Here is a 121277-nt window from a genome sequence, read left to right as displayed (position 1 = left end):
ATTACAGGTGCCTGGCACTAATTTTTATATTTTTAGTAGAGACAGGGTTTCTCCAACTTAGCCAGGTTGGTCTTGAACTCCTGACCTCGTGATCCACCCACCTCAGTCTCTCAAAGTGCTGGGATTACAGGTGTGAGCTACCGTGCCCGGCAGTCATCTTTTTTACACTCTCCCTCTTTGCTTAAGCTAGCTGGGGCTGTTTTCTGTAACATGTCACCCAAAGGGGTCTAATTATTACCTGCACAAAGATTTGTGTTTGAAGACATTATTTGAAGTATTGTTGTAAGTTTTAACATTAAAAACCCCAATTCAAGTCTATATATCTTGTTAGAGGTTTGAATTACACAGGTGTATGCATTTGTAAGAACTCATCAAATGGGCTGGGCGCTGTGGCATACACCTGCAATCCCAGCACTTTGGGAAGCTGAGCTGGATGGATCATTTGAGGTCAGGAGTTCGAGACCAGCCTGGCCAACATGGTGAAAACCCGCCTCTACTAAAAATACAAAAATTGTAAGTAAGATTGGTCGGGTCCAGGTTCATTCTGCCTCTGCACAGTGAATAAATCACGATGACATGGGTTTTGCAAAAGAGAAAGATTTATTTGCAAGGGCAATACATGAGGAGGTGGGAGAAGAGCTCTCAAAACCACCCCCACCCGACCCTTGAGGATAAGGCTTAAGGATATTTACAGGTAAGGGAAGTGGGATGATCTAAATCACGGGGAAAAGTGATTGGCAGTAGGAAAAAAATGAAGTGACAGGTTCCTCCCGAGCAAGGGTAGTCAGGCTTCACGGCACTTCACAGGGTGCATGTAACAAAAATGGTGGCATTTGCATGATCTGAGGGTGGAGTTGTCGGCCCTCTGACTTCAAAAGGCCACCCCTTGGGCACCTGGGCAGGCTCGGGTGAACGATCGGGGTCTCAGCTAGTTTGAACTAGAAAGGCGCTGGCCAAGTTCCTGAAAAACAACTGAAGTGCACATTACCATGGTGACCTATGAATGTTATCTATAAAGTAGCCAGTGAAGGTTAAGTTCCAGTGTTCAGCAATGAGGCCTTCAGCTACCACGGCCTTCAGCTTCATAGAAAAAGCTTGGGAGGGGGAGAAAAAAAAAGCAACCCAAAGCAAGCAGGGCAGGTAGACCTGATGGAATTAGCCCCTGTTTTCAATGTTGTGTGTAAAGAACTTAGTGCAGGCCTCAGCATATAGTCAGTGCCCAACAGACCCTGGCATCTGCCCTGCCCTCCTTTAGGCCAAGGTGGAAAAGGAGAAGTGCTTTCTCTCCTTTTCCCTCAGGCTACCCTAGAGGCAAGAGGGGGAAGGATCAGTCCGCTATTGCAAAGGAAGGGACGCCACCCAGAGAAGGCAGCGACTGGCCAAGGTCCCCAGCAAGCTCTAGAATTAAAGTCACTCTGGAGCTTCCTGTCCCAAACCTGCTGTCCTGGGCAAGGCAAAAGAGGCAGGTTTTCTGGAAGCCAGGCTGTCTGCCCTAACCCAGCTGAACACATTTATGGAAATTCCTGCTACACTCTCCCAGGGCCAATGTGCCACAGGTTCTCCTGCTGTTGGCTTCCTCTGGGAAACCACCAAGTTAGTCCTTCCCAACGACTCTCCCTGGCCCACCAACCCCACCTCTGCTCTCATCATTAGAGAATTCTGCATGGCTTCCCCCAAGAAATACTAAGAAATGCCTTCATCCCTCTTACTGGCTCCTCTAGTGCCAGAGGACACCTGAGCTGAGGTGCTGCATTCCGAGAGCCAGTGGTGCCCTCTGCCCCTGACCCCCTGCCATCACTCATGAGTAATGTCACTTCCATACCACTAACTCAGATACTCCTCAGATGGACTCTTCTGCTCCAGGGCTCCTGATAACATACTCTGCAGAACAAGACAATTCCTGCAGTAAGTACCTGCTGTGTGTAAGGCCCAGCAATAGGAACTTGATGGCCATTAACCCTGATCCTTCCACTTACCCTACAAAATAAGCATTGTTTTTCTTTTTCTTTTTTTTCCTCTTTTTTTTTGAGATGGAGTCTCACTCTGTCTTCCAGGCTGGAGTGCAGTGGCATGATCTCAGCTCACTGCAACCTCCGCCTCCCAGGTTCAAGTGATTCTCCTGCCTCAACCTCCTGAGTAGCAGAGATTACAGGCACCCACCACCATGCCCAGTTAATTTTTGTAGTTTTAGTAGAGATGGGGTTTCACCATGTTATCCAGGCTGGTCTCGAACTCTTGACCTCAGGTGATTCACTCACCTCAGCCTCCCAAAGTGCTGGGATTACAGGCATGAGCCACCACGTGCGGCTGAAAATGAGCATTTTAATCCCACTTACAATTGAGGACATTGTGTCTCAGAGGGGCAGTGTGATTTACCCAAGCTCTTTTGAACTGCTTCACTGTATGGATGGATGCTGAAACCACGCTTGCTGGCTGAGAAGAAAGGGGTGTGTGTAGCACACAGTATTAGGTGGCCAGAGAAGCAGGTGGGGATGCCACACAGTCAGGGACAGCAGAGAGAGGAGAAAGGCCCAACCACCCACGGGGCTGCATGGGGCACAATGATACCTTTTAAAACCAGAGCCCAGGGAGTAGGAGTGAGAACAGGGAGGGAGATAAAGATACTGGCTGAATTTTCACAACTAGCGGATGGTTACACCGTACTTGTGTGAATAAAAGATGAACAGCTTTTTGTAAGAGAAAACCAGTTACAACACATGTGTGCCAATTCTGCAGATACAGTTTGAGGTTTCCGCACTGAACACCACAGGAAAGGACCAGGCAGGTGATGGCCGGTGGGCAGCTTCATTCTTCCTGTTCATCCAAAACCAGTTCTTGTGACAAGTAGAGAACCAAAGGCCCTTTGTGGATGGGCCCTTCTCAGGGTCTGGCCAGATCTGAAGTCTGGCTAAAGGATGGGAGAGAGGGTGCAGAGACTAAGAAGAGCTCAGACCATCAGTGCTATACGGTTTCCGGGTTGCAGTGGTCCCACCCAACACCACAGGCCCCCTGGCTCCCCCTGGGTCCACAACATCGCTGGTTCCTTGTTCTAGAAGCTCCAGAAGAGAGGGAAGTGGGGTCCTGGCTGGTTCTGGCCTATCACACCGCCACTGTTCTCCAAACCCTGCCCCACCCTAGTTCTCACGACACCTGGCAAAAATGATTTGTTCATTCTGTCTTGTCCCTGCAGTGCCACCAGCTCCTGGAAGGCAGGCTGTCCCTGTCCATAGCTCCCTGGTGCCTGGCATGGTGCCTGGTCTGTGTAGATGCCCAACTTTGCAGTGATCTGCTGCATCACTGCCCACAGCCGATACGCAGACCTCCCCGTTGCACATGTCCCCTTATACACAGAACACTAAGGGCACTCATCACCACACTCAGAGGTGCACGTCCCAGGTGGACCCAGCTAAGGCCCACCTAGTCTGGGCAAACTGGTGTGACAGGACCCCCAGAAGATTGAGGGGCTTCCAGGAAAGAACGTGTCTTAAGGGAGTGGGAGCCAGGCATTTCAAGGCTGCTAGCCTGGGGTACCGGGTCTCCACCAGGGCAGCAGGGAAGACAGGGTGGAGGCTCAACAAGGGACCTGGGCAAATCCTTGGTTAAAATAGGCACAGACCCAAGGTCTCGTCCCGCCTGACAAGGCACAGCCTGGGCACCTGAAATGGTGGTGGGGGTAGGGTCAGGGATATCTGAAGTCCTGGAAGCAGTGAGGATGCCACATGACAGTGACCACACATGTAGGTCAATGGGGGACTCCTTCTGAGCACCCACAGGGCTTGGAGAGAGAGACTGGGCAAAGTCAGCTAAAACTGATTGTGTACTCACAGGCACTGTCAGACACTGTCCTAAAGGTTGCATGTGTATTAACTTATTTTTTAATATTATAATTCAGCAATATGTACTGGTATTTAAGAAAGAGACATAACAAAGAATGTATCAAAACATCACTAGTGGGCCAGGCACGGTGGCTCAAGCCTGTAATCCCAGCACTTTGGGAGGCCGAGGCAGGCGGATCACGAGGTCAGGAGATCAAGACCATCCTGGCTAACACGGTGAAACCCCGTCTCTACCAAAAATACAAAAAATTATCCAGGTGTGTTGGCAGGCGCCTGTAGTTCCAGCTACTCAGGAGGCTGAGGCAGGAGAATGGCGTGAACCCAGGAGGCGGAGCTTGCAGTGAGCCGAGATCGCGCCACTGCACTCCAGCCTAGGGGACAGAGCAAGACTCTGTCTCAAAAAAAAAAAAAAAAAATCACTAGTGGCCAGGTGCAGTGGCTGACACCTGTAATCCCAGCACTTTGGGAGGCCAAGGCAGGTGGATCACTTGAGGTCAGGAGTTTGAGACCAGTCTGGCCAACATGGCGAAACCTCGTCTCTATTAAAAATACAAAAATTAGCTGGGCGTGGTGGTGCATGCCTAAAATCCCAGCTGCTTGGGAGGCTGAGGCCGGAGAATCGCTTGAACCCAGGAGGTGGAGGTTGCAGTGAGCCAAGATGGCGCCACTGGACTCCAGCCTGGGTGACAGAAAAAGATTTCATCTTAAAAAAAAAAAAATCACTAGTTTAGATTAACACAGAGGAAAGATCAGACTAAATGGTACTTTCTTAAAATGAGCTGATAAGTTGTATATGTTTATGGTGTACAAAAGGATGTCTTGAGGGATATATACGTTGTGAAGTGGCTAAGTCAAGATATTTAACATGCACCTTACCTCACGTACTTCTCATTTGTGACACATAGCTACCAAGTTACGAGAACACTTAAAATCTACTCTCAGCAATTTTCAAATATACAACATTGTTATCAACTGTAGTAAGCATGAGATACAATAGATCCCTTGAACTTACTCTAACCCAAATGTTGTGAACTTTGACCAACATCTCCCCAACATCACCCCATTCCACCCCAGCCTCTGGTAACCACCATTTTACTCTGAGTTGGATTTTTTTACACTCCACATATGAGATCATGTGATACTTATCTTTTTGTGCCTGGCTTATTTCACTCAGGATAGTGTTCCCCAGGTTCACTCATGTTGTCACAAATGACAGGATTTCTTTTTTTTTTTTTGAGACGGAGTTTTGCTCCATGGCCCAGGCTGGAGTGCAGTGGCGTGATCTCAGCTCACTGCAACCTCCACCTCACGGGTTCCAGTGATTCTCCTGCCTCAGCCTCCCAAGTAGCTGGGATTACAGGCTGAGAGCCAGTGGTGCCCTCTGCCCCTGACCCCCTGCCATCACTCATGAGTAATGTCACTTCCATACCACTAACTCAGATACTCCTCAGATGGACTCTTCTGCTCCAGGGCTTCTAATAACATACTCTACAGAACAAGACAATTCCTGCAGTGAGTACCTGCTGTGTGTAAGGTACCCACCACCACATCTGGCTAATTTTTGTATTTTAAGTAGAGACGGGGTTTCACCATGTTGAGCAGGCTGGTCTCGAACTCCTGACCTCAAGTGATCCACTCACCTCGGCCTCCCAAAGTGCTGGGATTACAGGCGTGAGCCATTGCACCTGGCCAGAACTTCCTTTTTAAAGGCTGAATAATATCCCACTGTATACAGACCACATTTTCTTTATCCATTCATCCACTGATGGACACAATGGTCCCATGTCTTGGCTACTGTGAATAATGCTGCAGTGAACATGGGGTGCAGACACCTCTCTGACATATGGATTCCATTTCCTTTGCATGTGTACCCAGGAGTGGGATGGCTGGATCACACATAGTCCTATTTGTGGTTTTCTGAGGACCCCCCACCCCAGTGTTTTCCAGAACGTGTGTACTAACCGACAATACTACCAACAGGGTGCGAGGGTTTCCTGTCTCCACATCCTCGCCAACACTTCTCTTCTGTCTCTTCCTACAGCCATCCTAACAGGTGTGAGGTCGTTTCCACTGGCCTTTCCCTGGTCATTAGTGATACCGGACATTTCTTTCATGTGCCTGTGGGTCATTTGCGTGTGTTCAAGTTACTTGCTTTTTTACTATTGTATTGTTTGGGTTTCCTATGGATTTGGGATATTAACCCCTTATCGGATGGATGGTTTGCAAATACCGTCTCCTATTCGGTAGGCTCCCTAACTCTGCTGATTGCTCCTTTGCTGTGCTGGGTTCACTCATTTAACATGAGGGCTGAGATGTTGCTGACCAGCAGGAGCTACTGAAATGTGGGTCAGTGCCATTCATGTCATTGCTAAGCGCCCTCCCACAGGCTACAGCAGGCCCAGGGGAACTTGGGAACACACACAGGCACACCCACTCACTCCTGTGTGTCCCCGCATCCCAGGGAGAGAACGGCAGAGCCACCCCAACCCCGGTGTACACAGCTCTACACTGGTGTCCAGAAGCCACATAGAGCATTCTTGCACCTAGAGAAGACAACTTCCATACCCTGCTGGGCTGGGAAAGAATCCCCGGGGCCTTCTCTCCTAGTCTGGGGAGAACACCAACCCTAGGGGCGGTGGGGGCTCTGGGTTCCATTCTGCCCACCCCAACTGACCTGAGAACTACAACCTTGTTCCTCTAACCCTGCAAGCATGGGGGAAGAGGCCTGGAGTCAGTGCTCTCTCTACCCCACCCTCCCCACTGACTCTTTAAATGCCAGCACTCAACCAGGGGTGAGGTGTGTTCAATCAACCAGAGGCCCGAAGGGGTCAGGTGGGGCCCACAGGGGTTAGGGGAGAAAGTGGAGGCTGAGATACAGGCTCCTTCACAGGCCCCCAATTCCACTTTGCTCTATACCGTTTCCCTAGATGCAGCAGTCCTTCATACGTTAGTGAGAATTTGCTGGTTCCGTTGCTTTCTTCAAGGAGGAGCTCAGCCTGACATCCAGTGTAAGAGGGTGAGGCAAAACTGGGGATTCGTGTCTGCAAAAACCCACCTGCTCTAGAGCTGGAAGTGCCAAGAACAGGTGCTCTCAACTCACTCTGCCTGCTCACCCTTACTCTGAAAGGGCAGGGACCCCAGCCTGTTGTACCAGTTCTAGAACGTCTGTCTGACACTAAAGACGTATTAGCAGCCAGGTGCACTCACATTTAGCTGTTTTTAATGCTTAAAAGCTCTGTACAAAAAAAAAAAAATCACAAATGAATCCTCACAACACCCCTGTGAGGTAGGTAGGCAAGTATTATTCTCCCATTTTACAGATGGGGAAACTGAGGCAGAGAGGTGCTGTGATCAGCCAGTGGTCCCAACACAGCTGAAAGTCAGAGCCAACCATGAGAACACAAAGGATCCCTCCCCATTCAGTCCCATCTCTGACTCCGCATCTAGACCTTGTCTGCAAAGAAATTAAAACGTCTTAATTCATGCAAAAATAAAAACAATAAACTTGAAAAGGTAGTGAACAGACATACAGTAGTTCTGCAAAAGAATTCAGCCAAGGGGGTCAAATATTTTCCAATACTGGGTAAATGGGAACAACTTTGGCCTCCTCCCCTTTTCAAATATCATGACCAATGACACATCGTTTTTTTTGTTGTTGTTGTTGTTTTCCTGCAGAAGTACATGAGCCTAACCAAAGACAGGCTTTCCTGGTCCCAGTGAGCCAAGCAAGATGGACAGCCTCCTCACTGTTCAGCTCCTGGGTTTCAGCAAGCACCAGTCCCTAGCTGGAAGAGCTGCAAGGCTCAACTCAAACATGGCACTTCTCTGCCACCTGTTCCCGGCAGCCTTCCCGCTGTGTGGAATGAGTGGATCCCAGCGGCCTCTAACTCAGCAGGGTCTGGCCTTTTCTGCTCCCACCAGAAGGCAGGCTCAAAGATGCTCAGCAAGGATGGCCTGGAACCCAGGTGATCCCCTCCCACCACCCTCAGTGCACCCTTGCACACCTCACTGTCCACGAGGACCACCCCAGCAGCCGCCCTCGGCCAGCACTCCTTGGGGCTCCTGCTGCAGCAGGTGGGGGCACCAGGCCATCCTGGGCTGCCGGGACAGAGAGAGGTGCCGGGGGACCTGCAGCTCCAGGCCTTGGCTTCCTCTGTGCCTCTTGCCCAGGTTCCCAGGCAAGTGGAGCAGGCCTCTTCCTCTGTGCTGCGTTTGCCTCCTGGAAGCTCTTTCCTCCCCATGAGAGGGGCTCCCTGAGGTCTCCAGCTCCTTGAGAAACCTCCACCATCCTGCCAGCCCCACCAGGCCGGGTAGGTTGTCCTTCCTGAAGTCCCAGGTTGGAGATGGGGGCATGAGAGTCCAGAAAACTGGGTGAAGCTGCCTTTCACATAATAGATCTATCCAGAACACTGTCCCCTCCACCCACCTCAGGCTGCCAGACGCCCGAGGGCAGTGCTTGGGCAGCAAGAAGCGGAGCGGCAATGGCAGAGCAGCAGGAGTAAGGAAGTGGGGAGCTACCAGTGGCCGGGTCTGCTCTGTGCCAGGGGCTACCAGGCCAATCTGAGAGCGGGGAGAAGAAGAGAGAGAGATCCACGGTGTTTGGCAACTGGGGGGAGTGAGCTCCTTGGAGGCTGAACGCCAGCCTGTCTGCAAGGTGCACACAGCAGCGTGCACCTTGTGAGCACTCCAGTGAGTGCTCCTCCCTGGAGGTCAGCCACACACCTTGGTGGTTTGCAAGGGATGGCTGTGCTGTCTCCCTGTCCTATAAAAAGTTCTTTCTAAAAAGGCTCCCAACTCTGCCCAGTCTCTCTAGGAAGCAGGGGAATCATTTCAAGGCCAGCACCCCTCAGGGCCGCTCCCAGCCAAGAGCATTTTAGACACCCCAGGCCTGTGTGGGGCCCTGTGGGTGGGGGGACAGGGAGTAAGTCCCCCTACAGCAAGTCCTCGGGGGTGGAGGGCTCGAGGCTGCAGCTCTGCTCCTGCCACCGGTAGCGCAGCCTGGAGAAGGGCTGGTCCTCCCCGCTCTCCAGCTCGGGGAAGCCCAGCTCATTGAGGATCTCGTAGATGCCAGCCTTCGATGCCACCTGGGAGGAGAACAGAGGCAGGAGCGGTGTTTCAGGGGAGGGAGGGTGCCACTAAAGCCACTGAGTTCTAAAGATGAGTCTGTGGCCCGTGAACTTGGTGACCTGAACAAGTTTGCACCTTGACTTCTGTTAACTTCTCTGAGCGTCAGTTTCCTCATAGCAAGGAAAAGGCTCTACCTCACAGGACTGTCTCAAGGAGGACTCTACACATACGGAAAGTACTGGGCAGACAGTGAGTGCTCCACGCAGAGAGCAGCGAGGGAGGCCAGGCACACACTGGGCCCTGTGCAGCTCGATGCTCCCGCGTGCACGCCCAGGAGCAGGGCCTGAAAGGAGGGCTGGAGGAGGAACGGGGATGCAGGGGCAGGTAAGGCTATGGCCTCTATCCCAGGTGGGCTGGCTGAAGGCACCCCTAGACACTCTGCCCTGCAGCCCAGCAGCCCAGACCCTGGCGCCAGACTCAAACCATCCACAACCAGTCCCCTTCTCTCTCCACCATCCTGGGGATGGGGAGGGTGCAGCCTCCACTTAGAACAAAGGAATGGGTCCATCCCGCTCTGGCTCTGGGGCCACCCTCACTGCCACCCTCCATTCATCCACAGGAGAGAGGAACTGAGGTCCTCTGAGGCTGGAACCCACACTTCTGCCTGGACCGGCAGACCTCCCCCAGTGGAGGATTCAGCTGAGGAGGAGATCAAGCTTCCTCTCGGCCCCAGGCTCCCCCACCTTCCGCTCTCCAAGCAGAACCCAAGCAGGAAGTGTCCTCATCCCCTTCCACCTCCACCCCTCCCCAGGGGCTCACAGAGGAAGCTGAGCCCAGGCCTGCTCAAGAAGGCGCCCCGACATGGCCTTGGTGTGACCCCATCAGGTCTCCTGACTCAACACACATCCCATGCACCGGGGGCATTTCAAATGCTTCTCCACCTGACGTCCCAAGGCCCACCCTCAAAGCCTGCCACTCTGCCTCCACTCCTTCATAGCCCTGAGTCCACTTCACACCTGCCTCAGCCCCCATACCCTTCCTGTGCCCACTCTGGCTGGGTCACCGGCCCCTGCTCTCCACCCACCCACTTCCCAGGAGCTAATTCCAGCCTCCAGTCCAGATTAGAACTGCCAGGATCTGCTGGTGAGGTCTAGAGGGGCCAGCTTCCTGGCAGAGGAGTAATTACAGGCCGCTTTGCCAAGGAGGGAAGGAGGCCTCTCTTCTGACCTAGAGGTGCCAAGGTGGCAGCTCTGCCTCTAAAACAACTGAGTGGAAGAAGAGCCAGGAGGCCAAACAGAGAGGATCCAAGAGGCCGGACAGCAAGGGTGGTGTCTTAGGTCAGGAGCCAATCAATCAGCCCTAATGCCAACCTTGAACAAGTCACCCACCCTCTCTGTGCTCAGTCTCTGCCTCTGTAAAATGGGAGAGCGACAATCACACCGTGCTAGACCCGCCTAGTACAGGCTCCAGCAGATGGCACTGTATGTCTCCCTGAGTCTCCATGGCAGCCTTCAGGGCTGGCACCCACAGGATCCACATCACCTCCATGTTAGTGCTAAGGCCAGCAGCTGTGGAGGAGTTGGCTCACTGGTCCAAGGTCATGGCTGGAGGGAGAAAGGGGCAGGGCCACCACAACCTCACCCTAGGCCCTCGCAGAGCACAGGTGAGGGCTGACCACAATTGTGGGCATGAAGTGCCCAGGTGGGCCCAAAGCTGTCATGCACGCAAGGGTGGCTGTGGTGACAGGGTCCCAGCCCCACAGGCTGCCCTGCTCTGTCCCCTACCACTCTGTCCCCTCCCTCCTCCTCATTCATTTGTTCATTCATCAAACTCATCAACTGCCTGCCAGGCACAGACAAACTGCTCAGGACCCAAAGTCAGATTGACAAACTCTTGGCCAAACAGAAGCCTCCTGCAGAAAGGGGGATGGGGGCTCTTCCCGCCTGTCACAGCGTCCCCGCAGGCCATGTACAGGCACTGCGTGGCTGTGACCCAGCTCCATCTGCAGGAGCCATCGCCCCGGCCCCTCTCGGCCTCAGCCTCCCCTCACCTCCTGCATCCAGGTGCTGAAGGGCCTCTGCCAGGAGTCGGCCTTCTCCAGGTGGAGGTACGCGTTGAAGAGAATCAGGCAGACATAGCGCTCCAAGTACTGCAGGCTCCGCAGCTGCAGCCTCCGCATTTCCTGCACCTCTTTTGCTGCCTTCGCCTGGAGGACAGGACAGGGTGGGGTCAGTGTGGGGGGATCCGTGCTCCCCAACACACAAACATGCCACCCTGCTGCCCTGAGTGCCAGGGCAGGGTGCTCCAGCCTCAGAGCTGAGGGCGTTGCCTCCACCTGGGTTAACAGGATGAGCAATGAAGCAAGCCGGGTCCGCGGGTCAGGAGCCCACTTCCTACCTGAGAGGAATGGCAGGCCTCCTGGCCTCCCTGAGCCTCCCTCTCCTCGCCATGGAATCATAACCACTGTCCTGTTCTGAGGGGTGAACGGGGACAGTAGGAGAGCTCACTGTAGACACCCTGCGTGGTGCTTGAGGTGTGCTGAGGCCCTCCCACATGGCAGGACCGATACCCAGGGTGGGAGGACTCTTACTGCCACTTCCTGCCAACCCCCAATCCTCCAAGGATCAGAGGAAAGGCTTCACTCCTCTCTCTGCTGCCCCTCAGGCCTCCCTCAGCGAGGGTATGAGGGCTCTGACCAGTGGCCTGGGACGTGCCGATGGCAGGGGTCATTAAGGCTACGTTCCCGAGGCTCTGCCATGTGGACGCACATCAATCTCCTCCCCTCAACCCGCCCCCGCACTGGGCCTACTGGGTGGGTGAGTTCATCCTCCAGCCTTGAAGGGGAGAAACCCCATCTTGGCCTCTGAGCCCAAAGGTCCCTAAATGACTTCCAAAAGTGAAAGCGGTACACATACAGCCCTCAGACCCCCCAGCCCTCACCCTCTCCAAGGCTGGGGACAGGTAACAGGGAAAGGCCACCTGGCCGAGGAGCAGCAAAAGAAGCGACTCAGGAGTGGGGTTGGGAGAGGATGTGTGGGTGCAGGGGAGGCTGTGGGGCATCGATCTTTTAAGCAAGCAAGGCTGAGCATCTTTATGGGAAATGGCACCAGGCCACGTGCTGGGGCGAGAGGGTCAGCAAAGCCAATTAAAGAGAGGTTTCCCAGAGAGTGTGGGAGTGCCACTGGGCCGCGGAGGCCTGGTGGATTTGCACAGACAGAATGTGGACCAGATGGGGGAAACACAGAGGTGAGGCTACTGCCTGGAGTGTGGGGGCTGAGAGGGGCTGGCCTGGCTGGAGGGAGGATGAAGAGGGACAAGAGGGGGAGCTGGGCTGGATCTATTATGGAAGCCACCTGTCACCTAGAAAGTTTATCCCAGGTCAGCGGTTCACAACCTTGCTGTCCATGAGAAACACGAGGAACTTAAAAATGCAGATGCCTGGGCCCCACCTAGAAAAATCCAATGAGAATCTCAGCAGGGTGTAGCCTGGGCATCAGGATTGTCAAAATCCCTCTGGGTGACTCTCTATAGCCAAGGTTGCATGTTATGGCTTCAGTACTGGGGAGCCATTGAGGGTTTGAGAGTATGAGTGACTTGTTAACAGAAGATGTATGGGAGATTTGTGCTCAGGAGGAAGGGAACTTAAAGAGGGTCCCTTCTAGGTTCTCCACGATGTGGGGGGTCAGAGGACAGGCCACAGGCCAGGGGATAAGGCCCAGGACATGCACAGCCAGGCTCTCCTACAGGGCACCCTGCCCACCCTGCTCCTTCCATCCCTCACAGACATGTCACCTACCCAGCACCCTCCCCTGACATGTCACCCACCCAGCACCCTCCCCTGCACGCTATGGAAGGGGAGTTTGGAAAGTGAAGGCCACATCTCGCCTCACACCCACCCCCTTCTCACCCCATCCCCCAAACCCACAGCAGCTCTCCCTGCTCCAGGAAGAGGACGTGGCACAGGGGTCATCCCTCGGGCACCAGGAACATCTGTGCGAGGGCACAGCAAGCCCCAGCCTCTGGGAGCCGGAAAGGGCTGCTCTCCTCACAGCTGGGCTGCAGCTGGAAGCCCTTCCGCACAGGAACACGACGTCAGCCTACATGCATCTCCTCCTTAGCCCCAGGGTGGGCTCTGCGGCCTCAGACGTGGCACAGCCCACAGTCCCAAGAATCAGAGCTGGAGTAGCCTGAGCAGGGCCTGTGGTCCCCAACCTCCCACTTCTACTTCCACGGCCTTTGCTGTCTTTGCCTCCAGGGTCGCAGAGTAGATGGTAACTTGCAAAGCCTGCCCACCCCTCCATCCAGAAGGAGCTCTGGGGCCCTGGAGATGGGGGCAGGGGTGAAAGGTGGACAGCAGGCTATGCCCAAGAGGAGCGAGGGGACCAGAGCCAGCACTGTGACTCCCTGGGAGACATGAGTCCCATGAGCTGGGTTCAGGTCCTGGTTCTGCCATTTAAACTCACAGGCCCCAGGTTTATGGAAGCAGGATTTCTCAGCAAAGTGAGGGATGAGAAGGCACCTGTGCACCACAGAAAGCTCACTAATCCACTCAAACATCCAGCAGGGAGGGGCCACTACACCGTGCCCATCACCCAAGCCACAAACCGGGGATGCAAAAATGAACTACTCACAGGCCCTGCCCTCCATGCCTGGAGGGGGATGGAAATAATTTCAAAGCAGCCAGAGCAGCTGCAGGCTCAAGGAAGAGGGGACATCTAGGGTGGGTGAGGTCTACAGAGAGGAGGCAGAATGGTGCCTTGAGAAGGGGAGGGCATGAAAGGCAGGAAGGGGGCCCAAGAATGAGGTGAGTCCCCAGGGTACCCCCTCCCAGGGTGGGCAGAGGGGGAGGAGCTCATGGCGGTAGGGGAGGGGTGAAGGTGAGAGGCCAGGCCTGGAGTGGGTATGGAGGCCAAGCCAAGGCCTGGCCCTGCAGACAGAGGCCAGTAAGGGCTTCTGGGGATTTGAGGGCGGGAATGGCCCATGGCTGCCGCAGAAGTGATGGGGCCGCTGGGGGCAGGATTTGTTTAGAGACCAGGGAGTGAACAACAACAAAAAACATTTCACCTAAATATAAACCGCAGCCAATACAACGCAACCCCGCCTATCTGCAAAGATGGACGGTCTGTGCCACAATGCAACTGGCCGCTCTCCACCCCACCCCTTAGGCTGCTTCTATCCTTCCCCAAGCTCTATCCGAAAGCTGGAGCCTATTTCAAAACATTTTCTTAGAAGGAAGAAAAGGAAATCACCCACAGTTCCACTGGGCAAGAGCCATTCTAAACTGCTTTCAATTAAAGAGCTCAGAGGCAATGTGCTATGGGCGTGAAACGCCCTCAGCTCTGGCTCTGTGCCATGGACACGACCGCACCAGCACCATCCTCTCCCACAGCCGTGGGGATGCAGGCTGCCTGTTGCAAGAGACACGGGTAAGGATTAGGTCTGAGGAAGATTCTCTGGGGTAAGAGGTGGAGTGGCTCCTTCTGAGCTCTACTGGCAAAGGTAGAATTATCTCCAAATTCAGACCACTGTGTACAGGTGATGCCTGACCCCTACCCCCAGAAGGTTCCGAGGGCACATCTTGCTGGATCACAGGTCTGTGATTTGAGACAATTGCCCATTTTCCTATCAAGGCCCTGGTTTCCTTAACACCGTCCCATGTTAGCACCACTGCCTGGGAGGACAGGTCAGCCACCTCCTGTTGATAAAAATAGTGGAGCTGTTTATATACGGCCTGGCAGGCCAGGCTGTCATTAGCTGTGGTGGGGCCGGACAAGGCTTCCTCATCCATTGGACTCAGCCCTAAAATAGAAGAGGGCCAGGAGAGGTGGCCGGGGCACTGGGTACTTCGGGCCTCTCAAACCTCCAGCCTGGCTGGCATCAAGGCAGCCCAGCATTGCCAGCAGGGGCTCTCATGAAGCTCTGCTCTTTGCTGGGCCACCAGGGAGAGGCCCACTGAGGCGGGGCTGGGGAGCCTCCCCAGGCTACCACACAAGCAGAGCACGTGTGTCAGGGTCTACCGAGTGCCACCTGCGGGCCGAGCGCGTCACATCCTGACCTGAGGATTAGACCCTAACACATTCTCCTAGCAACCCCGTGAAGGAGGCGGGACCATCCCATTTTGCAGATGAGGCTCAGCAAGGTTGTTTTTTGCTTGTTTGTTTGTTTAGCACATGCTTAGTTAACCCTTCAAACACTAGGCATCCTGCCCAAACTCAGAGTTCTGAGCTGGGAGATGAACCCCAAGACGCCAGGTCTTCCTACCACCCTCCCCCACTTGGCCACAGTCAAGCCCACCACTCCCTGCTCACTCTTGTCTCTGTACCTTCACCCACGCTGTTCCTCCTGCCTGGTCGGGTTCCCTCCAGGCCTATGACAAGCCCCCACTCTCCCAAAGCGCAAGCCTGCTCCAAGCCTTCCACCTTCCAGCCCCACAGCCCTGCCCTTCTCAGCCTCCTCTGCCCTCAGGCTGAACCTTTCAATTAAACATTGCACTAAATTCCATCTTAACAGATTCTAATTGCTTCATCAAGGCAGGGGCTGTCTCAAAACAACCATAAACCCAGGGGCAGGCACCAGCCAATAACCAGGTTTATATCTCCCCCACTTTCTCCCCACCACCCTGGGGGTCTGCAGAGAACTTGGTATGTGGCAGGCGCTCAGTGAGCACTCCTCCCCAGGCCCTCTTGTCCTGGCTCACGGCTTCTAGTATCATCTTGAATCCAGATCCTAGACAGACTCTGAGGATTGCAGACTGGGACATGCCAGCGGCTCAACTGCTCCACATGGATAAGGGTCAGGCAGCCCAAACCCACAAAGCATGTCCCAGTGAACCTCCTGAGCGCACCCCAAACCTGCTGCGTCCATAAGCCTGCCCATCTCAGTGGCAACTCCAACCTCCCAGGTACATAGGCCAGAACCCGGGACTCCTCCTTCACTTCGCCCTTCTCAACCCCATGGCCAGTCAATCAGGAAACCTCACTGGCTCCACTTTGAAACACCTCCAGAGGCTGACCGCCTCTCACCACCCTGGTCCCAGACACCCTCGACTCGGCGACAACCCCTGGCTGGCCCCCTGCCACCTCTCCCGCTCCCTGCTGTCTATTCTCAACACAGCACCTAAATGACTGTACAAACAGTAAGTGCCTGCCCAAAACCCTGCAATTTCTTTCTTTGCACTCAAGAGTAGAAGCCAAAGTCCCAGCAATCCCAGAAAAGGCCCCACAGTCTGCCTCCCGTCCCCATAACCTCTGCCCTCCTCTCCTGCCCTCCAGTTCCCTCGCTCTGCTCCTCAAACACACAGACAGCTCCTACCTCGGGGACTGCATGCAAGCCACAGCCTCTGTCTGAACCATTCTTCTCCCAGATGCCAGCACAGCTCCTCCTTCAGGTCTGTTCAACACCACCTTCTCATGGAGTCCCTGCCTAACCACCCCTAACTGCAAGCCCTCATACCGCCCCGTCGGCACCTCATAACTGTGGAGTCCTAATTAGGGAAAGGGGTCAGGCTGGCGGGACCAGGAGAAAGCAAAGAGAGAAAGCAGATAAGCTCCAAGTCTGCCTTTCTTCATGGTCCAGGACACAGCCCTCCTATGCAAATGACACAATCTTCTAGTGCCCAGCTATCACCAGACCCTCGGCTGATAGAAAAATGCAACTTAGCTCACTGCAACCTCGGCATTATCAGTACTGCACAAAGCCCTCTTTAGCAAACAGCACAAGCACAGTCCTAAAAACTCCCCAGCCAGCCTCTGTCTCCTTGCAACCAGCTCTTCTCTTGCTAATTTGCCCACTGCACCCTTGCAACATATTTTCATACTTTCTCTAAAAATCTGCCTTTCTTTACCTTTTACATACTTTCTCTCAAAACGTGCCTTTCTGTACCTTCTTTAGTAAGAAGAATTTGCTAAAATTCTTCTTACTCCCCATGTAATACCAGCCTCAGATAGTTGCAACCTGTGACACTTAGAGGCTCTACTTCTCCCAACAGATACCCCGCTGTCCAACAGACCACAGCCCTGATGTGTGTGCTGCCTGCCGCCAGGTCTCCGTCACTAGAGTACAGACTCCATGAGGATGGGGGCTTTTGCCCTTTGTGTGGCATCTCCAGCACCTAGCACAGTGCACTTAGTAGGTGTGTCATAACCGTTTGTCAAATCAATGAATGACAAACATGTGCACCTTGCATTTTCATTCATTCCAGCTTCACAGGACACCTCGGTTGCCTGTGCCAACCCCTTTGCCTTCCAGAAAGGGAGGCTGAGGTCAAAGAGGTGAAATGACCTGCCAGGGTCACATGGAGATTAGGCAACAGAGCCTTAGCAGGAACCCAGGCCTCCTGTCCACCAAGGAGGCCACACACGCTCGAAGACCTGGACACAGCTGAGGCTCAGGAGAAGACAGCCCCAGAGGAGAAATAAGAAGAGCCAGCAACCCAGGTAACAGAGCAAGACCCTGTCTCTACCAAAAGAACAACAAAAAAGAGGCAGGTGTGGTGGCACACGCCTATAGCCCCAGCCACTCAGGCCTGGGGGCTGAGGCGGGAGGATGGCTTGAGTCCAAGAGGTGGAGGTTACAGTCAGTGAGCCATGACTGCGCCACTGCACTGCAGCCTGGGTGACAGAGCAAGACTCTGTCTCTAAAAAAAAAAAAGGAAGAGCCAACAAGGCCAGGCTCAGGGTCTTCATCAAGCCAAGTCAGACAGCAACTCTCCCCACCTGCCACCCCCTGCCATTACTGAAGCCTCCTTGGTATCCCCTCGCTCACCCCCTCAACAGAAAGAAACCTGGCCTGGTGACTTCTGCCTCCAGCTGAGGTGGGGAGGCAAGTGACAGTCCCCAAAGACGGCCAGTGGCTGAAGGGCAGGTTCCAGGGCTGGCAGCTCACCCTCTTCCCATGTGCAGCACCAGCCGCTGTGTGTGGTGGGTCTCCACCGAGTCCCTGCAAACTGCATCCTCAGGCCAGCCCAGCGGTGGGGCCCCAGTACAGGATGCTTTTCTGTACCTAACCTCTCGAAGGAGAAACTCGCCCTCAATCCATACTGGTAACCCATTTTCCAAAGGTGACATCATATTTTGTTAAGTAATTTCAAAGTGTGAAGGGACTTGACCTGGTGCCGTGGGCCACTCTGCATGCCATGAGTTCAACAGACGCTGTTCAGCAGCACCTCTAGGCCAGGCACAGAGATTCAATGCTGAGAGGACACAGTCTCGTTCCTCAAGAGGCCCACTGTGCCTGCATGTAGCCCATAGAGCACGCCTGGCAGCCCGGCCACCCTGCACACCCTACACCCCATCCCACCTCCCATGGACCCCAGACTGGTCCTCACCACCACCCCTCAAAGCACGCAGAGCAAGAGTAACAACCCCAGGAGACAGATGGAAAAACGGGTCCAGGCAGGCCAAAGTGACTTGCCCAAGGTTCCACAGGGAGTTACTAGCAGAGCCAGGGCTGGAGCCAGGGCTTCCAACCCCTGACCCAGCGCTCTTTTGCTTGCTGCAGAAGAATGCCCTGTCCTGGAACACTAACAGTTAATAATGAAGGTACAGTCAGGCTTTCCTATTTATTTATGCAATGATTTACTCAACCTTCCCTCCATCCACTCACTAGAAAGACATTTGTGGAGCCCCTACTTGTGCTAGGCAGGGTCCTGGAGTCAGGGTTTCAGAGGTAGACCTTGCAGCAGAAACAAGGACCTCTGGTAACAACCACAATCAGGACAATGAGAGCAACAGGCACCAAGGCAGGGTCTCTAGGGATTACCCAGGGGGTGAAGGAGGCGGTGGTGCTGGAGTTGAGATTAAAGCCCTCAAGCCCATCAACAATTCTAAGCCCAATGGTGCACACTTAGAAACCATAGGTGCTCAGTGGATGTTTGTTGTTGAATAAAGCAGGAAAGTCCTCCTGGAGAATGGAAATACCAGCTTGCCCTACAATGGGAAGGAAGAGAGATGAGTGGTCTCAGCAGCCAGGTATGGTGGCTCACACATGTAATCCCAGCATTTTGGGAGGCTGAGGTGAGAGGATGACTTGAGCCCAGTAGTTTGAGGCCAGCCTGGGCACCACAGCAAAGACCCTATCTCTACAGAAAAATAAAAAAATTAGCCAGGCGTGGTGGTGCATCTCTGTAGTGCCACCTACTCAGGAGGCTAATGCAGGAGAATCACCTGAACCCAGGAGGTTGAGGCTACAGTGAGTTATGATTGCACCACTGCACTCCAGCCTGGGCAACAGAGCAAGACCCTGTCTCAAAAAGAGAGAGAGAGAGACAGAGAGAGAGAGAGAGAGGTCTCGGCTACTGAGAACATGTGCCCTACACACATGAGAGCACATGTGTACTCACATGCACACTCACACACACACTCCGTTCTGGAAGCCGTGCTAGGCTGGGTGTGAAAGAGCCTAGTAAGCAGCCTTTCCTTGGGTTCTATTTTATGTGACAGCTCATAGCACTGCAGGGCTGCCCTAATTGCTCCGGCCCTGTTCCCGAGACACATTACTTATTGGAACCATGTCTCTGGAGAACAACTTTGGCAGCCAGGGTTTTTGTTTTGTTTTGTTTTGAGATGGAGTCTCGCTCTGTCGCCCAGGCTGGAGTGCAGTGGTGTGATCTCAGTTCACTGCAAGCTCCGCCTCCCTGGTTCACGCCATTCTCCTGCCTCAGCCTCCCGAGTAGCTGGGACTACAGGCGCCCGCCACCTCACCCAGCTAATTTTTTGTATTTTTAGTATAGACTAAAATAAAAAAATAACACGGGGTTTCACTGTGTTAGCCAGGATGGTCTCGATCTCCCGACCTCGTGATCCGCCCGCCTCGGCCTCCCAAGGTGCTGGGATTACAGGCGGGAGCCACTGCACCCGGCCAACAGCCAGAGTTTTCAAGAGGCTGATAAAGACCCTGCCTGGGGCTCAGAGCCAGAGCTCTCAGGCCTTTTATTTTTCTTAAGAAACGACCTCAGCCCTTGGGGCATGGAGCTGGTCTCTCTGACTTCCTGGAAGCTCCTTTGGTCGCAGGACCAACTCTGCACCAACCCAGGCAGTCACACAGTAGTGGCTGGCAGCTTCCCTGCCAACCCTTCCCTTCTCTGCCACCACAAGATTGCCCCCGGGTCGTGGCTGCCACAGTGGAGGAAAAGGGATGCAAGTCGAGGAGTTGGGAGCCAGCTTCTGGTCCAGCCTCCAGCCAATCACAAAACCTCATTAGGCCTCAGTTTCTTCTCAGTCAAATGGGTCTAATAAAATTTGTCCTGTTCTCACCATCTGTCTGAGGACCAGAAAAGACAAAAGGTGAGTTCTTACAAAACTCAAACACCAACCAGGTACAGTGGCTCACACCTGTAATCCCAGCACTGTGGGAGGCCGAGGCGGGTGGATCACTTGAGTCCAGGAGTTTGAGACCAGCCTGGGAAACATGGCAAAACCCCAGCTCTAGTAAAAATACAAAAATTAGCCGGGAGTGGTGGTGGCAGATCTGGGATCTGTAATCCCAGATATGTGGGAGGCTGAGGCAGGAAAATCACTTGAACCTGGGAGGCAGAAATTGCAGTGAGCCAAGGTTGAGCCACTGCATTCCAGCCTGGGCGACAGAGCAAAGCTCCATCTCCAGGGGAGCGGAGGGGAGGGGAGCGGAGGGGAGGGGAGGGGAGCGGAGGGGAGCGGAGGGGAGGGGAGCGGAGGGGAGGGGAGGGGAGGCTCAAAAAAGCACTGCTCAAAGTTAAAGCACTACAGTCTTTATACAATAAATCTCGCTTTGAGACCAGAGGATGTTTCCTTCTCCCTGTGTGGCTCCCTTCACCTCAGCTGTTCTTCAAACTCTTCTGAAAGGAAAACGGGAGACACAGGCTGTTTTAAACACCAAACACTAAGAATTAACGTCACCAGCCAAAGTCCAGGAAAAGTGCCGCTGGCATTAATGATCCTAGCAGGGCTTCCTCCAGGTGCCCTGACTTTGGTTTTTGTCATAAATATTTTCCCTTTCCAAGCCCAAAAGGAAACAATGAAGTCTGCCCCGGGTGTCACCGCCCTGGGCTGGCGGCCATGTTGGATTCTCCTCAGCCAGGGCCAGGCATTCTCACTTCCGTCCAAAGCGCTGGAAGTGGCTTAGTTCAATGGGTTTTCTTTCTTTCTTTTTTCCTTTTGAGGCAGTTTGTTTGTTTATTTGTTTGTTTTGAGATGGAGTCTCACTCTGTCGCCCAGGCTAGAAGTGCAGCAGCATGATCTCGGCTCACTGCTACCTCTGCCTCCAGGGTTCAAGTGATTCTCCTGCCTCAGCCTCTCGAGTAGCTGGGATTACAGGTGTGCGCCACCACACTCGGCTAAGTTTTGTATTTTTTGTAGAGACAGGGTTTCACCATGTTGGCCAGGCTGGTCTTGAACTCCCGACCTCAGGTGATCCTCCCACCTTGGCCTCCCAAAGTGCTGGGATTACAGGCATGAGCCAGAGCGCATGGCCTTTAGGCAGTTCTTAAAATGCCCCGAGCATCTGGCCCCTTCACATGCAGGAGGCATCCAAGCCTTGACTCAACCTTGCAGACACTGGAGAACAGAGGAGCACCGCCGTGGGATGCAGCCCCGTGAAGTCGGGCTGCTTGAGACAGGCATAGAGAGAAGGGTCGAGGCTGTTCCCTCAGGGAAGGTCTGTCCCAGTGGAAAATATGTGCCCAGGCTCGGCTCCACCACCTCCCAGCTGTACCCACAACCTGTGTCTGGGATGTGTTCTTGTCCTCATCCTTCTCCTGCTCAGTCTGCGACTTCCTCAAAGGCAAGGACCATGGCTTCCAGTTCTGTTTCCCTGCAGCAGGGCTCAAGGTGGGCAGGGAGAGGTGAAATGGTGCCTCCTCCCACTTGGGAGGCCATGTGGCATGACGGAAAGGCTCAATCTGGGAGTCGGGCTGGGTCTTGCCCCCCTCCTAAATCTGCCAGCTGTGTATTCTTGGGCAAGCTCAGTGCCTCCCTCCTCAAATGTAAAACCGGAACCAACATTAGCACACCCTTTATCACACACAGGCAAAGTGAGGACAGTGGTCGTAAAAATGTCTATCAGCCCAGCATGGGCACCTCTTGGACTACTTCCAAGTTGACCAAGGAGATGTCAGGACATGTGTGGCCAGCACTGGGTCTCTAGTGACTCCCTGTCCCTCCACATAAGCCTCTACCCCAACCCTCTCCCTGCTGGCTCTCACTCCAGTCACCCAGACTCTCCTCACAGACTCCAACCACATCCATATCTGGAGGAACATTAGGCCTTGCTGAAGCCAACATCTTTCTCTCATTTTTAGACAAGCATCTCCCAAACCAACCCATCCACTGGAGACAGGGAAATCAAACGAAACAGCAAGCACGGAACCTGCCTGTCTGTCCCCACCACACCTGAGGGGAAGTCTCTCGTTCTGGAAGTATTGCAGTTAATTAACGTAGATGGAATGACAGAGACAGCAGATCACCATTCTGCAAGTTGGCGATGCACACTGCTGGAAGTCAGTCATAACAGGAGAGACGACAGAACCTTCCAGCCCCAACAGCAGCATACGGCACCCCCAATAACCATTCCGGCCACACTGAGCTGAAATCTCACAAAGCCTTGGATGCGAACCATTTCCAGGAAGCACAGGCCAACTTAAACCTAGGGGTGCAACTAGGAAAATTAGCTCCAGGAAGCCCAGGAAGACAACCAGTTTACCTCACAAATACATTTCAAGGGGGAAAAGGAGAACTGTTTGAGATTAAAAGAGACTTAGGGCCACGTCAACCAAATGCAACATGTGGATCTTGTTTGGATGCTGATCCAGCTGCAAAAAGCCTGTGAGATTAGTGGAAACATCTAAACATTGACCAGATGTTTGCTGGTAAGTAGCAACTGTCCATTGTTTAAGAGGCAATAATGGTGGTATGATTGCCTTCTTTAAAAGATCCCCCTTATTTAGAGGTACATACTGAAATATGCACAGAAGAAGTAACATGAGGACTGGGATGTGCTTTAAAATAATTCAGTGCAGAGCTCAGAGGGCTTGAGATGAAATAAGACTGGCTGAGATGGGTACTTACTGCAGCTGGGAGGTGGGCACACGAGGGCTGAGGAAATTATGCTCTCTGCTTTGAAATTTTCTGTTTGAAACATTCCAAAATACTTAAAAATGTAAGTTCCTACGTTTTGACTCATTCAGTAATTCTACTTCTAAGTATCAGCTTTACAGAAATAATCCACACAATGGAAGAGCCACATGCGCTACGAGGTCCACATCACCCCCATCCCAGAAGACCACAGGAAAGAATGTGAAGGGCCGCGCGTGCTACACGCAGGAACAGCGTGAGAAACGGCACTTCCACTCACTGCGTGGTATGTGAACACGGAATGCGATGATGTAAGGGCTCCTCAGCAAACATGACAAAATGCCCAGGAGCCGGAGCTGTTGCTTAATTTTGCCTCTCTCCGCCCTGTGAGAACATCAGCTCTGCGCACCTTTCGTCACCGGTCCCTGCTCAGTGTCCGCACAGGGCCCAGCACTGAGGCGGCACGTGCTGGCTGGGCACATGTTGAAATGCACAAACACAGCCTAGGTGAGCGGCGAGAGACGTCCTGTGGGCCTGCCGCAATCACAGCTTCCAGAGAGCTGCATGCAAGTGCACGAAGCCCAGAAAGAAACGGGCAAAAGTAAAATCATCGCTGAGTTGGCAGGATTCTGGGAGATATCTTTGCTCTCCCTGGGCCACCTAAGCTTTTGGTACTTACTGTCCTTATTCTTGCTGTGCAACCTCAGGGTGCAGATGAAGATTCATGCACATTCTGAGCCCTCCTCTCTGACCCACAACAGGAAATTGACCTCCAAATTCTTCCACTGTTCCCAACTGAGGGTCCTGGAATAGCTTTATTGCTGAAGAAGCACAAATGCCATATCACAGGAGCTGTGTTCTTAACTGCTTATTACTAAAGTATAAGTTGACTGCTGAAGCCGGCAGGGGGCCAGGAAAAGGAAATTCACCATTTGGAGGCTCTGGGGAGTGAGGGGCAGGAAGTCAAGTAGACACATGCTGTTGAATTTCAGGATCCCAAGTGGACTCTCAGGATTTTGGAAAACTTCAGATGGGCCAAATGTGGACAGGTCCTAGAACATTCCCGGGCAAATTAAGCCAATGGAGGGGATAAAGCCTTGCCCAAGCCTGAGCTCAGGTCCATTTACATCCAGACGCTGTGGGGGATCTGACCAGGTTGATGGCACCCCCTACATGCACAACACCCAGCTCTGAGCAGAGAACCACAGACCCTGCTGGAGGCCACCTGGGGACTTCTGGTTTGAAACCAGAGGGCAGAAGTTTAAATAAACAGCTGATACCACAGGTGAGACCCAGCTGCCAATTTCCAGAAGTCACCATTAGAGGGAAGGGGTGGTAGGGGCCGCTGCCTTTCTAGAGACTCCACACACCTCCCTGCTGCCCACTGGGGCAACATGGATGAGATCCTTAGGTCAAGAACAACATGGTCTGGGGAGGAACGTGGGCTGGGAGTGAAGATGGTTGCCTCTCATCCCCACTCAGCCACCAACTCACGGTGGTTAACCTGAAAAGGTTAAACACAGAATTACCATATGATCCGGCAATTCCACTCCTAGGTATATAACCAAGAGAAATGAAAACACACGTTCACAGAAAAACTTGTACATGAATTTTCACAGCAACATTATTCATAATAGCCAAAAATTTCTAAAACAAACCAAATGTCCATCAGCTGATAAACAGATAGACATAATGGGATATGTCTATACAATGGAATATTATTCAGCCATAAAAATGAAGTAATAATACATGCTACAACACGGATAAACCTTCAAACATTATGCTAAGTGAAAGAAGCCAGACACAAAGGACCACATAGTGTATGATTCCACTTATATGAAATGGCCAGACCATGCAAATCCATACAGGCAGAAAGATCAGTGGCTGCCAGAGGGTGGGGGAGGGGAAGCGGTTGCTCCGGGTGTGAGGTTTCTTTTTAGGGTGATGAAAAATGTTCTAAACTTGATATGGTGCTGGACGCACAACTCTGTGAATGTACTAAAAACCACGGACTCGTGCACCATAAATAAGTGAATTGCATGGCATGAGAATTGTATACATCGTGAACTGTGTGTTAATAAAGCTGTTGTAATGGGGATTGTGGGGGGTTAGCAGGTCCCCCAGTGTGGTCCCCACCAGCATCAGTATCATCTGGGAGTGTGTTAGACCTCCAGACCTACAGAATCAGAAGCTCCAGAGTGGGGCCCAGCAGTCTGCATTTTAACAAGTCCAACATGTGATTCTGAAGCCCACTAAAGCTGGGGGCTGCTGCTTAGAATATGTGGCTCTCAGCCTTGGCTGTGTGTTGGAATCACCTGGGAGACTTCAAAAACAAGACCCGTGCCCTGGCCAAGACACCCCTACCAACTCAGTCAGACTCTCTAGGGATGGAGCTCTGCCACAGCATGGTTTAAAGCTCTCAGATCTCTTGGACACGTGGGGTGCAAGCCCCTGAACACTGAGGGTGTCTCAGTCCCTCTGCTCTTCAGTGCCTCTAAGAATTTGGCCAGGTAGGTCACTGGTGCCACCTGGTGGCCATATCCCGGAATGACTCTACATCTTGCCTCTGGGCCCTCCAAGGGGCCCTGGGGCTCAGGGATCTCCGTCCTCCCACTGCAGAGGTCACGACCAACCCGGCCTTTGGAAAGGGGGTGGTTGACCTGGTGGGAGCGGGTAAGAATCCTCAGTTGGCTCTGCTTCCTCTCTCCTCATTAAAAAACACTTCACATCCAGAAGGCAGCCACAGCGACCACCTCTAACAGCCCCAGCCACCTTCCTTCTCCAATACCAACAGAGTCAAGCCTTCCCTCTCCAATGTCCAAGGAGGAGCACCAACTCACTCATACCAACTCATCTCCAACAACTTCTATGTCATCAGATGCGGGCACCAAACCACCTTTGCTGCCTCTAAACTCGTTTTGCACCTTTCGGCCCCCTGGCCTTTGCCATGCAGCCCCTCCCACCTGATGTGCCTTCCCAGGCTGTCTCTGAGGACGCTGCTCCAGGCCAGCTCTGGGGGAGCCCTCCTGTCTCCCCATGGCTCAGGCCCTGTCATGCTCCCTGCTCCAACCTCTGGGTGCCTCGCAATGGACATCCAGGGCTGCAGAGCTCAGAGGAAGGGGGGCTTATCAGCTTCAGGAGTCAGGGGGGTAGGGGCTCTCTAACAGAGCCTGGCCAGCATGGGATGGAAGGTCTAAGATGCTCTGAAGCAGGCATCCTTTTTCAACTATTGGGCCTCCAGCTTCCAGATTGAACGGGAAGCTTCCATTCTCAGCCCTCTCAGCATCCTCTGAAAGTGGGAGGAGCTCAGCTTCTTAGCTCATTGCTGCCAAAAGACCATTGTGAGTGGGACCGAAAGGTAACTCAAAAGGAGACTCAGGATCCAGTCTAACGGTGGCCCTTAAGAAAACAGTCCTTCCTAAATTCACCAAAGTCCATCTTCTGAAACTCCTTAACCACCTTTCCCTCCCCACATTTAACAGCCCTTTTTTTTTTTTTTTTTTTTAATTGTTTCCCCCACCCCCCGGGGGGGGGGTGGGGGGGGGGCCCCACCCCCCCCCCCCCCCACCTCCCCCCCACAACCAGTCCGCCCACCTCACCCTCCCAAGAACCCAGATCCACGGCTACCCTGCCCCGCTAAATTTTTTTTTTTTTTTTTTTTTTTTGGAGAGACAAGGTCTTGCTATGTTGCCCAGGCAGGTCTCAAACTCCTAGCCTCAAGTGATCCTCCTGCCTGAGTCTCCCAAAGTGCTGGGATTACAGGTGTGAGCCACTCTTCCCCTGGCCTGGCAGCCTCTTAATCTCTCCAAACTCGCCTCCCAATTGACCTCTGATCTTGGACCCAGATTGACTCCAGATGTCTTGCCCTGCCTTCCAGCTAGGCATCCACCCTTTGCCCCCATCAGAGCCTGATCCATCACCCTGAGCAAAAGCTGGGCCCAATCAGTCATTTCCCCAATGTGTGCACAGCTGCAGCCCAGCATAGGGCTGGCTTGGGGGCAGGCCCCTTCTGCAGGGGCCACAGGCAAGAGCTGTTTCTGAGAACTGCTGGCCAGCAGTGGGGAACACATGGCTGGCACATATAGCCCCCTCTCAGCACCACGGAGTCCTCACCCCCTACCCACTGGCTCCCACCACTGCCCCTCCCACTCAGCACCTGCCTCTGTTCCAGAAGCCAATCAGATTCACTGGGCCGGAAAGGAAGAGAAGTGAGCACTCCACACACAGACCCAGGCCGAAAACTCCAGGGCCCATACTAGCCTGTGGTCACGGGACTGGGCCGGTAGGGCCGAGTACGACAGAGCAGGGAGTACTGGGGACCCAGGCAGGCTTGAGGGCACGTTCTTTCCAGAAAGGCTGAAAATCCAGATTGTTACATGAAATCTGGACTATTATGAAACTTTTTTGAGGTGTCTCACTATCGCCCAGGCTGGAGTGCAATGGCACGATCTTGGCTCACTGCAACCTCCGCCTCCCAGGTTCAAGTGATTCTCCTGTCCCAGCTTCCCGAGTAGCTGGGACTATAGGCGCCTGCCACTATGTCCAGCTAATTTTTGCATTTTAATAGAGATGGAGTTTCACCATGTTGGCCAGTCTGGTCTCCAACTCCTGACCTCAGGTGATCTGCCTGCCTCGGCCTCCTAAAGTGCTGGGATTACAGGTGTGAGCCACGGCGCCTGGCTAAAACTTTATTTTTATAATTTTTATTTTATAATGTAATGAGTTATTTAAAAACAATTTTTACTCAGCAGACCAAAAACACCCCATCTGGGAGCCAGCTCCACCCTGAGGGCAGCACAGACATACCCACATCCTGAGATGACAGCCTCCGTGCTAGCTGTGAAACAGCCACCCCAAGACCCTGAGGGTCCCCACCCACCCACCACCTGACTCCTGTCCGGGACCTCTGGTCCCCCTGCCAGGACCCAGAAACAAGAGGGTTAACTCCTGGCACCACAGGGTTCCTGGGTGTTCACTCTGATTGGCCACATCCTTGATTAGTCCCAGGGCCACAGCAGTTGTTGAATGCTTTGAACATGGCCCCTGCACGCCATCTCCCCTACCACTCCAGAATCTGGTATGAGTGGGTCGGGGCTGGAGATGTGTCCATTTCATGGATCACTTCCACTTCCAGAAGATGGAAAAGTGACCAGGAGCCAAGTAGGGGCCCCTAGGACCCCTAGCAACCCCAAATCCACATCAGCCACTCCCTGGCTGTGCTCACCTGGCGGTAGGTGCAGATGATGATCTCCCGCAGGTGGTAGTGCATGGGCGTCATGGTCTCACTGACGGTGTCCAGCGCCGCGTCCACCTCCTTCTTCACACAGTGCCCATCGGGCAGCAGCTGCACCACCTTCATTACCACCTGGGGCCAGAGAAGGGGTGTGAGCAGACAGAAAGCTGGTGAAAGCTCACAGCACCAGCACCAGGCTTGCACCCTTGCCAAAAGGCCACACCAGGCCTAAGGCCCAGGCGCTGACCACAAAGCCCTGCCTGCTCCTCAGTTCTCAGACTGAGGGAGGACAGGGGGATCCTGAACATCTCTGGGGCCAGGCTACCCAGGTGCTTTTCTTTTTCCTCCAGTACACAGACATTGCAATTTGTACCGAAAATCTAAAAAAGGCATGGATTATGATTCCTTTTTAGTTATTCCATTGATATTTTTTGTTGTTGTTGTTGTTGTTTGGAGACAGAGTCTCACTCTGTCATCCAGGCAGGAGTGCAGTGGCATGATCAGGGCTTACTGAAGCCTCAACTTCCTGGACTCAGGTGATCCTCCTACCCCAGCCTCCTGAGTAGCTGGGACTAAAGGCCCATGCCACCACGCCTAGCTAATATTTTGTACTTTTAGTAGAAACGGGTTTTGCCATGTTGCCCAGGCTAATCTCGAACTCCTGGGCTAAATCAATCCACGCCCTTGGCCTCCCAAAGTGCTGGAAAGTTATTCCATTAACTTTCCAGCTTAAAATTTGGAGGCAAATTGTTCTTTAAGAGGATATTAAGTGCCAGTATTTTCAAGTGTTGATAAACTGTGGCATAAGCTCCACCAATCCACAACTTAATGCCTTGCACACTACACAGATTTTCAGTGTCTGAGCACACCAACAGAGTTACTACGAAAACGGGACTGCCATAGCCAAAGACATCACAGAGTGCACACAGTTCTCACAGGAGAGCCACAATCAAGAAGTGGTTTACGTTAGGAAATAATTCTACAAAAAAAACATGGGAATATAAGTCATTTAAGGTGTTCAAGACATATTAAATGCACAACTGTGACTCCAAACTGCCATTTTATATGCTTTGTATTACACGACACAAAAACCACCCCAATGCACCCATGGAACGTTAAGCTGATCTAAGGTTTTGTTTTGTTTTTTGTTTTGTTTTAGATGGAGTCTCGCCCTGTCACCCAATCTGGAGTGCAGTGGCGAGATCTCGGCTCACCATAACCTCTGCCTCTTGGGTTCGAGCAATTCTCCTGCCTCAGCCTCCCGAGTAGCTGGGATTACAGGCACCTGCCACCATACCCAGCTAATTTTTGTATTTTTAGTAGAGACAAGGTTTCGCCATGTTGGCCAGGCTGGTCTTGAACTCCTGGCCTCAGGTGATCTGCCCGCCTAAGCCTCCCAAAGGGCTAGAATTATAGGCATGAGCCACCACGCCTGGTTGAGGTGCTTATTTTTTTAAGCAGTAGAAATCCTGCTTCAAACGAGGCCTCATGCAGAACTTTGATTTATAAAACATAGCTGTCACATACTAGGGCTGGAGGGGTGAGGAGGGGGTGTAAGAAGCCTCCCTACCCTCCTCCTAATCTGCAGCAGCCCCCAGGCACTGCGCAGACACTCAGAGTTGGACACTACTCATCTGATATAATCCCCCACCCCAGCCAGGTGCAGTGGCTGATGCCTGTAATCCCAGCACTTTGGGAGGCCGAGGTGGGGAGATCGCTTGAGGCCAGAAGTTCAAGACCAACCTGGCCAACATAGTGAGACCCTATCTCTGAGTAATAAGAAAAAGAAAAAAGAAAAAAAAAGATATAATCTGCCCCTTACTGCTGGGAAAACTGAAGCCTGTTTAGGTCACTCTATGGCTCTTCCCCCACAGGCCCTCCCTGCCAACCTGTGCTGAGTTCCCCTCCAAATCTGTCTACACTGCACCTCTCTACAGCTGGCACCTGATCCAGACCTCCATCCCCCTTTGCCTCCACAGCAGTACCCCTCTGACCAGCGTCTCCGCCTCCTCCCCGCCCTCCCTCTCCCTGGTGGCCAGAGAGGTCTTACGAAAGTATAAATGTGAACCCATGTTTGTGTAATTCCCGGGCTTTGATCTCTTCACGGCTCTCTTGCACTCAACACAGAAACGGGGGCCTACAAGGCTCCCCGCACCACTGGGTCCAGCCTACCTCTCCAGTCTCACCCATAACCCCTCCCACCACCCACCCCCACCACCCTGCAAGGTCCCCACAGAGCCCTGTCCTGTGGTCGACAGCCACCTGCTCATCTGCTTCTGTTTTCACGCCCACTCCCCGATAAGTGAGGGGCTTTCTGCCGGCACCTGGAGTGGTGCCTGGCACCTGCCCGGTGCCCCAGCAACAGCTGCCCAGTGAATGAATGAACACCTAACTCGCCCTCTTCTCTCTCTGGCTGCCACTTAAGAACAGGCAAGGGCCTTTCCCCCACTCCTGCGTTTCTCAGAGAGTCCTGGCCTGGGGCTGGGCACCCCAGCAGGCATGGAGTTGCAGCCAAGTGGGAGGAGAATAAGGAATAGTCTGGAAGGAACTAGTGGCAGATCTGGCTCAGGCTGTGCCCAGGGGAGCAGGAGGGAGCTGCCCAGTCCATACTCCCAATCCCAAGCTCTAGGCAGGTCCCCAGGAGGGTGCAGGGAACTGCGTCCTCTGGGGGCCACCTCAGACAGAGGGCTGCAGCTTTTCACAGGGAACCCAACTCCTGGCCTCTGCTGCAGCTGTTCCCCTGAATTCCACATCTCGACAGCTGTCACTACTACAAAGCCAGAAACTTGAGGTGATCCTAGGTGCCCTCCTCACGCCACATCCAGGAGCCCTCAAGACCTACCAATGAGGACTGGGCTGCTCCTACTCACCCTGCAGCCCCTCCTCACTCAGCTCCTGCCTCTCCCTCCACTCCCCAATCCACACAACTGCCTGCTGGGGCCCCCAGACTGAGAGTCTGATCACAACCTCCTCTGCCTCCCTCCTGGCCTCACGGTCGAGGTCAAACACATAGTGCAACCCTCCAGGGCCTTCACCAGCAAGAAGAAGGAAGGGAGAAGGCACAGCATATGCAAAGGCCCAGAGGCTACAAGAGCTTAGCAAGTGTGACATGCTGCATGGCGGTCAGGGCCTCAGGACTGCAGCGAGGGCAGGGGAGGGGCAAGTGGCGAAGTTAGCCAGTGAGACAGGAGCCAACTGTGCTGCTGATTGCGGGTCAGCCACGGGCCAACGCTGAGGGTTGTTGCCACAACTCTCGGGATGCCTAAGAAGACGGCCTGTGGTGTGTGGCAGGTGCACAATACATGGATGACTAAATCTGGAATGTTTGTGGCTGGCCATCCAGTGCCCTAATCTGAAATAGGGGAACAGGCAGGGCAAAGTAGGCTGGGGACCCACACAAGGTCACCAACCACAGCTGGGTTGATGGTGCTGGGAGATTGCTGTCAACATTACCCAGACAAGACGGTGGCCAGTGACCTCCCCAAGGCACACAGCAGCCCAGCAGCAGGGCCCGGCAGGGAGGGGTCCAGCCCACATCTCCATAGCCAGCCGTCTGCCAGGGCCTCAGAGCCAAGCTGTCCCATGGGAACAGGGAAGCACTGATATGATGAGGTGGCAGAGGTGACTGTATTGGGATGTGCTTTGAGGACCCCTAGACCGGCAAGCAGGAGTCCTCCTCCTCCTCCCATCCCAAGGTGCCCCAGGGACCCCACAAGGCATGCTCACCTGAAATTCACCCTTAGTGAACTTGGCATCAGGCACACTCACGAGCTCCTCCTCACCCACCTCGGGGAAGCCCTGAAGGAGGACAGCTGCTGAGACAGAAGACCCCTCCCAATGCCAGGAGCCCGTTGCTGGGGAGGACTGCGGGGCTGCCCAAGACTGACGGAAGGGGCTCTGGGACCATACCAGGCTGTCTCTGCCCCTCACACCCTCCTATGGAGCCAGTGTGCTTGGGACCTGAGTGTCCCCCCCCACCTCCAGGCAAATCTCTAATCTCACTCGAGAGGCCACACGTACTTGGATGTGCCAGAAGACCAGGACAGCCACTACCATCGCAGTCGTGGTACGGCCCTGGCCGCTGAGGCAGCTGAACACGAAGCCAGTGCCTGGGTCCTTGGAGAGGGCAGCCCGCAGGGCCTCCAGCAGCTGGTCAAAGTCCTGGACAGGAAAAGCAAGGTCTGGGTCAGCGGGTGCCTCCTGCATGCACAGACCCCAACAGGGCCCCCATCCACATGGCAGCCCCAGCCACTGTCCTCAGGCCAGAAATTGTCAGGCTCCCAAGCTTGCACACACAAACAAAATTCACCGGGTTGCATGAGACCATGTGTGTGTCAACAGCTGCACCTGTGCAGTCGTAATCACCCTCACACCAAGCACCTGGACAGGATGTGTGCGCCAACACAGCATGCACCCGGGGCTCAAGGTGCCCACTCTCCACCAGGCAGGACATGAACCTGTATGCCACCCATGTGTACTGCGCCACTGGGCTGCACACAGACCGGTGGCCCTGCCACCCACCTGAGCTGGACCCAGCCCTGGTCCCACCATGGACGGAGACCTGACCTCAGAAGAGCCCTGCAGCACATGGCCACCAGGGGGCAGCAGACCGTAGGCAGTGAGAGCCGCGGAGAGATGCGCCACGAGGGGCTCAGGCAGGAAACGGACCCCATTGCCAGTTACACAGCACACAGCGACCCACCTACAACACACGCACCGCGCACACGGTGGCTCACCTACGACACATGCCAGACACACGCACCACACAGGGATCCACGTCCGGTAAACACACACACCATACAGACACCCACAGTCACAGACCTACAGATGCCACACTCACGCATTCCTAATGACCCCTCCACAAACCCTACCACACACCACACCACTCCCCTTAAGATGGTTTTCCACACACAGCCCCCAATACAGACAAGGGAGATATCACAAACTCCATAAAAAGACATGCACACACACACACACACACACATTCCACACGCCACCCACACACTCCATACACAGTCCTCCAACTGAGACACACACACCACGGACACCATGGACATGTTCACCCTCAACACACACACCTTATAACAAATACACACACACACCTGTAACAATACACACACACCCGATAACACACACCTATAACACACACCCATAACACAATACACACACACACCCTACAACATAATAAACACATGTACACACATCTTATAACAGATACGCACACACGTAACAGAATACACACTCTGATAACACACACACCTATAACATAATACACACACATATACCCTATAACACATAATAAACACATGTACACACATCTTATAGCAGATACGCACACACGTAACAGAATACACACTCTGATACACACACCTATAACATAATACACACACATACCCTATAACACATAATAAACACATGTACACACACACAAAGCTTGGAAGGGATGTGAATAAACCACTTGGGCCAAATCGGAAAACATCGTGAGACCATTCCCGGGCCCCATAGAGAAGCTGGGGTCGTTTCATTCTCCCAGAGCCCAGACCAGAGGGGAGACAGGGAGGCCTCCTGTCCCTCCCCAGAGGCCTCAGCCTGAGCAGCAACCTCACCTCCTCTCGGGGGGCACAGAAGTCCGGCATGGGGATGCGGTGGTAGGTCAGGCCAGGGCAGGCCCTGCGGTGCTGGCTGAAGACCTCCTGCATGGTGAGGCAGGTCTGGAACCTGTAGGTCGGGGGGCCCTCCTTGCCTGGGGGAGGCTGGCTTAGATGCGCCTTCAGCTGGGCCTCCAGGGTCTGGGGAAGGGCAGGAGGGAGGACACAGGCCACTGGGGCCGGGCTCTAGGCTAGCCCTGAAAGGCCAGAGCCTGCCATGGCCAGGCCTGGCCCTGGCTTCCAGTCCCATCCCTGACCCCCCCAAGCCTCAGAGGTCACAACCACCCCCCAAAGCCAGGCAGGTTACTAGAGCACTTTAGTGGGAATCCTGAGTTGGCCACTCCCTGACACTGCTCCTCCCTGGGCCTCAGATTCTCCATCTGTATGCGGGAGCGTGAGGCCTTCTGAAGACCCTCCCAGGCCACTCCCCAGAAACCTCGGAGGCAGGGTGCCTCACCTCCAGCTGGTCAGGAGCCACAGGGGGCCCAGGCCACCACAGGCTGTGGGTGTGCCCGTCACACTCCAACACGGCCTCCTCCCGAAGGCTCACCCAGACAACCTTCCGCAGCCTCCTCTTGGCGTCCGTCAGGTAGGCCAGGATGTTCCCCAGGGCCTGGGCACGGGAGGGCCGGCAGTGAGTGCTCAGCCCTCCCTCCCCGACCCCACTGGGGGACCCAGGCCTCGAGGGGGGGTCACCTTGGCGCTGGGCTGGGCTGTGCCGTAGATGGGCATGCGGGGCACCCGCCGGAAGTTGGCCACATCCATCTCTCTGACAGTGCTGAGCGCATCCTGGGAGACCAGATCGTCCTCCCGCTGTGGGGAGAGCACCGAGCCTGGGACCCGCAGCAGCCGACTGCAGCCGCAGAAAGGGTAAGGACCTGGCCCAAGGCAGGCGGGGGGTGGGGTGGAACCCGAGCTTCACAGTTTACAAAGCACTCCTGCACACTTGGAGCTTCCCCCTGGCCCTGGCAAGAAGAAGCGCAATGGTACCCACTCTCTGGACCAGGAAGCTGAGGCTCAAAGAGAAGAAGCTGGAGGCAAAGATCCTAGAACCCTGCCCAGAGCTCTTGGGTTTGAGACTGAGGAGAAGGTACCACAACAGCTGCCAAAGCTGCAAATGCTTGCTGAGGCCTGAGCATGACCCCGTTCTGCTCACAAGAGGATCCCAACACCCACAGCCTCTCTTCTTCACCTCCTGCAAGGGCAATGCTTACCCCAACCCTACAGGAATCCAGTGTTTAGGGGCCAGGGCCAGTACACAGCCATGCCCACTTCCCCAACTACCAGTCACACTCACCAGGGAGCCCCCAGCGATGAGGTCCCTCGGAACCACAGGGCCTGCTGAGCTCAGCGTCACGGGCAGGCGGTACAGCTCAGGGTGGGCACACAGCCAGCGGCTGAAACTGAGGGCAAAGGCCAGCGGGTACTGCAGCCCGAGGCAGAGAGACGAGGAATTCAGGGGCACAGGGCCATCCTGAACCCTCCCTGCCCACACCATGGCAGGGGAAGCCCCAAAAGATATCCAACATGGCCCAAAGCAAGGACAAGGGAGTGGCTGAGAAGACCTGGACGTCTGGTGTCCTGGTTAAGGACAGAGATGAGGGCCCGGCGGAGAGAGGTGGGGCCTCCCTGTGCCCAGCTGCTCAGGGACTACTCCCGAATCTGGGTCTCTCCTGGCCTCCCTTCCCTCCCCGGTTCCTTGGGGGGTCTCCCTCCACAGCAAGCCAGTCACCGCGGTGGGGAGGCTGGGAGAGGCCCATGAGGAGGGGGCGTGGGTCTGCTCCTCCCGGGCCCCACCTGCTCATGAAGGTAGTAGTTAAACAGGATCAGGTAGAAGTATCGCTCCAGGCTCCGCAGCGCCCTCTGCCAGATGCTGTGTCGGCTGCCGCTTCCCTGAGAGGGAGGACAGGGTGTTAAGGACAGGCTCCTCAGGCAGTCTTGTCCCTGTCCCCGTCCCTGCAAGGGCAGGAGTTAAGCCTTGGAACTCCCCAGAAGACAGTCTTCCCCTCCCTTCATGACACAGTTCTGCCAGGCTGTAAGTTCTTCTAAGTGTCTCACCCTATCCCAGTTGCTGTGGTTATCTGCGGTCCGGGGAGATATGTGGGTGACCACACCAGGCACTGTGGTTCTAGGTGCAGGGCTGGTCTCCCCAAGCAGGCTCCCAGCCCCAAAACAGGCAGGGGCTCCCTCACTTAGCTCCAGCGACACCCAACAGGTCAGGGTTGTGCACCCTCTGTGTTGAGGAAGCCAAGTGTGTGAACACCCCGGAGCCAGAGGCCCTCCCTTAAGAACTGGAACCTGGCTGGGCGCAGTGGCTCAGCACTTTGGGAGCCTTAGGCAGCGAGATCGCTTCAGCCCAGGAGTTCAAAACAAGCTGGGCAACATGGCAAAACCCCACCTCTATAAAAAATGCAAAAATTAGCCAGGCATGGTGGCACATGCCTGTAGTCCCAGCCACTCATGAGGCTGAGGTGGGAGAATCACTTGAACCTGGGAGGTTGAGGCTCCAGTGAGCTATGATCTCACCATTGCACTCCAGCCCAGATGACAAAGTGAGACCCTGTCTCAAAAAAACAAATGAAAAAAAAAACAAAAAAAAAGAACTGGAGCCTCTCCACAAGAAAATACAAATACAAAGACCCTCACAGCAGTGCTCCAGGGGAGCCATCCTAATTACTCCTAATTTACAGAGGGAAACGGAGATGCAGAGAAATGAGGTGACTTCCTTAAAGTCACACAGCTGACAGCAAACAGAGCTAGATTCCCCAAGTCTCCTGACCCCGGCCCAGCTTCCTCTGCATGGCGGGTTGTCTGAGAGAACCCCAAGGGCCCTCGGATCTCCAGGTTCTCCTGCTGGGTCAGTACCCTTTGGAGGGCAAGTGAGATTCAAGTGAGATTCATAGAGGCCCTAAAGAAGGGCCACACCCTTTGGTGAAATTTAATCCCATCTTTGGGAATCTCCACCAGGTGTCGGCAAACTTCTTCCATAAAGGGCCAGATGGCAAATACTTTAGACTTTCAGGCTTCAGGGTCCCTGCTGCAGCTCCTGAACTCCGCCGTCCCAGCGTAAGAGCAGTCGTGGGCCAGTAGAGAAGAGAACAGCAAGACTGTGTTCCAGTAACACATTTACAAAGACAGGCAGCAGGCTGGATTTGGTCTAAGAGCCGTAGTTTGCTGATGCCTAATCTAGACTAAGAATCCTAAATACACAACAGCCTTCATTTTCATGAAGCTGCTCAACAAAGAAGTATTTACACTGATGGGGAACTGGAGCAACTCAATTGTCCAAGAAGACGGGGACTGTTTAGTAAATCACAGCAGGGGTGACATTCCAGGGACTCTGTGGCCGGCTCTAAGTACTGTATGGGATTTTTTTTGGGTTTGGGTTCTTTTGTTTTGTCTTGTTTTGTTTTTTGAGACAGGTTCTTGCTCTGTTGCTCGGCATAGAGTGCAGTGGTGCGATCATAGCCCACTGCAGCCTCGAACTCCTGGGCTCACAGGATCCTCCTGCCTCAGCCTCCCTGATAGCTGGTACTACTGGGCACACAGCAGCTCCCTGGTAGTTGGTACTACGGGTGCCACCACACCCAGCTAATTTCTGTGTTTTCTGTGAAGACAGGATTTCACTATGTTGGCCAGTCTGGTCTCAAACTCCTGATTTCAAGTGTTCTATCTGCCTCAGCCTCCCAAAGTGCTGGGATTACAGGTGTGAGCCACCATGCCCAGCCTTTTAAAAATATTTTTAAAAAGAAAAAGACCCAGTGTTTTGGGAGGCCAAGGCGAGAAGACTGCTTGAGGCCAGGAGTTGAAGACCAGCCTGGGCAACACAGCAAGACCCCATCTCTAAAAAAGTAAGGTGTGGTGACATGCACCTGTAGTCCCAGGTACTCAGGAGGTTGAGGTGGAGGAATCCCTTGAGCCTAGGAGTTCGAGGTTGCAGTGAGCTATGACTGCACCACTGCGCTCCAGCCTGGGCAACAGAGCAAGACCCTATTGAAGGAGAAGCAGGAGGAGGAGGAGGAGAAGAAAAAGGAGAAGAAAGGAAAAGGAGAAGGAGGAGGAGGAGAAGCGGGGGAGGAGAGAGGGAGGAGGAAGACGAGAAGGAGAGGAGGAGGAGAAGCGGGGGAGGAGAGAGGGAGGAGGAAGACGAGAAGGAGGAGAAAGGAAAGAAGGAGGAAGAAGGAGGAGGAAGGAAAGAAGGAGGAGGAGGAGGAAGGAGGAAGGAAGAGGAGGAAGGAGGAAGAGGAGAAGAAAGGGGAGGAAGAGGGAGAAGGAAGGGGGGAAGAGGAAGGGGGAAGAGGAAGGGGGAGGAGGAAGAGGGGGAGGAGGAAGGGGGGAAGAGGAAGAGAGGGGAGGAGGAAGAGGGGGAGGAGAAAGAGGGGGGAGGAGGAAGAGGGGGAGGAGAAAGAGGAGGAAGAAGAGAAGAAGAAACGAGAAAAAAGAAGAAACCGCCTCTGTGGTTTTAGATTCTTTCCATGCGCTATATGACAGAAACACTATCAAGCCCACCTCCTCTCGCTAAGGCATGGGGATAGGGTCTGCTGAGACAGCCTAGAGCTCGTAAGCCTTTCAGAAGCAGCCAGCTGGACCAAACCCCAGTCTTCCCAAAGAAACACCAGGAGTTTTACTAGTGGGAGGCCATGAGTGGCCTGGGGAGTATCTGAGTCCAGAGGCCCCTGCAGCCCTGGCCAGCAGCCCCTTCCTCCGTCCTGTTTATTCTGCAGCTGAGGGGACCTGGTCAGGAAAAGTAAACTTCCCCTCTTCCTTGTCCTTCCTGCGGGCCCAGTGCCCCTATCTCCCCTTCCTCTGAAAACTGCTCTTCTCGTGGGAGACGCAGCAGCCAGAAAAAGTCAGTCTGAAAGAAACCAGTCAACATGCCTAATGAAATCAGGCTGCGGGGCTCACAGAGAAGCAGGGTGCCCACACGTCCTTCCATGCCTCACCTGGGCTGGGCTCTCCGGTCGGATACCTTCTAACTTCTTCTGGTTTTCCAAGACCACTTCTTTCAGGTCATGCAACTCGGCACAGTCAGTGATGGCTCTGTCCACCTGGTGCCAGGGACCAGGGCAAGGAAGAGGGAGGTGGGGGGGGTGGGGAGCAGGGTCAAGGCAGAATGGCAGGAGAAAAGAGAAAAGAGGGGGAAAGAAAAAGATTGGCAGAAAGGTAGGGGAGGGTATTGGGGAGGAAGAGAGCCCCGACCAGTGAGAGGAGTGACTGTCCCCTCCACCACCCCTGCTCCAGCCCTTTGCTGTCCCTCACTCACCTCTTCCACCATCCTCCTTCCTTGGGGCACCATGCGGAGAAAGCTCTGGATCACCTGGAACTGCTCCATGGGCAGGGGCTTGGCCTGCGTGGGGGCAGCCCTGTCGAGGCAGGGTCAGTACATTAGCAGGCTCTTCCAAAGGTCTCACACAGCCACCTGCCTGCTGTCTCCGCTCATATGGCCGCTGGGGGACACCAGACTACAGTTTCCTTCTGAATCACGTTGTGGGAAGCAGGGGACATTTCCCCAACTAGGGAAACTGAGGCCAAGAAAGGTCAGGTGACTTTCTCCAGGTCTCCCAGCAAGTCTCATGGTAAACCAGGAAATGAACCCCAGATGCCAAATTTCCAGCTCTGGCTCTGGTCTCCTAGACATGTTCCTACACTGTGGGGCAGCCTGTCCCCTCCTCGGCCCCACAGCCCTTCAGGACACTGGGCCCCAGGCCACTCACTCTTGCTGGGAGGTGGTCCCACTGCGGTGAAGCAGGATGAGGGTGCCTAGGACCATGCCCAGGTTGGTCCTGCCCACACCCATCTGGCAGCTGAAGACGAGGGCTGGGGGAGACCCGTGGGCATCGCGGAGCTGCAGCAGGCTGGGGGTCTCCTGGGAAAGACCGTGAGGATCAGGCCCCAGTGAGACCAGGAAACCCTGGGCTGAGGCCTGAGCAGGGGGAAAAGCATGACATCAGCCCACCCTGCCCCACGGTCTGCAGCAAAGTGGGCTCCAATAGGCGTCTTGGCCTCTTCTGCCAAAGCCACAGCCTGATCAGCTCCACCTGCTCCCTCCCTAGGCCTTCGAGGAGCTCTAAGAACTGGAAGTGAGAGTGACTCAGAGGGCACCAGGCCAGTATTAACACCTCCTGCAAGATGCCAGTGAAATAAGATAATGTCCTGAAGGGGGCTGGACAGAAACTCCACCAGGACTCAGGAAATGTCAGCTGAAGAGTCTATAGGGCAAGAGGCGTTAGCTCCACTGAAGAAATGAGGAACTGAGGTCTAGAGAGGTGAGGCGATTAGTCCGGGACCACACCGCAAGTTGGCAGCCCGACCACGGCCAGCAGCTGGGCCAGCGGTCAGTGATGGACTCTGCCATAAGAGAATGCACAAACATACACCTACATACAGGTACACACACACAGACACACAGACACATACACACACAGACACACAGACACACACACACACAGAGACACATGTATCCCCACACAGAGACACACAGACAGAAACACACAGACACACAGACACATAAACATGTACACAAACTCCCCATAGACACACACAAAGGCACTGACACACACAGACATATACACAGAGACAGACCACCACACGTGCACCTGAACACGCTCACATACACAACACAGAACGAGGCCTTCCTCTGAGGAAGGCGAGAGGCTGTGCCCACCCTGAGCACCTCCGTGGGGACAACTCTCAAGACTCCTCCCCTACGCCCGCCCATGCCCCACTTACCCGGAGAACACTGACAAAGGCGTCCAACTGGGCCTCCAGGGGACTCCCTTGCTCGGGCAGGGGCAGGCGGTGGTACCTGCCAGATGAAGGAGGGCAGCCCATCAGGCAGGCACCCACTCTGGGAATCCCCCTCACCCCCTATTCTCGGGCACTCTTTGGAAATGGGCCCCACCGTGGGAGACATGGGTGTGGGGGACTCAGCCCAACCTGCAGATGGTGAAACTGAGGCTGCAGCTGGAGAGCAGGACCTGGAGCACCCATGGCCAGGGCTGGGGGTGGCCCCGTGGTACCTGTAGGTGGGCTGCAGGAAGAGGGGCCGCTTGTACACCTCCTCTGTCACATGCAAGTCGTCCTCACCATGGATGGCCACGGCATGGGGCTCTCCCCGCAGGTCCTCAGTGTTATGGTACACATGGTATGTGTTCTCGCTCAGCTGGGCAAAGTCGTGGATCTAGAGGGAGGTGTGGGGGTCAGAGGGCCATGGCCTGAACTTCAGGACCCTCCCTGAGTATCCTGGCTGAGCTCTGGAGTGACCAGGCCATGCAGAGGCCACAGGCAGTCTTCTGCCCCCCATGAGGGAACTACACGGCCAGAAGTGCTCTCTATGCTCTTCCTGGGAGTTCTGAAGGAATCAGGGTACCCACACAGGGGCGAGGCAGGAAGGCTCTGCCCAGTGGGTGCAGGAATTCACAAAGCCACCAGTGCCAGGATGGGGGAGGTGTGGTCAGTTGGGAGCTGGAGGGGAGGGGAGCAGAGCACACAGGAGGCCTGGAGGGGATGGGAGAGGCAGAGAGCTGGGCGCCGGCATGGCTTCGGTTCCTGACCTGGAAGTTTCTGGGGACACTGGGACCCCACACTGTATTCACACACCTCTGTGGTGTGTCAGCTGCCTCAGAGGCCTCCATAAGCCTCTGTGTTATGGAAGAGGAGGAGGACAGATGATCCTGAAACAGGCCCACAGACCCACCGAGGGAACTGACTCAGAGGCTCGTGGCTCTCAAAGAGTTAAACTGCACCTTGGTCCTTCTGATCTAGTGCTCTCTTCACTCTCCTAGAACCCTTTCTTTTTCTTTCTTTTTTTTTTTTTTTTTGCCCAGGCTGGAGTGCAGTAGTGTGATCTCGGCTCACTGCAACCTCTGCCTCCCAGGTTCAAGCAATTCTCCTGCCTCAGCCTCCCGAGTAGCTAGGATTACAGGCACGCGCCACCACACTCAGCTAATTTTTTGTATTTTTAGTAGAGACAGGGTTTCACCATGTTGGTCAGGCTGGTCTTGAACTCCTGCCCACCTTGGCCTCCCAAAGTGCTGGAATTACAGGTATAAGCCACTGCACCCGGCCCACCAGACCCCTTTCTAAATAAGGACGTTGAGCATCAAGGAGACAAGCAGGGTGGGAAAGGGGCAGAGGCAAAGAGAGCTAGAATAGGAAGTCCTTCCTCTGGCTGCCCCTGAGTCAGCCTTGCAGCCAGCCACTCACCCAAGCAGGGCACAACAGTGGGGGAACATGGGCCAGTAAGAGCAGGTGACCTGGCCCCAGAAAGAGCATCTGCAAAGCTGGGCTGTGGGCTGGGGTCTCCCACACACTGCACTGGTCCTCACCTCTTTCCGGATGGCCAGCTCCAGGCTCTCCACCCGCACCCCGGGTCCAAGGCCCTGGAGGTTCTCATGAAGGTTCTGCTTGTCTCGAGGTGTGTAGGACACAAAGTCCTCATCTGCACGCAGGAACAGCACAGGTTCCTCCCGCACACAGAAGATGACACACTCCTGCCGGGAGCCCGAGTGGGAAGGAAGCCATCACCATGATCCCACACAGACACCTGCACCACTGCCCCACCTCAGGGCCTCTGCCCAAGCTGTTCCTTCCTCCTGCACCCCACGCCATCCCTGCAACCTGAATCCTACCCAAGAATCAAAGCTCAGTCCAAATGCTACCTCCTCGTGACCCTCCCAGTCAGCAGTGACCCCTGCCTCCTGTCAGGGTCAAGAGTCCTTCATCTGAATCTCCTGGCGTTAATTCCTGCTTTGTATTATCAATGAATGCATCTTTTCCCCCTTAATGGACCACAAGTTCCTAGTAGGCAAAATCATGTCCTGGTCATTTTCATGTACCCATAATTCCTAGCATGGTGTCCTGGATAAATCAGGTGTTTGATGAACATCAGCTGAAGAAATGAATGCCCCATGACCATGCAATCATTCATTCAGTGAGCACCATACAGGCAGAGGGAAATGTGTGGGCAGATGGTCCCCCGAGGAACTTATCATCAAGATGGGAAGATGGGACCTGTGCACAGCCCACACCCCCACCCCATTCTGTTTCACTCAGAGCCTTTCCACCTTAACTCCAGGGTCAATTCAGATGCAGCTGCACTCAAGAAGCCTACAATCACAGCAGACTCTCAGCCTGTGTCCTAGGGACACGCAAAACCCTGCCTCAACATCCGGCAGGTAAGAACAGTCCTTGAAAGCAGGCACTTGGGAGTTCAGCTGCCTGGGTTTGGGTCTTGGGGTACCACTCATGACCTGTGTGACCTTGAGCAAGTCACTTAGCCTCTCTGGGCCGGTTTCCTCCTCTGCAAAATGGGAGACAAACTGCCACTCCATCACAGGGCTAACATCAGGACTTAAGTGTTAGCTGTGATCACCATTCGGCAAGCTGTCAAATTATGAGCTGGCTCCTCCTGTCACCCGGTCACGCCCCCTGCTTCCTCTGAGGCTCCCATGTACGGTCTATGAAGGCTTGTGACCTCGTGCCCTGCCATCCACTCAGGACGTGCAATCAACATTCACCAGAATTTCCCAACCAGACCAATCGCAGTGACTGTCCTGGCAGGCAGGGCCTGGTCCAGGCCACCACCCCACCTCCCCAGCATGTAGCAGGCCCCCTCCAGCGCCTCTAAAGCTGCCCCCAAGGTGCTCCTCTCCCTGGCTTTGGGGATCTGGCTTCTGCCTGGGAAGTGGCATGCTTACCCTATGTCCGTCCTTCTGGAGTTTCTGGAGGACCCGCCTGAACCCTGAAAGGCTGGGCTGTCCCATGCCGAACACAGTGAGCCCACCCTGCACCTGCCGGAAGTTGGGGGCCCCACAGCTTCCCACGGTGCCCAGCACATCCATCTTCTCAGTGACATCCCGCACCAGGAAGTAGCGGCCCTGGCAGGGGAGAGCCACAGGAAGGTCATTCAGATGGCTCAGGGGTATTTTCTGCAGATGGAGCTCTGTCCTGGGCTCCAGGGGACAGGGAGGGGGGAAATAGGGGCAAGAAGAACATGGTCCTGCCCTCAAGTTGCCTGTAGTTCATGGAAAAAAACAGACAAAATATACAACTCTCTGTGATCTGGGGAGGGACGTCATAAAGTGTAGGAAAAGGAAAGACAACTCCTCCAGAGGGGACATCAGAGAGGGCTTCATGTGGGAGATGACATCTGAGCCAGGCCTGCAGGAAAGAGCAGGGAGAGGCTCTCCAGAGGCAAAGCCAGCTCTAGGGTAGGAGCTCCCCTGAAAGGGGCTTTTGTAGGAAGGCAGAGCTGGGGCACCAGGAATCCACTAGAGGACCACGGTGCTAGCTCCATCCTAGGGCCCTGCCAGTTCTGAAAATGGGCAGAGAGACGGGGAAAGTTGGGGAGAGCCAGAGGGAGGTGAGGGAGGGAATTCATGAGAGAGAGGGGCAGGAGGCCGCAGGCGGGCTGGCAGGGTAAGGCCTGAGCTCACTTGCACCAGGTAGTGCTCAGGGGTAGCGTCCGAGAGCCGGCCCACTGTGTAATGAGCCTTGAGCAGCTCATCATGGATCTGGAACTCCTCCTTGCAGTTGTACCTGTGGGGGGCAGAATGGAAACTGAGTCAAGCAACCTCCTTGGTCAAGGCCAGCTCCACCCTCACAGAGCCCACCACAGGGAAACTCCTGTGGCTACGATTTGTGGCAGAGACTGCCCATTGTCCCTCAATATCCACTCTTCCCTTCTTCCTCAACAAGAGAGCCCCAGGGCTGTGACTGGGGACTGAGCCACCCAGCTGAAGACTACATTTCCCAGCCTCCCTTGCAACTCATTGTGGTCACATGATTAAGTTCTGGCCAATGAGATGTGAGGAAAAGTGATATGCGTGTGTGTGTGTGTGTGTGTGTGTGTGTGTGTGTGTGCGCGCGCGTGCGCAAATACCAGGCCATTCCCAAACAGAAGAAGTGCCTTCTATTTTGTCTTCTCCCCTTTTTCCTGGCTAAAATCCAGAAGTGATGGCAGAGGTAGAACATCTTAGATCATAAGACGGAAGCCACATGTTGATGATGTTGGAGCAACGAGGGAGAATGGGCCTGGATGATTACAGAGCAGCCATCCCAGCCTGGATGTCCTCGTGGACTTGCATGTAAGAGATGAGCTTTGTCCTGAGGAAGGCATCCTATCTGGGTTACTTTGTGACAGCAGCCTAGCCTGTAGCCTGAAGAAGACAACATCACTGGATGGTCCCTCCATCAGATTGTGTTGGAGGGACAGTCCCTACACTGCTAACTCCACACACAGCAAGGTGGTTTAGAACGCAGGCTTGGGGCATGAAGCCCAACTCCACCCACCGCTTGGTAACTCTATAGCTTTGGACAAGGAGCTTATTTCCAGGAATTCCTACCCCCAAGACTGTCCTGAGAATTAAATGTGCTAATGATTGTAAGTGTTTAGCCCAGTGCCTGGGGCACAGTAAGCATTTATTAATATAATTGTAGTTCTACCTCCACACAGGGCTATTTCAAACAAAACCCACAGATAAAACTCAAGATTTCTGTAGATGCTAAACCAGGTAAAAGTCTAAACACTCAAACAAGATTTACTGTGCCCTCAAGGCACAACAGCTCCAGTGCTGATGATAACAATGAATATGACAGAGCCTCCCAGAGTTAATGATCTGATGTTAGGTCCTCTTGACAAAAAAAGTGCCTTCCTATACACCAGGGAATACTATGCAGCCATAAAAAATGATGAATTCATGTCTTTTGTAGGGACATGGATGAAGGTGGAAACCATCATTCTCAGCAAACTATCGCAAGGACAAAAAACCAAACACCGCATGTTCTCATTCATAGGCAGGAATTGAACAATGAGAACACTTGGACACGGGAAGGGAAGCATCGCACACCAGGGCCTGTTGTGGGGTCCAGGGAGGGGGGAGGGATGGCATTGGGAGATATGCCTGATGTGGATGGCGGGTTGGTGGGTGCAGCACACCAACATGGCACACGTGTGCACATGTGACAGACATGCACGTTGTGCGCATGTACCCTAGAACTTAAAGTATAAAAAAAAAAAAAAAAAGAAGTACCTTTTGGAAAGGCAGGGGGTGGAATGGGTAGGGCAGAGGAGCACTAGAAGAGGCCTGGGTTCCCACTCCAGCTCTGCCTCCTTGTTACCATGTGACCCATGGGGAGCAAATCTCTCTACCTCCCTGAAACCCAGTTTTCACATCTGAGCTAAAACGCATTAGATCACAGGTTGCCATTCCTTTTCTGGAAAGAGCCACGCAGTAAATACTTGAGGCTTTGTGGGCCATACAGTGCCTGCTGCAACTACTCAATTCTGCCATTGAGGCCCTAAGCATCCACAGATACTATGTAAGTGAAAGGAAGTGTCAACATTCCAATAAAACTTTATTTGAAAAAAAACAGGCCACATTGGGCCCGCAGGATGTAGTTTGCTGACCCCTCTATTGGATGATCTCTAGAGGTCCCTTCCACTTCAAACATTCTACACCCCCAAAAAGTGCTGCGCTCATGGCTGGCTCCAGGCCCTAAGCACAGCCCTGTGTACAGGATTTTTACGGCTGGTCAGCAACTGTTCTGAGACACACCACTTGGTTAAATATTCTGAATGTCATCTCTGCTTATGTTGATAAGGAAACTGAGGCCCAGAGAGGGAAAGGGACTTGTGCAAGGTCACAGAACAAAGCAAGGGCAGAACCAGTCCGGGGGCACAAGTCTTCGTGCTACCTTCAGGCCCAAAACCCACCTTTGTCATTTGTCAGTACAGAGACTACATATCAAGTCTCTTTTATATGACATCCCTTTTCCTCCCCTTATCAGAAGCCCAAGAATTGATTGTGATGACAGTTTTCCTGGCAGGCCCCAGAGCTGGCAGGCAGGGTTTATCATTCCCACCCCTCAGGTTTCCTTATACAGAAGGACCCATCTGCTAAGTCTTTGCCAAACTTTGATGTGCGGAACACATTTAATTGCTAGCTCATCATCTCCTGCTTCCTGCATCCTGGAAGACCCAGAGGAGGGGAGCACAGTGGGCAGAGGTGTGGAAAGTACAAGGCTTCTCAACGCACCAGGAGATGTATCCAACATCCCCTCCATCTTCCTGTCCTCCCCAGCATGGCTCTCCAGCACCCACCCCTTCCTCCAAGCCCCACAGGGCAGACAGGGTTTCAGGGACCCGTCATAACCCTCTTCCTCTGGATGCACACAGTATGTCCAGATCTCAGAACACCAGAACATGCTGCCAGAACAAGCCCTGAGGGGCATCATTAGACAGCCGACTAGCAGCTTCCAGCTCCTTCAGCCCAAGGCCCTTCAACAGCCTGGTGTTAGCTTCAGTTTTGAGCCATAATTACTGTCTGTGAAAAAGAAATCTCAATTTCATCCATCAAGTACATAAACTTCCTTTGAAAATGTTAAGCCAAAAATTATTTTCAAAAAGGGGGTCCCCCAGCCATGCCTCCTCCTCCGCATTCCTTCACACTGTGGACGTGGTGAGTAGCATGGGCTCAGAGACCCATGACAGAGACCAGCTCTGCCAGGTGCATGCAGTGTGACTCCCGATGAACTGCTTCGTCTCCCTGGGCCTCAGTGTCATCATCTATGAACCCAAATCCAGTCTGCAAGCGTTAAGTGCTGTATGCCACTGCACCCCCAAGCAGGTTCCCCCACCCATCATGTCTCCCAGGGACATGGGCACACTCCCCCTGCCACTCACGTGATCACGACAGGGGCCACCTTGTTGGGGATGATGGACTTGGCCTTGCTGTTATGCAAGCTAGGGGTCTGGAAAGAGTGGACGCTGACGGAGTGCCGACTGTCCATCGTGCCGCTGCCCTGGAGGCCCTCAAAGGGAGTGCCTGCCGAGACCGTCTGCTGGGCTGTGCTGGCCGTTGTACCCATAGTCTGCTGGCAGCCTCAGGACCCCAGACCTGTGGGATAAGAGGGTGTGCAGTGAAGGAGGCGATGGGAAAAGCCACAGCAGGAGACGTGACCCACCTCTCGCCCTCCACCATACAGAGAAAGGCAGCTCACTCTGCAGCTGGAGACAGAGGCAGGCTTGCCACCTACACCCGGGGGCCCAGAAGATCACATGCTCACTGAGTGCCTGCTCTATGCCCGGCCCTTTACCGATGCTTTGGGGAAGTCATGGACATAGACAGACATAAAGATGCAGCCCCCGACCCCTTTAGTTTACACTCCTCTTGTGAAAATGAGACAGAAAGAGGTGAATCATCCACAGCAGGTCAGGGCCTAGAGTTCAAAGTGACTATTTCAGGTGGTATAGACAAAGGCCAGACCTTTCAGGCTAGGAGAAGCAGGAAATGTCACCGAGAGAGAACCAGGGGCAGATAGATGCAAAGAAGGAAGTCAGACTTGGATTTGAGGGCTTTGGGTGGGAACGGATGCAGAAGGACATATAGCCACGAATGTCATAGAATAAGGCCAGGGAAGTCCAGATTAGGTGAGCTATCAGCAGATCAAGTGTTCAAAGAAAATACCAGGCCCCAAACTCAACATCAACATCAATATCTGAACTGGTGGCCGGGTGCAGTGCCTCATGCCTATAATCCCAGCCTTTGGGAGGCCGAGGCAGGCAGATCGCTTGAGACCAGGAGTTCAAGACCATCCTGGCCAACATGGTGAAACCCCATCTCTACTAAAAAAAAAAAAAAAAATACAAAATTAGCCAGGCATGGTGGCACGCACCTATAATCCCAGCTACTCAGGAGGCTGAGGCACGAGAATCGCTTTAACCCAGGAAGTAAAGGTTGCAGTGAACAGAGATCAAGCCACTCCACTCCAGCCTAGGTGACAGAGTGAGACTCTATCTCAAAAAAATAAAAAATAAAAAAAATCTGAATCAACATCGATATCCTCAACAGGCACAGCTCCCACCCCACTTGAAGAATGCCAGGCACCCTCAGGGATTCGGCAATCCTCCTGCAGGGCTCCCTCCTAAGGAAATACTTGAGGATGTGTGCACAAAGTAGTGTACCACGATGTTTTGTTGACTGGGGTGTTGTTTATAATCATACAACATTGGAAACAACCTCCACCCCACAGCAGAGGATTTGCTGAATAAATAATGAGACATCTATAGGGTAGAATGTTAAACAGCCATTAAAAATATCATATTGGCTGACACGGAAAGACATCTAGGACAGAGCAGGTTGCATAGGAAGTGCAGGCCACAGCCCCACCTTAACTCACGAAAGGGCATCAGGATGAGTCCAAGGGACAGACACCAGGATGCTAGCATGAGTTATCTGCAAGTGATGAGATTATGGACGATTTTTATTTTCTCTTTTTTGCTTATCTGTATTTTCTAATCTTTCTCCTCCAAACTCTGGGTAATATGGTTAAAACCTATTTAAAGAATAAAGGAATAGCTAGGAAAGATGGCTGGGACATCTTTTAAGGGCTGGTGAAGGGATGCGGAAGGAGTGGCTCAGGGGTCCGAGAGCCAGAGCTGCAGAGAAGGGAGGGGGCTGGGAATTCCACATGGACAGAGGGCGACAGACAGGAGGGACGGAGGCTCAGGGAACTTTCTGGGAGCTCAGTGGCCACTGGCCCCACATACTGATGGTCCAGGACTGGGGATCGGGGCAAGCTGCCCTGCCAGCCCCCCACCCCTCGACTCTGCAAAAGCACGAGGACAATAAGCATCCTTAGAGCACGGCAACCTTCCCAGCTGCCCTCAACCAGGCACAAGCTGCTCCACATCAGCAGGGACTGCCTGCTCCCAACCATCCATACTCCCCCCAGCCCTCCCATAAGCAGCAGCATCACCTCAAGAAGTGGAAGGTAGGGTCATGGGGTCAGCATGAAGCTGGGGTCAGGTCAGTCTGAAGGCTGAGCTCACTGTCCTTTCTTCCCCAGGTCCTGAACCAGAGCTCTGGTCCCCAGGTGGGTGCTTCCCAGGCCTCCTCTGGACCATGCACTCAGGCTCCTACCCTAGAGACGCCTCCCATTCAGGGACTCTCAGAGAGAACAACCCCAGACTCATCGGCCCTCCCAGAACCTTCTCAAACAGCCACCCGTCCCTCTCCAGTCTGGAAAGATCCCCCTACCCCCACTCACGCTTGTCACCCTTGAAAACTCCCAGGAGCCTTGTGACAGCTTCGTTAACACACACCTTGTGTTTATAAGAGCCCCATCTCCATGGTGCTCCACACCCTAATTTCTCGCTCTCTTTCTCTCTCTTTTTGGCAAGGGTGGAGGGAATGAGCCTCTATGTTCCCAAACAGAAAAATAGGCAGCTCAGAGAGGGGAGGGAGCTCCGCAGTGGCCCCCTCACTGGCCAGCAGCAGAGTGGAACCTTCTCTCCACCTCACTAGCCCTGGCAGGCCCCAAATGGCCCTCATCAAACTTTCCCAGACCCCTCCCAGCAGCCTGGGCCAAAAAGACATGTGTGGGAACAGCTTGGAGAACAAGGGCTCAGGGCAGCTCTCCCGAGGGAGAGGATGGGCAGGACACAGAAGGGTCTGCAGAAGGCAACAGCTGGCCACAGCTTCAGGCCAAGGCCAGGCATCAGGGCCTGTCCCCACAGGGCTGGGCTCGGCCTGACACCTCCGCCTCTCCTCCCCTGCCTGCCCCCAGCTCCAGTTCCAGCCACCCTCACCTCTCATGGGCTCCAGAGGCAATGACAGGCTACAGCTGGTGCCCTGCAAGGGTGGCCCAGAGACGACACAGATGTTCACAGCTGCAGGCTGCAGGGGTAGAACAGGCAGCTAGGGGTGGGAGAGCAATGTCCTTTGAAAATCAAGCCCATCTCCAAAATATCTAGAGAGGGGTGCAACCCCAGGCTTGTCACACTGTAGCTCTCACCCTGAAATCTCTCTCAACTCTGCCAGAAAGAACCTCACCAGCGTGGGGCCTTCCTCCTGCTGGCCACACACTGAAGGGCCTTGGACCACTTCCTTCCCCTCTCTGGGCCTCAGTGTCCACAGCTACTGTAAAATCATAGTGAGGGGTAGGATGGTCTGAAAGCCCCTTCCAGCTTCAGGGGGATCTGGCGCCTCAGATCAGTGGTCCTAGTGGTCACAGCACTGCGGTCGCCTGCCAGGGACAGGGGTCAGCAAAGTTGGGGGTGCAGGTGGGGTGCCTAGTGCTCAAACCTCTGCTAGGGAAAGACAGGGGGAAGTGGGTTGGGATGAGATGTCCCTGCATAGTTGGTGAATGGTTTATGCCTTTATTTCCTATCTTCTAACTCTCCTTTGGTCACAAGTGAGGGCTGCCCCTGCAGTGACAACGGAGTGTGAGGCAGTGCCCACGGAGCTCACAGCCATTTTCACGTCACATCGCAGTGGGATCTGGAAATGTCATTTACGATACCACTCTTCTAAACAACAGTCATTATCAGACCCACCAGGGACCACGTGAGCCCCTGGTCCCCTGCCTACAGACGCTGGGCTGACGCACCTGGCCAGCTTCCGGCAACTCTGCACCTGGTGCTCTTAAACCACTCCCCACTCCCGCTATGGGTCCTCACGATTCAGGTGAACTCAACAAGCTTGGAGAATCCTAGCGATCCTAGGCAGAAGCCTGACCTTGCCTTGTAAAACTAGCTACAAAGAAGCTGCAATTACATTTGCAAAGTGGGATTTGCAATACTTGGGAAACCTCGAAACAAAAATATCACAATGGCCTGGGTGTCCACCATGCAGGGCACGGGCCTTTCCCTCAAAGACACTCCCCAGTGTAACACCCCCATTGAAGCCCAGCCACTGCAGCCTTGTCACTGATGAGTCTCTTCAAAAGTAAAATGTAACCTTAATTTGCCTAACGGGTTATCTTATTAGTGCAATAATACCTAAGGACAAATATTACCATTTGTTTATTGTTTATTATTTAAACACAATGTGTTTCAGTATTTTGACAGTTCTCTCAGTGAAACATATTTCCTTTGTAACCCCACCTATTTTATGTATTTAAAAGCATTCTGAGAAGGAGTCCATCGGCTTCTGCTTGGGGGTCCTTGGCACAAAAAAAAAGAGGAAACCAGCCGCGCTTGCTTCTTCATGCCTGGAATCCTAGCACTTTGGAAGGCCGAGGCGGATGGATCACTTGAGGTTAGGAGTTCGAGACCAGCCTGGCCAACATGGTGAAACCCCGTCTCTACTAAAAATAAAAAAATTAGCCGGGCATGGTGGCAGACTCCTGGAATCCCAGCTACTCGGGAGGTTGAGGCAGGAGAATCCTTGAACCCAGGAGGCAGAGGTTGCAGTAAGCCGACATCGCGCCACTGCACTTCAGCCTGGGCGACAGAGCAAGACTCCATCTCAAAAAAAAAAAAAAAAGAAAGAAAGAAAAGAAAAGAAACTGACCTATGGAGTCCTTCACAGAGAGGTCACCTCAGTTCCTTAAGATGACTCAAGCTTCAGAAGGTGGGACATTAGCTCCATCTCACCCACTAGCTGCCTGATGCTCCAACATACTCACCCAATCTGCCAGAGTGGTGAGCCTTTTGTCAATGGCAGTATTCAAGCCCAGGGGAAGCTAGAGATGCCCATTCTGGGCCCTGGGGTAGGAACAATAGGCAAGAGGTCCAAGAGCTGATTCCTAAATATCTTGGGAGTAGAAGTCCATTGCTTTGTGTACGGTTCTGGGGGAAATGAACCATCACCATTCCAATCTTGGTTTCCCCACCTCGAGTCCAACACTTACAAACCCCCACCTTCTTTGTCCTTGCCAGGGTGCAGCAGCCACAACCTCCCAGTATGTCAAGCCCAGTGGGCTTGAAAAAGATCACTGGTAGCTTTTCCAAAGTAGAGTCTGGCTTCTCAGACTGCAGCAGAAAGGTGGCTATCTGCCACTGACCCCAGCCACCACGCCAGCCCCGTCCCTTTTTCCTGCCGTCCCCGCCCGCTGGAATCCCAGACCCTCTGGCACAATCCCAAGTCCCACCTTAGAGATGCTGAGACCACAGCAATCTCCACAAATGGCTGTTGCTGCAAGACCCTACCACTGCTGAGGCCTAACCACTCAAGACCCCCTGCCCTGTATCCCCCAAAAAGCAGATTCAGAGCTGGCCACATCCCTGAAGGTCATCTAGCTGTTGTGGTCTGAATGTTTTGCCCCTAAAAACTCATATGTTAAAATCCTAATCCCAGGCTGGGCACAGTGGCTCACACCTATAATCCCGGCACTTCAGGAGGCTGAGGCGGGCAGATCACCTGAAATTAGGAGTTCAAGACCAGCCTGGCCAACATGGCGAAACCCCATCTCTACTAAAAATAAAAAAATTAGCCCAGTGTGGTGGCACACACCTGTAATCCCAGCTACTCAGGAGGCTGAGGTAGGAGAATCGCTTGAATCCGGGAGGCAGAGGTTGCGGTGAGCTGAGATCGCGCCACTGCACTCCAGCCTGGGCAACAAAGCCAGACTGTCTCAAAAAAAAAAAAAAAGAAAGAAAGAAAGAGAAAGAAAAGAAAGGAAGGAAGGAAGGAAGGAAGGAAGGAAGGAAGGAAGGAAGGAAGAAATCTTAATCCCCAAGGTCATGGTATTAGGAGGTGGAGGCTTTGGGGGAGGGGGGTAATTAATTCATGAGGGCAGAACCCTCAGGAATGGGATCAGTGCCCGTATAATAGGGACCCCAGAGAGCTGTCTTGTCACACCATCTGAGGATATGGCAATAAGGCAAGATCAACGAAAAAGTGGGCCCTCGTCAGATACTGAATCAATGCCTTAGTCCTGGACTTCACAGCCTCTAGAACCATGAAACATAAATTTCCGTTGTTTTTAAGCTACCCAGTTCGTGGCATTTTGTCATAGCAGCCTGAATGGACTAAAATATTAGAGGCCAGGCGCAGTGGCTCACACCTGTAATCCCAGAACTTTGGGAGGCTGAGGTGGGCAGACTGCTTGAGCCTAAGAGTTCAAGACCAGCCTGGGCAACATAGCAAGACCCTGTCTCATTTACAAAAAATAAAAAATAAAAAAAAATAGTAAAATGCTCTCTTTCCACAGATGAGACAACTGAGGCACAGAACAGGAGAGTGATATGCCCCCATTCACACAGCAAGTGGCCTCAAGGACAGAATTGGGACTCAGGGCTCCTTTCTCCAGATCCAAGGTTCCCTGGCTGGGCTGCACTGCCTCCAGCCTAAGGCAGATGGGAAGACTGTGTTGTGAACACACAGAGATGTGTCAGTATGGAATTATGCTAGTCAGTCACTGTGTTGGTCGAGAGTGTGTGACTCACGTGCCTGCCAGGGGGCAGGGGTCGGGGACTCACTGGGGGTGAGGTGGGGTTTGAACAGCCACCTGAGAGAGCCAGAGACCCTGAGCGCAGAGAAGGGGACACCAGGAGGGCCAATGGGTGAATCTCTGACTGCAAGGCGTTTGACGTATATTATCTCATTTAATCCTGACCCAAAAAAGAGGTGCCAACTCTTAACAAGTCAATATCAAGTCAATTTTTTTAAAATGTAAAGATGGGCAAAAGATTTGAAGATACATACAGATGCCAAATAAGCACATTAAAAAGATGTTCAGGATCATTTGTCATCAGGGTCATGCACTAGAATGACAACTTTAAAAGACTGACGATACCAAGCTCTGAGGAGGATATGAGTGACTGGAACTCATATACACTGCTGGTGAGCAGTGAGTGCATACAGCCACCTGGAAGACAGTTTTGTAGTTTCTTACAAATGGAGACATACCTTTCTCATATGATCTGGCAATTCTACTATTAGGTACCCATCCAGGAGAAATGCAAATATGTGCAGAAAAAGACTTGTACACAGCAGCATATTCATAACAGCAAACATTGAGCCCAACTCAATGTCCATCAACTGGTGAACAGATGAACGCAATGTGATAGATCCACACCATAAAATACTACACAGCAGCCGGGGGTGGTGGCTCTTGCCTGTAATCCCAGCACTCTGGAGGCCGAGGCGGGAGGATCACCTGAGGTTGGGAGTTCGAGACCAGCCTGACCAACATAGAGAAACTCCATCTCTACTAAAAATATAAAATTAGCCAGGCGTGGTGGTGCATGCCTGTAATCCCAGTTACTCGGGAAGCTGAGGCAGGAGAATCGCTTGAACCCGGGAGGCAGAGGTTGCAGTGAGCCGAGATTGCGCCATTGCACTCCAGCCTGGGCAACAAGAGTGAAACTCCATCTCAAAAAAAAAAAAAAAAAATCAGCAACAAAAAGGAGCAGACTACGGATAGACACAACAATATGGGTGAACCTCAAAACTATCACCAAGAGAAACAAGCCAAGCCCCAGACACTTACACTGTATAACCCTATGAAAACTGCAGGGGCAGAGAGCAGGTCGGTGGAGGAGGGACTCAACTGCACAAGGGCAAGTTTTGGGGGATGGAACTGCTGGAGATACTGAACGTGGTGGCCACACAACAGCATACATTTGCCAATGTTGATCAAACTGAACACTTAGGATGGGCGCGGTGGCTCATGCCTGTAATCCCAGCACTTTGGGAAGCCGAGGCGAGCGGATCACCTGAGGTCAGGAGTTCAAGACCAGCCTGGTCAACATGGTAAAGCCCCGTCTCCACTAAATATACAAAAATTTGCCAGGTGTAGTGGCACGTGCCTGTAGTCCCAGCTACTCAGGAGGCTAAGGCAGGAGGATCACTTGAACCCAGGAGACGGAGGTTGCAGTGAGCTGAGATTCCACCACTGCACTCCAGCCTGGGTGACAGAGCAAGACTCCGTCTCTAAAAAAAAAAAAAAAAAAAACTGAACACGTAAAAAGGGAGAATTTCATTGTATGAACTCTATCTCAATAAATCTGTTAAAAACAAGAGGTGCCCCCATCCTTTGTCCCACAATGTTCTCCTCTCATGACACCTTCCCACTTAGCTCCGTAATTCATCGGCTGTGCAACCTTGGCCCCATAACCTCTCTGGGCCTCTGCTGCCACTTCTGTGAAATGGGAACAACAGTTGCACCTCCCTCATGGGTTAGTTGCAAAGGTTAAATAATATCTTGTGGGTAAAGACCTCAGAAAAGGGCCTGGCCAATAAAGATAAAGTGATACTAGGTGTTTGGGGGACACTGGCCCATTGGCCTCTGAAGCTGGGCTGTGCCTTGTCATCACTGAGCCCTGGAAATGTGGCTGGTCCACACTAGGACATGCTGCAAGTGTAACATACATACCAGATTCTGAAGACTACCTACAAAAAAACAGTAAAATATCTCATTAACAATGTATATCGGGGCCGGACACAGTGGCTCATGTCTATAATAGCACATTGAGAGGTCGAGTCAGGAGGATTGCTTGAGCCCAGGAATTCGAGACCAGCCTGGGCAACATAGAAATGCTGTCACTACCAAAAATAGAAAGAAAAAAAATTTGGCCAGGTGTGGTGGTGCATGCCTGTAGTACCAGCAACTCAGAAGACTGAGACAAGAGGATCACTTGAGCCCAGGAGGTCAAGACTGCAGTGAGCTGTGATCGAACTACTGCACTCCAGCCTGGGCAAGAGTGAGACTCTGTCTCAAAAAATAAAAAACCAAGAACCAAAACATAGTTTATGTTGATTACATCTCAAAATGATAATCTTTTGATATACTGAGTTAAATAATATATGTTATTAAAACTAAGTTCACTCATTCGTCTGTATTTAAAGGCAGCTATTTAAAGTGTCACACAAGGCTGGGAGCGACAGCTCACACCTGTAAGAGGCTGAGGTGGGTGGATCACTTGAGGTCAGGAATTCAAGACCAGCCTGACCAACATGGAAAAACTGTGCCTTTTTTGTAAAAATACAAAAATTAGCCAGGCATGGTGGCGCATGCCTGTAGTCCCAGCTACTCGGGAGGCTGAGGCAGGAGGATCGCTGGAACCCAGAAGGCAGAGGTTGCAATGAGCTGAGATTGCACCACTGCACTCCAGCCTGGGCAACGGAACGAGACTCCATCTCAAAAAAATAAAAATAAAGTGCCGCAAGTGGCTCCTGTGAGATTTCTACTGAGTGGCACTGCTCTGAGTCTTAAGTCCTCTGTGACCCTGAGGACACCTCTTGCTCAGCTCAGGGTACTCAGGGCTGAGCCCAGTGCCTGTTGCAGGTAAGAGTTTAATAAATATCTGTTAGAGGCATGCAAAAGCCCCAGAAAGTTGGTGTTTTCATTCCCGTCGAACAAAAAGAAAAGCGAGGGCTTGCAGGAGTGGCAACTCTTCACCCCCTGATCACTGGCTGGGGACACAGGGCTTAGGCTCTGTGAATCGTGGGCTCTGGGCAGGACACCAGCTGAACCCCACTTCTATCATGCATTAGTCACATTATCTTGGGTTCATGGCTTGATTTCCCCAAACTGTTTCCCCAACTGTAAACTGGGGACCACCGGTACCTCCCCTGCTGGACCGTATAAAGATGAAATCAGTGAATGTGTGCAGAGCAACACCTGGATGGTCCGACACACAGCACAGCGAGGGCTCCAACTCCTCAGCTGCCCTGACCTCATCCCCCCACACCACGGCTGACCCTGCACTGAACTCCCAGCAACTGCCAGCTGCCACAGACGTGAACCTTCAGGACCAGGACTAGAACCAGGGGCGTCGCCCAGGCGCCATCTGTGAATGGCCAGCAGTCCCTGGCTCTCAACCCAGGCAGCCAGCAGGGCAGAGCCAGGCTGGGCTGGGCCACAGCAACCACCCTCCTTAACAACCACGATCATCACATCACTCTCCTCATTCCGCTTTGTCTGGTAAGCCATTCGGGGGCGGTTCCCATCTGCTCTTGGCCTTCCTCAAGAACCAAGAGGCCCCAGTTCTGCTCTGGGCCCTCAGGCAAGTCCTCCACCTCTGGAAGAACAGGTGCCCAGCCTGAGTCAGCCCAGTTCTCTCCAACCCTCTGCCCCCACCAGCTTTGGGCCACTAGCACCTGACTGATCTATCTCCTTCCCTTTCGAATCTGATCCAAGAAGGCAGGGCAGAGTCTCTCCATCACTTTACCTCCCCACCCTGTCTGGTTACTGATGATGGGCCAAGGCTGGTTCTCAACAAGTAGGCACCAAAGACTGGGGGCCATCTACTTCAACAGCAATGATACTTATTCCTGAGTAAGTGAGCTGCAGGGTGGTATTTGTTTTCTTCTGTTTTGCTCATCCATCGCTTCTAAATATCTTACAATGAACATGATTACCCTAAGAACATTTTCTTTTTAAGTTTAGTTATTTGTATAAGTTTCCAAGCTGGGCAAAGGTCACAACTCTTCACCCAGAGAACCCTTACCCCATCCACCCCAAAGCACCCCATGCTCCTCCAGCCCCGTGTCCTTAACCCTGGCCCTCTGCCCAGGTGCACTCTGCCCACTGCAGCGCATGTTCCCCTGACAATAATTCCACTCGTACAGTTTGGTAGGATTTTTGTGTCTTTGCTACAGCCCTCAAGAGAGCCGAGAATTAGGATCCCCACTTTACAGAAGAGGTGACGGCTGAGCAAAGTCAAAGACATGAACCTCCCAGGTGACAGGCTTCATGGAGGCAGAGGCTCCTGGCCCCGACTCCTTCATCTCTTGGGGGTCCCACAGACCTGTCCTTCATGACCTCTGCCCCTCAGCCTCTTTCTCTTTAAAACTAGGAAGAGTACAATCTAAATGTTAAAATAAAGCTGTCTGGGGGCTGGGATCACAGGAACCCTTCACCTGGTAATTATGTGTTTCTCAAGTGTTTTTATATTTTTCTAAACTAGAAAAAAATAGTTTAAAAGTTAAAAACAGAAATTAGAGGACGTGTGGAAATGCAGTCCTTTGCTCTGCAGGCGGGGCTGCCACTGCGGGGGGCAGCCCTGACTTCCAGGCTTCAGCCTGCAATCCCTGGGGAGCCTTTGAAGCAAGCGCCAAGTCCTGGCAGGAAGGAGGCCTCATGGCTGCCACACACTGAGATGACAAGTCAAGGTGGGCATGCAGCAGGAAGTGGGCAAAGGTGGACAGAATGACCGGACGGCCCACAGAGGCACTGTGGCACGTGGAGGCCAGCACCCAGGACCAGCAAGAGTGCGGGAATGCAAATCAGGTCAGCCCACTGAGCAGAGAGAAGCTGTGGAGGGATGGGGAAGTCCCTGCCCGCCCTCGGAGAGCAGGGGGAAGCCTCCCTCTCAGCTCACCTGGCAGGCGGGTTCTCAGGATGACAAAGCCTGCCTCGCAGCCAGCGGCGGTCCCCGGGTCACCAGGTGTGGGCCAGCAGGTTCCTGGAATTCAGGACCTTTTCCAGCACCCCTAGTTGCCTGCCTCCAAGTGGGTCTGCTCTGCCGTTCTGTCTATGGGATCTCAGATTGGGGAGCAAGGAAAGGCTATAATGAGCATTTTGAGGACAACTGGGATAATTTGAGGATGGAGTATATGCTGGATAAATAAGTTAACATCCTCGGATTGTGGCTTAAAGGAGAATGCCCTTGTTCTTAGGAAATACAGGCTGAAGCGTTTGGGGGTAAGGCCTCTTGATGTCTGACGTTCATGATTTAGAGAGAAGTAAATGGAACAAATCTTACCTGGTGTTGGCAGACAGGAGTTTACTTACTGCACTCTTCCTTTTTTTTATTTTTTGAGACGGAGTCTCACTGTGTCACCCAGGCTGGAGGGCAGTGGCGCGATTTTGGCTCACTGCAACCTCCGCCTCCCGGATTCAAGCAATTCCTGCCTCAGCTTCCCAAGTAGCTGGGACTACAGGCATGTGCCACCACTCCTGGCTAATTTTTGTTTTTGTTTTTGTTTTTTGTTTTTTTTGTGTTTTTTTTTTTGCAAAGATGGGGTTTTACCATGTTGGCCAGGCTGGTCTTGAACTCCTAACCTCAAATGATGCACCCACCTCGGCCTCCCAAAGTGGTGAGATTACAGGCATAAGCCACTGCACCCGGCGAACTCTTTCAATTTGTAGGTTTAACATTTTTCCAAATAAAAAAATGGGGGTTAAAAAATTTCAAAAATAAAACTGAAAAAAGTGTTAAGCTGTCTTATGAGAAATGCTCCATGGATTCCTCCTGGTTCCGCCCCCGAGGACCCAGAGGATGCATCCTCACTGGAGGGAGACGGCTTGTGGCCCACAGGCCAAAAGCGGTCAGTCTCAGGAGCAATCTGTATGATCCTCATAGTTTTGTATTTTCCACTCTAATTAGCCACCTGTACTTTGAAATCAATGAATTTCAAATAAAAATCTTGATCTTTGGCTTCTCTTGATGAATTAAAAAATGTGCAACAACAAGGTGCCACTGGAGGAGGTGAGCGGGGGTTGGGCTTGGGCAGGGATCCCTGCAGTCCACCAGGCTGGACTTCCACACTGCACTTGGGCCCTGCCCTGGCCTCTTGTGGGCTAGAAGGGGACAGTGCTCCCAGTCTAACCCTGTCCTGGGGTGGGCCTTCCACTGCTTACCGTGTTCACTTGTGTCCCAGAACCTGCAGAGCTTCTTTACTTTTCCCAAGCCTTTCAGTTCCCGGCATCTTGGCCACTGTCCTATGAATGAGCTTGGCCCTTGCCCTCGGGCCTCAGCAGCCCAGACACAGACCACACTTTCTTGGCATGCTGTGACCACACTAAGGAGAGGTCAGCTGCCTCCCTAATTCTAACCACTGCCACTGAGCCATCTGCTGACACCTCTAAAGCCTTTCTCCCTCGGGCTCAGGCCCTGCTTCCCCCTTCCTGGCCTACAGCATGTGGCTTTCTGGTCCCAAGGCAGGACTGATGTCCCCATTGGGAAATCTCTCTGTGAGAGACTCAAGCCCTGAAGCTCTGGTCCAGCTTTTCAGCCTGGGAACGGCCCAGATTTAATCAAAAAGCTCACAATGCCTTCATCCCCCAGAAGCAGGGACAGCCGGCTGAGCACACAGCTGCCCAGGGCCAAGACTGCATTCCCCACCTCCCTTGCAGCAACCTGGGGCCATGTGACTAACAGGCTAACAGTACTGCTATGGTTTGAATGGCCCCTCCAAAACTCATGTTGGAATTTAATTGCCACTGTAATAGTATTAAGAGGCCTTTAAGAGGTGTGATTAGGCCATGAGGGATCTGTCCTCATGGTGGATTCAATGCCTTTTTTTTTTTTTCTTTTTGAGACGGAGTCTCGCTCTGTCTCCAGGCTGGAGTGCAGTGGCATGATCTCAGCTCACTGCAACCTCCGCCTCCCAGGTTCAAGTGATTCTTCTGCCTCAGCCTCCCAAGTAGCTGGGACTACAGGCACCTGCCACCATGTCCGGCTAATTTTTGTATTTTTAGTAGAGATGGGGTTTCACCATGTTGGCCAGGCTGGTCTTGAACTCCTGACCTCATGATCCATCTGCCTCAGCCTCCGAAAGTGCTGGGATTACAGGCGTGAGCCACCACGCCCCGCCCTTGATGCCTTTTAAAAGGGGGATTTGGGGAGTGAGTTTTATCTGTTTCACATGCTCACCTGCCCTTCTGCCTTCTGCCATAAGAGGACACAGCAAGAAGGCCTGTGCCAGATGCCAAGCAGATGTCAGTGCTGTGCTCTTAGACCTCCCAGCCTCCACAATTGTAAGTCAAATAAATTTCTGTTCATTATAAATTACCCAGTCCATGATATTCTGTGATAGCAGCAGAAAATGGACTAAGACAGGGACATAAGGGTCAGTCTAAGATGCCAAGTTCTGGAATCCTTCCTTACAAGACTGCTTTCCTCCCTGTCTCGATCCTGCTGCCTGGACACAGATGTGATGACTAAAGTTTCACAGCCATCTTGTACCATGAGCCCTTGAAGCCACGGCCTGGGAACGGTGTGGTGGACATCAAGTTCCCCAAGGAAACTATAGGGTAGAGCTACTATACCAGACCTGGTCTGCAAAACTCTGGGCTTAGACAGGATGAAGAAATAAACTTCCAAGTTGTGTAAACCACTGTTATTTGGCTTTTCCTATTACTTGCAGCCAAATCTAATCCTGATTAATGCACTCTGTTATTTTTAGGTTTGACCCTCAGTGATCACATGCCACATGAGAACAGGAGAGATTTTATTTCTTTCTCCTGCTGCAGGAGAATGTCAAGTTTCCCTACCAGTGAAAGCCAGGCTACACTGTAGGCTGGCAGCTCCATGTTTGGGCGAAGTGACTTCAGGATCCTGGGAGCCCAGGATCCAAGTGTGTGGTTCACAGAAGACACAATCCCTGCCCACCAGGGCCTGCAGGACAGCTGAAGATATACACACCAGATGCACGCCATTAGAGCACCATCAACTAACTGCGAGACAGCATGGTGAAGCAGCTTTCCCTGAGTCAGCTGCAGAGATTTCAAAAGTCCCAAGCCGCTAAATGTTTGTTTCACCCTATAGATAAAGAGACCTGGCCTCTACTGCTCCAAAATGGCAGAGAAAGACCATAAGACTCTCTGCATCTGGAGGGCAGAGTCTCTCCTTTTCCCTCTAGGGAGGCTTCTGAGCCAAGGAAGTCCCTGGGAAGCAAGAAGGTGTTACCTGGATGGGAGGGACCCTGCCTTGTTGGTTCTTTCAGGAAGGAGCAGAGGGAGGGGAGTGTAACAATTAAGAAGGAGCTGGTCAACTCAGGGAAAGGCAATGCCTTCTGAAGGAGCCTGAGCTCCTGTCCATATCTGGGTTCCATGCAGCCAGGTGTTGGGGGCAAATGCCTTGGGGAGGGGGACCCAGGGAGAATAGGGTTAAGAGTATCTGGAATGCTCACGTGCTCACTTCCAGGAAGTCGGGCATTTGGACATTTCAAGGTCAGCAGAAACTCAGAGTGTCCTGAGACCTCACCCAGTGCTCTGCCCTGCTGACACTCTCCTGGCTGCCACCAGGGACTAGGCCCAGAGTGACAGTGGGAAAGCACACTTCAGCCCCACTTCCAACCTTCAGCAATCTCACAGGGACCTAAAGCATCATTTCAAGGAGCTGGGGAGAACCATGACCTGGATTCTAGGCATCTGTCTCCATCCCACCCACCCCTGTGGCCTCCAGTCTAAACTCCTTTGCCCAGCACTCAAGTACCCCCTAACGCACCCTCATCTCAACACCACGAATTTGCCCCACACATCCCCAATATTTTAGGCAAATCCAGATCCCAGCTGCCCTGTAGTGTTGAACAGAAAAAAAAGCCCCACTAGAAGTTTTCCCCCAGCCCTGACTTTCCAAGAATTCAACACAGCCCACGCTTATTTCCATCTGGACGAGATAGATGGGTGGTTTTCAAACATTTCAGCGGCTGAATTCTTTGTGCAAAATCAATGTTTCCTGAAAGCCCGTGTGTCAAACAGCCAGGAGCAGAGCTGGTGTACTGGCTACACGCTCAGAAGAAGCTGCAGCACTTCCTGCCCCCAGACCCACCCTGTGCCCTCCTAGAGAGAAGAAGTTCCAGAGCTGCCCCACAGAGCTGCTCAAGGCCCTCAAGGCCCTCCCAGGACCTAAGGCCCTTCCCTGCCCTCACCCTTGTGGGTCCCACAACCAGGTATGCCAGCCCACCCTCACCTCCTTCAGTACATCCATCAACATCCAGTGGAAATGAATGGGCCCCCTGCTCCAAGCCAAGCAGCACTCAGCCTGTGCTCCACCCAGCCTGGCCCTGACCCCGATGGCCTGGTGTTTCCTAAGTACATGCCTCACCTCCCCACTCCGGGTCTGATGTTCCTTCTGTGGGGCAGCCCCACTAACAGGGTTCAGCCCACAATAGTTGTAGATTCCAAATGCCACTTTACCAAGTGCATTTCACATTGGCTATCTCATTGGAACTTCGGGACAACCTTATGAGGAAGGGAGAAGCACAGGGCAACTTCCTATCAAGCAGGTGAAAAAACAGGCCAGAGACTTCTCTACAAGAAAAGACAGAGCCCAGCCTCCATTTCTGCAGTTGGCTCTTCCTGCACTCCACCTGCCACTCCCTCATTCCTCCACTGAAGCCACCCCAGCTTTCCCAAAGGACACGAGGAAGCTTAGAGCAGGGACCGGCAGGGGGCAAAGAACATGTGGGACCCAGGGGGAGAGTACCCCTTCCAGAGCCATGGCCTGTCACATGCCCCTGGCAGCCAGATGCCCACGGTGAGTAACAATGGAGCTAAAAATAGGGCCCGACTCTGGGGGATGGCAGGGGGCCGAGTGGCCAGCTGGAGGAAACATCTGCCTCAGCTCGAGAACAAACACAGAGGAAGCTGCCTTGCTGCAGGGTTCCCCTACTGTGGGTGCAGGGCACATGAAACGTCCAGGTCTGTACCCAAGGCAGGGGCTCAGACCAGCCCCTCACCTGCCCTGGGCCTGGTCCGGCAACTCCCACAGGCCTGCACACACACACACACACGCCATACAGAGTCGAAACCCACCTTGGGCACCCACGTGTGTCTTAAGAGTTGAGAGCCAGAAGTACCTTTGAGAACCAAGTCTGACACTTTGATTTTACAAAGGAGGAAACTGGGGTCCACGGGTGGCCGGAGACCTGCCCACAGTCACAAGAACAGTGGGTGGTGGCGTTGGGACAGGGGTCTCCTGCTCCTCGCTCTCTATGGCACCCCCTGCTCATGCACATCACTGGACACGTCCAGCTGGGGCCAGTGACACTGCTCCCAAGGAGGCAGATTCCACCTTAAGCATATCAGCTGGACTCGGGGTGCAGCACGTGGCAGTCCAGGAGCACACTGGGCTGGCCCAGCCCTTCTCCAACCTGCTGCTCCCCAACTCCCATGCCCTAAACTCCAGCCAGTGCACCTCCTCATAGTCCCCAGAATGGGCACCATCAACAGGCCTTGGCAAATAATCAACATCAATAACAAAAATAATAAGAAAGCTGAGGAGCATCTTACTGGACCAGGGGGTGGGAGCAGGGTGTTCTGCAGTCTGTTTATGGCAGAAATGTTGCCCTTGAAGATCCTTGACATATTCCATAAACAACAAGGCTGGGCCGTCTCTCAAATGGTCTGGCCCAGCCAGTTTTCCTCCAGCGACAGAAAAGATGCTGCTGTTTCTTCCGTGGAGCAGCAGAAGTTTGAGGGCCACACACCAGCCCCCCAATCACTCATTCCACATCTTCCTGACTGGCTCAACCTTCTTGTCTAGCCCACTCCCCACATCAAGAGGCTTCCTTACCCTCCCCTCCGTGCCTTTCCACCACAGGAGTCTCCCTGGGGACCCACCAGGCAGGAGCTGGGGCTGGCCTTCAATGGCATCCTCAGGGCCTGGCCTGTGCTTGGCATAAAGGAGCCACTTGGATGAACAAAACTGGGAAAATGTTTTTAAAACAATAAAAAGCTAGCCTGGGCAAGATGGTGAGACCTCATCTCTACAAACACATACATACACCATACACACACACACACAAAACATACAAATGTAACAATTAGCCAGTGTGGTGGTATGCACCTGTGGTCCCAGCACTTTGGGAGGCCAAGGCTGGCGGATAGCTTGAGGCCAAGAGTTCGAGACCAGCCTGGGCAACATGGCGAAACCCCATCTCTACTAAAAGTACAAAAATTAGCCAGGCATGGTGGTGCACACCTTCAGTCCCAGCTACTTAGGAGGCTAAGGTGGGAGGATCACTTGAGTCCAGGTCAAGGCTGCAGTGAGCTATGATTGCACCACTGCACTCCAGCCTGGGTGACAGAGCAAGACCCTGTCTCTAAATTTTTTTTTTTTTTTTTTTGAGACAGAGTTTCACTCTTGTAGCCCAGGCTGGAGTGCAATGGCGCGATCTCGGCTCACTGCAACCTCCTCCTCCTGTGTTCAAGCGATTCTCCTGTCTCAGCTACACAAGTAGCTGGGATTACAGGCACTCGCCACCATGCCCGGCTAGTTTTTTTTTTTTTCTTCTTTTTTTTTTTAGTAAAGATGGGGTTTCACCATGTTGGCCAGGCTAGTCTTGAACTCCTGATCTCAGGTGATCCATCTACCTCGACCTCCCAAAGTGCTAGGATTACAGGCACGAGCCACTGTGCCTGGCCTAAAAAATTTTCTTTTAATAAAAAGATAATTTTTTAAAGGATCAACTTTACAGGTTTCTGTGTTGTGAGAATAAACCAGACAGCACAGATGGGGTTTTAGTTCAGGTCCCAGAATACAACATACAGTCCATAAGTGGCCACCATGTGTTGACTGCCTGAAAGAAAATGCTGGGTGGGAGGCACTGACCTCCGACCGCCCCCATCCCCAGGTGAGAAACCTAAGGAGGAGGACACATGTAGGCCAGAAGCCAGAGAAGCCCTTTCGGGTCAGAAGGAAGACAGAGTGACTCTGTGGGGGGCTCCTCTCTGACAGGCAGATCCCACCCATGAGAGAGAGTTGCCTGGCTGAGACCCCTGGGTCTCTCGATGAGTCATGCCCTCCCTGCTGCTCAGAGGGGCAAGTGAAATGGGGTACCTATCAAGTCCCCTGGGCCCTTCACTCACTCCTGAGGACCAAACATGTTAGCACCTTGAGCAGGATTTGAAATCACAAACACTGAATTCTTAACCCAATGGCTTCCACCTCCACTCCCCCAGGCTGTGTCATTCAGGTTCATTGGGGGAAAGGATAATAATGGCAGCAGGTAACATGTGCTGGACTCCAATAGGGTGCCAGGCACTGTGCTCAGCCGTGCATCTGTCGTCTAATCCCACAGTTCTGAAAGCAGGCTCCACAGACCCCAGGGCCCAGTGCCTTCCTTCCAGGGGTCCAGAGGTCAACAGGATTCTCACAGCAGCACTAAGACATCACTGCCTTTCACTGGAATGACATTTGGTGGCTCAAAAGCCATGGGGGGTGAAACTGCTAGAGTCTCAGAAGAAACAAGGCAGCAGCCCCAAAATGGGCCAGTCTCACTGTGTTCCCAGAGATATGTACTCGCAGTGACAAAATTCACCAATGTCACATAAGGGTCCATGATGAGGCAGTAAAAATGATTAGTTTCACTGAATCTTAGCCTTTGGGTACATGTCCATTTGACATTCTGTTTGATAAAATGGGAAGTGCACATAAGGCCCAAGAATGACACAGAGCTTGTCAGAGTTGGAGCTGACCCAGCCTCTGGTCCAAAGAAAATATATATATATATATATATATATTTTTTTTTTTTTTTTTTTTAGATTTGAGATGGGGTCTTGCTTTGTCACCCAGGCTGGAGTGCAGTGGCATGATCATGGTTCACCACATCCTCAACCCGGGCTCAAGCCATCCTCCCACCACCTCAGCCTCCCAAATAGCTGGGACTACAGGTGTGCCACCATGCCCGGCTAACTTTTGTATTTTGGGTAGATATGGGGTTCGGCCATGTTGTCCAGGATGGTCTCCAACTCCTGGACTCAAGTGACCCACCCACCTCAGCCTCCCAAAATGCTGGGACTACAGATGTGAGCCACTGCACCTGGCCGGGAACAACATTTTTACTTGACAGAATGACCAACAGACAAACAGTGGGTTTTCAGATATGAATATTTGGCGGTTTCTTTTTTCTTTGAGACAGTTTCTTTTTGTCCAGGCTAGACAATGGACAGACTTGGTCACCGCCTCCTCCTCCGGTTACTTCCGAGTAGCTGAAATTACAGGCATACACCACCACGCCCAGCTAATTTTGTATTTTTTTTTAGTAGAGATGGGGTTTCTCCATGTTGGTCTCAAACAGGCTAGTCTTGAACCCCCGACCTCAGGTGATCGGCCTCCCTCGGCCTCCCAAAGTGCTGGGATTATAGGCGTGAGCCACTGCACCTGGCCATGGCAGATATTTTCACAAAATGAGTAAAGTAAGCCTGTCCCTTCAAAGAAAATAACTGACTGAATTTGTTGCCAATAATAAAGCTGGAGCTTGGGGCTTTCAAGGGAAAATTAGAATTTTGGAAAGCGTGTGTCACCCACTGTGAGTTCAAAAGCTGCTGAAAACAAAGATTTTTCTGATAATAGGTGTGACGATAGTAACAGATGTGACTTTTTAAAAATGTTGACATGAAATGTATCCACATTTGGAAGATCTGTGTAACACACAGGGCCAATATTTTCCCAAAGACAGATGCCTGATATTACAAAATCTCGTAACAGAGCCATTTGCACTGCAACACAGTCCAGTGGATCTTAACGTGACGAGGTACAAAATGTTCATTAACGTGCTTTCAGATTCCACATTTCAACTACCTTTAACAATCAACCACCTGTCAAATTTTTACGTAGGATCAAAGGAAAATATCTAGAGGCTAATAAAACATTTCTCCCTTTTCACAACACATATCTGTGGTGAGGCCGATTTTCTTCACCATACTTCAGTCAAAACAATGTATCACAATAGATTGAATGCAGAGGCAGGCATGAGAATCCAGCTGTCTTCTGTTAAGCCAGACACGAAAGAGGCTTGCAAATCTGTAAGGCAATGCCACTCTTCCCATTCAATTTTTTTGTTTTGGAACATATAGTTATTTTCCAGGAAAAATAATAGATTTTATTTATGTTGCCATATAACAGGTTTGTTATAAATGAATTTATAAATACGTGTTTTTGTTAGTTTTCTCAGACGGAGTCTTGATCTGTCATCCAGGCTGGAGTGTAGTGGCACGATCTCGGCTCACTGCAACCTCCACCTCCCAGGTTCAAGTGATTCGCCTGCCTCAGCCTCCCAAGTAGCTGAGATCACAGGCATGCGCCACCATGCCTAATTTTTGTATTTTTAGTAGAGACAGGGTTTCACCATGTTGGCCAGGCTGGTCTCGAACTCCTGACCTCAGGTGATCCGCCCACCTTGGCCTCCCAAAGTGCTGGGATTACAGGCGTGAGCCACCGTGCCCAGCTGAAATACGTGTTTTTAAATATACTGTTTCAATTTCCAGCGTGGTAGCTATTGATATATATATATATAAGCCACATAAAAGCTCTTAGAGTTGTCAATTTTTAAGTGTAAAGTAGCCCTGAGAATATGTTTACAGTTTGATTTCATCTTCATAACCCTTGCCTTACTCCCATTTTTGCAGGTGCAGACACTGAGGCCCAGATGGTCCGGGTTAACTTACCCCAAGGGTGCGCAGGTGGCTGAGCAGGGCTCAAAGCCAGGCAGCCAGGCTTCCCAGGCATGCTCTTTATAGCTGCCCCTCATCTTACATTATGCTCCCAAAGGAAGTGCGGAAGGATAAAAGAAGATGTGATACAAAGGAAGCCACAGACATGAAAGAAGAGAACGTAAGTAAATATTTTATAATCTTGGGACAGAAAAGAACTTTCTACACAAAATTCTGGAGGCAGAACACATAAAAGTTAAAGATGGATAGATCAGACTGCACAAAAAATAATCAGCTTTTGACCAATCAGAACAAAACAAAACAAGAAGTTACAAGGCAAATGACAAACTGGATAAAAATATTTTCAACGTATTTTTATTATTTGTCATTCTCTTTTTTTTCTTCTGAGACAGAGTCTCGCTCCATCATTTAGGCTGGAGTGCGGTGGTGTGATATAGGCTCACCACGGCCTCCGCCTCCCAGGTTCAAGCGATTCATGCCTCAGCCTCCTGAGCAGCTAGGATTACAGGCACACACCACCACGCCCGGCTAATTTTTGTATTTTTAGTAGAGACAGGGTTTCGCCATGTTGGCCAGGCTGTTCTCGAACTCCTGACCTAAGGTGATCCACCCGCCTTGGCCTCCCTAACTGCTGGGATTACAGGCATAAGCCACTGTGCCTGGCCTATTATCTGTCATTCAACATACGGATTATTTTTCAAACAAATGGGAAAACAAGTACATCTTGAAAGTAAAACAGACCAAAAATAACAAGCAAAATAGAAAGAGAAGAAATACAAATGACCAATGAACATGAGACACAATATCCAACCTAACTTGTAATGGAAAACCCAGAAATCGGCTGGGCGTGGTGGTTCACCCCTGCAATCCTAGCACTTTGGGAGGCCGAGGCAGGCAGATCACCTGAGGTCGGGAGTTTGAGACCAGCCTGACCAACATGGAGAAACCCCGCCTCTACTAAAAATACAAAATTAGCTGGGCGTGGTGGTGCACGTCTGTAATCCCAGCTACTCAGGAGGCTGAGGCTGGAGAATCGCTTGAACCCAGGAGGTGGAGGTTGCAGTGAGCCAATATCACACCACTGCACTCCAGCCTGGGCAACAAGAGCGAAACTCCAAAAGAAAAGAAAAGAGAAGAGAGAAGAGAGAAGAGAAGAGAAAAGAGAACCCAGAAACAATGAGAGCCATGCAGTGTCCATCATCACATCAGAGGTGAACCAGGGTGGAAACGCCCATGTGGGCATGGGCACTGGGGACGGGCTCTCTCCTGAACACCTGGCAGGATGTAAACCGGTAATAATTCTAAAATATCTTTAAAATGGCCTTTTCAGATGAATGGAACCGTGTAGTATTTGCTTACGTTGGCTTCTTTTGCCCCATATCCTGTTAGGGATATTCATCCACCACCGCTCCATCCATTTTCATGACTACACAATGACGTCCATGATACATTTGACTTCAACCACTATGAATGTGAAAGATATTTCTAGTCTTTCACTAATATCAACAAAACTGTCCTGCAGACCCTTTGACCCTGCAATCCTTCTATCAATGTATCCAAAGGAAACAAGGAAAGACAGGGCCACAGAGGTATCCAGTCCAGTTTTGTTGATATCAGTGAAAGATTAGAAATGTCTTTCACATCAATAGTGCTTGAAGCTGAATGTATCATGGATGTCATTAAAGCCATGAAAATGGATGGAGCAGCAGATGAACATCCTTAACAGGACATGGAGGGAGAAAAGCCAACATAAGCAAATACTACATGATTCCATTTATCTAAAACTCAAAAACAGGCAAAACTAGTCTATGATGTTGAAAGTCAGGCAAGAAGTCCTGTTGAGAGCAGGAAGAGGGTGTGCTGATGGGATACAGGAGTCTGTATTTTTTGTAGAGATGGGGGTCTCACTATGTTGCCCAGGTTGGTCTCGAACTCCTGGCCTCAACTAATGCTCCTGCCTCAGTCTCCCAGGGCACTGGGATTACAGGCATGAGCCACTGTCCTTGGCTCTTTTATGGATGTTAAACTTCAAATGAAGTAGCAGCTTATTTACTGATGTAGAAAAATATCTACTACATGTCTAGTTTTTTTAAAAAAAGACACCACAGTATTTTAGAGTTTTGCTCCATTAAAAAGGGGGAGGCCTCTTGTATACAAATGTGCATGAACATAGGAATGCATGTGTGCGCGCACGCATACACACACACACACACACACACACACAGGAAAAATGTCTGGAAGGACAAATCTCAAAACATGAATTGTGAACCATGGTTATCTCTGGAAAATGGGATCTCAGATGATTTTTCTCATCTTCCCGGGTATCTTTATTTTCTCTCATTTCCCTACAGTAAACATACACTATTTAGAGAAAAAAGACAAAAAAGAACTACACAGTGGCCGCTGACACCAGCAACCATGGTTCTGCATCAGCTTCACAGCCCAAGAGACCCTGACCCCACGGGGTGAGGACGCTCCCGAGGTGCCACTGCTGGAACGCTCAACATGGGAAAACTGGCCAGTGGGGTCAGAAGGAGCTGCGTAGACCCCAGGGCCGTCCCTCACCAGAGGCCCATGGCTTGGCCTCTCTGAGCCTCACTCTCCTGCAGGGCAGTGAAGGTTAAATAAGGCCATGATGTCCTGGCCAGACGAGGTTAGTTCTCAGGATGGCTCTTACACCCAGGTTCCCCCAGGTTCCATGGAGGCCCAGGGAGGCTGAGAAACTTCCTCACCTCATGCAGCAGGCCTGTGAGGCCTGGTTCTCCCCAGAAACAACCACAGGAGGCACCCTGGCCCACACAGTCCTCCCCACAATTGGAGTGTGGTCCAGAGGCCTGACCCCAGGAAGTTCTCGCCCCTCCCTGGGCCTCAGCATCCCCAGGAGTAAAAGGAGCAGGCTGGGCATTGCAGTTGACCTCATGTAGCCTCCCTCAGTGGCAGGAAAGGTGGGATGGCTTATCCAGACAGGAAGTGACCTTGCCGGATGAATGACAGGCCAACATTCCATCAGGAGCCCCCACCTGCTGGTGGCCTGTGGGGTCATGGGAGCCGGGAATGGGTGGGCATACAGAGGCCAAGGAGGAAACAGGATTTACTGCGGAAGGCCAGGCACACGGCAGACCCCCAGCAGGGAAGTGACTTCATTTCACACATTGTCCTCTTCACTTCCGCCCCTGGCATGGGAGGAACTTAACCCTAAGAGGGCCATATTGCACCGGCTCCAGCCAACTCCACATGGACCAGAGCAAGAGAGTCCAAGCTTTCTCCTTCCCCCACCCCTATAATCCCCAATCCACAGATAAGGAAACTGAGGCACAGAGAGGCTGACAGAAGCACAGGGACTCCAGCACCTTTCCCATTATACCGAGCTGCACAGTGGAGGAAGATGTTAACTAATGGTCGGGAACTCTGGGAAGGCTTCCTGAAAGAAGAACAGAGCTGGGCCTTAAAAGATGAGCAACATTTGATAGACTGGAAGGGGGAGGAAGCGCACTCTGCACAGAGGGAGAAGCATAGAGAGAGAGGTGCTTCCTGTATAGTATTGTGGGAAGAATTAAGGTGCTTGTGAGGCCAGAATATAGGATGAGGTGGGGTAGGCCGAACCCCAGTCCCTGGGGACCATGCCAAGATCTTAGGTGTTGCTCTGCGGGGTGTGATGTGCTGCCCAGCTGTGGCAATGGGAGAGAAGCACAACCACGGCCTGTGTCCACCTGGTGGGGCTGCAGGGAGGAGGCAACATGTGGAGGCACCTGAGCAACAGGGTGGGTACTGCTCTGGGACATCTGGGGTGCAAAGCTCACCCCACCAACCCCAACCAAACTAAGAAAGAAGTTCACAGTACCAACAGTACCATGTGCCAAGGTACCACATGCCAGACCAATGAGCAAGCAGGGCGTTGAATGCAGACTGCCTGGGCTCGAGCCTCAGCTCCACCACGACCAGCCTGATGCCCCTGACTGAAGCTCCACCTCTCTATGCTTCAACACCTGTCAGTGAAGTCCATGCCCACACCCACCTCTGAGGCCGTGAGGACTAACTGAGAAAACCCCTGTACAGATCCACCTGAGTGCCACAGCTGGGGCGTGACAAAGAGTCACTACCATATCATTTCTCCAAATAGCCCTGTGGCTACAGATTGCGGCCATTCTGATGCATCAGGAGGCTGAGTGACTTGGCCTAGAACCCATGGCAAAGAAACAGCGGAGCAAAGATTCAAACTCAGGCCGTCTGGCCCTGAATGCCTAGGCTCACACCAGCCCGTCAGGCAAAACAAAACCCACAAGAATGAAACCTGCACCTGCCAGCTGTGGCTCTCCAGGCCCCCGGGCAGCTTCGGGCAGGGGAGCAAGCGCTCCACCACCTCAAACCTCCAGTGGCAGAGGGAGGAGCAGAGAGAAAATGCCAGGCCATGGGAGAGGAAGAAAAATATTTTTAAGTTTGTCCCTCTTCCTGTTTATCTGTCCCTTCCATCCTGAAGTCCTGGTAGCTGTTTTTTCAGGGAAAGTCCTGCCAAGAGGGACATCCTGCCATGTGGCCACCCCAGGCCAAGCCGCCCCTGCCAGCCTCGCACTGTGGGCTCTGAGGCCCACCTCCCTGCAGACACTCCCGCCTGGCCCAGAAGCTGCTGCATAAAGAGGCTTTCAGAAGAAGCTGGGGCCGGGGAAGGGGACCTGGGGCTGGGAGGAGGGGCCCATACCATGGCACCAATCAGCTCCACACTCAGGCCAGAGAGGTGACAAGAAGCATTTGAAGAAATAACTCTAAGCCTGGTATTGAAGAAGGAAGGGCCAGAGCCAGAGCTGGGGTCAGGAACACACAGCGCTGGCTGTACAGCCAGGCAGAACTGGCATCCAAACCTAGCTTGCCCATGACTTACTGTGTGACCTTGGCTAAGTTACCAAACTTCTCTGAGCCTAGTTCCCTTATCTGTAAAATAAGGATAATGTTAATACCTACTTCATAGAGATATGGTAAGGATTACATGAGACAATGTAAGGAAAGTGCCAGCACCTGGGAAACATAACAAATGCTATTTATTGCCACTCTCACCATCAAGCTGACCCCTCACTCAATCCCAAAGACGTGCGATACCTTTTTTTTTTTTTTGAGACAAAGTTTTGCTCTTGTTGCCCAATCTGGAGTGCAATGGGGCAATCTCGGCTCACTGTAACCTCTGCCTCCCAGGTTCAAGCAATTCTCCAGCCTCAGCCTCCCAAGTAGCTGGGTTTACAGGCGCACACTACCACGTCTGGCTAATTTTTTGTATTTTTAGTAGAAACAGGGTTTTACTCTGTTAGCCAGGCTGGTCTCAAACTCCTGACCTCAGGTGATCTACCCACCTCAGCCTCCCAAAGTGCTGGGATTACAGACGTGAGCCACCGTGCCCAGTCTGTGCAATACCTTTCAAATATGCTCAAAAGAACAATTACAGCCTCAAAAAAAAACAAAACAGGACAGGCATAGTGGCTCATGCTTGTTATCTCGACACTTTGGGAGGCTAAGGCAAGAGGACTGCTTGAAGTCAGGAATTTGATACCAGCCTGGGCAACACAAGATCTCATCTCTATAAAAAATAATTTTAAAGATTAGCCAGGTGTGGTGGCACGCTCCTGTGGTCCCAGCTACTCGGGAGGCTGAAACAGGAGGATTGCTTGAGCCCAGGAACTTGAGGTTGCAGTGAGCTAGGACCATGCCACTGTGCTCGCTTTAGCTCTGGTGATAGAGCAAGACCCCATCTCTAAAGAAAAATAAAATAAATGTTAACATTTTTTAAAAGAAATGAATTCTGACACACGCTACAATATGGATGAACCTTGAGGACATTATGTTATATGTTTAAATAAGCCAGACACAAAAGAAGAAATATTGTACGATTCCAATAATATGAGATACCTTGGTCAAATTCAGAGACAGGAAGTAGAACTGCGGGTGCCAGGGCCTGAAGGAGAGGGAGTGGGGAGTTAGTGTTTAATGGGTGCAGAGTTTCAGTTTGGAAAGAAGGAAAAGTTCTGGGGCTGGATGGTGGTGATGGGTGCACAACAATATGGATGCTCTTAATGACATTAAATTATACAATTTTAAATGGCCAAAATGGTAAATTTTATGTTACGCATATTTTACCATGGTAAAAGAAAATTAAGGCCTCATTAAAAAATGTTGTTAATAGTCCAGGCACATGGCTCCCGCCTATAATCCCAGCACTTTGGGAGGCCAAGTTGGGCGGATCACGAGGTCAGGAGATCAAGACCATCCTGATTAACATGGTGAAACCCTGTTTCTACTAAAAATACACACACACACACACAAAAATTAGCCAGACATGGTGGCACACGCCTGTAGTCCCAGCTACTCGGGAGGCTGAGGCAGGAGAATCGCTTAAACTCGGGAGGCAGAGGTTGCAGTGGGCCGAGATCGCGCTACTACTGCACTCCAGCCAGGGTGTCAGAGTGAGACTTTGTCTCAAAAAAAAAAAAAAAGTTTTTAATGCCTATATTCATTTCTGTCTCCAGCCCTGCAGAGCTCAGGATGGAGAGATGGAGCAGATATGGAAAGAACTAAAGGCACCGCCACCCAGAGAGTTGGCACAGTCAGGAGAGCTGTGCGACGGGCGCTGAGGAATGACCCAAACACTACCTCGGGTCAGGAGTTGGCGGCCTCGTGGCCAGGCATGCGCCGGCCCCAGACAGGCTGGGTCTGAGCGAGGCAGCTGCGCACACCTGCTCCCGCCAGGAGCACGCGTGAGTAGAAGATGTGTGCAGGGCCCTGCTCAGATCTTCATCCACATATGTGCACCGTCCCAGGCTCAAGATGCCAGTACAGCCCCTATGTGCTGACCGGGGTCTGTGCCTGGCCAGCACCAACATCCAACAAACAGCAAGCCCTCCTCATCTCTCCCAGCACCAACCACCACATAGGGCAAACAGCAGTCTGGCCACTCTCTCTGGAGCCAGGGATGGGGAAGGAGGTGGGCGAGGAAGGCAGAGAAGACTGCTGCTTCGTGGGCACACCCAGTGAAATGAGACTTGGAAATATGGCCCTCCAGAAACCCCCCACCCCCAACACCAGCCTGACCACTCTCCCACAAGGCTGCAGCTGGGAGTGGGAGGTTGTTAAGACTGGAAGGTGAAGGGAGGAAGAGGGTTAGACAGGCTAATCGAGTTACCATGTGACCCTGGGCAAGGCTCTTCCTCTCTCAGACGCTTTGGAACCTCCTCCGTCTCCCTCTTGGTGAAAGGAGGATTCTACCCCAGCACCCAGCAGTTCACACCTGGCTCTACATCCTAGAGAAGTGGATGTTCATGTTCATCAAAAGACACAAAAATGTTCACAGTAGCTTTATCCACAAGCACCAAAAAAGGAAACATGGCAAAGTCCCAACAATAAGAAAAAGAATCAACAAATTGTCCCTACCATGGAACCCTACTCAGCAATGAAATGAACGACACTGATACCTGCAGCGACACGGGTGACTCCCTCAGGGCTGATGTGGAATGAAAGACACCAGATAAAAACAGCTCATACTGTGTTAGTCCACTTGTACAAAGTTCAAGAATAGGCAGGATGATCCTTGGGAAGGCGGTCAGGAGAGTGACCACCTACAGGGGTGGGAGGGTGGGGGAAAGGACCAGGAAGGGGCACCAGGGAACCGTTCTACACCTTGATCTGGGTAGGGAGACACAGGTGATACAACCGTAGCAATTCATCAAGCTATGCCTTGATTCACTCTCTGGAAATTAGATCTCAACTGACAAAATAAAACAGAAATAGCTAATAACTCATACTCTGCCCTCCCCTGAGGACTGCAGTGAGGCTATACTAAGAGGCTGTGTGTGGAAACATGGCAGGGGTTGGGTTATGGGTAAGAACATGGGCTGGGAGTCCGAAACACCAGAGTTCAAGTCCTGATACTCCCTAATGGGATATTTTCTTTCCCTTTTTTTTAATTTTCTTTGTTGGTTAACCAGGTTTTGTTGTTGTTGTTGCTGTTGTTGTTGTTGTTTAAGATAGAGTCTCCCTCTGTTGCCCAGGCTGGAGTGCAGTGGTACGATCATGACTCACTGCAGCCTCAACCTCCCAGACTCAAGCAATCCTCCCACCTCAACCTCCCAAGTATCTGGGGAACTACAGGCACACACTACCACAGCTGGCTAATTTTTTTGTTTTTTTTTTGTAGAGACAAGGATCTCACTATGCTGCCCAGGCTCCACTCAAACTCCTGGGTCTCAGTGATCCTCCTGCCTCAGCCTCCCATAGTGCTGGGATTACAGGTGTGAGCCACCACACCCGGCCTGCCAGATGTTTTTTATTACAAAAGTAACTTGTACTTATTGTCACAAGTCAAAGGTCTATACAGAAAAAGCTTATGCCCTTCCCATCCCCATCCAAGCCCACCTCTTAAGCTTCCTTGTGCAACAAGCTTTTGCCCTGAACAGGACAACACAAACACCCCTCCCAGCCAATACAGGTAATTCCAACCCTGTCTGCTTAATGGTGGCAAGCCATTTCATTGCATCACTACTCATTCAACAAACAGCTGCGAAGTATTGACCCCGTCAACCAGACAGGCACAGACCCGTACCCTCATGGAGCAGATCTTCCAACAAGAGAAAGAGAGGGAGGGAGGGAGGGAGTCCACCAGGGAACACGATTATGATACACTGTATACATTGTGATGTGGGCTACCAGGGGCTGAGAGGCTGAGCTAGAAGATGGGAAAGATAGGGAAAGGACATATTTTAGATATGACAGTCACGGAGGGCCTATGCCGACGTATGAAGACAGGAAGGCCCCAGCCATGTGAAGACGCATGCCCGGCAGCAGAGGGAACGGCCCGTGCAGATGCCCTGCAGTGGGAAGAACACAGAACTGAAAGGAGACAGTGAGTCTCCGGTTCACTGCCGCGAAATCCTTGTGCACACAGCCTTGCATCCTGATAGTTTACTTCTTTAGGACAGGTTACCAGAATTCGAGAGGCTGAGATAAAGATGTGCACTTAAACAACTTTCAGAGATACCGCCAAATTACCTTTCCAAAAGGTTGTTGCATTTTATACAGCAACCAATGCTGCTTCATGCTTAAGAAAGCCAGTTTCCCCGCATCCTGCCTAGTTCAACACGTTACCAATCTTTCATTTCTGCCCATATAAAAGCTCCCTACTTCGTTGTCTGCAGAATGGGGGGACATGACCAGTCCCCTTCCACAGGATGCTATGAGGTTGAACTGAGAAATCCCTCTAACTTGCCAAACCCAGTGCCTCACACAGAGCAAGCCCCCACCCACGGGAGCAGGCTCTTACCATCCTTTCCATGCAAATGCCCGGAGGTAGCTGCGAGTTCCATAATTACTCCGCTGACAAGGGGAGCTTCTGAGGGAGCTCGGAATGCTCAAACCCACGAGGTTCACGTGACTGTTCTGGAGTCAGGGATATGGGGAAGAGGAGGTGGCAACTGTGGTTCAGCCAGAGAGCCCTGGGCAGGGAGCGGAGAGACCAGGTTGCAGTCCACCCTTCTGCGGATCATTTTCTCATCTATAAAATGGGCTCATGCATCCTCTCGTCCTGTAGCTATCCTACAAACATTTCTGGGACACCACCTGTGTGTGAGGCACTGTTCTAGGAGCCAGAAATCCCTGCCTCATGCACACTAGCAAGAGACACAGAAATAAACTATATAAATTAGTAAAATAGTATACAAGGAGATGCAGGGAAGAGGTGAAATTTCAGACAAGGTATGCAGGGGAGGCCTCACATGAGAGTAAAGACTGAAGTGACGCGGCAGCCCTGTGGCTCTCTGGAGAAAAAGGACCTCCGGTCGCGGGGCTAGCCTATGCAAATATCCTGTGGGGGGGTGTTCTTAGGGTATTGAAAGAGCCACGAGCTAGCCAGTAGGGCTGTGACAAGGTGAGCATGATGCTGGGTATTGGATGGTGGTGTCCTGGAAGCCACAGTAAGGACACTGGCTTTTACTGTGAGGATACAGGGAGCCCCTAGGGAGCTTGGGACAGAGAAGTGCTCTGACCTGAGTTTTAAGTTCTGACAAGGTCTGCTAGCTGCTGTGTTAGAAGAGTTGGTTGGGGACAATGGCAGAAACCAGCAGAAACATCAGGTGGCTACTGCAACAGTGCAGGTGATGCTGGATGCTGCCAGCGGCAGAGGACAGGTGAGGACATGGCTCGTCCTGCATCCATGCTGAAGGTGAGGCCAGTGAACCTCCTGGCATGTCTTTTCTGAAGTGTAAGAGAAAGAGAGAAACCACGGACAGCTTTGCAGTGTTTGGCCTGAACACCTAGAAGCGTGGGGTTGCCACCAAGACGGGCCAGACTGGGGGGAAGTGGGTGTGCAGTGAGGACTGAACAGACAGACAAGGGGGCCAACGCCACCCTCGGCTGCAATCTTAGAAGGAGGCAGCATCCCAAAAGAGGGACTGGTCCTGAGGCTCACACAGGCCATTGTGGAAAGCGACACAAAGGACAGACAGGAAAAGAGGATCTGGAGAGGAAGTCAACATGGCATGGCTGACCCACTGCAGACATCACTGTCCGCAGAGTCCAGGCTGTGGCCATGGCTGGGCTGCTCACAGACCCCCTTCACGGGTGGGGAAACTAAGGAACAGTTCTACAGTAAGCACCTCTTGTTTAGGTGCCAGAAACAGGCTACGAGTGGTGACTCATGCCTGTAATTCCAACATTTTGAGAGGCTGAGGCGGGAAGATCACTTGAGCCCAGGAGTTCAAGGTTGCAGTGAACTGCGATCATGCCACTGCACTCCAACCTGGGCAACAGAGCAAGGCCCTGACTCAAAAAAAGGAAGCAGCAGCGGCAGCTGGAAAGGGCCAGCACGAGCCATGGTAGTGGAGCAAGCAGCCAGTGAGCCCATTTGTTTCCTATAGCTCGCACCGACTACCCCCAAAAATGGGACTATGGAGTGAGACTCAGTGTCCTCACCCACCAAGGGAGACCCAAGGATTCCCAAGAGGTGATGCAGGACCCTAGGTTGCCAAAACTGAGAACATGACTCAATCCAGACTCCATGAATGCCTGCTTAGGGATCTGTGAAATTTTTAAATTGAGATATAATTCACATACCATAAAATTCACCCTTTAAAGAACAGATGCTCCTTGATGTAACCATGGGGTTACGTTCTGACAAACCCATCATAAATTATACATATCCTAAGTCAAGGCCGGGTGCGGTGGCTCACGCCTGTAATCCCAAGAGTTTGGGAGGCCAAGGCAGGTGGATCACCTGAGGTCAGGAGTTCTACACTAGCCTGGCCAACATGGTGAAACCCCATCTCTACCAAATACACAAAAATTAGCCGGGCGTGGTGGCAGGTACCTGTAATCCCAGCTACTCAGGAAGCTGAGGCAGGAGAATTGTTTGAACCCAGGAGGCAGAGACTGCAGTGAGCCAAGATTGTGCCACTGCATTCCAGCCTGGGTGACAGAGCAAGACTCTGTCTCAAAAAAAAAAAAAAAAAAAAAAGTCAAAAATGCATTTAATTCTGGTAACAGAGCAGACAGTCCCTGACTTAACGATGGTTCCACTTACACTTCTTCAACTTTACAATGGTAGAGTGATACGAATCGCAGGATGTAAGGAGGTCCTTGACTCACCAGGGAGTTATATGCAGATAAACCCATCGTAAAGTTGAAAAAGTGTAAGTGGAACCATCATAAGTCAGGGACCGTCTGTATATGACTTAATGATTTTTAGTATGTTCACAAAGTTGTGCAACCATCACCACTGTCTAATTCCAGAATATCAAACTCAAAAAGTTAAACAAAGACTTACCATATGACCAAGCAATCCCACTGCTAAGTATATACCCAAGAGAATAAAAAATAAGTATCCGAACAAATACTTGTACATGAACATTCACAGCAGCCAAACAGCTATTCACAATAGCCAAAAGGTAGAAACAACCCAAATGCCCATCAAATAATAAATGAATAAACAAAGTGTGGCCTATCCATACAATGGAAAGTTACTCAGCCATGAAAAGGAATGGAGTACTGATACTTGCTACAACACAGATGAGCCCTGAACACTATGCTAAGTGAAAAAAGCCAGACACAGACGGTCACATATTACATGATTCCCCTTATATGAACTATCCAAAATAGGTAAATCCAGAGACAGAATGCAGATCCATGGTTGCAAGAGGCTGGGGGAGGGGAAACTGAGAGGGATTACTTAATGGATGGATGGAGTTTTCCTTTTGGGGTGATGAAAATGTTTTGGAACTGAAAATGCTTGTGGTGATGGTTGCACAACATTGCAAATGTACTAAATGCCACTGAACTGTACACTTCAAAAGGGTTATTTTTAATGTTAATTTCAAAAAGTAATGAGAGCATCCCCTGGTCGTCCGAATAACCATCTCATAAGCAAGCAGTGCCCTACAATTTGAGCCTCAAGTTTGCTCCTGTGTTTACAATCCAGTTCCTTCTCCATGAAGGCCAAATGATATCATCACACACAGCATAAAGAAAGGTTGTGATTCAAATAGGAAAAAAAAGGGGGTGGGGAGGGAGACCAGAGCCACCCCATAGCCCATGGCAGCCTGGAGGTGCCCAATTCAAAGGCCCAGCCTCTTAGCAGTCACGACCATGTGCATGTTGAGAGCATCTGCGTGAAATGAGCAAAGCCCATCTCTGTGCCAAATTCCTGATTCCTACAAGAAGTGGGTTTAGGCTGGGCACAGTGGCTCACGCCTGTAATCCCAGCATTTTGAGAGGCTGAGGCAGGTGGATCACAAGGTCAGGAGATCAAGATCATCCTGGCTAACACGGTGAAACCCCATCTCTACTAAAAATACAAAAAATTAGCCGGGCATGGTGGCAGGCACCTGTAGTCCCAGCTACTCGGGAGGCTGAGGCAGGAGAATGGTGTGAAGCCAGGAGGCGGAGCTTGCAGTGAGCCGAGATCGCACCACGCCTGGGCAACAGAGCGAAACTCCATCTCAAAAAAGAAAAAAAAAAAAAGAAGTGGGTTTAAGAGAGACTACAAGCAGATTTCAATAATGCCACTATTCCATGCTTATCTTCAATCAAACAAGCCAGCTTTCCAGGTATCAGGCGATGCCCTATTAAAACAGACATTCAGGGATTGCTCACATGTAGTCTAGGCTTAAATGTGAGGTCTGATTACCCCAAACCGTCCCATCAGCCCAACATTATTAGTACTTCCCTACACAACAGGCCCAAGAAACAGAGGAGGGGACACAGGAGAGGCCCAAGGACACAGCTCTCTACCATCAACCCAAGGTTGGCAATGTAGGTGCAGTTAACATCCTTCCAATTAAAAAGTAACATTGTTCATTGGAAATGAGTTGGCTTTCTGGTTTTACTACCATTTCCTGTTTTTTTAATAGTTTTGTAAAAACTTTAGTCTAAGGTGTTTATGCCTGGTCTTATACACATTTCAGTTATATTACAGTAAGAATAATGTCAATCAGCAAGTGAGGGGTTTGTTGTTGTTGTTCAAAAGGGAGTCCTGAGCTCAGGAGTTGAACACCTGGGCAACACAAGACCTCGTCTCTATTTAAAAATTTTTTAAATTAGCCAGGTGTGGTGGCACACGCCTGTGGTCCTAGCTACTCAGGAGACTGAGGAGGGAGGATCCCCTGAGCCCAGGAGGTTGAAGCTGCAGTGAGCCATGATTGCACCACTGCACCCCAGCCTAAGCAACAGAGTGAGACCTTTAAAAGAGAGAGAGAGAGAGAGAGAGAGAGAGAGAGAGAGGGCCAGGCGTGGTGTCTCATGCCTGTAATCCCAGCATTATGGGAGGCCGAGGCAGATGGATCACCTGAGGTCAGGAGTTCAAGACCAGCCTGATCAACACGGTGAAACCTCATCTCTACTAAAAATACAAAAATTAGCTGGGCATAGTGGCAGATGCCTGTGATCCCAGCTACTCGGGAAGCTTAGGCAGGAGAATCGCTTGAACCCAGGAGGCAGAAATTGCCATGAGCCGAGATCACGCCACTATACTCCAGACTGGGCAACAGATCGAGACTCCATCTCAAAAAAAAAAAAAAAAAAAGAGAGAGAGAGAGAGGGAGTCTACAAAAAACCCATATGTTGTACAATTTCATTTATATAAAATGTCTAGAATTAGCAAATCTATAGAGATAGAGAGCATGCTAGTGGGCTGGGGGTGGGGAGTGACTACTAATGGGTACGGGGTATCTTTTGAGGTTGATGAAAATGTTGTAAAATTAGACTGTGGTGAGACAACAACTCTTTGAATGTATTAAAAGCTACTAAATGAGTGAATTGTACAGCATGTGAATTAGATTTCAACAGGGCTGTGAATTGGGAGTCCACGTATTACCCACGTTTGAGCAGCACTGAGCTGGAGAAAGGGAGACATCCACAAACCCACCTATGCAGAGCTCCCCGCCAGGTCCTCCCCTCCCCCTACAGGACTCCTGAGCCCAGGAAGAGACCCCAAGTCACAAGACAACCCCATCCTGGGTAAGCAGGTGGCTGCCCTGGAACCACCACACAGGATTCCTATCTCCCGGAACCCCTGTCTTACAATTAAGGCATTATTTTGTACTGTTAAGTTAGGGAAAACTTAAAAACAATGAAAACAACCAACTTTAGGATGCAGAGGATGGGGTTCATTTATACATCGATGGCAGTGTCAAGGAAAGCAGTATGACATAAGACTCAGAGCCCCTGGGAACCCACTGGCTGGAGTCTCATTGCTTGGGGTTGGGGTGGAGCCAGGAGGGTGAAAATCTGAGCCCAGGCAGCCCCTTCCTCAGAGGCCACAGGCATCCCATCCTCCACCCACGCAGGCCAGGCAAGATGGCTACTGGGAGGCCCCTACAGACTGCCTAGAGAGACTTTGGCAAGGGGCAACTCCCCAAGGGTCCCTCTTCTGTCAACCCAACAAACTGCCCTCTCCTGGGCCTATTCCTTCCAGTGACACTTCAGAGAGACGGGAAGAAGCCCCCACCAGTGGCAGCCAAGTCGGGATCAGTGGTGAAGTGGCAGGAGGACACACCCACCCAGACCCCCAGCAGCAGGAAGATACATCCACCCAGACCCCCAGCAGCAGGAAGATACATCCACCCAGACCCTCCAGCAGCAGGAAGATACATCCACCCAGACCCCAGGGACGGGTCACCACAGAGGCTGTTTTGGACAGACTGATCCCCTTTGATCCAATGCTACCCTTCTCCAGAACCTCCTCTAAATTAACCACCTCCAGGAAGACTTCTTCCCATCTCTCCCAAAGCCTTGCCAGGCCCCAGCTCAGGGCATGTGCTCAGAACTCCCATGGCAGTGCTGGGGTCCCTCTGCATGATACATGGCCGGATGAAAGCAGGCTCCACAGCCATGGACCAAGTTTGAGTTCATTTATACCCCAAAAATCAAAAACCACACAAATTCATGTAGAGGTACAGAAAAAAGACCAAAGGATACTCAGCACACTGCTGACGATGTTACCTACAGGGACCAGAGAGAGGGGAAGGAGGGGAAAGGGGACTTTCACATTTTACTTTCTACGAAGCTACTACTTGAATCTTTTGTGAAGATTATTTTAGGCTGGGCATGGTGGCTTACACCTGTAATCCCAGCACTTTGGGAGGCTGAGGCAGGCAGATCACTTCAGTCCAGGAGTTCAAGACCAGCCTGGGCAACAGGGCAAAACCCCATCTCTACTAAAAATACAAAAATTAGCCAGGCATGGTGGTGCACACCTGTAGTCCCAGCTACTCAGAAGGCTGAGGTGGGAGGATCATTTGAGGCCAGAAGTTAAGGCAGCAGTGAGCTGACCCTGAGCCATTTCACTGCAGCCTGGGCAACAGGAATAAGGCCCTTTTCAAAAAAAAAAGAAAGAGAGAGAGAGAGAAATTTTAAACTATTTTTAACATATCCCACACATTGGAATACTACTCATCAATAAAAAAGGAATGGAACTGATTAAATCATCCAATAACAGAGATGAATCTCAAAAAACATCATGTTGAGTAAAGAAGCCAGTCACTAAAAGCTACCTGTTATATGAGTCCATGTATGTGAAAAATCCAGAAAAAAAACAAAATCATAGTGACAGAAAGTAGATGAGTGGGCCTGGGCCCAAGGTGGGAGTGGTGACCGGCTACAAGGGAGCATAGGGCCCTTCTAGGTGATGAAAAATGTTGTCAGACTTGTCTAGGAGTGGCTGCATGCCCATGACTTTTACCAATATTCACCAAAGTGCACACTCCATGCAGGTGAATTTTATGGTGTACATATCTCAACAAAACTGTTTTGTTTTTTTTTTAAAGAAAAAAAAGTACGGTGGTAGAGAAGGGAATGGTGAGTAACTGCTTAATAGGTACAGAGTTTTCCTTTAGGGTGATAAAATGTTTTAGAATGTGACAGAAGCGGTGGTTGTACAACACTGTGACTATACTAAATGCCTCTGAATTGTGGGCTTTAAAATGGCTTATTTTATTTAAATGGATTTCACCTCAGTTTAAAAAAAAATTAAAGATAGGCAGGGGAAAATGTTCACGCCCATTCTGCAGGTGAGAAAATTGGGCACGGCGGGGTGCGGAGGCTCACGCCTGTAATCCCAGCACTTTCGGGGAGGACAAGATGGGCGGATCACAAGGTCAGGAGATTGAGACCATCCTGGCTAACATGGTGAAACCCTGTCTCTACTAAAAACACAAAAAATTAGCCAGGTGTGGTGGCAGGCACCTGTAGTCCTAGCTACTCGGGAGGATGAGGCAGGAGAATGATGTGAACTCGGGAGGCGGAGCTTGCAGTAAGCCAAGATTGCACCACTGCACTCCAGCCTGGGCGACAGAGCGAGACTCCATCTCAAAAAAAAAAAAAAGAAAAAAAAATTGGGCTCAGAGGGACAGTCAAATGCCAGCCCAGGGCTTATTTACCTGATGCCTTAGGGCCCAGCTCAGAGCCCCCTGGAGCAGAGACTACTCCACACCTCCCCAAAGGGCAACTCTGGGGCTCGTCTCTAGGGAGGGCCCTTCTCTCTGAGGCATTCAGAAATCAGCTTCCCACCAGGCCTTGGGCTGAGCCAGCAGGGCAACACCTGCAGGAGACTCCAGAAGTCCTTGTGCTCCAGCAGACAGGGCTGCCTCGGGAGGAAGGGAGGGAGCACACCTGAAGATGATGGTCAAGGCTAAAGCTAAACCACCACTCAGATCAGGCCGATGAGGTTTTGTTGTTTTGTTTTTTGAGATAGAATCTCACTCTGTTGCCCAGGCTGGGGTGCAGTAAGTAGCACGACCTTGGCTCACTGTAACCTCCACCTCCTGGGTTTAAGCTATTCTCCAGTCTCAGCCTCCCAAGTAGCTGGGACTACAGGCACCCACCACCACACTTGGCTAATTTTTGTATTATTAGTAGAGATGGAGTTTCACCATGTTGGCCAGGCTGGTCTTGAACTCCTGACCTCAAGTGATCCGCCCACCCCAGCCTCCCAAAGTGCCGGGATTACAGGTGTGAGCCACAGTGCCCAACTGGCTGATGAAGTCTTCTAGGCCCTGCCAACCAGGGTCCTGAGGCCCTGATAGAGGGCTGTCCCTGGGAAGTGCAAGGGTTAGCACCAACCTCAGGGGTCCCAGGATGAAGGGCTCAGTCACTACAGGGCAGACGTCAAAGTGGAAATGTGGTGGGTGGTGATGGCGCCAACCCAGGCAACAAGAAGTGGGAGCAGAAGCAGGTGCAGATCAAGAACCTGGAGGGCAAGTTCTTGGTCACCATGTGGTCCTCAGAGGGCGGAAAAAAAGATATTAACTTTGGTACTTCAACAGTGGTTGAAGAACTGGCCATTGAAGAGAACCTGCCTCCTGATTTTCAGAGTATATGACAGGAAAGAAACTTCCTCCTGGAGGAATACCTGGCAGTAACCTCTCAAATCCTAAACAATGGGCATAACTTGCTAGAATGAAGCCAAGAAAAATTAAGTAAGATGAAGCTCCAAGAACAACAGCTTGCCCTCATAAAGGGAGCACAAAGATGTTCTTGGATAACTCTGCCATGAGAAAACACCTGCACAGCCACAGTCCCAGAGTCATCATCTGTGAAGAACATGGCAAAGCTCTTGCTGAGAGCTCAAAACCAGAACGACACCAACCAGTCCGTGCTGGAGAGAAGCTCTTTCATGGCACACGGTAGGTCTGCGGGAAACGCTTTTTATTGGACTTCAATTTGCACACATGTGTGTGAATCCATACCAGAGACAGGACCCATGTGTGCTCCTTCCGTGGTTGTAATAAAAGAAGTTTGTGGCTGGGCACCGTGGCTCACGCCTGTAATCCCAGCACTTTGGGGGGCCGGAGCGGGTGAATCATTTGATGTCAGGAGTTTAAGACCAGCCTGGCCAACATGGTGAAACCCCGTCTCTACTAAAAATACAAAAATCAGCCGGGTGTGGTGGTGCACACCTGTAGTCCCAGCTACTTGGGAGGCTGAGGCAGGAGAATTGTTTGAACCCAGGAGGCATAGGTTGCAGTGAGCTGAGATCACACCACTGCACTCCAGCCTGGGTGACAAGAGCGAAACTCTGTCTCAAAAATGAGAAAAAAAAAAAAAAAAGAAGTTTGCTCAGACAACTAACCTGAAATCTTACATCTTAACACACACCAAGGACAAAAACAATCAGTGAACAGAAGAGAAAGAAGCCCCTTCTCCACCACGGAAGTGCCTTCCAGAAGTATAACAGGGAATAAACATACCTCTCCTTTGTATATTATTTCTAGGAAGAATTTTAAAGATGAATCCTACATACTTAAGGGAGATGTTTTGAAAAATAGTAAAAAAAAAATTTAACTTTAATAATAAGATAATATTGCTAAGATGTTCTATCTTGCTCTGTAATCTTGTTTCAAAAACATGGTGGTTTTGTGAAGTATGATCCCAACAGAAGGACAATTCATGAATTTCACATGAAAAGACAGTTCTTTATACAACACTGCTAAAAATGGGATTGCTTTCCATATTCTTACAAATATGAAGCTCACCTATTGTTTACAATTTGTTTAACTTTGTATTTTCCAAGTGTGCATAGTGGAATGGGGATGCTTACCAATGCTATGTGTGCATTTTCTGAAGGTTGATAACTTTGCTTGCAGTAAATTTTCTTTAAAAGAATGGGCAGTTTCAGCTGGGCGCAGTGGCTCATGCCTGTAATCCCAGCACTTTGGGAGGCCGAGGTGGGCAGATCGCCTGAGGTCAGGAGTTGGAAACCAACCTGGTCAAAATGGCAAAACTCCATCTATACTAAAAACACAAAAATTAGCCAGGCGTGGTGGTGGGCACCTGTAGTCCCAGCTACTCGGGAGGCTGAGGCAGGAGAATCGCTTGAACCCGGGAGGTGGAGGTTGCAGTGAGCCGAGATCACGCCACTGCACTCCAGCCTGGGTGACAGACCGAGACTCCGTCTCAAAAAAAAACAATAAAATAAAATAAAAGAATGGGCAGTTACATGTATACTTCAAAAGTATTTTCCTGTTTAAAAAAAGTATATGGGTTTTGTTTGCTATCTTAATTTTGGTTGTATTCTTTGATGTAAACACATTTTCTATCACTGCATCATTCAGCTATATTGAATCATGTAGTATCAAATATTAGATGTGATCTAACAGTGTTAATTTAAATCCATTTTAGTCTTTTTTTAGAAAAATACTGGGGTCAAGCACGGTGGCTCAGGCCTGTAATCCCAACACTTTGGGAGGCCAAGGCAGGCAGATCACCTGAGGTCAGGAGTCGGAGACTGGCCTGGCCAATGTGGTGAAACCCCATCTCTATTAAAAATACAAAAATTAGGCCGGGCACGGTGGCTCATGCTTGTAATCCCAGCACTTTGGGAGGCCGAGGCGGGCGGATCACGAGGTCAGGAGATCGAGACCACGGTGAAACCCCGTCTCTACTAAAAATACAAAAAATTAGCCGGGCGTGGTGGCGGGCGCCTGTAGTCCCAGCTACTCGGAGAGGCTGAGGCAGGAGAATGGCGTGAACCCGGGAGGCGGAGCTTGCAGTGAGCCGAGATTGCGCCACCGCACTCCAGCCTGGGTGACAGAGCAAGACTCCGTCTCAAAAAAAAAAAAAAAAAAAATACAAAAATTAGCTGGGTGTGGTGGTGGGCACCTGTAATCCCAGCTACTCAGGAGGCTGAGGCATGAGAATTGCTTGAACCTGGGACACAGAGGTTGCAGTGAGCTAAGAACGCACCACAGCACTCCAGCCTGGGCAACAGAATGAGACTCCGTCTCAAAAAAACAAACAAACAAAAAATATAGTGCCAGATGCTGATGTTCAGTGTACTTTCTTTGCCTGTTCAGTCATGGAAGGTGGCGCACAGTTGCAGAATGTGTTGTACCTTTCAGCACCTAATGCATACATCCCGTGTAACAGAAAGGGCAACAATAAAACAGTGATCCTAAAAAAAGGGGGAGGACACATCCATGGGCCACTCTGTGACCAGCAGGAAAGGGGTTAACTCCTTCAGGAGATTCTCCATTCCAGGAAAAGGAAAAGGGGAGGAGAAGTCCCCTCTGTGCTTTCTAAACAGAATCTTCAAAAAATGTCCCAGCGTCCCAGGCCTCCACTCTGGGAAGGCCAGACAGAGGCCGGCACAGCCCGCAGAGAGGAAGGGCCTGGGGCTCAGCAGGATGCAGAAGCTGGCAGGGTCCCAGGTCATCTCAGGGCACCCACCCCTCTCCCCTCCCAAGGGCCCCAGCCCAGCCTGTTGGCCGTTTCCCAGGGTGCCCACAGCCCTCACAGCACCACATCCTCCCTCCTTGTGGAATTTCTGAAAGCCCCAGCTCCCTGGGAGCCCGAAGCATTGGCAGTGACACACCCAGTTCCCAAAGATGTTCCCTACTGCCTTCCATGGGTGTGCAGATGACCTAGACACTCCACCTGCCTCTCTCATCAGTGCCCCAGCTTCAGCCCAGGCAGGGGCACCCCTTAAAGCCAAAGTCAGCCTACATGCCAGTTATGGGAAATATACAAAACGCTTCCCAAGGGCTGTCACACCTCTGCCACACTGCTCTTTCTGCTGGGGAAGCCTTGCCCTCCCCCTTTGCAAACTCCTGGCCATCCCTCAAAGCCCACATGAAGTATCACACACACCCCAGGCCAGCCATTCCCTCCCTCTGGCTCCAACCATAACTAGCACAGACCCCATCACAGAACCAGACATGATGTCTGCATGTACCTCGCTCACCTTCTGGAGGGGACAGCGTTTAATCTACCTTCAGAGCCCCTGCACCTCATACTGAACCCAGGGCCAAGAAAGCTCAGGAACCCACATCAAGATGCCACTCTGGTCCCTTCCCACCATCTGGTCCTGTGCAAGCATCCTGGCCTCTGCTGAGAGAATAATATCATGGTAATAACATAAGCACCTAATGTTTACTGAGTACTTCCTAGGAGCCAGACAGCCTCGGAGGCTCTCTGCGATTCCTCCTTTCATCCTTGTGACATTCTCATAAGGGAGTTGCTATCCTTAACCCTGTTACACAAGGGACTTGAGGCACAGAGAGGTTAAGTTTCTCGCCCTGGGCCACACGGCTAATGAGGGAGGGAGCAGAAATTCAGGCCCTGGCGGTTTCTTTCCGGAGCCAGTGTTCTTAATCACAACAGGTCTATTTGCAGGTAGGAAGATGGTCGAGGCAGATGTGTCAGGAAAAGCCCTGAGTGGAAAAGGAACTCAGGGATTATAAAGGCCAGTGCTTCCAGACCTTCTCTTTCCACGGGTCCCAGCCAAAGGCCTCGGAAGGCAAACAGAGCCTCCTCCCAGACTAAGCCTGCTGCTCCCAGGCTCAATCCTGTCTGAGCACCAGTTACAGGAAACATAAAAAGCCCATCTGCAAGTGCCTTGGCCCGAGACAGGGGCGGCACATGGCTGGGCTGCCCTCTGGGAGGCGAGAGCCATGATTTGGGACTATTCTTAGCAAACCACTGGCTCCCCTCCCAGAGGCCCAGCAGGCAGCAGGCCCAAGCTTCCATACGCCCGCCCAGCCTGCCATTTCCTGACCCCGTGTATGGAGGTCCCACAGGGCTAGAAGGGACTAGTGGGCATGGACTGAGGACAAAGCCCTCCAGCTTTCACATGAGAGGTGCCTGGCCCACCCAGCCTGCCCCAGGCCTCACCCAGAGGCCCAGGGCCACACACCTGGCTGCTGAGGAAGCCCTGCAGAGTCCTGGCCACAGGGGACAGCTCATAATCAAAGGCCCCCACCCCCACATCAACTGAGCACTCACTCCATGCCATGCACTGGGCCACATGCTTTGCACTGATTTTCTCCCACTGAACCTACAAGGAGGTAGAGGTTACTGACCCCACTCTAAAGATGAGGAAACCAAGACATTAATTGACTTGCTGAGGTTGCATGGTACATTAGTATCAAAGCATATCTAGAATCTGGGCTGTCTCTCAGGTGCCAGGTTGGGCAGAGGAGACCTGAACATAGCCAGGTGGGGGACCCCTTCCCTGTGCAAGCCCGGGGCTTAGCAGAGAAGGAGCCCGCCCCAGAGGGCAGTGGCTCTCATCATAGATGCAGCTACATGTGTGCTCTCTCTCTCCCCTGGGGGATCATCCCATCCCTGTCAAAGATCCGCAGGCTTGGGTTCAGAAGGAGAATCCCCAGGCAGTTCCTCCCCTATTCTGGTAGGAAAAGAACAGTTGGAGCACCCCACCCAGGCCACACAGCCTCACTTCAGGAAGCCTCTGGAGACCCAGGGAAGATGAGAATCAAAATTCAAAGAGCACCTGCTGGCACTTAAGGCACAAACGCAGCCTTGTAATGCAGAGGTGGAGAGGCCAAATGACTCTCAGAGTAAAACACAGGAGACTGAGCTTTTTGGGGTCCTCAAACCCAAAGTGAGAGTCTAGAAATAAGCTCCACCACAGAGCACCTGTACCATCACCACCCCAAACAGGACAACTTCCGGGCACTGTGCCATGCAGGTAAACGGTGATAACCAGGCAATGTGCGCCTCGGCCTACCTCTCAGAACCCACCTGTGTCTGGTTCCTGGCCTCTGCTGTCAGCTGGCTCTGGCAAGCATATGTGTCTATGCCCCCCAGGAGCTCACAGCCAACTCCATTCTGCCCAGGTACTTGAGCGGCTTCCCTGTGGCTCCGAGTCTTGTGTCTGGGAATGTCGGTTCCCATCCCCATCTGTGCTCTGGTGGGTCTACCTATATGTCCACTTACATGTCTGCCTCCCATGTGGGGAGATTCAGATCCCAGCGATGGTGTATTTCTACGTACGTGTCTGCAGCCCATACGTGGCCCACGCTGATGCGTTCATGTATGTCTGTCCCCGCACATGTCTGTGTCCCCGGGTTGTTTGCTCACCCCCACCATCCTCCTGTGTCTGTCCTCGTGTACATATGTATCCAGTTCCTCTATGTCTCTGCCCACACAGCTGTAAACCTGAGCACACACATGCACTCACGTCTCTGCCCACATGGGCATCCCCCACAGATGCCTGGGTAACCCAGGTCTGTGCACCACCTGTTTGGAGGCAGGCAAGTGTGTTCACCCAAGTTCTCACAGTGCCAGCCAAGGGCTTCGGGGTGAACTCAGCAACTCCCACTCCCAGAACTGCACCCAAGGCCACGAGCGTGAGCACACTGCCACCTCCGCAAAGTGTTCCAGAAAAACAGAAACCTGCCAGGGACAATGAAGGAGGGAGCAGGGCCCCAGATACAGCAGAGCCTCACAGAAGTGAGGTCAGAGCTGTGCCAGGAACCACCCACCTCAAGCCACCTGGGCCCTACTGTGCCCACCCCCAACACTGGCCAGGGAAGGGAGGGGGGTGCATGCACCACCTGGGGTCTGTCTGTACTCATAGGAAACTGGCCAAGTGCCTGCCAGCCTCCCAACCTACCCCCAACCCCCAGCGACAGAGGCTCTTCAGAAAGGAAGTGAGGACTTCCTCCTGCTTGCCTCTGAACCTCCTATAAGGCTGGCTCTAGACCCCAAACCCCAGGAGCCACAGGGCAACTAGGAGAGTCCCGTGCTCAGCCCAAGCCAAGAAACCAAATGGGTTACTTCAGAAATCCACCAGCAGGAAACAAACAAATCTGGGAGTGGGTGGGGATGAGTTCAGGAGAACCTCCTCAGGGCCCCTGCTGCTCCCTGCCCTTGGAGCAGGGTAATAAGGAAGGGTGGGCATGGAGCTGGAACATTTCAGCACATTTGCTTGCTTGCATGGAACTGGATCTCTGCTGCCCTGGCAGTCTCGCAGCCTGTATCACTCACGTAGCAATTAATGGTGTGTAGCCTCTTGGCTTTCCACTATCATCAGTCCAGGACTGGTATTGAAACCCTGTATCAGGGAACTTGGTGTGTTTATGTCCTGTCTTGCCCGAAGGGGCTGAGCCTCCTGAGGACAGAATCCTCCAAATCCTCCCCCACTCACACACTCCAGGGGCACAGCCCAGTGCCCTGCCTGGCATTTAAGAGGTGTTCGGCCACTGGGTTCAGTTTACTCTAACCAGAAGCCAAGGAGTTGGTGCCTGGGCCTCTGGCTGGGAGAGTAGAGATGCCCAGAAGATTCCCGGGGCCATGAAGTTTTTTACTCCCATCTCTGACAACCCAAGAGACATGAAAGGGCTCCAACCATCCCAGCCACCTTCAGGAGCCCGGTCTCCCATAGGCCACTCTCTCTCTGACAGGTTGCTGCCCCTTCAGGAAAACCCTATGAAACTGAAAAATGTACTCTCCTCGGAGACCCGGGCCTACAGAGGAAGAGGGCCAGATTGGGCCAAGAATCAAAGCCTGTGCCCGCTGAGACTTCTGGACTCGTCCTGGGTCTGCGGGCCTCACGCCCCCTAGAGATGAGTCCCAGGACCCCATCTCGGTCATGAAGCGGCTTCCCTCTCCCCAATCTCCCCCTAACTTCGCGGGGAACCCTAGCTCCTGGCCGTGCTCCCAGGTCTGGCAATGAAAAGTGGAATCGTCGCCAGCCCATGCCTACACCAAACCCAAGGAACTCGGGAGAGGGGGTAGCCCAGGGTCCAACACACAGAACTACCCAGCAACTGCACCCTGTGAGTCCCTCTTGCCTCCCAGGGACCAATCCTGAGCGGGTGTGGGGTAAAGGCCCAGGACTTCACCTCTCCAGAGGATGGGGAGTTGGTGTCTGGAGCAGCCTAGGGCTGGGGGGTGCCCGGGGGATTCCAGATTTGCCCTCCCCTCGCCAGCCCCAGGCAGGGACACTTCGGTACCTGCCAGCCCGCGGCTCCGGGGGGCATCCGTGCTCCTGCGGCCGGCGTGCTGTGCCCGAACTGCAGGCGCCGAGTCAGGCAGCGGCGGGGCGCGCTCGGCGCGGGCTCTGGCTCTGGCTCGCTCCTCCCAACTTCCCCAGCCCATGCGGGGGCAGAGGCGGCTCCGGAGGTGGGCAGGCTAGGCGGACCCGGCGAGGCCACACGAGAGGGAGCCCGCGCTCACCGGCGACGGGAGCACCGCGCCCCGGCCAGTGAGCGCCGCGCTGCTCCCCCGCGTCCCCAGCGCCAAGGGGCGGACCCGGCCCGGCCGCCAATCACCGCGCCCGCCCCCGCCCGGACCGCGAGCCCCAGCCTCACCGCGAGGGGCGGGGGGCTCAGATTTAAAGACACACTCACTCCAGCCGCGGCCCCCGGGCGGACTGAACGCGGGCCCCACGTTCCCCGGCCGCGCTTCCTCCCTCCGCCCGCCCACCCTCCGCGAGGAGGAAAAGTTTGGGGCGGGGGAGACTGCCCGGGAAGCCAGTTCCTCTTCCCTCGTCGCTAGTGCGGCTCCTTCTGGAAGACACCCAAACCCGACATCCAGCCTCCAGGCTGCGAGAGGCAGCAGCTCTCTGGGCGCCACACCCCGTCCCGGACGCCGGCTACCCGCGACACCCGCTGGCCCGGCTTCCCTCGCCCCGCTCTGCTTTACAGCCAGGCCGAGCCTCGGCGGGACCGAGCCCAGCATCCGTGCTCCGGGCCGGCCTCGCTGTGCAGTGCGGCCGGAGCTGGACGATCGTCCGCTCTGCACTTTTGCCTCGCACGTGTCGAAGGGGAGCCCCTAAACAGCAGACTGTCCCCCCAAGCAGGGGCTTCTCCCACGCCCCGGGGTCCTAAGGAAACGCGCCCCTCGGCCCCCAGAGGCGAAAGGGGAACGACAGAGCAGAGCTTTGGATGGAGAGGGGTCCCTCCGCCCCCACCCATCATGCGGTTCCAGGCAGTGACCCGCACCATAGGCCTGCCCCTCCACCACCCCTCACCCCACACGCGCGGACTCGCACTAGGCGGCAGCCAGCCCGGCCCACTCCGACGGCCCCGCACCTCCCCGCAAGCACGTGGGTGAACGCACCCACGTGTGTGCGTTCACTCCTCGCTGGTGCTTCCTCGCGGAGAGATGGGCTTTGTTGTGGTTGGTGAGTCACTTCCTCCCCCTCGCCGCTCCACACTCGGGAAATCCTTTTTTCTCACCTGTTACCACCTGCCTCACCCCCATTCAGGACTGGAGCGGGATTTGGGCAAGCTGGGGTTGCCCCAGGATGCAGGCAGTGTAGGCTCCACCTCTGTCAGGCTGAAGAGCGCTGGGCTGGGACAGGGGAACACATTCCCCATGATCCCTAACAATAACTGAAGACAAGAGAAATGACTCATTGTGGTAGTCTCACCATGTCCCTAGCACCTAGCTCTTAAGTGCTTCGCGATGTTATAAGGTCAATACTTTTCTGATCCCTATTTTAACAAATGAGGAAACAGGCCCAGGGAAGACTTGTCCTCAGCTCCATACCTGCTCCTGCGCCACCCAAGGTGTGTGAAAAGGGCAGCAGCAGAGAAAATCCCATAGTGGCCTTGGGAAACAGACCTGATCTTCAGAGTTCAGCCGAGCTAGGCTCAAAGTGGCTCACAATTTACTGGCTGTGTGGTCTGGGAAAAGTGATATAAGTTCTCAGATTCCCAACTTCTACATCCATAAGATGGCTTCATCCTCCTTCAAAGAGGTGTTTGAGAAGCCAATGAGCTAGGCAAGTAATGTCCAGGCATCGTGCGTGGCACACTGTACGACTCCATCCTGGGCCACAGTTTCCTTCCTTCTTCCTCTTGCCACAGCCCCATATCCCATCCCACCAGCTGTCAGACTCCCCAGCTGAAGCCTGCCATCCTGAGGATACATTCCAGGATAATGCCCTCCTCTAGGCCAGGACTAAGGTAGGGGTAAGCAGATGCAAAATACACATTTACATACGTGTGCATGTGTATGCACACATGTATACACATACATGCACATATATGTATACCAATATAGACATACATAAACATGCATACCTATAGGTATGCATGCACACATATATACATACATAAACATAGCACATACGCATATGCACATACACACATACAACTACACACACTTTGCTTCCCCTCACCCTCCCTGCCCAGCAGATGCTGGGATCCATGGCTGTGTGCCTCTCTAGCTCCCAGAGAACAAAAGCTGTGTCCTACCTGTGCCTGACCTGTCTTTTGGTCCACAGCACAGTGCCTGGCATGTCTCCATATGTTCATTTGTACTCACCACACACACAGTAGGTGTTCTTGTTGAACCAAGCAGAAAAGCCCATGACAAAGATGTTCTCAGGAGAGCCTGCAGTCACAACCCTTCTGGCTCTAACAGTCAGCCTCAGGGTTCAGCTGGTAGGTAGGGGGCTGAGGGCTTGGAGGTTCCCCAGGGTCAGGCCACAGACTGCATCCAAACCACAGTGCCCAGCCTCACCAGCCCACCACCAACCCCCCAGAGGGCCTGCCAAGTCCCTACTCAGAATAGCAAGTCCTGCAGCCCTGGCTCTCTGCTGACCATGGGGCTAGGAGAGTCCCAACCACAAGAAAGACTCACAGTCAGATCTTCCCCACCTTGGGCCTGGGAGGGGAACAAGGACTGAAAGTTGAAGGAGAGAAGGCCACAGAGCAGCCCTGGGTACACCCAAGAGAAGGCATCCTGTTCTCTCCCCAGCCCCAGGCAGAATGAAAGAATCAGTCAAGCCAACTCTCAGTTGAGCCCATTTAAGCTTCTCAAACTGCAGCAGAAGATTCCTGAGAAATCTGGAAGCTCAGAGCAGAAGCCCAAAATCCCCTGAGAAAAGATTCATGGGTCCCAGAACAGGATCCAGGAAGGAGAGAGGTCGGGACTGACCCCCACTCACCCAGCACTTCACCAGCACTGCCAGCACCCACATCCCACACACACAAGCGCCCAAGACACCATGTTTTCATGCTTGTATTGCTCGTGTGTGAACTCATATTTGCAGGGATCCATGTTTGTGCAAGTGTCTAGTGGGAGCAAGTGTGGCTTTATGAGTGAGCATGTGTGTAAGTGTGTATACGTGTAGCGCACACACAAAGCACTTGCCACAGTCCAAAACCAGACGAGCTGCTGCTGCAAAGAATATGAGTAACCTGTTACTCACGCCCCGACAGACTCACCTGTGGCCGTCCGCTGCCCCATCAGCCCAAGCAAGGTGCTGGTGCTCTTGGGAGAGAGCTCCCAAGTTCAGTCCCTGGGCAGAAACATGAGCTGTGGGAACCCCAGATTCCCTCAAGGGAACACTCAAGCCAAAAATGATTTGCTGACAGGCACAAATGACTTGCTGGAAAGCAGAGGAGCTGGGTTCAAACCAGCAAAGATGAATCTTGATGAAAGACGGGAAACAGGCCCTCGCCGCTCTTCTCTAGTCCCCATTCCCCTGACATCCGCCACAGCTAAGGGACACTGGGCCTGAGGAGTGGACAACATCAGGACATGGGCTGGCCTGGCCTTGCTCCTTGTGACCACATTACTGCCAAGAACAGGGATCATGTGCACCCTTCAGGGTGGGAGTCTTGGGGCCTGCAATTTTGCCCTGAGCCCAGTGGTCTCTGAGCCTCAGGCAAACTCATCCCTGACGCCTGAATCCCAACACAGATAGATCCCCTGTCTGCCCTGGCCATCTGCCCTTCCAGACCCACTGCCCCATCTCCAGCATCCAGCACTCCCACTTTTTCAGCCCCCTTCTGTGTGCAATCCTAAAGACAAGGGCTTTAAGCGGGGCAGACCTGGGCTTGGATCTAGCCACAGCAACTTTACCACCATGTGACCCCTATGCTACAAGTTACCACATTGCTCCAAGTCTGCTCATTTGTAAAATGATTCGAAGAGCAGTTCTTGCTTCCTGGGAAAGTCTGGAGGATAAAAGGTGCTTGGCACTCAGCCAGTACTTACTGATGACAGCTGTTCCTGTCATTACTGTTGCCACCCAAGCTCACACCATGACCTAGCCCTGAACCTGCCAGGGCAGAGCGGTGTTTGGAGGCTGAGTTCAGGTTCCTCCTCCAGGCAATTTGCCTTGGACTCCTCCCCTGTCTACCCATGGGATCTCTGTCCACTCCGGAATCCTTCCCCTCCCTTCCCTTCCAGGCCCTGGGACCCAAGCATCCCCGCCTGGTGCAGGATACATGTTCAGTTATCAGCATCATATTATGGGCAGGATTATTCATTTTATTGGTTATATCCTTCTTTGGGTCTATGCCTAAGGATTACATCCCCCAACTCCCAAATTCACACATAAGGTTCAAACCTTTTTTTATCAAGACCCAAAGTAAGGAATACATTTTACACCGGGGCCGGCTACACAGATATGTGAATGTGTGTTATTCACAAAGAAATGCTTAGCCTTACTGCATTGGATGCATCTTGCTTCCTTCCTTCCTTCCTTGGACAGAGTCTCAGGCTAGAGTGCAGTGGTGGTGGCACAATCTCGGCTCACTGCTGCCTCCAACTCCTGGATTCAAGCAATTCTCCTTCCTCAGCCTCCCAAGTAGCCAGAATTACAGGCGGCTGCCACCACGCCCAGCTAATTTTTGTATTTTTAGTAGAGACAGGGTTTCACCATGTTGGCCAGGCTGGTCTCAAACTCCTGACCTCAGGTGATCCACCTGCCTCAGCCGCCCAAAGTGCTGGGATTACAGGTGTGAGCTACCATGCCCAGCCCTCTAATCTATCTTATCCTATTTCTTTTTGTTATTGCTGACTGCAGGGCACTACACTGATTTTGCCTATGACCTGCAGTTTGAACATGCTGCATAGAACAATGAGGTTGCTAAGAGCAGGGACCAGATCTTGCTCCCCTCCCTCCCCACAGGACCACTTAAGGGCCTGACTGAAGAGCACCCAGGACATGTGGCAGGAGCCTGATTCTAGTTCCAGAACATTCTTCGAGTTCTACAGGGAGATGCTCCATCAGATCAGGAGAGAAAAGCAGGGAGGAATCCTGGCTCATTCATTCCACAAATATTTCATTCATTTATTTAGTCAGTCAGGCCAGGTACTGTGGCTCACACCTGTAATCCCAACACTTTGAGAGGCTGGGGGGGCGTAGTGGATCACCTGAGGTCAGGAGTTTGAGACCAGCCTGGCCAACATGGCGAAACCCCGTCTCTACTAAAAATACAAAAAAATTAGCCAGGCATAGTGGCGTGTGCCTGTAATCCCAGCTACTTGGGAGGCTGAGGCACGAGCATTGCTTGAAACTGGGAGGCAGAGGTTGCAGTGAGCTGAGATCACACCACTGCACTCCAGCCTGGGCGACAGACTCTGTCTCAATTAAAAAAAAAAAATTAGTCTGTCAACAAACATTTATGGAGCCCCTTCTATATTCCAAGACTGTTCTATCCCCTGAGAAGTGAATGAGGCAGACAAGTTCCTGCCTTCATGGAACTGACATTTTAGTGGGCTGGGAGGACAGTAAACAAGTACACAACAAAAAAAGAAGGATCATTTCTTCTGGTCCCTGCGGGGCTGTCGGGGAGAGAGTGAGGGTCCACAGATAGACAGCTGGCCCCTCTCTGAAGGAGAGCTGCTCAAGCATCCAAGCTCCATGTGGAAATGCTCTTTAAGTGCCCACTATGTGCCTGACTCTGGGCTCAGGACACAGAGATGAATAAGACCCTGCCCTGCCCTGAGGTGCTCACAGACCTGTGGGAGAGGCAGACAAGTCACAGATCATTTCAGAGCCCTGTGTTTCCTGCAGGGTCGGGGTGGGGCCAGGGTGCTGGGGAAGCACGATTGGCAGCACCCAGCAGGGCAGGATGCAGGACCTTCCAGGTCAGCTGGGGGTGGGGAGACGTGGGTGCATTCAAGGGCCCTGCCATCTCTAGCAATGTACGGAGGTTTGTTCTGGCTTCTGCATCAGACAAGACCTGAGTTTTCATTTGGTTTCTGCCACTTAGCTGTGTGACCTCAGGCAAGTCACTTAATGTCTCTGAGCCTCAGTTTCCACATCTGTAAAATGGGGATAGTCATACCTACCTTGATAAGTTTTGAGATCAAATGAACTAATAATTTTAAAATTCTTAGCAAATAGCTGTCTGAGAGGAAGCTCATAATAGGAGTTGTGGGCCGGGCGCGGTGGCTTACGCCTGTAATCCCAGCACTTTGGAAGGCCGAGGCAGGTGGATCACGAGGTCAGGAGATCGAGACCATCCTGGCTAACACGGTGAAACCCCGTCTCTACTAAAAATACAAAAAATTATCTGGGCGTGGTGGCGGGCGCCTGTGGTCCCAGCTACTCAGGAGGCTGAGGCAGGAGAATGGCGTGAGCCCGGGAGGCGGAGCTTGCAGCGAGCGGAGATCGCAACACTGCACTCCAGCCTGGGTGACAGAGCGAGACTCCGTCTCAAACAAACAAACAAAAAAAATAGGAGTTGTGGTTATCAATATCAGAAGATTCCTCTCCAATGCTTGGTCCTTCTGCCCACACCTCCTCGCTCCCTGAGCCAGCACTCGTACAGAGCCCCCTGGGGCATGCAGAGACTCCCCTAGCACTACTGCCGTCAGAAAGGTGCTCCAAGTGGCCTTCTACTGGGTCTCGCTGCAGAGTCCCAGGCTCTGGACACTGGGAAAGACGAGGGGTGGGAGGGGACTGCCAAACCCTGCAGCAGCAGGACCATCCATCCCTGAATAAACAGGCTGTCACCCCTTCCATCTCACCCTCTCCCTCCTTTAAATAACTCAGATCTGGCCAGGCACAGTGGCTCACACCTGTAATCCCAGCACTTTGGGAGGCTGAGGCGGGCAGATCACCTGAGGTCAGGAGTTTGAGACCAACCCGGCCAACGTGGTGAAACCCCATCTCTACTAAAAATACAAAAATTAGCTAGGCATGGTGGCAGGCACCTGTAATCCCAGCTAGTGGGGAGGCTGAGGCAGGAGAATCACTTGAACCCGGGAGGTGGAGGTTGCAGTGAGCCAAGATCGCGTCATTGCACTCCAGCCCGGGCGACAAGAGCAAAACTCCGTCTCAATAAATAAATAAATAAATAACTCAGATCTGTTGCCCAGTTGTCTCCAGGCAACACCACTCCAGGCTCCCAAGGATGTCTTACTCCGACAAAGCCATTTATGAAGATGCTGCAGGGAGGTGGGGGCGAGGAAGGGGTCAGGGATCTACAGAGGCCAGGCCTGACACAACTTCCCAGGGGCTTTCATGTGACGAGCTCCAAGGCTGACAGTGCTCTGGGCTAGTGGGCACTTGGAGGGGTTGATTACCAGGCACATTCCAAAGGCTGAGGCCCCCAGACTTGCTAGGAAGGTCCCAGACTCTGTGAAGCTTTGGGCACGAAGAAGCCGAAGCAGTGCCTTGGGAAGGTCACTGGCCAGGGTTCAGTTTCCTGCATGCCAGGCTCAGTGCCAACCCTCACTGGCTGTGTTATCCCAGCCAGGCCACCACTCTCTGAGCCTCAAAGAACCTGAGTGCTAGAAGACAGCTTTGCTGAGGGGTGGGAAACAGACATTCTCACACTTTTCTAGCAGTATCCATGCAAATGGCAAAGGCACAGACCCTTTGCCTCAGCAATTCCATCCCTAGGACTTTCGCCTAGAAATGTGCTTGCATGTGTGCAAACTGACAACTGAACAAGGCTATTCATAGTTTGAGTGAGATGATGAAAGAGAAGATTGAAAGGTCTGTCAATAGAGAGGTGATTGGCTAAACTATGGAACATCCAAAACTAGGAACACCATGCAGCTATTTTAAAACCCAAGGCAGATGTATGTGGGCTGAGAAAAAATGCTTGCTAGAGTAAGGGGCAAGATTCAGAGGTGGACATAGACAAGGATGACCACAGTGGTGTTGACCATGACAGTGGGGTGCTGGAGGCAGCCTCAGTATCTGTCTTTAAGGTGATGAATAAGTCACATGGATTCCAACCACAGAATCCTGTCCGACAGTTACACCCACCCAGATGCACACACAGAAATGTGCAGCGAGCTTGGAAATCCAGTATCCAGGGATAAGAGTAATAAATGTGGCCGGGCGCAGTGGCTCATGCCTGTAATCCCAGCACTTTGGGAGGCCGAGGCAGGCGGATCACGAGGTCAGGAGATCAAGACCATCTTGGCTAACACGGTGAAACCTCGTCTCTACTAAAAATACAAAAAATTAGCCGGGCGTGGTGGCAGGCGCCTGTAGTCCCAGCTACTCGGGAGGCTGAGGCAGGAGAATGGCGTGAACCTGGGAGGCAGAGCTTGCAGTGAGCCAAGATTGCACCACTGCACTCCAGCATGGGTGACAGAGCGAGACTCCATCTCAAAAAAGAAAAAAAAAAAAGAGTAATAAATGTATAATACTATTGAGGCTGAGCGTGTTGGCTCATGCCTATAATCCAAGCACTTTGGGAGGCCAAGGCCAATGGATCACCTGAGGTCAGGAGTTCAAGACAAGCCTGGCTAACATGGAGAAATCTCGTCTCTACTAAAAATACAAAAATTCAGGCCGGACGCGGTGGCTCACGCCTGTAATCCCAACACTTTAGGAGGCCGAGGCGGGCGGATCATGAGGGAGGTCAGGAGTTTGAAGCCAGCCTGGCCAACATGGTGAAACCCCATCTCTACTAAAAGTACCAAAAAAAAAAAAAAAACCTAAATTAGCCAGGTGTGGTGGCACATGCCTGTAATCCCAGCTACTCAGGGGGCTGAGGCAGGAGAATCACTTGAACCCAGGAGGCAGAGGTTGCAGTGAGCCAAGATCGTGTCATTGCACTCCAGCCTGGGCAATAAGAGTGAAACTCCATCTCAAAAAATAAATACATAAATAAAATAAAAATAAAAATACAAAAATTTACTGGGCGTGGTGGTGTGTGCCTGTAGTTCCAGCTACTTGAGAGGCTGAGGCAGGAGAATCACTTGAACTCAGGAGGCAGAAGTTGCAGTGAGCCGAGATCATGCCACTGCACTCCAGCCTGGGTGACAGAGTAAGATCCTGTGTCAAAAAATTAAATAAAATAATAAATCACACTTATAGGCTTGTATACACACGGTCAACCTCTGGAAGGCTGTAGAAGAGGCTGGAAAGAGGACTTAGTCCTAAGAGGCGACTGGGGTCTGGGAGAGGGGAGCAGACTGACCTCCCACTATCCTACTGTATAGTTGAGTTTTTTACACCATGCATTTCTGACATTCTAATAATTAAGTCATTTGTCATTTTAATTTGGAATATTCTTACATATGCACAAATGTAGAGAATAGTATAATCGATTCTATACACCTATATTGTCCAGATATGACAGTTATCAAGATTTTGCCACACTTGCTTCATCTACTGTTTTCCTTTTCCCTGTTGGAGTGTTTTAAAGCAGCCCCCAAATATCACACCATTCACCCCTCCCGCCATCAGAATATGACGGACATAATAAATGCAATTTAAAGAAACAGAATCAGGGCCAGGCATGGTGGTTCATGCCTGCAATCCCAGCACTTTGGGATGCCGAGGCGGGCAGATCACCTGAGGTCAGGAGTTTGAGACCAGCCTGGCCAACACGGTGAAACCCTTTTCCTACTAAAAATACAAAAATTAACCAGGCGTGGTGGTGGGCGCCTGTAGTCCCAGCTACTCAGGAGGCTGAGGCAGGAGAATCACTTGAACCCAGGAGGCGGAGGTTGCAGTGAGCCGAGATTGCACCACTGCACTCCAGCCTGGGCGACAGAGCGAGACTCCATCTCAAAAAAAAGAAAAAAGAAACAGAGTCTGAGAAGCCAGTCAGTGCACCCTGCCAGACCTGGAGCAGCCCTGTACTAAACCCCCTTGCCTCTGCTTGACTATTCCCAGCAACGAGGAACTCATGACCTGACTCAGTCTCCTTTCTTGTGGTGCTAGCTGAGATCTAGGCTTCTCAGAAGACACAGACACCAGCCAGCCGACCCACCCTTTGCATCTTGCAGGCACCCAGCAGCAGGCAGGGGTGGCCCAGGGGAACCCAGCCCAGCTTATCAGCCTGCTCACCTCTACAGCAAACTCAGAAGCATAATGCATTTAATGCACATTCATTTCAACTAGCAGCCGCCGGAGCTCCGCTGGCTTGGAAGTCCCCTCCAGACACCCCCAGACAATCTGAGGCAAGCATTCACAGTCCAGCAGTTACAAGTAAACAGTTGTTCCCCAGCCTGCCTGTGTGTGCATTTGAATCACTGGTGGAGGGGTTACACCACAGACTCCCAGGCTCCGCCCAGCCCTCCTCAGCCAGAATCTCCAGGGCTGAGCCTGGGAAAGCCCCCTAGGAGGGTTTAAGGCCACGGTAGAATGTTTCACATTTGGGAATCCATGTTCCAAGGGACTCCAAGGTATTCCTCTGGCTGATAGGCCAATCTGACCCTTAGCTGCCTGCCAGCCTGGGGTGAGATGTTCCCAACTCCAGCTGTCAGAGGCCCCAGCAATGCCAGCTCCTCTTAAGAGTGTGCTGGCCAAGGCTCAGAAGGAACACATGCAGCCCCTAAATCCAAGGTGCCTTCCGCGGCTAGAGGTAATGGATTCAGAGATGGTACCATGCCCCCTCCACTGTGGGTAGATAAAGGCAAGCTTTAAAGCCAGGCTGCCAGATTTAAATCCCAGCTCTGTCCCTTACCAGCTGTGTGCCCCGAATCTAAGTCTCTTATCTACTATAGGACCATAATAAGAGTCCTACCTCAGGAGAATTGCTTGAACCTGGGGGGGCGGAGGTTGCCATGAGCCAAGATCACACCACTGCACTCCAGCCTGGGCGACAGAGCGAGACTCCATCTCAAAACACACACACACACACACACACACACACACACACACACACACACAGAGTCCTGCCTCATGGGCTAGGGTGAGGCTGCAGTGCTCTGCCCACTACACCCCGTCCATAAGAAGTCCTGGGCAGGGGCTCCCTGTGGGCAAAGGCAGGGAAGTGGGGGTGGGGGGGCTCCACACTTGGGCTCTAGGGAAAGAAAGTTTCCTTAAAAACCTTGCCTGGTGACCAGGCGCAGTAGCTCAAGCCTGTAATCCCAGCACTTTGGGAGGCCGAGCCGGGTGGATCACCTGAGGTCAGGAGTTCGAGACCAGCCTGGCCAATGTGGTGAAACCTCATCTCTACTAAAAATACAAAAATTAGCTGGGCATGGTGGCGGGCACCTATAATCTCAGCTACCCGGGAAGCTGAGGCAGGAGAATCGCTTGAACCCGGGAGGTGAAGGTTGCAGTGAGCCGAGATTGCGCCACTGCACTCCAGCCTGGGCGACAAGAGCAAAACTACATCTCAATAAAAACCTTACCTGGTGGACTACACCTGCCTTCTTCCCAGTAAGACAGGCAACTACTCTGACAGAGGGAAGCCCAGGGGCCAGGCTCCATAAGGGCCATCACAACAGGTCAAGGCCCCGACCAGGCTTCTGGAAACCTGAATCCTCATCTCATTCATGCCTTCCCATGTCTGCACTGGGAAAGCCAAGGAGCCTCTCAGCCTGTCTCTTCATCTGTAAAATGGGATAAATAACCCCTGCCTTGTGCGTAATCACAAGGTACTGTCCTCAGGCCCCATTGGTGGGGGGTGGGTGGGTAAACTGCCCATTTGGTGGCAGGTGGCGAACTTCAGATAACTCAAGGGCATTGTCACAATGAGCCCCAGGGCACTCCTTGCATGAAAATCAGGGCTGGGGGGCTCCTAGTGAGAAGTTAATCTAACTCCCCACCTTATCCAAGAATCCCCTCCATGCACTCCTGTCTTATCCTGGGTGCGTTCTAAGTGCTGGCTACTGTGTCAGAATCATGATCTTACTCCTCACAAAACCCTTAGAGCAGGTTCCATTGCTATCCTCATTTTACAAATGAAGAAATTGAGGCACACGGCAATTGAGGAACTTGCCCATTGTCCCCCAGCCCTCTCTGACTCCAGAGCTCTTGTGTTGGGCTACTAAACTGCTGCCTCACTTGAATCCTCCCAGTGACGGGGATCTCACTCCTTCAGAGGCCATCCATTTCCCCGAAAACTGTGCGGGGTGTTAGGACATCCTTCACCCTTCTCCACACATGAACCCGATATCCACTTCTCAGTGGCTCCCCTCACTCTCCAGCTATTCTTTTACTTCCCCTCACCTCCCACCCCCCACCTCCACCACTGGAACCACCAGAGCACAGGTACCTCCTCCCAGGGGGCTGCCTCTCAAATATTTGAGAAACACCATCTCATACCCCCACCCCCAGGCTTCTCCAGCTAAACATTCCAGGACTTTCAAAGGTTGGTGGGAACCTCTAGGACCAGAAGAGGCCTTAACTGTGATTCTACCTCCAGCTCCCCAGGGAGCCTCTTTCCCAAGGGGGTCAAGAAGAGAATGAAACCCTCCTTTCTCTCAACACTCAACACCTCCCATACCCCCCAGAAACTGGTCTCCTGGCTCTGACTTCACACCTACCTGACATTTGACACTTAGAGACCCGTGGACAAGTCCCTTTCTGCACCCCTCAGGCCCGCCTGTCAGGAGTTGTCACCCACTTCAAGTCTCTGAAGAGGGTGCAGGAGTGGGCTGCTGCTGGCAGGAGGCAGCGAAATCGTTAAAATGCCCACCGTTTCCTTACAGGGAGAGAGGGTGAGGCCAGGATGGTGGGGCTGGGGTGGCTGTGGAAGGAAGGAAAGAGCCCATGCAGGGGACTCTCGGAGCCCTGGCAGCGTCCCGGAGGTGAGCTTGCTAAGCCTGCCTGCCCCGGGGCCCTTGCTTTCTCCCCTCAAATTCCTGCCCCTTCTCCCCAGAGTGTTGTTCCACATTCTCTCACGTTCTCTTACAACTTCCCCCACACTTCTCAAGGAGGGCTGCCTGCCATCTCCAAAAACTACTATTTTAAAAGCCTCGGTGATTGTTTAATGGGTAAGGAGTTCCAGCTGAGAAGATGTAAAGCTGGAGACAGATGGTGCTGATGGTTGCACAGCCACAAGAATGTACTTAATGCCACTGTAGTGTTTAATTAAAAATCGTTAAAATGGCTGGGCGCGGTGGCTCATATCTGTAATCCCGACACTTTGGGAAGCCGAGGTGGGCAGATCACGAAGTTGGGAGTTCGAGACCCGCCTAGCCAACATGGTGAAACCCCTTCTCTACTAAAAATACAAAAATTAGCCAGGCATGGTGGTGGGCACCTATAATCCCAACTACTCAGAGGCCGAGAAAGGAGAATCACTTGAACCCAGGAGGCAGAGGTTGCAGTGAGCCGAGATCGCACCACTACACTCCAGCCTGAGTGACAGAGTGAGACTCTGTCTCAAAAAGAAAAAAAAAAAAGGTTAAAATGTTAAACTTTATGTTATGTATATTTTACCACGATTTTTTTTAAAAGACAACCCACCGAATGTGAGAAAATAATTGTCCTGCTCCAACAAAAGGCCTCCTCACAAAGTCCCAAGGGGGCCTGAGGTCTGGCTCTGAATCAGGAAGACCAGCATGTGGAGGAGGTGGAGACCCTGGAGGTCCCAAAGCCCCTCTCCCCTCCAGCCTCCCTGGTGACAGCCCTGGGGCACGGGGCAGAATCAGAACAGTGAAGGCCAAGAGACTCCCAGTCCAAACCCCACTCAGAAGAGCAGAGCTAAAAGGAGCCAGAGAGGGAGTACCTGGCCCAAGGTTAACAGCAAGTTAACCACGAAACTGGGGCCTCAGAGGGTAAATGTCTGTGGGACCCTGGCAGGGGTTCAAAACAGAAGACCAGGACCTTTCTCCCTGCTGTCCTCCATCCTGAGGAGGGACCAGCCTAATCCAACAAGCCCCCTCAAGCTCTTCATTCACTTGTGAGTTCTGCATTCAGCCTGTGCAGCCTTGGCGTATGGAGGCTTCACCCCTCCCTGAGTGGCAGCGTGATGTCTTGGAGGGTGTCAGGCTTTGGAGTCAGATTGGCCCGCCTGAGTCCTGACTCCACTCTGTAAATATGTTTCTTAGACTCAGGCGCCTCACCTGTAAAACTAACATAATCACACCTAATTGGCAGGGTTATTTTGAGGATGACGGCAAATGACATAATACCTATGGAGGACCTGATATATAGTAGGTGCTCAGTAAATATTCATTCTCTCCTCCTCCCTCCCTGGAACCCAGGGCCTCTGCCTTCTACAGAGTCAGCAGTACCACTGTCAGCCACTAACTGCCTGAGTAACCAGAGATAAGTCTATTCCCTTCTCTGAGCCTCAGTTTCCCCACCTGTAAAATGGAAGAGAACCAGGGGACCTTTCACCAGCATATATAAGCTACTTAAAAGTGTATGTAGAGGCCAGGCGCGGTGGCTCACGCCCGTAATCCCAGCACTTTGGGAGGCACAGGTGGGCGGATCACGAGGTCAGGAGATCGAGACCATCCTGGCTAACATGGTGAAACCCCGCCTCTACTAAAAATACAAAAAATCAGCTGGGCATGGTGGCGGGCGCCTGTAGTCCCAGCCACTCCAGAGGCTGAGGCAGGAGAATGGCGTGAACCCGGGAGGTGGAGCTTGCAGTGAGCCGAGATCACGCCACTGCACTCCAGCCTGGGCAACAGAGCGAGACTCCATCTCAAAAATAAATACATACATACATACATACATACATACATACATACATACATACATAAAAGTGTATGTAGAGGCCGGGCATGGTGGCTCACTCCTGTAATCCCAGCACTTTGGAAGCCCAAGATGGGTGGATCTCCTGAGGCCAGGAGTTCGAGACCAGCCTGGCCAGCATGGTGAAACCCCATCTCAACTAAAAATACAAAAAAATTAGCTGGGCGTGGTGGCGCATGCCTGTAATCCCAGCTACTCATGGGGCTGAGGTGGAAGAATTGCTTGAAACCGGGAGGTAGAGGTTGCAGTGAGCCAAGATTGTGCCACTGCACTCCAGCCTAGGCAACAAGAGTAAAACTCTGTCTCAAAAAAAAAAAAAAAAAAAAAAACGGATACAAACAAGAATACAGAATAAGAGCTCACCACTTATATGAAGTCCAGGGACAGGCAAAATTAGCCTATGACAATCATCAAGGCCAGAAGAGCAGCCTGTGGGTGACGGGCAACACTGACTGGGAGGGGCCCGAGGGAACTTTCTGGGGTGCTATAGCTTGATCTGGATTGGGGTTACGTGGACAAATGCATGTGTGAAAACTCATCAAGTTGTAACTTTAGGATTAGTACATTTTACTGTATGTGTATCTTCATCATCCCCTTCACCTACTAAGTTCAACCTCACTTCTTTCCACACTGGTCAAGTGTGGTCTGTCCTCAGGGCCTCTGAACTAGCTTGTCCATATTCCTAGAAGGCTCTCCATCCAGATCTTCTTTTCTTCCAATTAGGTCTTTGCTTAAATGTCGCCTCCTTGGAGAGGCCTTCCCTGTCCCTACATCTGAAGTGGCCACTCAGTTGCTCCCTACTGCATCCCCCTATTGTAATTCTCATCACAGCACCTGTAGTCCGTATCTGATGTTTTCCTGGTTTTGTTTGCCTGTTTGTTTATTGTCTGTCTCCCCCCACTAGGATATTAGCTCCATGACAGCAGGAATGTATCCATCTGGGTTCAAATCTTGGCTTCACCTAGAGCAATGTCTGGCACACAGTGGGTACTAAATTAATATTATTAATTAAATATTAATCTCTAGAGCAGGTAGAATTATGTCTGGAGACTTTACGCTCCTCTCACCACCTCTTCTCCTCTAGGTGGTGAGAGGAGAGTAAAGTCATAATCCTACCTGCTCTACCTGTTCATGTTTTTATTTTGAGACGGAGTCTCACTCTGTCGCCCAGGCTGGAGTGCAGTGGCGCAATCTCGGCTCCCGCCTCCCAGGTTCACGCCATTCTCCTGCCTCAGCCTCCCCGTAGCTGGTAGCTGGGACTACAGGCGCCTGCCACCATGCCCGGCTAATTTTTTGTATTTTTAGTAGAGATGGGGTTTCACCGTGTTAGCCAGGATGGTCTTGATCTCCTGACCTCGTGATCCGCCCGCCTCGGCCTCCCAAAGTGCTGGGATTACAGGCGTGAGCCACCGTGCCCGGCGCATTTTTTGTTTTTTGATGCACCCCACAAACATTCGAGAGAGACCTACAATGTGCTGGGTGCAGTCTGAACTCTCCAGGAGTTCACCACGGGGTAGAGGAAAAAGACCCACGCCAGATCTTTCCAGTGGAATGTGAGTGATGGACAATGGGGCATGTCCCCAGGCCTGGGGGAATGCCCAGAGTGAGTGGCTGGCTCAGTCTCCCAGTTCCCAGGGCTGGGAGCCCATAGGGGCTCCTGGGTGTGGCCACGGATGCAGCCAAGTAACAGGAAAGCCTGTGCCTTGGCAGCAAGCCACCCCCTTCTAAAAAGCCAGAGAGCTCAGCCAAGGCTACCCACTGTCCCCGCCTGCAGGCCCAATCACCTGCTGCTATGGCAACCTGTCTTGCCAAGCCAATGGCACTAGGCACAGGAGGCATAGCGCCAGGGGGCACAAGGCATCTGACAGGCTCCCCTGTTCTGGCAAGGGAGGTACCTTGGCCAGCTCACGCCACAGCTGGGAGAGTTGTGTGTTGTTCCTGCACATGTGTGTGCATGCCCTGCACAAGCATGCACAATTGTGCCCAGTGCAACAGTAGGCAGCCTCTTCCCAGCTGAGACCGGACTTCCAGTAGGGGGTAAAGAATTGTTTAATGATAAAAGCTCCCATTTACTGAGCATTGATTACGTGCCAGGCACCAGAAAAAAAAGACTTTTCATGTATTTCCTCATTCAAGTCACAACAACCCTGTGAGGCACATAGTATTCCCACTTTACAGGGGAGGCATAGATTAGTTAAGCAACTCGCCTAAGCCTCACAACTAGGAAGCCCCAGAGCCGGGATTAGAACCCAGGAATGGGGCTCCAAAGCCTTAATGTTAACTTCCAGGAGCAGTCTCTCCACTGACTGAGTCACTCAGTTTCCCTACTAGTCATTCATTTTCTGAGCTCTGCACAAGCAAGGAAAAAGAGACAGGTTAGATCAGGTCTCTGGCTTGAGTTGTCCCTAGTCCCCTTGCAGGACATGCAGGTAGATAATCATGATGCCAAGCCGAGGGTGGTGGCTCACACCTGTAGTCCCAGCACTATGGGAAGCTGAGGTGGGCGGATCGCTCAAGGTCAGGAGTTCGAGACCAGCCTGGGCAACATGGTGAAACTCCATCTCTACAAATAATACAAAAATATGTCGGGCACGATGGCACATGCCTGTAGTCCCAGCTACTCAGGAGGCTGAGGTGGGAGGATGGCTTGAGCCAGGGAGGTTGAGGCTACAATTAGTCATGATTGTGCCATTGACTCCAGCCTGGGTGGCAGAGCGAGACCCTGCCTCAAAAATAAAAACAAAAACAAAAAAAAACAAAAAAATCACAATACCAAGTCGTAAGTCTCAAAAAAGCAAGAGCCAAGGGCTCTCTAGGACTGAAGACGAAAGAGGGCATGGCCTGGCTCCCGCATCTGCCATGTGGATCTCAAGTGGGGGCCCCGGGATTTGCATAGGAGCTGTTCCGGAATCTGAGGACTGCTATGGGTACCCACTACAGAGGTGAAGCTCTGGTCTGGGAGGCCACCTGCTGGACAGATGGCAGCAGGACAACCTTGGCAGCTGGGCCTCCACGCTTCTCCTTCACACGTGTTTCCTGGGTGCCCACTGCGTGCCTGGCACCGTGCTAGGCATGGGAGAGTCAGAGCAACACAGACAGTAAACCAGACAGCCCCGTGGAGCTTGCAGTCTGGTGGGGGTAGCAGACATTAACCCATAGCCCCAGAAATAAAGACATAATTCCAGCTGACAGTAAGTACTTAGGGTACTCTTAGGGAGTGTGACAGGGGGTCGTGGAGAAGGCCTCTCCAAGGAGACTTGAAGCTAAGACTTGAAGGCTAATTAGTTGTGTGCCAGGCAAAGAGTTGGAGAAAGGGCATTCCAGCCAGAGGGGACAGCAGCGGGAAAGGCCCTGCAATGGGAACACTCACATCACACTCCAGAAGCGGAAAGAAGGCTGCCGCAGCTGCACAGCAATGAGCCAGAGGGCTGAGGCCCGAGGCCGGGGTTCTGGAGCTCGTATTTTCTTTTCTTTTTTTTTTTTTTTTTTTTTGAGATGAAGTTTTGCTCTTGTTGCTCAGGCTGGAGTGCAATGGCGCAATCTCAGCTCACCGCAACCACTGCCTCCTGGGTTCAAGCAATACTCCTGCCTCAGCCTCCCGAGTAGCTGGGATTACAGGTGCATGCCAACACGCCCGGCTAATTTTTGTATTTTTAGTAGAGACGGGGTTCTCCATGTTGGCCAGGCTGGTCTTGAACTCCTGACCTCAGGTGATCCGCCCACCTTGGCCTCCCAAAGTTCTGGGATTACAGGCGTGAGCCACCTGGCCCGGCCTGGAGCTTGCATTTTATCCTACAGGCAAGGCAATGGGAGGCACTGAAGGGTTTCAGTGAGGGGAGTGATGCCATCCCATCTAGCACAGTAGCTCCTGAGAGGAGTGGATTCTGGGGGGCCAGGGTGGAAGCAGGGAGGCCCCTGCAGTTGTCCAGAGGAGAAACGATGGTGGCTGGGACCAGGTGGTGACAGAGGAGATGGGGAGGAGCAGGTGGATTCTAGAGAGCCATTTTGGAAGCGGGATCCACAGGGCTGGTGTGAGGTTGGATGTTGTGGTGTTGAGGCAGGAAGGAATCAGGAATCAGGAATCAGGGGCTTGGCTGCAGACAGAACGCTGGAGAAGGCGCAGAGGAGTTCAGTCTTGATGAGTGGAGCTGGAGATGACTGTGAGGGAGCCCACGGGAGTCGCACGGGTGGGCCGGTGGGTGCAGGGGTCCAGAGTTCTGAGGACTGGTCTGGGGTAGACAAAGGCCGGGCACCATGGGCATTGGTGGCTTTTAAGCCCCAGGATGGGTGAGACCCTCCAGGAGAGGCAGGTAACAGCAGGGGAGAAGAGAAGCCGAAGCACAGCCTTGGAGGGCGGGCCGAGGGGAGGGGAGGCCTGGGGCAGGGGGAAGAGGCTCAGAAGACAAAGAGGACTGAGCAGCGGCCCAGACGGCGGAAGGGAAGCTTAGCCGCACAAAAGCTAAGAGGTGGGGAGCATTTCAACCGTGCCAAAGGCCGCTGTGCGGCCAGGCAGGGCTGGAGCCAATTTGGTAACACGGAGTCTCTCCTATACAACCCAAGCCAGGGCAGACGCCATGGTGGGTGGAGGCAGGAGGCACACAATGGAACGGGGTGAAGGGTGACCGTGAAGCGGGGAGTGTAGGGAGACGGCACCACGGACAACTGCTGTGGAGAAGGTGCGGCAGCTGGAGGGGAGAGGGCTGGCTGTGAACATGAGGGCACAGGGAAGAGTGACGTTCACCTATGGGGTGGCTGAGGGGGAGTACGTGGGGGAACGGAAGACAGGCAGGGCTCCGAGCTTTCCAGCCTCTGTTCCTTCCACTTTCACCTCGTGTCTGCAGTTACCCCATAATAACCACCCCTAACTCAGATGAGGACAGCTGAATCCCAGAGAAGATCCCAACGTCACAAGGGGGGGGATCTGCCTAAGCTGGCTCCGCGCACAGCAGGCTGTCTGGAGTCGGCCAAGGCTCATGCAAAGGTCATGTGGGCTCCTTGACCAAATCTGGACGTCCTTCCCTCCATGCCAGGTTGGCACTGCCCAGCCCCAGCAATCGCCCATCCCCACCCATCCGAGGCAGTGCCACAGAGGACAGCAGACAGACCAGGCACGGCCAGAAAGATCCATTTTGAAGGGGCTTGACCCTCCTACTGTCGGGGGAGGGGGCTTTTAAAGGAAAAGAACACAAAAATACAAATGCAAAAATTAGGTCCGGGCCTTGCAAGAGTCTGAAACTTAAGCTTCAGTTAGCCTCAGGGTAACTCCGCCTCTAACTGCAGTGACCTTAAACAAGTGACTTCACCTCTCCGAGCCCCGGTTCCTCATCTGAAAAGGGAGCCGTCAGTATAGTGCCAGCGGGAGGGCTAACTGAGGTAACTGTGCAAAATGTTTATCACAAAGCAGCGTCCCAGTGAGCGTTGGACAAACGGTGGCAGTGGCTCTTATAAACTGGGCTCCCTGGGGCTTGGAGTGGGGTGGGGTGGGATGGGGGAAGGGTGAAGCAGTGGGTAGGCGGATGGCGAGGGATAAAGGTGGGGGAGCCGCTCTCTCCCTGAGCCCAGGAACAGCAGCGATCCCTTGGTTTAGCAGTGCAGCACCATGGTAAGGCGATGATAGTGTGCGGGGCCCATCCTGCCTCTCCTGCCCACGCACCAGGCCTCGCCTGGCACCAAATGGGGGCCGCCCGCTTTTGGTGGCGCCCCACAATTTACCAAGCAAGCAGATCCCACCCTTCCCACCAGCAGCAAGAGAATGAGGCCACTGGACAAGCCCAGGGAGGGGACGGGACTGATGGGAGGAGACCCATCCCTCTGAGAGCAGAGCCCTGGGTAACCCCCACCCCGCCCGACCACAGGGCCCAGGCAGGAGCTCGCGCCGGAGCGTCTCTGTCTCGCTAGGCTCTTGCCCCGGCCCCGGCGGCGGGACCCGCAGTGCGGGGAACAGGGGAGAGGGGCGGGTCCCCCTTGGCGGCGACAACGCCACCCGCCCGGCGGGAACACTCACTGCCGCCTCCAGCCTCGGTCCTCTTGCTCCACAGCCCGTCTGCTCTTCGGCTGACTCACCCGGGTCGCCCTTCGCGCGCTTTCCCACAGGGGCGGGCGCCTGGGCCTCTGCCTCCAGCCCAGCGGGCCGGCCTGGCGCGTTCACCTCACCGGGCTCCTTCGGCCCTGCCATGCCTGGGGCCTCCGCTGAGCGCCTGGGCTGTGCCACCCGCCCGGCCAGGCGCGGCGGGGCGGGCGGGGCTGGGCACCACGCCGCACAGACCACTATGCCCCTTCGCTGCAAACAAGAACGCGAAGCTAGAGGCAGGCAGGCACGCCGACTCCAAGTCCAGTGAGCTTTTCTTCTGCTTCAGCCTCCTGCTGACAGCAATCAAGAAAAGTACCCTTTCCAGCCTCATTTATTAAGCACCTGTTAGGTACACCGTGCACTAAGTGAAAGGGTCCAGAGGGGGCTTCTGTCCCCTGGAAGCTCACAGTCTAAGAGAAGATGGATAACAGGGAACATGGTGTAAGGACCCTGAGAGAGGCTGACTGGGCTGGAGAAATCCTCCAGGCTGGCTTCCTGGAGGAGGAGGCCTAAAGAATTAAGCAACTTTTTTTTTTTTTTTAGACGGAGTCTCGCTCTGTCACCCACGCTGGAGTGCAGTGGGAGATCTCAGCTCACTGCAGCCTCCGCCTCCCGGGTTCAAGCGATTCTCCTGCCTCAGTCTTCTGAGTAGCTGGGATTACAGGCTTCTGCCACCACGCTCGGCTAATTATTGTATTGTTAGTAGAGATGAGGTTTCACCATGTTGGCCAGGCTGGTCTCGAACTCCTGGGCTCAAACAATCTGCCTGCCTTGGCCTCCCAAAGTGCTGGGATTACAGTCATGAGCCACCACACCCAGCCAACGTTTATTTTTATTTTTATTTTTAATTTTTTTAATTTTTATTTATTTATTTTTTTTGAGACGGAGTCTTTCTCTGTCCCCCAGGCTGGAGTGCAGTGGCCCGATCTCAGCCCACTGCAAGCTCTGCCTCCCGGGTTCACGCCATTCTCCTGCCTCAGCCTCCCGAGTAGCTGGGACCACAGGCGCCTGCCAACACGCTCGGCTAATTTTTTGTATTTTTAGTAGAGACGGGGTTTCACCATGTTAGCCAGGATGGTCTCGATCTCCTGACCTCGTGATCCGCCCACCTCAGCCTCCCAAAGTGCTGGGATTACAAGCTTGAGCCACCGCACCCGGCCAACGTTTATTTTTAAATGGTAGTGGAGAGGATGCTTTATGGCCTGGAAAGATGTTCCAGTTTCATAAAAGAAGTAGTTTACAGAACAGTTCACATGGTGTGATTCTTCTGAGTGCACATAAATGCATATGCACATAAATACCTACGTGCAGGGGGCAGGAAGAATGTACCCCCAAAATATTAACCATGGTTATATCTAGATCATGGGGTTACAGAGGATTTTTCTCTTCCTGTATATACCGTTATATAGTCTGCAAATTTTCTACAGCGAATAGGCATTCATTTTGTGTTTAAAAAGCACAATACGGGATGGGCATGGTGGCTCATGCCTGTAATCCCAGCACTTTGGGAGGCCAATGCGGGTGAATCACCTGAGATCAGGAGTTCAAGAACCAGCCTGACCAACATGGTAAAACCCCATCTCTACTAAAAATACGAAAATTAGCCCAGCATGGTAGCACGTGCCTGTAATCCTAGCTACTCAGTGAGGCAGGATAATCACTTGAACCTGGGAGGCAGAGGTTGCAGTGAGCCGAGATCATGCCATTGCACTCCAACCTGGGCAACAAGAGCGAAACTCCATCTCAAAAAAAAAAAAAAAAAACAAGCACAATATGGCCAGACGCAGTGGCTCACACCTATAATCCCAGCAGTTTGGGAGGCTGAGGCAGGTAGATCACTTGAGGTCAGGAGTTCGAGACCAGACCAGCCTGGCCAACATGGTGAAACCCTGTCTCTACTAAAAATACAAAAATTAGTCGGGTGTGGTGGCAGGCGCCTGTAATCCCAGCTACTTGGGAGGCTGAGGCAGGAGAATCGGTAGAACTCAGGAAGTGGAGTTTGCAGTGAGCCGAGACCGCATCATTGCACTCCAGCCTGGGCAACAAGAGTGAAACTCCATCTCAAAACAAAACCAAACAGAACAGGCCGGGCGCGGTGGCTCAAGCTCGTAATCCCAGCACTTTGGGAGGCCGAGGTGGGCGGATCACGAGGTCAGGAGATCCAGACCACAGTGAAACCCCATCTCTACTAAAAATACAAAAAAAAAAAAAAAAAATTAGCCGGGCGTGGTGGCGGGCGCCTGTAGTCCCAGCTACTCGGAGAGGCTGAGGCAGGAGAATGGCGTGAATCCGGGAGGTGGAGCTTGCAGTGAGCCGAGACTGTGCCAATGCACTCCAGCCTCGGTGACAGAGCGAGATTCTGTCTCAAAAAAACAAAGCAAAACAAAACAAAAAAAGCACAATAGCACAATACATAAGAACTAAGTAGGTGGGGGAGGGGGCAGGAGGGTGTGCAGGAATCGGCTGCATTTCATCAAAGAGTGGGTAGAGGAGAGGGAGAAGAAACTGTACAGGCCCTGAATGTTAGGAGACACTTCCACCCGCTGGCCTCAGAGCTCCCACCAAGCACAGGACAGTCAAGTGCGGAGACAGGGCTAGGAATCGTCCTAGATGTGGAAACTGAGGCTCAATAAGGTCATGTGCTGGTCAGGGTTGAGCTGGGAGCAGGACCTAGGTGTCCTGCCCCCCATACCCCAGCCTAACTGGTACTGATTTAAACAACCCTCCCACTCCCCAACCTCTGCCCTCAGGGAGTTACCTTGGCTGCACTTTCCCAGCAAGGACGATTTTCCCAGCAGGGCGGGTCCCTCCAAATTTTTGTTACTGACCCCACCATCCCTGCTGGGGCAGCTCAGGACCTGAGGCAGGTACAGGCAGAGAAAGGGTATGTGACCTTAGATCTTCTAGTGGGGAAGGAAAGGTCAGACAGGGACAGAGAGGACAGAAAAACGGAGCTGAGGGGTGGGGTGGGAGGGCAGGAGTATGCAAGAATAGGCTGGGAAGGTTGGGCTGGAAGCTCCCCTGGGAGGGAGGCTGGAGGTGGGGGGAAGTGGCCCTGTGCTTGGAGCCTCCCTCACTCCTCATAACCCCAGCACTTTCTGGCTCTGAAACAGCAGCCTTGGTCAGGGAGTGTTTGCAGCGCAGGTTGGTGGGAGAATGATTGGGGGATGGGGGCATGAACATGGGAGCAATGGGAGAAGGTCAGGGAGACCTTGTAGTTTTGTAACATCTCGAATCATGAGGAGATGATCTCAGCTTTAGATTGCCCATTTCCCATTCCCTAAAGATATGAGGGGTGATCTGTGGGCAAACAGGCACAGAGTTAACCCCTGCCACTCCTGACACCCAGAGTGAAGGGAAAGGGCTAGGAGAACATGCTGGTGTCTTAGCTGTTTGTTCCCTCCTGACGGCCAAGGCAGGGAATGGAGGTTAGAATCAAAATAGTCCTGGGTTCCAATTCTAGCCACTTAGTACCAACTTGACCTTGGGCAGGTATTCCAAACCTTCATTTTCTCATCAGTAAAATGGGAATAATTATACCCACAGAATGCAACATCAAAGGAGCTCCTTGGAGTCGTGCATTTAACATAGTTACCCTGTACCTAATTTCAGAATAAAAATGAGAAGTCTGAAGCACTCAGCACTGTTCCTGGCACAAATTTGGTAACAATTGGCTTCAAACAAGTTTGTCCATCTATGGGATGGACACACACTTGGCACAGCCCCCACTAATTCCCAAGTGTCCAGAGGTTTTGTTAGTAGCCCTAGAATGAAAGACTCTGAGGGTGGTTGGTGGGTGAGAATGTATGCAAGCCACTTCCAGCGAATGATCTACTCAGGGAAGCTACTTCCGGCCCCACTGGGTCTCTGCTTAATCATATTAGCTCTCCCAGGCTTCCCTGCATACCCAGCCAGGTATGGGGTATGTGCATCTTCCTCACCTGCCTTTGAAGCCTGGGGCCCTTTGATGTTAGTGGGGAATGCACCAGCCTGGGGCTCTTGAGAGCTCTGCGGTCAGTGGCCAACAAGGAACAGGGACTGGGGAGTTTGAGATGATGTAAGTGCCCCCAACCCCTGCCTGTGTGGGCTTTGGAGTCAGACTGCCTGGGCTCCAATCCCAGCACCACTGTTAATGAGCTGTGTGACCTGGGGCAAGTCACTGAGCCTCTCTGAGCCTCCGATCCCTCATCTTTAGAAATACCTATCTCATGGGTTTGTGAAAAGCCAGAGAGCCAAAGAGAGGGAGAGAGAAAGAGAGAGAGAGAGAGAGAAGGGAGAGAGAAGAGATTATGCTCTGTTTCCCATCTTACCTAAGACTCTTTGAAAGAGCAAGGATTCCTGGGTCCCACCCCAGGGCCCCTGAGGCTATAGATCTACAAGACTGATATCCTTAAAAGTTTTAGAGCACTTTTAAGCTCTAATTGAAGTATGTTCTATTAAGTATACTTCTATTTCAGAAGTATAAATGCTACAAACTTACAAAGAACATCAAAGTTTATTTAAATTTTTTACACATTAGTTTTATGAATTTCAAATAAGATATATATAGATATATATAATTTTTTTGAGACAGCGTCTCACTCTGTCACCCAGGCTGGAGTGCAATGGCATGATCACGGCTCACTGTAGCCTTAATCTCTTGGGCCCAAGCTATCCTCCCACTTCAGCCTCCTGAGTAGCTGAAACTACAGGTGCTTGCCTCCACACTTGGCTAATTTTTGTAGTTTTTGTGGAGACGCAGTGTCACCATGTTGCCCAGGCTGGTCTCGAAGTCCTGGGCTCAAGAAATTCTCCTGCCTCACCCTCCCAAAGTGCTGGGATTACAGGCATGAGCCACTGTGCCTAGCCAAGTTTTATAGTTCTAAAGTTTATTACATTTAATTTCATTTTTACAGCTTTAGTAAGGTATAATCGACACACAACTGTGAATATTTTCTTTTTTTTTTTTTCTGAGGCAGGGTCTCACTCTGTCACCCAGGCTGGAGTGCAGTGACATGATCTCAGCTCACTGCAACCTCTACCTCCTAGGCTCAAGCGATCCTCCTGCCTCAGCCCCTGGAGTTGCTGGGACTACAGGCACATACCACCATGCCCGACTAATTTTTATATTTTTTGCAGAGACGAGGTTTCACCATGTTGACTAGGCTACAACTGCAAATATTTAAAGTGTGCATTTTGATAAGCTTTGAGATATATATATATATTTTTTTAATATATATATCTAACCATCACCACAATTAAGAAAATGAATAGGCCGGGCACAGTGGCTCATGCCTGTAATCCCAGCACTTTGGGAGGCCAAGGCGGGCAGATCACCCGAGGTCAGGAGTTTGAGACCAGCCTGCCCAACATGGGAAAACCCAACTCTACTAAAAATACAAAAATTACCAGTCATGGTGGCGCGCGCCTGTGACCTCAGCTACTGCAGAGGCTAAGGCACGAGAATCGCTTGAACCCCAGAGGTGGAGGTTGCAGTGAGCAGAGATTGCACCACTGCACTCCAGCGTGGGTGACACAGTAAGACTCTGTCTCAAAAAAAAGAAAAGAAAAGAAAAGAAAATGAACATATTTATCACTCCCAAAACTTTCCTTCTGCCCTTTGTTATCCCTCCCTCTCCCCCATCCCTAGGCGACCCATTGATCTGCTTTCTGTCACTATACATTAGTCTGCATTTTCTAGAATTTTATAGAAATGGAATCATCCAGTACATACTACTTTTTGTTCGGCTTCTTTCACTCAACATCATTGTTGTATCATTGTTTTGAGATTCATCCCCTTCATGTGTATCAACAGCTCATTCCTTTTTATTGTCAAATAGTATTTCAATATATGGATATACCACAGTTTGTTTACTCATTCACTTTTTTTTTTTTTTTAAGAGACAGGATCTCACTCTGTCACCCTGGCTGGAGTGCAGTGGCATGATCATATTTCACTGTAGTCTTGAACTCTTGGGCTCAAGTGATCCTCCTGCCTTGGCCTCCCAAAGTACTGAGATCACAGCCACCATGCCTGGTCGTTATCTATTCAGCTTTGAACTTGAATTATCCATGGTCTTTTGGATGGTTTTGAATTTTGAATAATATTTTTTAATATAAATGCTTTTTGAAGATAGCACAAATTGACGGAAACAAAACAATAAAATTTAAAATATATCACTCAAAGATCACAAAACCAAACAAGTATAAAATAAATTTCAATAAATTATCAGAAGCTGGTTTTGTAAGTTTCTATGTTTTATAATTTTGAAGTTATTAAAGATCACATATGACTAAAATAGTACACTAGGACTTTTAGCGCTCTGTTTATGATTAATAATTGTTCCCAGTGATTACTGTCATCAAGCAATTTTGGGAGACACTGAGCTAACTGCACATACAAATCTCTTTGGCACAGTCAGTGCCCAGCACACAGTAAGCACTCCCTAAGTGCTTAGTTTGTTTAGTGTTTATTCTTAGTTCTGATTCTTTTTTTTTTTTTTTTTGAAAGGGAGTCTTGCTCTGTCTCCCAGGCTGGAGTGCAGTGGTGGGATCTCGGCTCACTGCAAGCTCTGCCTCCTGGATTCATGCCATTCTCCTGCCTCAGCCTCCCGAGTAGCTGGGACTACAGGCGCCCGCCACCACGCCCGGCTAATTTTTTTGTATTTTTAGTGGAGACA

General features: G+C 52.1%; 1 protein-coding gene and 2 pseudogenes across 2 annotated transcripts; 1 reads left to right on the top strand and 2 right to left on the bottom strand.

Annotated features, from left to right (window-relative positions):
• Window positions 1-7639: 7639 nt before the first annotated feature.
• On the bottom strand, window positions 7640-8708 carry LOC116480746 (uncharacterized; annotated as a pseudogene).
• PALD1 (phosphatase domain containing paladin 1) lies at window positions 8062-94180 on the bottom strand. Of its 2 annotated transcripts, none has more exons than XM_058436323.1 (20): window positions 53068-53112; window positions 47514-47727; window positions 44266-44368; window positions 43528-43707; window positions 42157-42321; window positions 40849-41009; window positions 40559-40634; window positions 39544-39695; window positions 39093-39192; window positions 38773-38877; window positions 35627-35722; window positions 35127-35255; window positions 34526-34642; window positions 34287-34442; window positions 33788-33970; window positions 32202-32342; window positions 31908-31979; window positions 28173-28313; window positions 10954-11109; window positions 8062-8920 (listed from the first exon to the last, which is right to left on the bottom strand). In XM_058436323.1, exons 2-20 carry the CDS (start codon window positions 47696-47698, stop codon window positions 8768-8770), a joined length of 2571 nt encoding a protein of 856 aa, XP_058292306.1. In that variant the 5' UTR covers window positions 47699-47727; window positions 53068-53112; the 3' UTR covers window positions 8062-8767. The 2 variants fall into 2 exon arrangements, with proteins under 2 accessions (XP_058292306.1, XP_031995135.1); XM_032139244.2 differs by lacking the exon at window positions 53068-53112 and adding an exon at window positions 93901-94180 and having other exon boundaries at window positions 8204-8920.
• Window positions 58712-87323, top strand: LOC131383160 (transcriptional repressor protein YY1-like; annotated as a pseudogene).
• Window positions 94181-121277: the final 27097 nt, after the last annotated feature.

Source organism: Hylobates moloch, unplaced genomic scaffold, assembly GCF_009828535.3.
Source record: "Hylobates moloch isolate HMO894 unplaced genomic scaffold, HMol_V3 SCAFFOLD_3, whole genome shotgun sequence".
Taxonomy (NCBI): Eukaryota; Metazoa; Chordata; class Mammalia; order Primates; family Hylobatidae; genus Hylobates; species Hylobates moloch.
Note: the sequence above shows the minus strand (reverse complement) of the source record. Positions and strands in the feature narration are given on the sequence as shown.

Excerpts from the sequence above, each read along its gene's own strand:
- PALD1 (XM_032139244.2), bottom strand. The coding sequence starts at position 47,698 with ATGGGTACAACGGCCAGCACAGCCCAGCAGACGGTCTCGGCAGGCACT. Across the intron at positions 33,971-34,286 it reads TGGCTCCTGACCAGCTGGAG|ACCCTGGAGGCCCAGCTGAA; the intron begins GTGAGGCACCCT and ends GCCCTTCCCCAG. Across the intron at positions 32,343-33,787 it reads TCTGTGCCCCCCGAGAGGAG|GACTTTGACCAGCTGCTGGA; the intron begins GTGAGGTTGCTG and ends TTTCCTGTCCAG.